At 37.2% G+C, this 121896-nt stretch overlaps 1 protein-coding gene across 1 annotated transcript; it reads left to right on the plus strand.

Moving 5' to 3' along the window:
• The first annotated feature begins 46690 nt into the window (after window positions 1-46690).
• cntn3a.2 (contactin 3a, tandem duplicate 2) lies at window positions 46691-118176 on the plus strand. The gene is made up of 22 exons (XM_053482551.1): window positions 46691-46745; window positions 52408-52543; window positions 59196-59371; window positions 59490-59582; window positions 59715-59918; window positions 60815-60917; window positions 65584-65768; window positions 77156-77292; window positions 79582-79711; window positions 81980-82130; window positions 88585-88712; window positions 89759-89928; window positions 93650-93767; window positions 94938-95096; window positions 97350-97499; window positions 98073-98143; window positions 98435-98663; window positions 99489-99598; window positions 99918-100104; window positions 111150-111262; window positions 113586-113751; window positions 116501-118176. The coding sequence occupies exons 1-22, from the start codon at window positions 46691-46693 to the stop codon at window positions 116596-116598; spliced, it is 3069 nt and encodes a 1022-aa protein (XP_053338526.1). The 3' UTR covers window positions 116599-118176.
• Window positions 118177-121896: the final 3720 nt, after the last annotated feature.

A 121896-nucleotide genomic window follows, 5' to 3' on the forward strand; every position in this document is an offset into this window, starting at 1 on the left:
CACATGAATAAATTACAGGGATAATTAAAGGAAATGTCAACACTGTACTGGATGGGCTGTTATTAATGATGGCTGGGTTGCTCTGAAGTAGCCCAGGCTGGATTGAGCATGATTAATGTGCGTTTAATGATAGAGGGGAAGGATAAAGCAGCAGCTTTAATAAATAGGGCTTATTTCACCAAGGTCTGTCTCTTAGATTGACCCAGTCTTAATACCTTGAAGAGTGAAGTTTGACCTTTAAAAAAAAAAAGTTGAATCTTCAATATCCATAAGCAGATTTAATTTGAACAACTTATCATAAGATGGGGAATGAAGAAAAATAAAGGAAATGTTACATGGGCTGGACATTTTATGTTTAAGGTTTTTTCAACAAAGTGTTGAAACATGATGTGGTTTTCAGCTGTAGCCAATCCACTTCAGTTAAATGTGTTGTGAATTCTGAGATGTGCTTCTGCTTACCACAGTTGTAGGGAGTTATTATTAGTTGGGGCACGATTTTTTAGTGGAAACTTAAATTAGAGTTTTAACACCAATACTACTCTCATGACATTTTATGAGAGTAGTATTGGCGGGGGAACAGGGCCCTTAACTTCCTTTAAGAACTTCCCTTCAGGTCGAAGTGATTGCATATCCCTCCATTTTACATGCAACCCCACAACGTATATTGGGGCAAAAATTTTCATCCAGGTTTCCAAGGAACAAAATGCACTAATTATGAATTATGGATGATTATTATGAATATTTGTTTGGGACTGACACCAATTCCCACAGAAGTTTATTAATTTTGCACAGCGGCTGATTTTCACAAAAATGCCTACTGAATCACTTCACCCCAATTTTTGAAGTGCATGAACATAACATTCTGCAGGTTTAAAGCCTTCTCTTTTCAATCAAAGAAGCAGACCTCAACCATCTAATGGTTTACGATATATCAGAAGCAGGGGACTGCAGTCATTCAATTTAATGCAAGATATCAGGTTATGTTTTCTCTATCTGTGAGTTTGTTGTGTAGAAAGTTCTCAATATACATGCTTTGCTTGGGTAACATCATTAGAAGACATGGGATTAGTTTCCATTGTTATGCTGATGATACCCAATTATATATCTCAACAAAACCAGACGAAATACCCAAGTTGTCTAGATTATCTGAGTGTGTCCAGGACATAAAAGATTGGTTGACCAATAACTTTCTTTTACTAAATTCAGATAAGACGGAGAAATTACTTATCGGCCCAAAAACCAGCACACAACAGCTTTTACAATTCAGTCTGCGTTTAGAAGGATGTACTGTTACTACTAGCTCAACAGTAAAAGACCTGGGCGTAATATTAGACAATAACTTGTCCTTTGAAAACCATGTTTCCAATATCACAAAAACAGCCTTTTCCCATCTTAGAAATATTGCCACTTAGGAGCATCTTATCTGTATCTGATGCAGAAAAGCTAGTTCATGCATTCATGACCTCCAGACTGGACTATTGTAATGCATTACTAGGTGGTTGTCCTGCATCCTCAATAAACAAGCTTCAGTTAGTCCAAAATGCAGCCGCCAAGCTTCTCACTAAATCCAGAAAATATGATCATATAACCCAAATATTATTATCCCTGCACTGGCTACCTGTTAACAGTTTAAAACAGTTTAGAATTCATTACAAAATAGTATTACTTACATACAAGGCCCTAAATGGTTTAGCTCCCACATACTTAACCAGTCTTCTGATATGCTACAGTCCAACACGTTCCTTAAGATCACAAAACTTCTGGTAGTTCCCAGAATTTTTAAATCTACAAAAGGGGGCAGGGCATTTTCATATTTAGCTTCAAAGCTTTGGAATAGCCTTCCAGACAGTGTTCAGGGAGCAGACACGGTTTCCCAATTCAAAAGTAGACTCAAGACGCATTTCTTTAATCTGGCATACACATAACTCATCCCATAACCTCATAATCCAGTACACCTATCCTAAATGGCAACTACGCTAATTCTCTCTATCTGTTCTGTATTTTTCTACCCATCCCGAGGCATCTGGAGATTGTGCCAGCTTCAGGAGACAAAGGCCAACCCTGTGAGGTTTCTAAGGCATCCAAAGAAGGACCAGCTGCAGTTGGATTCTGCTTTATGATGGTTGGAGCTATACATGCTGCTTCTGTGCTTCCAGTGACCCAGACCCCATCTGCCCTCTGCACCTACTGACTCCCTGTGCTGAACTGGACTTAGGGTTAATTTAAATAACTTCTGTTATATTGGGTTTTCACCTGCACAACACACATTGTTATTTCTATCGGTTATCACCCAAATGAGGATGGGTTCCCTGATTGAGTCTGGTTCCTCTCAAGGTTTCTTCCTATTGCCATCTCAGGGAGTTTTTCCTTGCCACCGTCGCCGTCACCCTTGGCTTGCTCATCAGAGACATTTCATTTATCATTTATACATCTAATTATAATCTAGACACATTTTTCTCACACATACACACTTCCAAATATTTTCTTTTCTAAAAAATTCTTTAATTTTTGTGAAGCTGCTTTGAGACAATGACCATTGTTAAAAGCGCTATATAAATAAAATTGAATTGAATAAAATTGAAGAACAGGTGCTACAGCAGGGCCAAGCCAGCACCCCTCATTTCCCCCCTTACTTATTCAACATCTATACCACTTTATCCTGGAGCCTATCCCAGGAGACTTAGGGCAGGAGCGGGGTTCACCTCAGTGGCGTGCCAGTGCCACTCATACACTCCCTGGACTCACAGCAAGTATGACTGCTTATGTCTTGGGAACCATGTGGCCTGGGAAGGAGTCTTTTTGCTCAGGAAAAGTCAAGTACGTAATATTAATTCCTTCATGAATTGTACCTAGTTTAAGTTAATAAAGCTTTTCTGTCAGCTCAAATTAAGGTTAAGGTTAAACTTAACAAAACTATATAGAGTAGTGTAATGTTATTTTTATATACTCGACATGTAGTACATATAATTTGTACTATACTAAATTGCATACTTAAATTACCACAAACACAACTGCAGGCTGATTTATCAAAATGAGCCAAGAAAATATCCCCACACCATTACACCGCCAGCAGCCTTGCCTTCATGTTGTTTGCTCCATATTCTGACTTTAAGATCTGAATGTCCCACCAGATGTAAAGATTCATCAGACTATTCAGCGATGTTTTTCCAACCTTCTTTTGCCCATGTTCGATGAGTTAATGGCTCGGTTTCCTCTTCTTAACAGACAGAAGCAGCACCCAATGTAGTCTTCTGCTGCTGTATTCTATCTTCTTCAATGTTCGACATGTTGTACAATCAGAGATGCTCTTCGGCATACCTCAATTGTAATAAGATTTTATCTGAGTTACTGTAACCTTACTATCAGCTCAAGCCTGTTTGGCCATTCTTCTTTGACTTCCTGTCCAAAAAACTGCCACTTACTGGATAGTTTCTCTTTTTCAGACCATTCTCTATAATCCCAAGAGATGGCTGTGCATGAAAATCCCAGTCAATCAGCAGTTTCAGAAATGCACCGATCAGTATGTCTGCCACATGCCAAATCACTTAAATCACCTATCCATTCTCATATTCTGATGATAAAGCGGTATTGATGATGAGTGAGTGAGGGAGAGAATGATAAGATGGAACAGGTACAGTACATACATTAATTTAATAAACAAGTATTTGCTTGTTAACAATTTATAACAAATTTTATATGTATCTTTGGTAAAGAACTGCAATGATACTACTGTAGGCTTTATATGGCCTTATAAGTATTTTAGAACTGATAGACCCTGAGGTGTCCAGGCAGTTGTCATGGTCTTTTTTGGTGTATGTCTCAGGCTCTGACCACCCAAAAAGTATCTGGCTAGTATAAGCCTTTTTTTTTTCTTCTATTTTTTTTTTTTTAAGGACTGGGTAGAGGAGGGTCAGTACATCGTGTAAAGGTACAGACTGCATCTGTTTGTCAGGTGGAACTGATAGGCCCTATTATGTGATGTAAAAGGTAAATACACTGAATAAACTGGCATCAAAGTGTTGATAATTAAACCAAGTTATTTAAGAGGATTAAATAATTATATTTTTAAGCTCAGGGAAACTTTAAGTGCCATAATTTATGGGGTGCAGCAATTATCCATATAAAATGTTTCCATTTAACTTTTTATTTTTTAAAAAATGAAAGGAATAGAACTTTCTTTGTTACACTTATTTAGAAAGCTTTGTTACATGACTCATACCATCCTGTGAAATAAATGAAAGAATACAAATGGCTTAACATTTGTCATCAACCATAGACATATTATAATTTACATATTCAGTTTCAGGTCTAACAAACCATTGAGTACCTTTCCCATGCCTGTGCCTCTATAATTGTGTGAATCTTGACCCAGATAAAGTGTCAAGGCTTATAAGAAAGGTTCCAGTGTGGTTAACAATGTTATGGCTGGTGTGCCTGCTTGTATGAAACCATCAAATAGATCTTCCTTGAAGCAATATTATGTAATGGCTGTAGAAACTTAAATGCAAATGCACACTTTGCAGTTACATTTTAAAAATGTATTCAATATTCACATTCATATAAGGAATATGCACATGCAAATAATGTTCGAATATTTAATTGTATTCTTAATTTGAATAAATTACAGAAAATGGTGCCAAAGAAAATCATAGTACTGCAAAATATCATTCCCATTTTACTGGATCATTCTACTTACAGGAAAAATTATTCAGAGCCTTATTAAGTTAAGGGTGATTTTTTTTTTAATGCCCAATGCTATTTGAAGGTATTTAACGGTACAACATTATTTGGTATAAAGGCTTAGGGAATGTGGATCAGTGATTGCATTCTAATTAGGTTAATGTTGATCTTGGGGTCATACAATATGCATGCACAATATGTGAAGCCAATCTTGTGCAAAAGTAAACTAATAAGCCAAAGCAAACCTAGCCAGCATATCCTACTGTGATAACTGGGTTAAAAAATGCCTTCTTTTATGGCTTGTGCCATTATTCAGTTCTGTTTTGCTCAGACTCAAATAAACCAGCACTTAGGTAAGGTGTGTGTTGCATGAGAAAAATAGGGGCATTAATAGTACATAATGCTATTGTTGTAGCTAATGTCCATATGTTCAACATATGGTAAAAAGTCTCCGGGCAACTATGGGCAACTGGCATCTAATGTATGGGTAATATGGGTGATATTACAGTATTGTAACAAAGTTTGATGCAGACAAATGAATAATTTACCATTTTCTTTACGAGAACTAAAAGGTTCAAACTTGTAAAAGAATGGAAATGCTTACACAAAGTTAGCTAGCTACTTGCTACTGTTAGCTACTGTACATTAAAAAATCTTCATAACCACATTCCATTATTTAGTAAAAAGGCCTCCCAAAACAACGGTGGTTACTATACTAGGAAAGAGGGGACTAATTCTGAAACTTGATATTTAAAAAGCAGATTGTGTATCTCATAAACCAAATTCAATCAGCTTATTTTTTCACACCCTTATACATATATTACATTTCTCATAAATTTATAAACAAGTGCAATTTACAAAATAAATAATTAAATAATTCTAATTGTTGACGCCGTCAGGGTACTTAAAGCAAGCCCAATAACAAAAGCTGTCCTGTATAAAACCAGATCAAACCAGGTTTCACATTAAACCAGGACATCTTCTTTCATGAGTGGAAGAAGAGATTTTGTTAGTTGCACTAGAAAAGTAACACGTGTCACCTACCCACAACCTATCCTTACCATATTCACAACCTTACAACACATGCTGACTAATTCAGCATATCTCAAATATTTTTAGTAGCTGGCAAAGCTGAGCCAATTTGATAAGGTTTTTCTCACAAGGTGGCTGGCAAAAAGTTCTTGTTAAAAGGAAAAATGTTAGATAGTGGAGCAGGTGGTTAAGTCAAACTTTCTCTGTCAATGTTCCAAGATATGGATCCCACAAAACCTGATGGAACCTTCCAACAAATCCTGATAAAAAATCATACTTGCCAATCTCGAAACCAGACATACAGTGGTGTAAAAAACTATTTGCCCCCTTCCTGATTTCTTATTCTTTTGCATGTTTGTCACACAAAATGTTTCTGATCATCAAACACATTTAACTATTAGTCAAAGATAACACAAGTAAACACAAAATGCAGTTTTTAAATGATGGTTTTTATTATTTAGGGAGAAAAAAAATCCAAACCTACATGGCCCTGTGTGAAAAAGTAATTGCCCCCTGAACCTAATAACTGGTTGGGCCACCCTTAGCAGCAATAACTGCAATCAAGCGTTTGCGATAACTTGCAACGAGTCTTTTACAGGGCTCTGGAGGAATTTTGGCCCACTCATCTTTGCAGAATTGTTGTAATTCAGCTTTATTTGAGGGCTTTCTAGCATGAACCGCCTTTTTAAGGTCATGCCACAACATCTCAATAGGATTCAGGTCAGGACTTTGACTAGGCCACTCCAAAGTCTTCATTTTGTTTTTTCTTCAGCCATTCAGAGGTGGATTTGCTGGTGTGTTTTGGGTCATTGTCCTGCTGCAGCACCCAAGATCGCTTCAGCTTGAGTTGACGAACAGATGGCCGGACATTCTCCTTCAGGATTTTTTTGGTAGACAGTAGAATTCATGGTTCCATCTATCACAGCAAGCCTTTCAGGTCCTGAAGCAGCAAAACAACCCCAGACCATCACACTACCACCACCATATTTTACTTTTGGTATGATGTTCTTTCTCTGAAATGCTGTGTTACTTTTACGCCAGATGTAACGGGACACGCACCTTCCAAAAAGTTCAACTTTTGTCTCTACAGGGGTGTCTACAGAAATTGAACTCAGGTGTGATAAACCACAGTTAAGTTATTTTTTAACAAGGGGGGCAATCACTTTTTCACACAGGGCCATGTAGATTTGGAGTTTTTTTCTCCCTTAATAACGTAAACCTTCATTTAAAAACTGCATTTTGTGTTAAATTATGTTATATTTGACTAATAGTTAACGGTTTTTGATGAGCAGAAACATTTAAGTGTAACAAACATGCAAAAGAATAAGAAATCAGGAAGGGGGCAAATAGTTTTTCACACCCCTGTAAGAAATTATGAATTGGAAGTGTGCGAAGAGAGTCATCATACTTGATGAAAGTTAAGATGTTTTGCTGATGTTAGATCTTTAGATTCTTCTGATGTGTAAACATAATGAACAGATAATTGACCTCTTCTAACTAGTGATGGCCATCTCCATTCAGAGCCAACTTGGCTTGTAGCAGCCTGTTACCAAAATCATAATTTTGGGCAGCAGTTGGCAACCTCTTTAAAAAAAAGCAGATGGGATGCTACTTTGGTTTTTCATCAAAAAGTTTTGACAAAACTGCTCTCAACAAAGTTTCAGAAGCATCCACATCCACTATGATAAGTTCAGTTGTATCAGGATATTGCACAATAGGTAGAATTGTGGTGAAGGCTTATAGGAAAAATTTTGCATTGTAGAAGCTTGGTGTTCTCATTAAGGATAGAGGTTAGATGTTGGGCAACAGAAGTAAACCCACAAATAAAACAAGAATAAGCGTTTGTGAAGGCAAGAAATGTTTTGGCCAGGTCATTACTCCATCTGCAAGTATAACATATCCAAGAAAGGGGATCTGGAACATCTGAAATTTACATTTCTGTGATTTGACAAAGCGCTGGTTCTCTAGAAGGCTATATTGACACAATACTTGACTCACATTATTGGTTTCATAGGAACGTTAATATATATTAGAATGTCATTAATGTATACTATATAAAAAGCATGCCAGAATTATCTGACAGCAAATCATGAATTTAACTTTGAGACGGTGCAAGAGCACTCATGTGATACAACTCTGTATTCATAGTGTCCAAAATTCATACTACTTCTTTCCTTCTTGAATGCAAAAATATTATAAGCGCTTCAGAGGTCCAACTTAGTAAATAGTATAATTTATCTGAGTTGCTGTAGTAACGTATCAAAGTATATTGATATATATTTATCTCTGGCTTTTTTTATTCAGTGAGTGAGAGAAGAGACGTTTGATTGCATGGGTGTATCTTACAAGGTGGGAGCTCAATTGCACCACATGTGTGATGGGTGATGTGGGGGTAGACTGCTGGCCTTGGAACTTGATATTAGCTAGGGACATGAATTGATGATTGTCTTTGATTGTAGACTCAAGGTCTGTTGATGGAGATATAGTGAGGTGAGGCACTGAGAGATAATATGGTAGAAAGTGAACTCTTCTTCTTACCAGGAAGATTTCGGGTTATGAAGGTGCGACTTTAAAAAAACAAGATAGTGTGGTACTTTGTGGTGACTTTGACCAGGAACGGTATCACCGCAAGAGCAAGGCTCTGACTTGAAATAGAACAGGCTAAGTGCAATGTTTGATTGACTTTGCGTAATGGACTATGACAGCTGCGCATATCTGTGATCAGAGCCTTTACTATGTTCAACCCACACAATGATATCTTTAGTCTGTATATTTAGTAAGTCTATCTATGACTCCCACATACTTTAAAGAAACCACCATGGTACCTTACTCTAAGGCCCTGTTCATACGTAGCTGGGTATTTTTAAAACCAGAGTTTAGTTTTTCTGTCCACGAACTTTGTGTTTAAAAAATTTCTTTGTCCACATAAATGCAAAATGTCCTGTTAGGTGCTGTCAGGAGCATGCATAATCAATAGGGGACCAATCAGAAGCCTAGACAGAACAACATTACCGGTAGAAGTCTGACCGGGTCTCGCCAACTCCACCGTCACTGTCTGCGGGGTCTGTGTCTTCAGAATTTTGCATGTAGCAGCAGTGAGCTTCTGATGAACGTCTGTTCATTAATGTTATGTTCAAGGAACTGTGCGTGTATGTACGCACATGTAAAAGATCCAGTATGCAACATTAACACAGTCACTAGTTTACGTAAGTCTGTCATTGCGCAAAATATCCTCATAAACAAAGCTGATGTAAAATTAAGGAGAATGCCACACAGACAATGACATCATCAGCACACAAGGTGATGTTACAACAAACCAAAATATCTGAAAAATATTCACTTTGGAAGTAGTTTTCCATAAGCTCTGTTTCCAACGATCAAAACTGAGCAGACCCCAAGTGGTTACAATGTGTTCTTACAATGTTCCCTTTGTTTTCTCATGACTGTGTTCCCATGCACAGGCCTAATCACAGATGGATATGAGATATCCTGAAGAGATTAGGTCAAAGCATAAGGACACAGGAGAATGGCACACTGCCAAATACTGTACAGTACATCAATGGGGCTGCTGTGTAAACAGTGAATAGTATTAAATTACTTGTTGTGCACCTCAATGGTGACCTGACCTAGAGCCTTTCTCCTTAATTGATTGTAAAATCTGTTTGTCAGCGACTATTTCCTTCAAAGGCTCAAGAAATTTGGTCTCCTCTGCAAAATACTGAGCAACTTCAACAGAAAGCATCCTGAATGGGTGCATGAGAACAGATCTCATTATTGCCAACAAGCTCACAGCCTATGGAAGAAAATAGTCCATATGCAGGTCTGAGCTAGGCTTTTAAAAATTTCCACTAACCGCAATCACCCAGCACAGGGACTGGTTACCAGACTGCCATCAGGCAGATGGTACCACAGCATTCTACCCAGAACGAGCAGGCTGAATAACAGTTTCTACCTCCAGGCCAAACTGCATTCTACTCATTACTCCTTCTTATGCTCTTAGAATCTCTTCTCCACTACCTCCTACTCACCGGTCACTGCACTGTCAGCTCCTGTACACTCATGAGCATTTTGCTGTCACGTTTGGGCAGGTCGCAATAATTCTAAGGATTCTATTTACACAGGAAAAGAAGAATAGGTCATGTCCCAATGCAATATACTGGAAAACGTATCATACTTATTATATATTTTACCATAAATACTACTTTAATTGTAACTAGTGTAAGTACCCATCGTTGACAGGAGAAGAATTTGTACAAATAGTTTAAAGGTCAAAGCTAACAATGAGCTGATCGGTTTGAATTTAATCAGTATATTACAATAATATTACAATATACAATATACAATATATATATAATAAATTACAATATATTACAATATTATTATTTCAGGTATGTCACATACATGTCTGCCTGTCTTTATGTACTATTTGCCTAACTTATTAATACAAAGAAATAAAAATGTGTAAAGTTGAGTATCTTGCACCTTGTTTATATTTATTTGTACTTCTTTTATCTTTAGCCAAATACACTCCGCACAACTGCAACGCATTAAAATTCACTGTTATTTCAGCTGTGAAAATATTAAATAATCCCAGTTAAAATATTCAGTTTAGATTTTCTAATTAATATCTAGGTGTTTGTTAAAATCCAGTTTTGTGTGATGCTGTGACTAAATTTAGCTCATAACTGCTTATAACTTAAATTCCACACAAGATTTTTTATTTATTTTAGCACATAGCACTGGGTATTTTAGCGCATAACACTGGGTATAATAGATTGAGTATTTTACATTCTCTCACGTCAGACTGCTGCAAATATGTTTGCTGTAAAAACCTGTGTTTTATCTTAAACTGGAGCCACTGTTCCACAAAATATAAGACAAAATGGTTTTTAATCTTCCCACAGGAAGAATAAACATACATTAATCTGTCCATTCATCCTTGAAGGTTCAGTTTTCATAATCTACTCGCCTTATTTATTTATTTTTAATAAAATTGCGCTTTCGTTTGTGTTTCGTGAGGATGGCGGCTTGCAGGTGCATTACCATATTTTTTGTGTCTTCCCCACACTGTATACGCTGTAAACTACAGCATTGATTGGCTTTTTAAAATGACGCATACATGTATAGCCATGCCCACCTTAAGGAAAAATCAATATGCTCATCACTATTGTTTATATAGATTTTGACATTTAAATGCGACTCTGGACTGCTACTTCATCCCTTTAAACTCACCTGTGCTCAGACACTACACACAGCTACTTTTTATTTTATTGCATTTGCCCTCATGTTCACATCATTTGACTGCACATATTTTAGTGTTTACAAAAAGAATCTGCACTTTTATTTATTACAAGGCATCAGAGGTGGGAAAGGTGCACAAATCTGTACTTGAGTAAAGTACCATAGAGTATCATAGGTAAAATTTTATTCAAGTTAAAATAAAGGTCCTCTATTTGCAGTGTAACTTCAGAAAGCATACAAAAATACCTACCTAGAAATAAACACCAATGTACTGAGTTTGCATTAGCTTATAGTAGACTTAAAATCATAAAAGTTTCTCTCTATTTGTTGTAGGATGTAGTGGAATAAAAGGTAAAGTATCCTTGATAAATCTAATCAAGTAAAGTACAGATACATGAAGTGTACACTTAATTATACTTAAGTACAGTAAAAAGTATTTCACACAAATACACTAAATACATTACACATTAAATACAAAGTAATCTTGATATATTGTTTTTTATTTTGCACGTACATTTTATTTGTAAATCATTTATTTTCCCCTTTCCCTTCTCTACTTCCCTTTCTGTATATCTTTGGATGTACAGTAAACTTTTTATATTGCACAGTTGTAGAACACTTTAGCCTCACAACAAGCCTTTGAATGTAGAAATGTCACAGACATTTTGTGCACATGACAAACGAACTTTAGGGCTAAACTCAAACTGGAAACAGTAAAGGTTGAGTCAGGATTTTCAGGTTTTCCACAGTGGCCTGACCAAGGAAATCTCCTCCGAAGTTGATGAGTGCAGTCAAAACAGAAACCCCACCTGGGAGATGTATTCTGGCCTGTATGGTAAATGATGGTGTAGAAAGAGAGTGAAAAAACTGAAGTCACTAGGGAGAGGCATGTTGTGGAGCTAGCATCCCTTTTTGAGTTTTTGTGGGCCTGACTGTGGGTATGCTGGACAGTTTCTCACAGAGTGGGAAAGCTATTCTTAATAATACAACAAACTGTTTCTATCGCTCCTCTATGCTAAGCCAAGTGAGAAGATGGTTGGTTTAGGAGCAGATGGTTTAGTCAAATATCAAGGTTGATAAGTGAGTGTAGGTTTATCTGTTCGTTCGGGCATGCCGTTCTTTTAATACCAAGGGCAATCAAGAACACCTGTTTCTAAGCTTCTTGATTAACTGGAGAATGGTCAAACACTTTGCAAAAGAGTTAAATGAATCAAAAGATGTGAGATGTTCACTGCCTTTTGACAAGTCTCCATCACCCCTGCGAAATCAGAAAAAGACAGAGTGAGGAGAGGAAAACCAGAATAGAAAACATGAAATAGTAGGATTGGTAAAGTCCAGTAAATGGTATACTAATTGTAATCCAACATAATCATTTACTTTGTAACGCTTGTGATTACTAAAAGTCCTTACATATGTGAGATTTTTATGATTTATGCCCTGTCTAGCCCGTCGGTGTCTTTTCCCACTTCCCCGTTTCAGCCCTGTCGGCACACCTGTCTGGAATTCGCCACTGATTACTCCAGGATTTAAGCATGCGCTGCGAAATGTTTAAATTGCTGGATACTTGAGTGTTGTCTGCTTTGATTCTCTCGCGTTTTGTTTTCTCGTCTTCACATTGCCAAGTTCGTTTCGTTTTCTCGTCCTCACGCTTCTCGCCTAACGTTTTGGGTTGTCGTTATCTGATTTCCCGGTCTTGATCTTGCGCTTCCTCTTTTTGACTACAGCTTTGTATAACGTTTTTTGCTGTTACTCATCTGTTCTTGGATTCTCCACGTTCCACTTCGCCCCGTGACAGAATAATCCAGCCATCAATATGGATCCAGCAGATGTTGACCGCATGAGATCAGCGCTGAAGAGTCAAGGCGCACTTCCACCAGCAGGAGCTGTTCAACACCAAGCAAGACCTTGCTGATGTCATGACCCAGCTCCAACTCTCTCCAACATTAAGCATGGAACCACGTCTCCCTGCCCCTCCCACCTATGAAGGAGATCCAAGGACCTGCCGATCTTTCCTCTCTCATAGACTTCTCATAGACTCATAGATCTCATAGATCTTTCCTCTGCTCATAGACTTTTGAGCTACAGAACTCCACTTTCACTTCTGAACGCTCTAAGGTGGCATAATTGACACGCTTCTTTCGGGGAGAGCCAGAGAGTGGAGCACAGCACTCTGGTTGGCCCATGCCCCTTGTTGCTCAAACTTTAAGCATTTCTCTCAAGAAATGAGGAGGGTATTTGATTGCTCATGTTACGGCAGAGAAGCAGTATGCACGCTATTGAATCTCTGCCAAGGCTCCCGCTCGGCCTACGACTACGCCGTTAAGTTCCGGACACTGGCTCTCTTAAGTGGATGGAACGAACGAGCACTGAACGACAGGTTCTTTGAGGGTCTGTCAGAAGCACTTAAAGACTGACTTGCCTCCCAGGAACTCCCCTCCTCGCTCCAGGAGCTCATGCATCTGGCGGGCCGAGTGGATTCACGTCTTTGTTTTTTTTGCAGATCAGTCAGGACATCACCACTCAAAGTCCCTTCATGTTCCATGACCTGCTTGCTAACCGCCGCCACGCCACACCCCAATCCTGTCGCCTCAGAGCAGCCGCCGGACCTCAGCAATGTGCCCACTGAATATCACGACCTCAAGATAGTGTTTAGCAAATCCTGCGCCATTTCTCTTCCCCCCCACCAACCTTATGACTGTGCCATAGACCTGCTTCTGGGCACCACTCCTCACAAAGGGCGCCTTTATTCTTTGTCGCCTAAGGAACCCGAGGCCATTGACCACTATATCACGGAGTCTCTCGCGGCAGGGATTATTCATCTGTCTTACTCCCCAGCGGGGGCTGGGTTTTTCTTTGTGGGCAAAAAAGACAGCTCCCTCCATCCCTGCATTGATTATAGGGGCCTAAATGAGATCACGATTAAGAACTGGTACCCCCTTCCATCACGTCAATTTGTCGTCGAGGTTGATGCCTACAGCACGTACTCTTCCAGAGGTCTGCTAACAACAATAAGCTGCACCCTCTGTTCCTTTTTTTCAAAATGCTTAACCCCTGTCGAAGCAAACTATGGCATCATCGACCGAGTGCTCCTAGCCATCAAGCTGGTCCTGGAGGAATGGAGACATTGGTTAGAGGCATCTGAGGTCCTGTTCCTGGTTTTGACCGACCACAAAAACCTTGAGTACCTACGAGGCGCCAAGACTTCACCCTCTCTTATTGTCCTGGGTCCAAGAACTCCAAACCTGATGCCCTTTCCGGACAGTTTTCGCCTACTTAAGACTGTACACTGCCTGTGAGACTATTCTTTCTTCTCCCTGCTTGCTCGCAGCCGCCGAGTTGGACATAGAATCCAAGGTCAAACAGTCCCTGTCCCACGAATCAATCGCCCAGTAACGCACCCACAAAACGCCTCTTTGTGCCCCGTACCCTACGATCTCAGGTCCTGCAATGGGGCCACAGCTCCAAGCTTTCCTGCCATCCTGGTGCTACTCGCACCCTATTTCAAGTCCAACAATGTTTTTGGTGGAGGATGTGTCCAGATTTGTGGCGGCATGTGACGTCTGTTTAAGGTGCAAGCATGCCAACACCGCCCCTGCAGGACCTTTACCGATTCCATCCCGCCCATGGTCTGACATTTCACTAGATTTTGTTACAGGACTACCCATCTCCGATGGCCACACCTCTATCATGACTGTAGTAGACCAGTTCTCCAAGGCAGCCCACTTCATCCCCCTGCCAAAACTTCTGTCCGCAAAGGAGACAGCGGAACTCCTGATCCTTTTTTTTAAGCTCCATGGCCTTCCCAAAGACATTGTCTCTGATCGTGGCCCACAGTTCACCTTTCACTTCTGGAAGGCATTCTGTAAGCTCATTGGAGCCACCCCTAGTCTGTCATCAGGATTTCACCCACAATCCAATGGGCAGCCAGAGAGGAAGAACCAGGCACTGTATTCCCACTACGATGCGACGGATAAATCCGACATTCCATGTGTCCCAGCCACGTTGCCTCGCCTCAAGCCCATCACACGTTGTGCAATGCTTAAATCGCTGGATTATTGAATGTTGTTCGCTTTGATTCTCTTGCGTTTTTTTTTTTGTCTTCTCGTCGCTCGCCTCATGTCATTATCTGATTTCCCAGTTTTGATCTTGCACTTCCTCTTTTTGACCATGGCTTTGTATAACGTTTTTGGATTGTCATCCTGCTGCTTGATTTCCTGATCACCGACCTAACTCTTACTAGTTTGACTACGCCTCCCGGACACTCCGCTGATTGATCCTTTGGCTTACGACCACGCTTCCGTTTAACATTGCTGTTATTCATCTGCACTTGGATTCAGAGATAGAGTTGAGGTGTGTGTGATCAATAGTCAGGTGTCAGTGAACATCTGACAGTACATGGTCAGAAGTGGAGTTCTCAATAGCCATCTTTGTAGTTTGTGGTGTTTGTTGGGAAATGTTTTTTTTTGTTAAAACACGGTTTTCTCTGAAAGATACATATACAGTGGTGTGAAAAACTATTTTCCCCCTTCCTGATTTCTTATTCTTTTGCATGTTTGTCACACAAAATGTTTCTGATCATCAAAACATTTAACTATTAGTCAAAGATAACATAATTGAACACAATATTCAGTTTTTAAATGATGGTTTTTATTATTTAGGGAGAAAAAAAATCCAAACCTACATGGCCCTGTGTGAAAAAGTGATTGCCCTTCCTTGTTAAAAAATAACTTAACTGTGGTTTATCACACCTGAGTTCAATTTCTGTAGTCACCCCCAGGCCTGATTACTGCCACACCTGTTTCAATCAAGAAATCACTTAAATAGGGGCTACCTGAAACAGAGAAGTAGACCAAAAGCACCTCAAAAGCTAGACATCATGCCAAGATCCAAAGAAATTCAGGAACAAATGAGAACAAAAGTAATTGAGATCTATCAGTCTGGTAAAAGTTATAAAGCCATTTCTAAAGCTTTGGGACTCCAGTGAACCACAGTGAGAGCTATTATCCACAAATGGCAAAAACATGGAACAGTGGTAAACCTTCCCAGGAGTGGCCGGCTGACTAAAATTACCCCAAGAGCGCAGAGACAACTCATCCGAGAGGCCACAAAAGACCCCAGGACAACATCTAAAGAACTGCAGGCCTCACTTGCCTCAATTAAGGTCAGTGTTCACGACTCCACCATAAGAAAGAGACTGGGCAAAAACGGCCTGCATGGCAGATTTTCAAAGCACAAACCACTTTTAAGCAAAAAGAACATTAAGGCTCGTCTCAATTTTGCTAAAAAAACACCTCAATGATTGCCAAGACTTTTGGGAAAATACCTTGTGGACAAGACAAAAGTTGAACTTTTTGGAAGGTGCCTGTCCCGTTACATCTGGCGTAAAAGTAACACAGCATTTCAGAAAAAGAACATCATACCAACAGTAAAATATGGTGGTGGAAGTGTGATGGTCTGGGGTTGTTTTGCTGCTTCAGGACCTGGAAGGCTTGCTGTGATAGATGGAACCATGAATTCTACTGTCTACAAAAAAATCCTGAAGGAAAATGTCCGGCCATCTGTTCGTCAACTCAAGCTAAAGCGATCTTGGGTGCTGCAGCAGGACAATGACCCAAAACACACCAGCAAATCCACCTCTGAATGGCTAAAGAAAAACAAAATGAAGACTTTGGAGTGGCCTAGTCAAAGTCCTGACCTGAATCCTATTGAGATGTTGTGGCATGACCTTTAAAAGGCGGTTCATGCTAGAAAGCCCTCAAATAAAGCTGAATTACAACAATTCTGCAAAGATGAGTGGGCCAAAATTCCTCCAGAGCGCTGTAAAAGACTCGTTGCAAGTTATCGCAAACGCTTGATTGCAGTTATTGCTGCTAAGGGTGGCCCAACCAGTTATTAGGTTCAGGGGCAATTACTTTTTCACACAGGGCCATGTAGGTTTGGATTTTTTTCTCCCTAAATAATAAAAACCATCATTTAAAAACTGCATTTTGTGTTTACTTGTGTTATCTTTGACTAATAGTTAAATGTGTTTGATGATCAGAAACATTTTGTGTGACAAACATGCAAAAGAATAAGAAATCAGGAAATGTTTTATCACACCACTGTATATACATGTATATATATATATATATATATATATATATTAGGGATGCACCGAAATGAAAATTCTGGGCCGAAAACGAAACCGAAATTTTTGGATGCACTTGGCCGAAAACCGATACCGAAACCGAAAATGGCTTCATTAAAAAACATGTTTAAAATATTTTCTTTTTGTTTGTATTAAAAAAACTACAAATTAATTAAGCAATCAAACTTTTATTGATAATAAATAACAGTAATAAGGCTGTTTAACAATAACAAAACTTGCTTCCAAGTGCTTCCAAACCGCCGACATACTCCGTGTTTGATGCGTAATGACAGCGCGAACGAGACGGGAGGATGGGAGAGGCGTGACGACAATTTCGGCTTTTATTTTCGGCGCTTTCTTACGTTTCGGCCGAAACCGATAATGCTATTTCGGCCGAAAATTTTCGGCGGCCGAAATTTCGGTGCATCCCTAATATATATATATATATATATATATATATATATATATATATATACTTTGTGTGGCCTGTTTCCTAGTTATTAAGAAAATTAAAGTATTTCTATTCATATAAACTTAAAAAAAAATGGCCACAACATCATTGTGGTTATTGCATTGTGGGCAGTGGTTGCCATGTTTTAAGATACATCTCTTCAAACAGAAAACAACAAAGGAAAAAAACATGACTGGAACATGCGAAGATCCTTATAAAGCACAGGAGCACCACATTAATAATATAAATGAAATAAATAACTTAATCCATAAAAACACACCAAGTGTGGAGGCTTAGGGCACGAGGCAGGGTACACCCTGAACAGGGTGCCAATCCGTCACAGGGCATAGACAATAATACACTCACTCACTCGGGCAATTTGGGAACGGCAATTAACCTAATCTGCAGGTCTTTGGACTGTGGGAGGAAATTGGAGTACCACCAGGGAACACACCAAGCACGGGAAGAACATGCAAACACCATGCACACAGAGACGGGAATCAAGCCTAGTCGAGAATCGAACCCGGACCCTGGAAGTGCAAGTCGACAGTGCTATATGAAATATTCCCACCTCTTCATTTCCAAAGTTATTTTATGCATAGGGTTGCACTTTATTCCTTATCTAATGTTTTATCCAGATGGCTCTAAATGTCCTCAAAACCAAACTACTTTACAATATATGCTGGTAAAAAGTAAGTAAAGACTAAAATCAGAATCTTAAATAAAAAGCTAGATTGTGATTAATCTTGGCTTTAATGCTATTTTGGGTTTAGTGTTGTCTTTGTGACCCTAAACTAGCAATAAAGTCAGGATGAATCCAGTTAGAGTCAAGGTTAAAACTTGCACTAAAATTCAACACTAAAACCAAATTAGCATTAGAGTCAAGTTTTGATTTAATCTTTACTTTAACTCTAATCTGGTCTTAGACATAACTCTAACACTAGTGTGGACTTAATCCTGACACTAATGCTAAATTCTGGTTAGTCTTGACTTTAATGCAAGTTTGGGCCTAGGCATGACTCTGATGATAATTTTGGTTAGACCAAATTAGTGTTAGATAGGTAAACATGATGTACAGATTTTAATTGTACAAAGTTACAAAGTGAAGATACCTAGCTGACCTAGGTTATGTTCAATATGAATTTATGGCAAATCCAATTTAGATCACTATCAATTTGCTAATAGTGCGTATGGTCAAAAAAAAGTACACTTCCGTGTATTACGAATATATTTTAATATTATAGTTGGAGGTAGGTAGTAACGAGTTACATTTACTCCGTTACACATACTTAAGTAACTTTTTATTTAAAAAAATTTACTTTTATGAGTAGTTTAATGCATAATACTTTTTACTTTTACTTGAGTAGATTTGTGAAGAAGAAACGCTACTCTTACTCCTCTACATTCGGCTACACTTGACTCGTTACTTTTCTAACCATTTATTCTACACATGCTGCCGGTAGATCTAGTGCTTGACTGTTTTAGCAATCAGACGCAGCAACAATAATCACATGACTCTGTTTGACCAATCAGCTGCGGTAACAATAACCACATAAAGTCACATGATCACACCCAAACCAGCAACATCAAAAAAAAAAATCTTCAGCCGGCATTCCTGCCATCATAAAAGCATGCCTTTTCTTCTAATCAGTGTCTTTATTATAAATGTTGCAATGTTGGCATATATAATATAAAATGCTTTTTAAGCATTTCACTGCATATCGTACTGTGTATGACTGTGTATGTGACAAATTTTAAAAATTTTTGAACGGCAAAAAAATCAAGTCATTACAATTAAAACAATTACTCAGTACTTGAGTAGTCTTTTCACCGAATACTTTTTTAGTAAACGTTTGGATGAATACTTTTTACTTTTGCGTGAATAATATTATTTTGAAGTACAGTTACTTTCACTTGAGTACATTTTTTGGCCACTCTACCCACCTCTGTCTACTGTATAGTACATTGCAAATATACTAACAAAACTGTTTACCATCAGTAATATATAAAAAGTATGCTAATATCATGCTGTTAACCATTTTTGAAATTAAACTTTAAACATACTTAAAAATAAGTGTATTATCTTACACTTTCCAAAAATATGTTATAGAAAAATATCCTCTTTTTCTTTTAAAAATATGCTTAAAATAATCGTGTACAGAAAGTATACATTAGAATACAAATTTAAACACAGAGTAGTCTCAGTATATTTTCAGTTAAATTGCTAGGATTTAATATATTGTACTTAGTATACTTTTTTCATTTAGGATGGTCTGATATTTTATGATTCAGTATGAAGTCACCTCAATGTGGCTGCACACAGACCTATAGTTTTTGCTGCAAAATAGACGAACTATACTCCCTATGTCTTCTCAGTCATTTTTAAATCTGGCTTCTAGGATGCATATATAATAATATATTTAAAAATGTATATATATTTTTTTATAACTTTTTTTTAATAACACTACTTTGTGATTTGCCTTTTCTATAATGCAAGGCTTTGGTTAGTCTTTAACAATACTTTGGGCTTAAGCTTTTCTCTATTACAAGATTGTGCTTAGTCTTCATTATAACACTAGGTTGTGCTCAGTCTTTCCAATAATAATAAATTGGGCTTTGTCCTTACCATATCATTAGTTCTGTCTTTGTCTTTACTATATCATTAGGTTGGACATTATACAAGCACTATACAAATTAAATCTAAATTAGTTACATTAAATTAATTGAAAATAATTTAATGGAATTGACTTAAATTGAATAAATATAGATGACTGTCAAAAGTTTAGAGATATTTTGGAATTAAATTAAACGTGAATTTGGGGTGTTTAAATAGAAAATATTTATATGAATGTATCAGATGAATAGCGAATAAGTAAACTGCCTCTGCTTCAAGGTTAGGTCTTATCTGGCTGACTATTATCAGATATTGAATGATCACTTTTCTATGCATATAAAAGCAAACTCACTACGGTACAGTATATGCTTACAGTATATGTTCACTGTTGATAAACACTGCTATGCTGATAAGAGCTGTATGCTCTGGCAAAAACATATGACAAAACTCTGTTTAATAAAGATGACAGATGTGACCAGGAAGTTAGACACTGTGTGCTGAGTAACTTCAACTCATTTAATTCCGACAAGACCAAAAAATGTCCATTAGAGCCATGGGCAGCTAGATGAGATCTCTCTGATTATGTAATAACTCTTGATGATCCTTTTAGCTGCATCATGAGCAGCACTGAAAGACCTTGGTGGAATTATTCATTCCAGTGTCTTATTTGAAGCTAATGTAAAGGACTGAATGGTCTCAGCCCACAATACTTGTATGAATTTTATTTCTATAATGATTCACCACATCTGCTTCAATCAGAAGGTGCAGGTTCTTTATCAGTACTCTGAATAATTAAGACTTTAGCAAGGGCAAAGCTTTTATCCCTAAAAGAAGATAATAAAAAGCTATGCAGTAGCCTTCCAGAGTTTGGGATTTTGTTGTTGATGGTGGAATGATAAAACTCTTTTTGTCCCAAGTGGGCCCTCATGCCTTTTGTCCTAGTTACAAAATTCTATTTTGTAGCAAATGATAGTCATAATAGCCACGTATCAAGTTGTTACTCATGTACAGGGTTAGAAATTAGCACCTGCCACTTGTCAAAAGTGTTGAATTTTGTATGGTGGTGAATTTGCTCAACTTACCAGCTGTGTTGGCAAGTCAGTAAAAGTATCATACTTAAACAAATAGCACAACTGTAACAGGTTGAGTTGTGATTTTAAAAAATGGTCCAATTTTTAATCTCATCCTTTAGACCCCCTAATAAAGGCTTAGTCCCCTGTGCATAAATCTCCAGTGACACCCCTGGCTAGGCCTCCTGGAGTACCTGCCTGCACTCTCTCACAATGTACACCCTTTCAAACCAGTGCAGGATAACAGGCTAGCTAAAAATCTATTCTCTCCTTTTCTTGAGCTGTAGATGTACTTCTGCCTGATGTAATGTCGGTGTCTGATCCTGACACACTTCCACGGTTGTAACTCCTCTCACACTGTGGACCTGCCTGATATACCGTGATACTAAATAGAATTCATGTTAAATCTTACTCTTGAATTACTAAATAATCTGACATTAATGATGTAAGAAGAGCTACTGCAATATTAAATACTGTCCTGTAGTTATCACATGATTTTTTATTAAATTAAATTTGTATTGAATTAAAGTGTTTAGCAACTTGTGCAAACTGTGTTGTTAACTATTAAGACTTGGGAGTGCTGTTTACAGCTGCTATGTCATGACTTATCTGCAACACACACCCATACATACATATATATCCACAGAACCACCCACCCCCACACGCTCACGTTATACAACTACGGTAAAGTATCTTCTTCATACTTTTCTTCTCATAAGCCGATTAGCTTAGCTTTTGTGAAACATATGATGTAGGGTTTTTTCATATTAAATGCTAAATGCATGTAGTAACTTTAAATAACTGGGGTAGCTCAGTGGTTAAGGCATTGGTTGATCAGGAGATCCCTGGTTCAAACCTCAGCACCCCCGTGTTGCCACCGCTGGGCTGATGAACAAGGCCCTTAACTCTCAGATGTACAATAAGATAAAAATACAAATGTTGGTCGCTCTGGATAAGGAAAACTGCCAACTGCTGTCAATGTAAATGGTAAGTTTATATAACAAAATGAAATAATTGTTTGGGTTTTCAGTAATGCCTTCATTAGCAAGTTAGTTTCCCTTTTATAATTCTTTTTGTTAGATATGTAATAATGCCTACTTTATGGATAAAAGGTTATGTGATATAATTCATTCACCTTCAGTAAGGTAATGTTGTAAAACACTACAGATGGGATGCTAGTTTATTTTACAGCACCAGCAAATATACAGTACATTCACAAATTCATTCACACACAGTACAGTATGTGGCAATTTAGGATATCCTATTTCAGCCACCCAGAAGTGGTGAAAGACTATAGATGCAAAAGGAAACCCATGTGGACACAGGGTTTCCTTCAGGACATGGACAGAAACTCTAACATACACATACTGTACCACAACTTAAGTTCAGGGTCAAACCAGGGATCTTGCAGCTGTGCAGCAGCAACTATTTCTGCTGCTCTACCATCCTGAGCTGCTGTAAAAGAAATAACATAATTAAAAAAAATTCATTATCCAACATAAATTTGATCCACACAGAGTCACACAGTCATACAAATGCCCACCAACACCAACACAAATTGTGCAGGTGGAAAATGTACAAGTAGACACCTAGAATCAGTTCTTTGGCACATATCAAATCTCCCAACACTCTGATTCACTGGGGGAAATGAATAGTGGACAAATTATCAGAGGCAGCCAGTGCAACCCATAGGCTTTCTCCTGTTTCCTCCTGTCTGTCAAAAACATGCCATTATGCTGGTTGGCTACTCAAAAAAATGTGTCTGGGAATAGTGATGAATTATGGTGGACCGAAGATGAAGAAGATCGAAGATGTCGCCTTGTCGCTATTCCCACCTCTGTGTCGGTGTGCATGGAGTTTGCATGTTTTCCCTGCCTGGTGGGTTGCCTCAGTGGATTCCAGTTCCCTTCCACAGTCCAAAGACATGCAGATTAGGCTAATTGAGTTCACCAAACTGCCTGTAGTGTGTGTGTGTGTGTGTGTGTGTGTGTGTGTGTGTGTGTGTGTGTACCTTGTGATGGATTGCCACCCTGTCCAGGGTGTGCCCTCAGTCTCCCTGGATAGGCCCCAGCCCCCAACGACCCTCAATACAGGATAAGCGGTATAGACGATGAGTGAGTGAGATAAACACAGGTTGTGGCATGATGGCTTAGTGGTTAGCGCTGTTGCCTTGTACCTCCAGAGTCTGGGTTCAATTCCCACCTCGACGTCTATGTTTTCCCTGTGCTTAGTGGGTTGCCTCTGTGGACTTTGGTTTCCTCCCACAGTCTGAGTATGAGTGTGGTGATGGGTGTACTCCAACCAGTGCCCTAAGTCTCCTGGGACAGGCTCCAAGGCCCCCCCGCGACCCTGTATACAGGATAAAGCAGTATAGGCGACGAGTGAGTAAGTAAGAGAGAGAGAGAGAGAGAGAGAAAAACAGGTGTAAGGCTGTTCTGGAATGTTCGTGTCAGGCGGTGGCGCTCGCGCTCACTGTGCGTGTGCGAGTGTATAATATTTCGCCGGAGCAGCTCTCGAGTGTTTTGCGCCGTTTTTCCGCTTCACGCACATTTTCTCCTCGCGAGGCTAAATGACTGTACACGGGGAATGTGAACGTAGATCATGACAGGGGCGACGTCTCTCCGTCTGTCTCTGTTTATCTGTTTCTCTGGCTGAGTAACTGATTAAGGGATTGTGCAGCCATCGTGGAAACATAAAGGGAGGTGAGGAGAAACCGAGTGAAAAGAGGGAGAACGGGGGCAAATGGGCTGTAGTTCCCCCTCCTGCTCCCAGAGAGAGAGAGAGAGAGAGAGAGAGAGTTACCTGTCCGTGGCTGCAGAGGTGAAGCGGTTTTTTCTTCTTCTCTCTCTTCATAGCTGTTAAGGGGGAAATGCTTGCGACTCGTTATTAGTGATCCAATGTACGTCTCACTCGCCATCACTCGCACAGGCTGAAGAGGGACATTTCGGAGAAGGACGGCGCAGAACGGTGAAGTAGGCTACGCTCCCTTTCATCATTTTAACGCTCGTACGCGCAAAATATTTCGATACGAACACGCAGGGGACGCGCATTATCACCTCTCCTCACCCTCGTCTGTACGTGTGTGTGTGTGTGTACATATAGATTTATATAGTCATTCAGCGTCACATAGTGCTTATTATTCTGCCTGGAATCTTAATAGCGCATTCGCTGTGCTCGCGCTCCACGTTCGAAGTGTGTGTGTGTGTGTGTGTTCGTACGCGCGCGTGTTTGGATCCTTCCCTTCGAAGCTGGTTGACGTCCATGCTGATCCTCTAGAAATACTGCTTTGTAATGTCCTTCTGCATTTTTAATGATCAAGCATGCTTTTCTGCTTATCCATGAATTATTCCCCCCCACGAGAAGCTTGTGTGTGTCAGTTATATAAAATAACAAATGCATTTCACATCTGGAACGTGGTCTTGTATCCTACACTCGTGTCAGACTACAAAACGCACATGCAGTGATTGACACCCAAGCCTGTGCCAATACAGAGCTACTTTATTTAATTTCTGTACCAGTGCTTGGTGTAAAAGCTCTCCAGCCGAATCTAAAACGTTCCCAGATGTTTAATGTGTCAGATATGCTGCCTATTTACCCTCACACGGAAGATCCACTTATCCTGAATGCACTGGTGCTTTAACTGCGGTACTGCAAGCTCCAGTGGTATTGCTGAACATTATCATTTATTGATAGGATACCAAAATTTACCACCAAAAATGACACCAGACCGATTCGGTGTAATAGACAGTGTGTGGTACAAAGTTGGTGAATATTCCGGTTCTAGCCACCACTCGTATTAATCATATTACCCTGAATGAAGTAGATTTTAATAAAGTTATTAACTGACTGCTGGTGTTGGATGTGAATACATTTTCTGTCTAAACTCCCTGTTTCTGTGTTAATGAGAGTCTCTCACCCTAGGCGTGAGGCAGTATGATTAATGAAGGGGGTGTGAATAATTTTAGTTACAGTATAGTGTATAAGAACTCAGTGTGACACAGATGTTTGGTGAAAGTAAATTTTAGACATATGTTAATGTGTCAGCTTATAAAGCATATATGCATTTTTTTCTTAGTCCGGGATAGGTAGAGGCAAATCTCTCCAAATCTGTATGACTAGTTTTGGTCACTTCTATTACTGTCACACGCTAAGGTGATACAATACATGTTTTCCTTTCCATTAATGAAGCTCGCTCTGCTCAACTGGTGATGTACTGCATGCAGCTGACACATAGGACAAGCAAGTTTGTAGGCGGTTGTTTATTATGCAAAATTGAGATGTTTGCATTGTGCATTGACATTTTTTTAAATAAGCATTTTCTATTCGAATCTAGAGAACATTATAATACGATCATTAATTGTGGCAGCATTCTAACATTAGAAAATAAAAAATGTAGAAAATTTGAAATTATAACATTAGAAAATTAGGGGCATGGATATAAAACTAAAAGTTGGCATATATAAATATTAAACTGTCTTCTTTTGCTTTAATCAGCTTGGAAGATCATGCTCTAATGATTTTTCAGTTGAACTAAGTAGATATGCACAGCGTTAATAGTGATCAAAAACCCATTCTTTTTCATTTCAAACCTCAGCATCTGCCTGAAAAAAAATATCCAGGTGGGATTAAAATGATCAGCTCAGTGCAAAATTGATCCAAAAACAGTTGGTAATTTTATAATATTGCCAAGAGAGAAAGAAGAAAAACACTGAAATGGCTGCCTTGGACAGAATGAAAATCCCTGAGTAACTCCCTCGAATAATGGAATTACCCCAGGTGCCAGTGTAAATCTAATCCTATATGAATAGGGCTATACATTACAAACCTTCCCGGACAGCTTATAGCACTGTATCATTTATAGTTTGACAGACTACTTCATGGCTAGTGTTTAAAGCACTTTTCTTACCAGTACGTGGGCCTCCTTCTTATTCAGTCCTAGCTTTCTCTGTCTATCCCACAGCTTGTCACACAGTGTGGCCAAGAACCCTCTAGTTTCACAGAAACAGACAATTTGGCAGACGGCTACCAACAGACTTTCTTCAGCAGCCGTCGGCAAACATGCAAGATTATCTTTCTAAATTAGTAGGATCTGTTCACTATGAAAGAACTTTTAAAAATAAGACTGGTGTTTTTTTTGTTAGGCAAGTGACTCATATCATACTTCAAAATCTTTCATGTAACATTGAGTCAAAAGTTAGTTTTGGGCAGAAGGCGACTCTTAGACACGCACAGAGCCACACCATTTACATTCAGGCATTTGGCAGACACTCTTATCCAGAGTGACTTACATTTTTATCTCATTACATATTTGAGCAGTTGAGGGCTAAAGGCCCTTCCCCAAGGGCCCAACAGTGGAAACTTGGTGGTTGTGGGGTTTGAACCTGGGATTTTCCGAACTGTAGCCCAATGCCTTAACCACTGAGCTACCCCTGGCCACCATGAGTTGTGGACAGAGCTTTTAAGTCTGAGCCTAGCCATATATCGTTCATTTGTTGTTTTTTCTTGGTGCTTGGATGGCAGTTGTAACAGGTTGCCACCCAAGTACGTTTTTAAGAAAAATCTCTGAACGATTCAAATAGTTTGCTAAACAAAGGGTTTATCAGACTTGCTTTCCACATATAAACAAACAATTGTTTTCGTGTGTTAATTATTTGTTTATTCACAGATAGCTGAGGGAATCTATAGCGGAAGTGTTTTGACAGAAAAACACTGCAGGTGTGGCGTGTCGCATCATTTATCATGTGCAAAAATCCAATAAAATGCCAGCGGGAAAAACAAGATATCAGTGTTGTACTGAAATTTACGTGGACGTGGCTTGTTTCTGTTTCCCTCCAACATCTGCTTACTTTAATATCTTGTTTCTAGTCTACCCTCTTAAAATTAAATGTATATGGTTAGGGATAATTCTCAATATTGTGTTAGTGTTAATTGAATGAACCGTAGCAGTTTAAATAACCGTGGAGAACGGAGAGTAAAACAGAGTGATTTAAGCCTTTATTTGTTTGAGATATCAGCTTTTGTAATGCATATGTGTCAACAGTTTATACAGAGGAAACAATTATTGCACTGAAACCAAACAAACATTAACCCTAAGAATCTGTTGAACACTAATTTTTCTCAGGAATAATTTCTGAGGAATAAGTTGTACTTTTTTTAGAAACTACAGTACTTACCCTTTTTGAAAAACTGTCATGGTTTGGCGAATCAGTTAGTATCAGACTGGTCTGGTTCTGTATCTTGTGCGTGTCTTTGAGCACGTTAACGTCACATATTCACCAAAATGACTGGGGGAAAAACGTTGGGTGTTCATTTCCATCCAAATATATGCATAAGCCTGATACTATTCTTTTAAAAGTTACGACATTTCAATACAAAGTTACTCTAACTAATCACGATTATCTCACTTTATCTCACATTATCTTACTGTAGAACACTTAGAACTTTTCTATTCTTAAGAGAACACTGTCTCCCAGAATATCAATGTACAAGCAGTTACTGAATGGTCGAGTGTTCAAATATTCTATTAGGATAATAAAGTCTTATGACTTTATTCATTTTAATGATTTAATAAAGGAAATGAGATGAATGTAAGTTCTTACTTTAATTATAAAATAACACTGAGGGGAAGAAATAACAATCAAATTATACAATTACACCGTAATGACCAACTGAGATTTTAATTAAATTTTTTCTCACTTGTCACCTTTATAAGCTGTGTACCTAGCTATAAAGCTGCAAATATCAAATGTTCCTAAATTCATGGCATAAATGATTAATCAGAATATTGAGGCAAAAGATGAACAGGGATAAGCAGTGTGGCAGAGCATGTAGTAAACTTCAGAATCTCTGTGAATAATGGCAAGGTTTTTAGAGAGAGAGAGAAAGAGAAAAAAAGAAAAGGCTGTCAATTACTTGCACACAATTCTATCCTTTGAACGGTGCTACCAAACAGACCGAAGCAGTCTGGGAAACATGCAAATTGCACCAGGCATTAAGACTTTTTATTGTCTGGTTAAAAAAAAAACAAGCTTGGAAACAGCAATGTCTACTTAATTTCTGATTACTTCTGTAATCACATCAGCCCTTTTGCCTCTTAGAATGCGATTAAACTTTGTGTTAAAACTCAGCTTAGAAAGCTATCAGTGGTCTTCATGCCAGATTAATTCATGTTCGCATAGACAAGGAACATTCCTAAATCTTTGGATGTTCCACAGACAGTCCTGATATTGTGTGGTGTCTTTTTCATGTTAAATGTAGCTACTTAGTTATAGTAGCATATACACTTCTCGGGCACTTCATTACATACATCCGCTGGTCCTGGGTCAGAACCCTTTGGCCTTAAATCTTCATGTCATAAATTAAACACAGTTTTGGAAACATTCATTAGAGATTTTGGTCCGTATTTACATGATAGTATTGCATAGGCTGCACATTCATGATGTAAATCTCTTCTTCCACCACATTCAAAAGTGCTCTAATCTGGTGACTGTGGCAGGCATTTGACTACACTGAACTTATTTTCTTTTCAAGAAACCACTTTGAGATGAGTTTAGCTTTGTGACATAGGACTTTATTCTGTAGTCATGAAAAAAAATGGACATGGTCAACAAAAATACTCAGGTAGGCTGTAGCTCAATTCCTACTAAAGTACATTCGTACAGTGTGGCAAGAAAATATCCTCCACACTTTTACACCATCACCGCCAACCTTAGCTGTTGATACAAGGTAGGATGGATGCATGCTTTCATGTTGTTTTTTCACCCTACCATCCAGATGTCTCAGCAGAAATCGAGACTCATCAGACCAGGCAACATTTTTTTAATCTTCTATGTCCAATTTTGGTGAGTCCATGCGAATTGTAACCTCAGATTCCTGTTCTTAGGTGACAGAAGTGCTATCTTGTGTGGCCTTCTGCTGCTGTAGCCCAGATGCTCTTTGGCATACCTCAGTTATAACGAGATGTCATTTGAGTTACTGTTGCCTTTCTATCAGCTAAAACCAGTCTGGCCATTCTCCCCTAAAGTCTGGCATCAACAAGGCATTTTTTGCCCAGAGAACTGCTGCTCACCGAATATTTTCTCAGATGGTTGTGAGTGAAAATCCCAGTAGATCAGCAGCTTTGGAAATACTCCGATCCGCCTATCTGGCAACAACAACCATGCCACGTTTAAAGTCATTTAATCACCTTTCTTCCCCATTCTGATGCTCAATTTGATTTTCAGATTGTCTTGACCATGTCTACATGCCTAAATGCATTGAGTTGCTCCTATGTGATTAACTGACTGATTTTTACATTCAGGAGCAGTTGAACAGGTGTGTAGTACGATGGTGAGTAGTGTTGGGTACTGAAAACCGGTATGTAATAGAACCGTATCAGAATGCAGGTTTCGTTGCCTCACTTTGGTTCCACCGCACGTGAAAAATTATTTCCCGCCAAAAAAAAAATGGACGTGAACACGAGTCAGAAAGCTCTAATAATTTAAATCAAACTAATCTTTTCAGTAACATGAGTGTCCATGCTGTTTTCACATTGCAAATTAAAAGCACAACTCGGGAAATGAGACCAACCGATGAGCGCACGCAGTAATTACACTTGCTCTGACGGCAGCAAGTAGCGTTAGCTTGCTAAGGTAAACAGGTTTAAATTAAATTGCCTAAAGCTAAACGTACTAAAGTGGGGCTGTATTTCAGAATTTGGTCACCGTGACACACAACAAATGTCTTTCAACAATCGGGAAACAACAAGGGGGAAACACGTCAAACCTAATAAAACATATGAGGACACATGGGATGAAGTTAAAAGCAGAGGTGTGCACTGTGTTTAACAGCTTGCGGACATCAGCTGGCAGTGTGTGCGTCCCCGACCCCAGTCACACCAACTCCAGTAAAGTCAGGAGGGGTGTCGTATTTTGCCAGATAAGGAAATATGTTCATATTTCTGCAAAAGAATTGCTGAAATTTGAAGCTGGTTTGTAACATAGCAAGAACAGCAACTACTTTGCTGTCATTGGTGTTAATTATATTGGTGTTAGTTATTGTAGTTGGATCAGGTAGTATGTAAATAAGTAGTGTTTTGTACCTACTTACAGTATAGTTTTTTTTTTGTTTTTTTTTTACTAAATTTTATCATTAATTTTTTTAGGTGTTCTTTAATTAGAGCACCTGTACTAATTTAAAAGTATCAATTTAGAACCGGTGTCATAAAAACCCAAACGATACCCAAGCCTAATGGTGAGTGTAAAAATTTTTTGTAATACATTTACGTTTATGACATTTGGCAGAAGCCCTTACCAAGAGTGACTTACATAAGTGCTTTGAATTGCCCATCAATAAACATATTCTCATACTGGTTCACTAGGTCATGGACTACAATAGGACATGGACTATAAAGTTTATAGGAATATAAATTACACACAACACTTCAAAAAAAAAAAATACTAATGTAATATTCGGTTAAGAGGTAGGTGTTTAGTCATCATCGATGACTAAACACTCATTGGTCTGCTGTTCAGACACCCAGGGGCATTTTATTCATCATCCAGGTTTGAGAAAAGGGAAGAGCCTTGATGTTTTCCTTGAGCCCTGAAAGATAGTGGGTCCAGCTGAGCAGTGCGTAAAGATGGCAGAGAGAATGGTGTAGAAGGATTTGTGAGAAAATGCTTTAAGGTAGGTGGCTGCTGGTTTATTTTTTGGTCTGTAGACAAACACTCACTCATCACTATATCTCACTCATCTTCTATACCGCTTTGTCCTGTATTCAGGGTCACGGGGACCTGGAGCCTAGGAGGCTTAGGGCACGAGGCAGGGTGCACCCTGGACAGGGTGCCAATCCATTGCAGGGCACACAGACATACATACACTCACACACTCATTCAGACACGACGGGCAATTTGAAAACACCAATTAACCTTACATGCATATCTTTGGACTGTGGGAGGAAACCAGAGTACACGGAGGAAACCCACCAAGCACAGGGAGAACATAGAGAATCAAGCCTGGCCAGGAATTGTAGGCAAACATTAGTCTTTTAAATCTGATAAAGGTAGCAACAAAATGCCAGGAGAACACATGTAGCAGTGAAGTATTGTGTGTGAAGTAAAGAAGATTAGAAAGGTTTTTTTTGGATAGAAACAACTTGTGAATAGAAGTGGTCAGAATGCTGTGAGCAATCCATTTAAGTAGTAAGGAACAATTTAATGATATTAAAGTGTTTGCTGTGTTTATAGTAATATATTTCTTACTGGTACTACAGTATGTAGATGAAAGGTGAGGTAGAATAAACCAGGAGGTGGTGGACACTCCTTTCTCTTTATATGTATTTCCACTTTTTTTCACTTTAGAATATCAGCTATGTTAACTACCAGGTTCTGAGGTTTAATCCCAAATAGTGTTAAGGGGTAAAGCTAGTGAGCTGGTCTAAACAATCTATTGTCATTGTCACACTCTTCAAGTAGGGCCTTTGATTAGTGGTTAAGGGGGATTTGTGATTCAGCCTTGTGTTAAAAGCAACTGTTAAGTACACTGTTAAGAGGACACTTTACCCATATTGTGACCGACATTTAGTGTAATTAATGGTCATTAGAACACTAGTTCTAAGCACAGAGTGATACATATAGTTGAAAGTCCCAGTGCTGTTACTGAACATTATCGATACTTGTGGAAAGCAAGTCTTCTAATCAGATTACTTGGACGGAACTAACTGCTGTATAATATAGTTTATAGTAAATGGTCTGTAACCACTGCCATTTTCAAATGAATCAAGGCCTTATAATTGAATTCGCCTCATGTGTAAGTGAAACCCGAATACATTCCAATTTAAAAAAGATAAGTCATTAAAACTACTCACTTACACATTCTCTATACCATATGTTGTTATTAGTAGCTGGTTATTAGTGTCATTAACATGTATTTTAAAGCTAAAATGGGCACGAAATAAGTTTATTTTGGTTTCTGAAGCAACACCGCTGTGACTGTACTGTCAAAATAAATCCATTTTCTTTGCAAGCCTTTCAGGAAAAGTGTTTCTTGTCCCATGCGTGTTTTTGACACACCTGCTCGTGCGAGAGCTTTTTATCATAAACACATTCTAGAGGGCAGATTATATTGTTGCCTTGCTCTACTTAATTTGACATTTCCCTTGTGTGCGCCTAATTGCTTTGCGTTTAAGCATTTGCAAGGAGACAGTATGCACTGAAAATAAATTTGGACTCTGTCTGAAAAGTGTCAGACTTCTTTGTTTCTGTTTCGCAGTAAACTGTGCGAAAACTGCATGGATGCTAGATGGATAGATAGATTCAAATTATACCTTATGCTGAAACCTTTTATTCATTCTCTCCCTCCTTTAGCCTTCCAAACAATACTGCTCTTAGGTGTTCGTCTGATCAGGAACACAGAAGAAGCTACATTCTCCACACACAACCTAAACCAACGCGACTCTATTAGATCCAGCTGTCATCCGCATTTCTATAAATTGTGTAGGCGATGTGCGAGGAAGAGCAGAAGTTTGATTACTGTGAATCTCTTGCCTTTGTGTATTTTCCTCAGCAATACATTTTTTTCATGGCATGCTCCAGTATCTCCGTAGAAGCAGCGCCCTGGTGCGAGAAAGAGTGAGGGGAGGGGGGGCTGCTAGGCTGTTAATAACGACTTTGTGTCATAGCAGAGATGAAACCCTTGCTCATCACTACCTGAGATTAATTTCAATAGCCTCGCTACAACTATTACTCACAGCCAATAAGAGGTCATCAGAAAATAGCTCAATTGGTCCGGGCATCTTTTACAGAAGAGGTCATGGTTGTGTAGTGCTGTTGAATTTATATCGATAACTATTTAGCAATTAAAGTTGCATGTCGATGTGATATGAAATCACCCAGTTGGTGCATTAAACAGACATAATGGATATTCATTGCTCATTTCGGTCTAGTTTGATGTGTCATCAAGCCAGTGAAGGAAACAAAAGAACACATATCTCTCCTCACCAAATTGTTCTTGTCTATTGAGTTAATGAGAAAATCAGTCTTTTGCACACGGCCTTTGTCGAGTGCCGGTATTGCAGGACACCCACCAGTCTGATCAATCTTGTGAATTACGAAGAATATTGTGTGTTATATGAGTAAGGATGTGGAACAAACTAATATTTGCAATAAAACAGATAAAACAGCGGATTAAGTGATGCATTGATGATAGGTGTTACCCTTGGTATCCAGGCCTCTCTGCCTGCTGCAAGCTTACACTTTACACTTTACTATCGTAAAGGTCTTATTCCAGGAGTAAGCAAACAAGGGTGTAGTTGATTTACAAAATAAAGAAGTGAGAGAGACTTACTCTTTTGTTTTAATTTTTATTTTACATGAATATAAGAAATATTTAAAACAGATTTGGTGTACTTTATTTTAAAACATTGTTAAGAACCACATTTAAACAAAGAACTATTTATAGTTCAGCAATAAAAATGGCTAATCCATCTATCGCTGCTAAGATGCCTAAAGTTGGTTAAAGTCTTTGGGCATTGGGACAGAGTATTTGTGCTTCTGTACATCACCACAGTGGATTTGAAATGAAGCATTAAAGATGCTACTAAAGAATAGACTTTTAGCTCAGAAAAATATTGCATTAACCTTTTAGGAATTAGAGCCTTTTTTAACATTCAGTTATTTAATCCATATTATTTTGTAAAAACTTTGAATGTAAGGTCAGCATGTTTGATTTAAAACACACCCCAAGACCATAATAAAAATGCAAGGACAGCTAAGACATCTTAGGATAGTGTTTAAAGTCATTTTGGAGTTGACGTAACATCATTGTTCATCTTTTCAGAGTTACTTTTTATTTAATTTTTAATAACTAATTTTTGTAATAATAATAATTTAATTTCACAATTTTTTTGAATCAAAATATAGCTGAACATATTTGAAATGTAGTTTATGGACTAATTTTAAAAAATGATGCGAAGTGTATTGGAGTAATAAAAAGCAAAATGTTTTATTTAGAAATATTTGAATATGCTTTGTTGCAAAACCAAAAAGACCTATCACTGCACAAGTATTAATTATTTTTTTTTAACAACATAGCACATTTGATCAGGACTGGTATTGTAGTTAATTGTGTTCCTAAATCCCAGTTTACATTTGACTCCTACACCTTGACAACCATCCTGTGTTGGCATGTTTGATGTATCCAGCTGTGCGTATAGTCATTTACAGCATCTAAAAAACAAAATACAGTGGTACAGTACCTCAGCATAGGAATTTAATCAGTTCTGGAGGCGAGTTCTTAAGTGTAACGAGGGGGCGCTTCAATATGGCGCCACCAAGTGTGTTGTTATGTGTGGGAACCCCGACGCAGGACTTAGAGGGGAGCGTTGGGCCGTGGGGTGTTAATTTCAGCAGGGAATAATCAGTTCATGTAAGAACTACGCAGAGCAGATAATCTATTCCAGCCTCCTAAAAATATTTGCAACATTACTGATTTTCAACGATATAATCGTATTTTACTTCACATGTAAATAAAGTTCAATATGAAATAAATTGACAATAAACCTCACTTAACCTTGATTTATGATTTCTCTGGGCACCAGCTGATTTAAAAACAAAGCTGATATTGGTTCCATTTTTTTCTTCTTTTCTTCTGTCTTCTTCTTCCTTGCTAACATTCTAGGTACCCATGGTGCTATGGCATATTTTTTCTCACTAAATTTTACACAAAATGCACTTTCCAAGTTTTGATCGGCTACCGGAGGTATGCACAACCAGAAATACACGCGATCAGCTTGGTTGCTCGTATGGCAAAGCACATTTCTTTTAAAATTAAGGCAGAAAATCACAAAGCAGTGCGTTCGTATGTTGAAGTAACACTGTACTGTATGTCACTGAGAAAAAAAAATCCTGCAGTAGCTGTTATACAATTTTCATGACTTCTTGAATAAACGGGTAACTGAAATTTATAATGCATTTATTATTAGGGTACATGAGTAAATATAACTAAATAGTATTTTATTCTAATGATATTATATGTATTCATATTATATTGTGATAATCACAAATGTAAAATCACTCATAAATTTAATAATATTAGATTTAAATCACATAACTTTACAAACAAGACACTACATAAACATTTACAGTAGGTAGACAATTAAAACTGAAATAACAGCTTTTACTTTAATTTACAATTTAAAGTGTTTACATTTTAAAAAATTGTAAACTTTTCTTCTTTCTCCCAATAAATGTGGCAAACTTATGCTTCATTCAAACATATTTGTTTTAAGTATCAAGCTAGAGTCACACTTTTTGTCCTTCATTCCATTTAGAGTTACACTTTTTCTGATGATGTTGTCGAGTGCACTAGACTCTACATTACCCTCACATTATAGCCTATTTAGTAAGTATATTTAGTCATTTGGAATTTGGCCCAGCTGTGAGAATTATTAAGATATGAAGGCAGATGACTAGCTTATATGAATCTCGGTTTGGCTAAGAAATGTTGGTGAAATGGTGTTAAATATGAATTACAGGAAAACACTATTTTGGGTGAATAAATAAAAAGTCTGAAAATGAAGGTTTATTGAAAACTATCGTAATTTGGAAAAGCATTCACAGTGACACCAAAAGATGCATAAAACCCTTCCACTTTCTGTAAAGCCTTATTTAAAATCGTAATCTACAACAATTACATGATTGTGCAGCCTGCAGTTTCATAGCAGTGTGAGCATGGTTAGGGTTCTCATAGAAATGCGCTGCGCTGTGCTGCGGTGTGAATTGGGCAGACAGTTGTTAGTTCAGTTGTGAATTTAGTGTTAAAGTAAATTCAAGGTTGAAGTAACCTTTCTTCATTTTTTAAAGCAAATCTCCTCACTCAGATCATTGTCAGTATCTCTCAGTACATTATATTCCAGTGACATTAGAGTTAATGGTTCAGACATTTTTTTTTCATTTCTACCCTTCTTCCTATCTCCTAGAGGACATTTGGAACACATGAGAACTGTCAAAATACCACAGAACTAGCTTGCGTGTTTCAGTACAGTTCACTGTATAAGATGAATGAATATCTGTAGTAACATACAGCACATCTGGGCCAAACATTAGGCTTAAATAAAAAATCATGTGTTATGTTTTCATTACCCATTTTCTGCTCTACATTAAGTCAATTAGACTGTCTACTTTGTTTTTATAAGAAGTCATTTAAAAATAATAGCTAAAATAGATAAAATAATAGCTTTTTTTTTAACTGTAACAGATTTTCAGTGGGTCAAAAGTTTAATTGCTTAACTTGAATTAAACGCCTGGGGTAGCCACCCACAAACTGTCTGGGATTTTCGCTCTTACTAGCTGATAAAACTGGTTTAATGCAGATTTGTGGACCTTCTAGCTCTGGCATTCTTTTTTAAATTTTGTCCTTTTTTTAGTTTTGTCCATTTGACTGTGTGCCTTTGTGATGGCCACTTTAATAATTTTTGTTACGAATGATGCCGGTTTGCTTAAGAGATGCTTAGGATCACTGTCCCACTAATAGTCCAATTTCTTCGCTAGTTATCTTTAGTATTTTTACATAATCCTCCTAGCTCTGGGTGGACTGTTTTCAAAGTGTATCTGATCCTGTTTGGCAAAAAAACCCACAATAATGATGCTGCCACCATTATTCTTTACAGCTGGCAAGGTGCTTGCATTTTCCCACGGTATCAAGGGCAATATAGCACCTGCTGTAATGGGAGGCCCTTAGAAGCATACCTGCTATTTATTCTAATCATAACAATGGACCAACTAAAAGCCTTTAAAAGTCTTTTAATTCCTGGAAACTGTTTAAAGAATTCTGATATAGTGAATTAAAGCTGAAATCATCATTTCTTTTAAACATGACCTCTGATATAAAATAATTAGACACCTTAGCTGACTTGGCAAAAAATTTTTCTAAATAGGCATAGTCTCTCTAAACTTCTGGACTGTGATATATATATATATATATATATATATATATATATATATATATATATATATATATATATACATACACACTCAAAAACACACACACACACACAGATTATCAGCCAAAAATGTATATTAAAACATGTATATAAAATATAAAACATTATGTTAATAATAGAATAATGTTATTAATATGATTTTAATAGAATATACATCATACTATTATATATTAAAGTAAGTTCCTCCTAATTCCTATTTTAATTCCAGCATTTTTTGTCCATTTTTAGACCATTCAATGGAGCCATTTAGTATTACATTTTTAATTTTTAATCACATTCCAAGTTTTTCATAATTATAAAATATGTTTAAAAACTTTTTGACCAAGAGAAACCTGGCACGCAGGATCAGTCATAATTAAAAATATTTTAATCAGTTAGACTACAGCACGCTACATAGAGTTCATAATTAATCATAATGTTGATTCCTAATACTTTCTTTCACCCGGTCCCATCAAGAGGTCACCACTGTGTACCATCTGATCCGCACACAATTTTGGCACATTTTTTTGCCCTTCCTGACGCAACCCTGGCATTTTCATGGGAGCATCTAAAAATTAAAATGCAGTGCTACCTCCGTTTTACCAGAAAACAGTGCTACCTCAGCATACAAATTCAATCAGTTCAGGAGTCGGTTCTAAGGCAAAGTCTTGTATTGCAAAACGCATTTTCCAATAGAAAGTAATGAAGATGGAGATAATCTATTCCAACCACCCAAAAATATTATCAATTTCCAAAACTATGATCATATTTTTGCATATAAAACAATCAAACCATTTGGACAAGACGGTGTTTGGTTTAACTATTCGGTTTGGTTTCGTTCATTCGTATCCCAAAAATGCTTATTACTATTTTGAATGTTATATATATATATATATATATATATATATATATATAAATATATATATAAGCATTCAAAATTGTAAAATATATATAATAAATGAATATATATATAAAAATATATCTAATAAAAATATATAAATGTCGATACACATTTCTTGCAAAAAATTTCTGTTCTTAAGGCGAAAATTCGGGAAGGGACCACTGTACATAGCTAAAGCAAAATTTACAATTTTGAACTTTATTTATTTAATTTAAACCATTTATTAACACAAACATTTTTGGGTAGAACAACATGCATTTCTCGAGACTTTAAACAACATGTTTAACATTGGGTCTTTTTTTTGTGGCGCAGTAAATCTAAGATAGCATTACATTGACTCCTCTGCAAAGTGAACGTTATGTCCTTTTATTTTTATTTGGCCTAAATTTTAAATGCAACTATCGCAAGTGTTTGGCTTTGTAACTGGGCCATGTTGTTAATTTCCGTTGCTGCTCTTCCAAATGGTGCAATACCAAAGCAGTGTCCAGCAAAAAAAAAAAAAGAGAAAGTAAAAGAGAAAGACACACAGGGACATTTTGCTTCTGTTCCATATACATTGATTTTTAAAGACTGTTATTAAAATACTGTATATGGCAATATCACATGATGAAAAATCAAACAAAGACACTTGATTAATGCAGAAGAAGCTGATTTCCTTTGAAAAGTTGATATATATTCGGGAAAAACAGGTAATGTGTTTCATCATTATCTAGCTAGAAAAGACGAATGCAGATGATGAAATTTGACGAAACTTTCAGAGTGTTACTTGTTTTGACTTTTTTCTTAATGTAACTTTATGCGACAAATGTGTAGAAAATATTATGACTTGCTTTGCCTTCAGGTAGGCTAATTTACAGTCAACTCCAGAATTATTTACACCTACCGTGAAAACAAGCGAAAATGAATAACAGACGCAATGAGTGATATTTTAGCCTTAAATAAAGTCTATACTTATTTGGAAGTAATGCCTGTATTTTGGCTTTAGTCCACCTCCAGACTCTGCATTGGCACAATTAATAATTGGTGAAGCAGCGAGGCACTTTTAGGTTTTAACAATGTTGGAGACATTTGTATGTGGACCTTAGACCAGTAATTTTTTTATTTCTTTAATTATTTATTAGCATCTAGGCAAACCATTGTTTTTGGGTGTCAAGAACTGTGCCATGTATGCCTCACAGGGGCAGAGCCAGCTCAGTGATTAAGATATTGGGCTATGGATCAGAAGGTCCCAGGTTCACACCCCAGTACTGCCAAGTTCAGATGTATAACCGAATAATAATAAACTGCTCAGATGTATAATGAGATTGCTTTGGATAATGGCGTAAACATAAATGAGCTTTTATGAAATAAATATTGTACTTCATTGTTTATTGGCTGTTTTCCAGTCATTAAATGTTTTTTTTTCTTTTTACTGTGTATAATATTTATGTATTCAAATATGCATTTGCATCCTGCTTTTTGGGAAGTAATAACAATTGTGCAGTTCAACAACTGAATAATTCATGCATGTGTTTAATAATTACAATAAGTCTATTAAAAAAAAGTTACCGATAAATAATGTAGCAAATAAATGTATATACTGTACATATGCAGTAAAGTTTCCTGTCCATAAGGTCCATTTCCATTTATGTCTTTTTTACATTCATGCACTAATTATATTCTGTATATATGCGCCAATCAATCTGCCAGTGACAGAATGACGTGTGGAGTACGTCTCTTGAGTGGCACAAGCTTGCTTAGACTTACAAATTTGGACGCAAAATCTGCAATTACTGATAGTTATTGTGTCATTTGCCATTCATGACATGCTTCCTCACTGCATATTGGGTGAGAAAAGTGTCAAAGCCTCTTTCCTCTTCACTAGATAATTTATTAGCTGATCAAGTATCTGCATTGCCATGTTTCTCCAAGGGCACTCAGGGGAGAATAAATACTCCGCTGCATGGTTCTTTCAGCATGAGTTTAGAAGCGCTGTAAATAATAAATATAATATGGACGATTTTTGGTTTCTGACTAATACTGGCATTGTTGAAATGCTGAACTTGACAAATAAGTGATGGTAAAATATATCATTCATGGATTTGCATAAATTTACACATAAGAATTGTGCATACACAGCACATTGCTTATAAATTAAAGTAGTGTTTTCCAATTCTTGTCCTGAAGCAGAATAGCGTTGCACATTGTGGTATTTTCCTCATCTCACCCAGTCCAACTCCAATTATGGTTTGTTCATTAGCTGATTGGTTGAAGAAGGTCACAGGGAACAATCAGAGCACTCAGAGACAAGAAATAAAACTGCTAGTAACATACTTTCGGCAAAGAATAATGACCTCCTTGATTCCACTTCTACCACCTCATAAACGTTGCTCTATTGGATTGAGATCTGGTGACTCTGCAGGCCATTTGAGTACAGTGAACCCACTGTCATGTTCAAGAAACCAATATGAAATGATTTTAGCTTTGTGACATGGTGCATTATCCTGTGGTCATAAAGGGATAGACATGGTCAGCACAAATACTCAGGTTTCTGTGGCATTTATACAATGCTCAGTTGGTACAATGGTTTAAAAGTCAGTTTGTAGAAGGTTTCTACAGAAGTTCATATTTACGTTCTTCTGGTGCTTACCACATTTATTGCATGCATGTAGCAGATTATCATCACATCTATGTCAAGTTCAGAAAATGTACTGGATCAAATTCCTTACACTTCCATTACTTGAATGTGAATAAAAAGCATCGTTTATGTCTTTGACCAACCAATGACAAAAAAATAAGCATGTGCCTGGTAAGAGCAAGACATATTAATAACTGAGTTCGATCTCGTCAGACCTGGTGAGCGTGTGATCATGTGCGTGAGAGGAAATTAGTGACAACGTGACAAGCATTGAGAACCAGACAGGGACATGGCCAGAAAGTAGTATGAAGTTTGTTCAAATAACTGGATCTGACATTTCCTCTCATTTTTATTTGTTGAGGAAATTGTCGTTAGATTCTGTCGTGTATTCTGAGTAGAAGGATGAATTATTGTTTATTGAACGAAATGAACACTGTCTAACAAAAACCTTACCAATGATACCTTTACAATTCTGTAGCTTCCCCCCTTTTTCCTGCCTCCCTTTTTCAGTCATCCCTCCCTCTTTTACACCTCTCGTCTCTGTAAGCTTGTAGTGTTGTAACAGCTATCAAAAGGTGATGGAGCAATAGCAATTGTGGAGGGACACTGACCCTAATGCTCATGAATTATAAGGAACACTATTTGCTTGGCCTGGTAGGGGGTTGAACAGTAATTTGAACAGATTCTGTGAGGTATGAAATGATTCATGATAGAAGATGATAAAAGAATAAAAGCCTTTTTTTTATTTTCTAGTGAATTAGGATTAAGTGGATTGAGAATTATTGTGTCAAGAAATCATGAGGAGAACAAAGGCATTAGTGTTACGCCATGGTGTGTTTGTATAAAGAGCACTCAGTGAGACATCGGCAGCTCAATTAAAGTGCAAACACAAACAAAAGTTGATCTTACAGTTTAAGAACCTAGACTTATAGAGCTACAGGCCTCCGTTTATCTTTTTTTTTAATCAAGCATGTCCACAGCACAGCTGATTTGCATGTACTGACACTCACAAAACTCTACATTGTCAAAAGCAAAGACAGCTGTTAACAAAAAAAAAAAAGATTGGTCATGATAGGCCTGAATTATTTCACCCACACATTGTCCATTGCGATGTATCCTGTATACAGGGTTGCGGGGGGCCGGGAGCCTATCCCAGGAGACAGAGCACAAGGTGGGGTACACTATAGACAGGGTGCCAATCCACCACAGGGCTCGCACACACATACACTCACTATGGACAATTTAGGAATGCCAGTTAGCATAATCTGCATGTTTCTTTCACTGTTGGAGGAAACTGGAGTACTCAGAGAAAACCCACCTGAGAACATGCAAACTCTATGCACAAGGAACCGAGATGGGAATCGAACCCAGAACCTGGAGGTGCAAGAAAACAGTGCTAACTACTACTCTACCATGCTACCTTGTAAATTATTTTGACTTTTCGGCAGTAATTAAAAAAAAAATTAATTAATAAGAGAAATTTAAATATTTTTTTAATCAGCTTAGTCATTTTGTTTAGTAGCCTGTATGTGTAGACAGACCACGCCATATACTGTAGTACACAACGCAACAAAGATTTCAACGTATTAACTCAGTCTCAATTAATTTGAGTGTCTGTTGGTCTGCCGGAAAACCTTTGATCCATGGAGGCCCCACCTTGCAACTTACTTCAATGATTTGCTAATGATAGCCTGAAGCCAGATATACCTTCAGAGGTCTAAAGGAGTCCATACCTTGATGGCTCTGGCATGGTTTGGTTGAAAAAAAGGGAGTCCTACTCAATATTAGGATCATCATAATGACTGAAGGTCAAGCAGATTGGATACAGATTGGCAGAGTGTAAAAATTAATCCAGTGATAGAGATGACCACAAACTCATTTGAATGTAACTCCAAACCATGAAAAAAAATAGGATGACGTCAAGTGACCTTCAAACACAGTGGCAGACTGAGGTAAACTGCATTGCAAGGCGAGTTCAAAACAGGCTCCTACTGTATAAGCTTGGCCGAGGTCATAGAAAGAAAGAAAAGGGCCCTTTTTCAACAAATGGCAAAGGAGAGCCAGGCTGAGGTTTGCAACGGACCAAAAGAATTGGGCCATAGATAATTGTAGTAAGGTCATCTTCCCTGATGATTTCAGCTTTGGCCAACACCAGACCATTTTATGATTACAGATACACCTGGAGAAGCATACAGTACAATTCACCTTAAAGATTTTTCTTTAGGAGGGAACTATGAATCAAGCCAAGTACACACGTTTAGGCTGGAAGAAGATTTACTTCCATCTCTTCTATGTTCCCCAACTCTGACAACTGTTTTTTCCAACAGAAAAATGACAAAAGATCAATCAAAGTGTGCATGGACGATCAAGATCAACGCACCAGACACTGTTCAGGCCTGCCCAATCTCCAGATCTGTACACCATTGAAAACCTCTGGAATATGATCAAGAGGAAAATGAATGGATCACAAGTTATCAAACAAAGATGAGCTGATAAAAATCTTGCACCAAAAGTGCCACAAAATTACCCAACATGCAATGTGATTGACTGGTGGGGAGCACGCCAATTAGGCGCCTGAAGACTGTGATGGTTATTCCATCAAATACTGATTTCAGAAAGTCGCTTAATTAAGATATTAGTATCATGTTATTTAAAAATGAATATAAACTTTTCTTTTTCCATATCTAATAACAATTTCTTTTTTTCCAGATATCCCTCTCTCTCTCTCTCCCATATATATACTGTATATTTATATATATTTCCCCACACATTGTAGAGATTACCGTTGCAACATGCCTAGAGGATGTTATTTTGCAGCAGCTTAAAGTAAATCGATCTGTGTTTAGTCCTTTAATAACTGAATCTGTAAATCGGATTTCCTGTCCTATGTTCACTTTGCAGACATTAATATGAAGAGTCATACAACCTTTTCCCTGCTTAGAGAGAGGAAAAATGACGTGTTAATTGAGTGTGTTAAATAAAGACCCAGAGCATGTAAATTCATTTTTACATGCATTCCCTGACTCAAAACATTGTAAACCCTGAAAGCATAAAGAAGACATTCTAGAGAGTTATGCAATGACATAATTTGACAATTTACATTCAAACAGTGCCTCACTAAGCCTGTAGTGTCTGGGGATTATGCAGGGTTGAGTTGAGGCTCTGTGTATTTGTATACCTTGCAAGATTTGTAGGGCTAAGAACTGGATAACCTGAGATACTATGAATAAAGAGATTATAAACTCAAGTAACAGCTCACTTAAGATGACCTTACTATTCTAAATGACCACACCAGAAATCTCTCACCCATCTCCCACAACTCACCCTATATACTGTAACAACTTGCAGCCGCAAAGGCAGAACACGGGCCATTTTCCAAGCAAAAGTCAAGTGAATTTCAATTGTCTTTTTTTTTTTTTTTTTTTTTAACGAAATACAGTGCACAGTAAAAAGAAACATCTCTGTGGACAATGGTGCTCCATAAAGCAGCACAGGACTATTTGCAAATGTGTGTATTTGATGGTTGGTATCAGTTCAGTCAGAGGATGTTAAGGATTTTGATGACTTGTGGAAAGAAGGACCCGAATGATCTGGTAGCTTATTGAGTAGGGAAGGAGGTAAAAGATACCATGATGATTTCAGCTGTCCTCACTATTCACTGAACAGTCTTACAATCCAAGTAGTGCAATTCACAAACCAAGTATTGACGTAATTAATTGATCAGATCATTGATTTGAGAATATTGTGTTTATTCTGCCTCCTGAGTTCAAGGAACTCATGCCTACAGTATGAACAGCCATGCCAAGCCCCAGTTCCGTTCCCCTTCCCCATGCCAAGTTTCAGCTCCAATCCTGTGTTCATGCCCAGTCTGACCATAGCCCCCATACCAAACCGTCTACCAGGCCCAAAATGCCTTGCATCATAGCCTCTGTATTGAAAAGCGCAATGAAAGATTTTGGCGTGGTGTTCCTGGACTGCCAGGGGTGCTCTGGAGTAGTGCCTTTTGGGGTTCATGGGTTTTGGATCTTCAATTGCCAACAGGCACCTCACCACATCCATGTGATCTCAGTTACTCACCTGAAACTGAATTAGTTTAATTAGCATGTGTATATATTGTGTGTTTAGTTATCACTGTTTGGATTATTCCTGCTTCTGTTATTTTGGTTTGTCTTTTTTTTTTAATCATTAAAGGCATTTAACATCTACGCTTATGCCGTGCATGCATATGCATTCCTGAGAGTTGGGTCCAAAGTCCTTGCTTGTGTTATATGGGCCTCATTCAGACAGTTCTTAATAGCTCTTCACTCTACCCTATCTCTATCTAAAATCAGCATGCACATACCACAGCCAGAAAATTGTAAGGGCAGCTTCTGCATTGTTGAAAATTTATATAATTCAGTATGTGCAGAATTGCGCATGTTTATAATGTCCTAACTACAGTTAACATAACATAATAGGCTTTAAATCAGCATGGCCTATCGTGTGCATTAACTACAAGTGATGCTAACAATGCTAAACCTCAAAGCTGAATATGAGACGATCAATATGAGACAAATTTGTCATTTTCATAGTGTTACCTTGTGTTTTAAACAGATAAATGTCCTATTGTGCAATAAAAGTGATGTCATAACAGCCCTTGCTAATGCTAACATTAGTTAGCATGTTAACACTCTTAATTGTAGCTTTATGTACAGGGTGGGAATGTTTGGGGAATCTTGAAGAGTAAAGGTGTAGTGGTTAGCACTGTTGCCTTGCACCTCCAGTGTCCTGGTTTGATTCCCGGCCAGGCTCGATTCCCGTCTCTGTGTGCATGGAGTTTGCATGTTCTCCCCGTGCTTGGTGGGTTTCCTCCCACAGTCCAAAGATATGCAGATTAGGCTAATTGCCGTTCCCAAATAGCATGTAGTGTGAGGGTGTGTGAGTGTGTGTATGTGTGTGCGCCCTGCGATAGATTGGCACCCTGTCCAGGTGTTCCCTAAGCTTCCTCGGATAGGCACACTGAATACAGGATAAAGCAGTATATTGTAGAAGATAAGTGAATGAGTGAGTGAGTGTACATGCTTACTGTACATGGTAAAGACCAACTCTTGAAAAAAATTGAAAGAAATGTCAGTTTTTCTCTTCTCTGTTATGGCGTGCCACACTCCCAGTACACCCTAATACCAAAGATTGCAGTGGGAAAAAAGTTCCTAGACACGTCCATATAAGGTTCTTAATGCACCTAGCACACTCTTGATCACACCCTCACCATGTCCATTGATATTGAACCATGTTATCACTATGTCCAGACAAATCACACCACACTCTTACCAGGCACTTATATTATGAACTTATTTTCATAATATGAATAATATGAACATAATGCAGTCTTCTACAATGTGACATGGATATACCATGATCATACCTCAAGCCACTTGTTGTGATAAATCCATTCACATACCAGGAATTCAGTGACATCCCAATAACAACTATGAAAGAACCCCATGCAACCTTCCCCATCTAAGCCATGCTTGTAGTATGCCAGCAAAGTCCTTATAATGTGTTAGATAGACCATTAACTGGTTAATTCCATCATTATTACATATAGTACTTATCAAGTTCTTCTTGTGTCTTGCTTCAACAAAGTCTTCACCAGTTTTTCCATATAAATGTTCAAAAATTCTTTACATTGTTTTCCCAGGTTTTTTGTGGACATACAGTAGTGGAACCTTGACTCAGTGACGGGGATTTATGATGTCTCTTTACTGTTGGTGCAGCCAAGCAACCTAATGTTTTATCTAACAAGCTAATTTTAGAAAACGTGTAATATGGGAAAATTCTAAGTGTTAAGCATGATGCATAATATAATATGAATCTAAAATATTTTACCTTTTTTCTCAAGTTCCTAATATTATGAATTATAACTGATTGGTCATTTTGGTTTTGCAGGTCAGGCATTTCTCAGGTCAAATACAAACCACCTGGATGCTGGAAATCTCACTCACCTCCAGAAGCTGAAGATGAAGTTATTATGGAAACCATTTTTGCTGCTATCAGTCATGGAGTGTCTTACAGGTACCTGAACTGTTCGGTTTCACTTTTGGGAAATTTGTTCTGTGTCAACTTGGCAATAAAACAATAACAGCTGTAACTAAATAAAGTTATGGACAGGGGGGGATTGGTACTTATATAGGTGGAAATGCTCTGGAGTCTTTGTGCTCTGATGCATAGGATTGATCTGAAACTCCTTTCGGAATAGACTCCTTAACAATAAAACTATCTGCAGAAGCACAGTGTGACAAACCTCAAACGTTTTTGGTTGCTCAGTTTAAGTTGATATTGGATTTTCCTTGCTCCACCCTCAAATGCTGCAATTTCAGAATGTTCTACATAGGTTTAAGTAAAGGAAAACCTGAACACCAGCTTGTACAACCGATGAATTCAAAACATTAAGCTGTAAATGGTTTGAAGAATATGATGAGTTCAGAATGTCAAATTGGCAAGTTAAGGTCCCAGATCCCCAGTCCTATCAATCACCTGTGGTGTATGCTAGACAAACAAGTATGATCCATGGAGAATTCACCTTTCAACTTCTAAGGCATAAAAGAACTACTGCAAACATCTTGGTGTCAGGTACCACAGCACACCTTTAGAGGTTTTGTGGACTCCATGCATTAACGGTCAGAGCTGTTTTGGTGGCACAAGTGGGACCTACACAATACTATGCCGGTTAAGCATGAGCAAGGATGCCATATGTACAGTGGATAGCCAACACAACATTTATATTACTTATCCTTCTTCCATTTCCAGCATTGTTCCGTCATCCCTTAAAACACTGACTTGGTGCTAGCCCCAATGAAATCTCAATAATTTCTGTCCAATATCAGATCTTCCTTTTATTTAAAAAATGCTGGAAAAATTAAGTGCAATACAGGTTCATACTCACCTCAGCAGCTACCATTAATTTTTTTCTTTTAGCTTTTCCTACTAAATTTAAATGTAGCTTCTACACTATCTCACACACTATTTTATTAAACCGTTTAGCTGGTATTGGCGTCACTGACATCCCTCTCACCTCCATGTCAGCTGAGGGTTTCAACAATGCTCTGGCCCTCTTCTATTACTCATTTATCTTCTCTCTCTCGGTCACGTATTACGTCCAGCTCCGTAACATTTCTAGTCTCTACAGATTCCTCACCCAACAAACTCCTGCCACTCTCACATGCATTGGTCACGTCCCGCATTGATTACTATAATTCACTTTTAACTGGTCTACCACAAAAAAACTCTTCCATAAACTTTAAAATTCTGCTGCTTGTATCATAACCCGAATACCTACCATGCATTACATTACCCCAACCCCCACTCTAATGTCACTGGCTCCCTATCAATTATCGTAAAGAGTTTACATTCTCCTCCTCACTTTTAATGTGCCCCATAATTTTGCTCCTCCTTTCAGAGCTTGTACAGTTTTATACCTCCTCTCGCACTCTTCGGTTTTCCTTATCAAGGCTCCTCTTTACACCCCTAACCAGCATGGGGTCTAGAGGCTTTAGCCGCACTGCTCCTCGTCTCTGAAATTTTCTTCCAAACAACAGTCATAACATACTCTCTAAACATATTCAGTTCACATCTTAAGACCCACTTATTTAGAAATGTTCATCCCACTCAAGTCTGTTTTTTGGTGATCTTCTGTCAGTTGTTTTATTTTATATTGTTTAACTGTTATTTACTACTTGATGTTATTAATTTACCGCTTCTTATTTTATAGGCACATATAAAAAAATGCATAATTTTTTATTTTTATTATTTTTTATAATTTGTAGATTTTACATCTCAGCAGCACTGTGGTGTAGTGATTAGCACTGTCGCCTAGCACCTCCACGGTCCGGGTTTAATTCCCAGCCAGTCTTGATGCCCAGTACCTCGCCTCGTGCCCTAAGCATCCTGGGATAGGCTCCAGGCCCCTCACGACCCTGAATACAGGATAAAGCGGTGTAGATGATGAGTGAGTGAGGTTTTACATCTATCTTGTGTAGTAAATATTGACACCAAGACAAACCTAAAAGAAAACTTATAAAGCATATATAAAGCATATACTGTAAGATGTTTTGAATAACTAATCTAATTTCTTCCACATGAAATCTGTTCAAATTTTTGACAGCATTATTGCTGAACTTGTGCAAGATAATTTTGGGTCGGAGTTATTCATTCATTCATTCATTCATTTTTTTATTTGTTGATTTTCAAACTGCGTATCCTGTGTATAGCCATGGCCAAAGTTTTTAAGAACTACACAAGTATTCATTTAAAAAATTCTGCTTCATTAGTGTTTTTAGATCTTTTTGTCAGATTTTAGTATGGTATACGTAAGTGTAATTACAAGCATTTCTTAAGTGTCCTCAGAATAATCCCAGTCGCTTTTGCAGAATCTCAGTCTGTCCCTGATGTTTTTTCTGGAGAGAAGTGGCCATCAGTTCTGTGTCATGCCAACAGTAAAGCATCCTGAGACTATTCATGTGTGGGGTTACTTCTCAGCCAAGGTAGTGGGATAACTCATAATTTTGTCTAAGAACACAGCCATGAATAATGAATGGTACAAAAACATCCCCCAAGAACAACTTATTTCAGCCATCTAAGAAGAAACAATACCCTTTTCTGCACGATAGAGCACCTTGCCATAAGGCAAAAGTGATAACTAAGCATCCTCTGAGCTGCACGATAGATGTGGCAGTGGGCATGTTGTTAAGAGTAACGTTTTTTGTCACAAAAATAAAAACATTCACACGAAGCATTAACAGGTGTCACAGAGTTCAAAAAGGGTTTAAAAAAGTTGAAAAAGAAGGGTTAACACTGCAAATATAGACTCTTTGCATGAGCTTAATGTAATTGTCAATAAAAGTTGATACTTACAAAGAGCTTGTAATTCTACTTTTGTATACCATAGTAATATCTGACAAAAAGATCTAAAATCACTGAAGCAGCAGACTTTGTAAAAATGTATATGTGTGTGACTCAAAACCTTTGGCCACAGCTGTACAGGATCGCAGGGGGACTGGAGCCTTTCCCATGAGACTTAGGGCACAATGCGAAGTAGTGTACAACCTAAATAGGGTGTCAGTTCTTGCGTCAAACTGTTTTATTGCAAACTGTTGGTTGGCTCATTTGGTCAACTCTGCAACCAGTTATGCCTGCCCTTGTCCAAAAAAAATGTGATGACTATGAAAAGCATTTTTGTAATCTAGTCATCAAGGCCCACTGTGACCTGTTGCAAGGGTGCAGCCCACAAAACCTAAGGCACAGTATTGGTTGTTTGGATGAATCGTGCTGAAATTCATTGTAGAGAAAAGACCAGAGTCTCCAGTGTTGAAATGGAGATCTGGAACCACCACTGACGCTTAATATTCTGTGTCCATTTAGCAACAATGTGTTGACTCGGTTTGAATGCAACCACAGGGGGGCACAATCCAGTGTCTTCTTGTGCCAGTCCCAAGTCTGGATAAATGCAGAGGGTTGTGGCAGGAAGGGCATCCGACATAAAACATTTGCCAAATCAAATGATGCGAATCACTAAGAGGACATAACCATACAGGATTGGTTATGGCCCGGGTTAACATCGACCGCCACCGGTGCTGTTGACCTACAGGGTGCTGGTGGAAATGGGGCTACTGTTGGTCGAAAAAGGAGCGCAGAAAGGCGTGTTCATAGGCGCAAAGAGAAAAGGAAAGGCAAGCATTTAGGAGTGACAGTAAGGACTATGAGCAGAGAAGGAAGGTGGATATACTGTGTGTCCAGGAGACCAGATGGAAAGGTACAGTAGCAAAGCTAGAAGCTTAGGATCAAGGCTCAAGTTGTTTTATCATGGTGTGGATAGGAAAAGAACATGGTGTGGATAGAAAGAGGAGTTTGTTAGGAATGTTCTTGAGGTGAAGAGAGTATCAGACAGGTTGATAAGTCTGAAGCTGTAAATTGATGGTGTGATGTGCAGTGTTGTTAGTGGTTATGCCCCACAGGTAGGATGTGAGTTAGACGAGAAGGAGAAATTCTGGAGTGAGTTAGATGAAGTGATGTAGAGCATTCCCAGAGGTGAGAGAGTGGTGATTGGTGCAGATTTTAATGGACATGTTGGGGAAGGGAACAGAGGTGATGAGAATGTGATGGGTAGGTTTTGTCTTTAGGACAGGAACGTAGAAGGACAACTACAGCTAAGGTAATCAGGGAGACAGGTAGAAGGGTACTTGGTGTATTATCAGGAATGGGAAAAGTGGACAAGGAGACTTGGTGGTGGAATGAGGAAGTCCAGGAGTGCATACAGGGAAAGAGGCTAGCTAAGAAGAAGTGGGACACTGAAAGGACTGAAGAGAGTAGACAGGAGTACAGGGAGACAGTAAGGAGGGAGAGGTGGATCTGTACAGTTTGGCAAGGCAAAGAGATAGAGATGGGAAGGATGTGCAGCAGGTTAGAGTAATTAAAGATAGGGATGGAAATGTACTGACACCATGAGGGTGATGGGAAGATATAGGGAGTACTTTATAGAGTTAATAAATGAGGAAAATGAAAGAGAACAAAGATGTGACTGTTGTGGAGCAGGAAGTAGCAAAAATAAGTAAGGGTGAAGTGAGGAAAGCGTTAAAGAGGATGAAGAGTGGAAAGGCAGTTGGTCCTGATGACATACCTGTGGAGGTATGGAAGTGCGTAGGAGAGGTTGCAGTAGAGTTTCTGACTAGACTGTTTAACAAAATTTTGGAGAGTAAGAGAATCCCTGAGGAATAGAGGAGAAGTGTATTAGTGCCGATCTTCAAGAACAAGGGGGATGTGCAGAGCTGTGGAACTACAGAGGGAATAAAGTTGATAAGCCATACAATAAGCTTTGGGAAAGAGTAGTGGAGGCTAGGTTAAGGGTAGAGGTGAGCATTTGTGAGCAGCAATATGGTTTTATGCCTAAAAAGAGTACAATGGATGAGTATTTGCTTTAAGGATGCTGATGGAGAAGTACCGAGAAGGTACAGTAACAGGGAGTTGCATTATGTCTTTGTAGATTTTGGGAAAGTGTATGACAGGGTGCTGAGAGAGAGAGAGGAGCTGTGGTATTGTATGAGGAAACAGGTGGAGGAAAATCTAGAAAGATGGAGGTACGCTCTGGAAAGCAGAGGAATAAAGGTTAGCTGTAGCAAGACAGAATACATGTGTGTGAATGAGAGGAACCTTAGTGGAACGGTAAGGCTACAGGGAGCAGAGGTAAAGAGGGTGCAGGACTTTATTGAGGTGGTTTGGACATAATCAGAGGACAGATTTTGAGCATATTCGTAGAAGGATGCTGAGGTTGGAACTGCCAAACAGGAGGTCTAAATGAAGACCAAAGAGGAGATTTTTATGGATGCAGTGAGAGAGGACATTAAGTTAGTTGGGGTGAGAGAAGAGGAAGCAGAGGATAGGGTTAGGTGCAGGCAGATGATTTACTGTGGTGACCCCTGAAAGGGATTAGCCGAAAGACAAAGAAGAAAGTGTTGACTTGGTTTGACTTGTTCTTTACAGTCTTTTTATATTTAAAAAGCTTACATTTATTTACAAATGGCAGTTTGTGTGATGGAAAAAAATATATATATATATATATATATATATATATATATATATATATATATTTTTTTTTTCTTTTTTTTTTAGAATTTACACAAGACACAGGTAAAATGTATAACTTTACAGAGGGTAACTTTATTAATTTTCTCTTGTACTGTAGATTGTTTGGATTATAAATCATTCCATGGGCCAAAATGGCGGATGGAGCCCAGTGATTTAATGGTGCCTGTTGGTTTACCAGAAGAAGAGGCCACACTCACCTGTGATGCCAAAGGCTTCCCTGCTCCTCAGTACAGGTTAAGTGCTGCTTTTCCTTTTACTCTGCATTACACTGTTTTGTGTTTGAGTGTGTGTAGGTATATACAATATACACAATACATATACACAATATATATTGCTGGAGCATTTTAGCTTAATAAGGTTTTACTGGACTTTAGTAAGTGGTATTTGGTGTATTGGGTGTGCTAAAAGGATAAAAGGATGCATATCTAAAAAGATGCCATTTGTGCTCTGGTACATTACTGCTTTGCGGAGCTGCTGTATGAATTATGGGTTTGAGACAGTTTCTTTGAGGCTACACCTCAAACCAACTGAAGTATTTAGCATAAAGCTACGAATAAAAATACACTATCAAATCCTGAGTTATGTAACATGTTATTTTGTATTCATGTAATGCTTCTTTGAAATCCACTAGGAAATTTGCTAGCTATGAACTAATGATTAACTACAGAATATGATATAGCTAAGCATGCATGGATGAGCAGCTTTTTTACTTACTTTACGTATTGTGTGATATTACTTTGCCCTTTAATACCATCAAGTCTGCAGTTAACAGTATACACTAATAGCCAAACGTATGTGGGCACTTGACCATAACACTCATATTTGGTTCTTCCACAAACTGGTGGACCCACAATTGTATAGGAAGCTGTGCCATTATAATTTTCCTTTACTGGAACTATAGGAGGCCCAAATCTGTTCGAGCTTGATACTGATAGGTGTCTAATAATTTCTGGCTATAAAGAGAAATGCTTTTTGAAATGCTTTTTGAAATGCATACTAATAAGCCAAACAAAAAGCAAACAAACAAAACACATACAGTACTTGGGTGTTTTTCAGTTTCTGCAGTTAAAACTGTATAATTAAAACTAATTTCAAATAGAACTTGAAGTTGGACAAATCTAGACATAGGATTTTTTTTGGAATTAATTTCCTTATTTAAACCAAGTATTTAGATTTGTCTTTTTGTCTTTAATTAACTTGTGTAGAACTGAGAAAAAGTCTCACTAGATTTGGTTAACTTCTTAGGTGAATAGACACACAGGTCATAATTAAAAACATTTTTAATAATGCACTGTTTCTGCTTTAGATGTTCAAATCAAATTTGACTAACAGAACTCCATCCTGTAACTCAACAATGATTCGTCCTAATGCCAAGTAACTTTTAGTCATTCCTGTACAAACATTGGTCTCTCCTTTATAAGTATTGTTCATTTCCCACATTTGTACTGTGTGTGATTTTTGGCTTTGTGATTTACACTATGCCACTGTAACCTCATGCTTGTAGTGGTAGTGTGTTCTGCTACTGGATGTTTAATATTTCATTCAGATCAATGAAATATCTATCTATCTATCTATCTATCTATCTATCTATCTATCTATCTATCTATCTATCTATCCATCCATCCATCCATCCATCCATCCATCCATCCACATATATGTTACAGTACTCATTATTCCTATGGGGCCATGTTTACTTTCTTTCTATCAACATGTTTTTAAAATCCAGTTGTTGTAACTAAATAAGAAGAGCAGATACAAGTCTTGTTGTGATCCACAAACTAGTGGAGAACATGCAAGGAGGAGAGTAAATTCAGAGAAGCAGAGAATACCACAACGCAGGTAAAATGTATGACACGCAACAAAAATGACATCATTTCATGCTGGTTGCTTGGGATTTTGACAAATCATTTTTTCTGTTAGTACCATAACTGAGTAGTCAAATCATCTTTTAGATATGAGTTACACTGAAGTAATTTATTAACTTAACCATTTTTTGATCCATTAGGAAAGAAAACTGTTTGTACTTTTAGATTTATGTGAAATATAAAAGTATCTTAATATACCTGAAAAATGTTAATGACTCATAAGTTGACAAAGTGAATGTTTTTTTAATAATTCATATTTGAATGACTCTAAACAACTAGAAATCTAGGCTATACATGATAAGTCATCTAGAGGCATGCAATATATATTTTTCCAGAACTTTCTAGTTCACTTGCCCATATATAAGCAGGCTAAAAGAATAAATATTTTTGCATAACTGATTATTTTTAAAGAGTATACATATATGTATAAGTTACATAAGTTTATATCATGTACAGTGAAACCTCGAATCGCGAGTAACGCGGTTTGCGAGTGTTCTGCAAGATTTTTTATAAATTTTGACTTGGAAAACCAGTAAGTCTTGGTTTACAAGTACTGAGTATCATGTATCATGCATGCGCTTTTTGTTTTGATGCCGAGCATCACGTGATCACAACTAAGCCAATGGTTTTTATCTCTCTTAGGCTGTGGTAGTGGGTAATCGTCTCCCCTGCTGGGTCTAAGTGCGCGTGTCTTACTGGCATAATCGACATTTCTTCCTCAGCCTGTCGTTATGTGTGTGCGCGCGCGTAATTTGGCACCGTAATTTCACACACTCTCTCTCTCGCCTTTAGTGTGTGTTTATGAACCGGCACGGTGTCAAATTACGTACGCCCACACACATAACGTCAGACCCAAACACACACACAGCGTCTGCACGCATAAATGGAAACACTTATCTGTCTGGATTTATTTTTACTTTTTTTAAATGTTAAGTGCAGGTTAATTTGTTTTATTTTTACTATATATTTTGTGTTAATTATTTTTATGTATTTATTTTTTTGAGGCTGTGGAACAAATAGTTTGATTAAATATTTCCATTCTTTCTTATGGGAAAATTTTATTTGGTTTACGAGTGTTTTGAAATGATCGAAATCCAAGGTTCCACTGTATATCCAAAAGCTGAAATATCAATGATATATTGTTGTTGTTGTTGTTATTTTTATAAGTTAGAGAATATTTTGGGTATAGAATAATCTTTTATTCTTATGTTAAATTATTCAATTTTATAAATGTTATATTCCTATTTCAAAAATCAAATTGACATAGTTAACTACATAGTGTACTTGATTTGTAATTGATATTAAATATTTTATATATTTTTGTCTGATAAGGAGTGTATAATGATAAAACATCTGACAAAAGAAACTCAAATATAGTTACAAACCTAAACATATTACATACATACATTTTGTGCAGCTATAAATATACAGCCTGTATATTTCTCTCATAAAAGATGACATTCAGGATTTGAATAGATATCAAGTTTTTTTTTTTTTTTTTTTTGTGCTATCACATAGGTCAGGCATGATGAGTGCATATTGAAGCAGTGACATTTAGTTTTTTTAGAGCTAAAACTGTTCCTGTCCTGAAACCCAGACAACTGACAGCAAACATTCCTGTATTGTGTTAATGTAAAAAAAAAAAAAAATCAATGGATAGTGTGATCTGTTATTGAATAAATCATCCTAAAATGACTGGACAAAGTACAGTGGTGGCAAATTGTGACCTGTAATTAAGAATGTATTTATTTTGTAAATAATATATAGAAATGTAACATCACAACTGCTATTATGGCACACGTTGAAGTTGTTTTTATCCAGCCTATTGTATAGACAAAGCATAAAAGCATGAAATTTAAAATTCTGTAGGGAAAAATGATTAGCTCAGGTAATATTGTGTGTATATTGTGTGTATTCACTGTGTGAATCAAACAAATCTAAACCGGCAGCTCACTGTCAGAATATCAGGGACGTGACTGATAATGCCTATTACATATTCTCATTATTCAGCTACACACTGAAAAATTTGAATAATTACCTCTGCTGGATTGCATGGGTGCTGTAAGACAAACTGTAGTGTAATACATCTTTCAGCTTGATCAGTATTTGTTGTTGTGTGTGTGCGTGCGTGCGTGTGTGTGTGTGTGTGTGTGTGTGTGCGCGTGCGTGCGTACGTGTGTGTGTGTGTGTGTGTGTGTGTGTGTGTGTGTGTGTGTGTGTGTGTGTGTGAGAGAGAGTGTGTATGCATGTGCACAAAGCTGGAGTCCGGCTTTACAGGACAGCTGAGAGCAACTGGCTGATACTAGCTGTGTGTTTTCTCGACAATGATTTCTTTTTTGGCTGGATGACAAGTACGCTGCCAAAGATATGGCAGTCCACAGGTGCAGGATGTCTGCATAGGGTAGAGGAGAGATAGTTGAGGAAATAAACCTGAAGCTTTAGAGCCCAGAAGGCCAGTCTCATCAGATGAGCCTTTGCGAAATTGATATGAACTGCAAGGGGTTACTTGAGTTCACCCACAATGACACATCCCAAAAAGGCCCTGAGGCAACTATACCCTCACTTCATACCCGCCTGTGTCTGCTTCACTTGCTTTGTCATTCTGTGTGGCTGTAACATCTATTTGCAACTGGGTGTGAAGTGACATTCATAAGGCCCAGATCTCTGTATGTATATTTTTAACTAGCCTGCCGGCGCTCAACTGCTTGCATCCGTATTTCCCATTTAAAACTTCTGGTAATTTGGCCAAATGTTTGTGTGATCACCTGTATTGCTTAGATGTCAGGACAAGTTTTGTTCCAGCTGCGAGCCAACATTCAGACTACATTATTAGTACAAATAACAACACTGACAACGAACAGACCTTAAAATACAAAGCTGCTTGTGGGAGCTAGACCAATGCAGGGACAGTGCCTTCAAAAGAAACAACCATCAAAGAAAGCAAACACTGCTTTGAAATACTTCCAGCTTGTAGGTGGCAATAACCAGCCCATGCAGGAACAGTGAATTTTTCACGACCAAATGTGCAAAGTACCTCATGTATGAACCTGATGAACACACCAGGAGGTGTATGTTATTACCAGCCTTATGGGGATTGGGCTATCGAATAATCATCCAAGCATCATGGGATTCAGCTGCTTTAAGCGCTGTTGCTGTTTTGTTTATTTATTTATTTCCTCCCTGGAAACAGAAAATAGCATGTGGTGCCTTCCCGCATCAGTTCCTGCACAGATACAGATACTGAACACCTGCCAATTCTCTTTGGCTCTTTCAGGGCCTTGAACAGGATCCTGCAAGTGTTAAGAACAGGGGTTAATAACCTTCTGTAGAAGTAATTCATGATCATTAAAGAGAATGAAACAAAACAAAATAGATTATTCCTGAAAGCGTACTGAAGCCAGTGATGTAGCCAGTGACAATACATTGTACCTGACGGTTTCAGTGGCCTCAATGAGTTTGTTATGGTTTGCTATTTTTAAGGTATAATTATATAGTTGACAAGTGTGCACCGCAATTTTCCTTAAAAATAGTGTTGGACAAGTATTTTAATTTTTTTTTTCATTATTAAGAGCATGTTTTCAGTGCAAAATGACAAAAATTTCAGATCTTATCAGTTTTTAGACAAGGATTGGAACAATTTCCAGATCTGCAAAAAAAAAGGAGGGGGGTTTAACTTTGCTTTACATTTATTCTTTATAGTATTTAAAGAGCATTTAAAGTAAGGACCTTATGGCCATCTTCACAAAAACAACATTCATGATGTCCAATCTATACCTATTAAAAAACTGTTGGCGTGTCTGTACATTAAAAATATTTGCGAAGAAATTATTTGGGAGGACATAAGATGAGTATTAAAACACATCATGATAGTTTTTGGAATTTTTGTCTGTCTGTTTGTGCATCATCTAAAAACTACTGAATTTTAAAGGGGTTTTCACAGGTGTATTTGGCCGAGCTTGAGGTAACATAAAGGTAATTTTAATGTAAAACACCCTTATATCATAAAAAAAATGAACCTTAAAAAAAAATTATTAGTTTATCTCAATATTCAACAGATGGCGTTTTTATGAGCTTATACTTAATACTCAATAGAGCAATATTTTTTTAAAGATGATCAAATGATTTCAAAACATCAGAAATCATGGCATGAACAGGCTGTATAATTTTTGTTATTACCAAAAGTAATGCAAAAGTGAACATATCTTTTTTATTAACAGACAGAGGTTGATGCACATTGCATATGTTAGTAGAGTAACTCTTCCTCTATATAAATGTATTATTCTCCTTAGTCTCCCTCACAAGCGATGCACCATTGAACCCAACTCTTGAACCTTCTTTAAAAAATCCCCTTTGTTACATTTAATGGTCTCACACTGTGCAGTTTATCTTCAGTGCTAGTTTCCCCTTTTTTAAACCTCTTCATTCATCTGTGCACATTGCTTTTATCAATGGTCTTATCTTCATAAACATTCTGTAGCACATTGGGACACCACCTCCTGCAACAGAGGGGATTTTCATAGAAGTTTAGAGAGTTTAGAGATACATCCGTCGCTTGCTGTGCCGGACAGCACGTAGAAGGACCTACTATATCAGTTAATTAAAAAATGCCTACTTTTGCATTAATGTCAATACAATTGTATAATATATAAAGTGTGCCATGAGCGTCACATGTGGTTTGTGGTGTAGTCAGGGATGTATTCGAGTATGGGAATTGGATATATCAAGACTTTTGAGCACTGCTATGAAATCCTTTACAGTACCAGTACGAGCACCCCACACATGTGCTGAGGAAAAAAGTGATATAAATTCCAAACAAGCCGTTCTCATTGAAGTCACACCACTGTGTCTTGGATATGTATCCGATTTTGAACCACGTATAAGAGTGAATTAGGTCTTATCTAAAAAACATCAGATTTGTGTCATAATTAATGGATAATAATTAGGGGTTGAATCACTTCAGACTGGTAATGTGAACATCGCCTCTCTGGACACTTGATGAATTGTGTATGATTAATTATAGGTGGTCACTAAACGGCACACTGATCGATCTGAGGGCTGATTATCGGCGCCGTCTCTCTGGGGGCAATCTGGTTATAAGGAATCTGGACCTTGCACAGGATGCAGGAATCTACCAGTGCACTGCTTTTAACTCGCTGGGAGCCATTCTCAGCCGGAGAGCGAGCCTTCAGTTCGCATGTGAGTGACTGGCCCAATGTGTACTATTTTGAGAGATGTTGATTGAAAGCTGTTACACTATTATAGACATTATTTTTCCAATCCTGATGCTTAATACTTAATACTTTTAACATTACAGATTTGAATTTTAAAACACAAACGAGAAGTGCTGTTTCAGTGCGTGAAGGCCAAGGTGTAGTTTTACTATGTGGTACACCCGTATATGCAGGAGGTAAGCCTCCTGAAACACTATTTGACAAATTCCAATCTGTAGTAACTGGTATGTTTTACTTACTTACCATTTTCTTATGTAATTCACTCATGTACTAACACATTTATACCTATGCTACTATTGCTTCTTTAGAGCTGCATTTCGCCTGGGTGTTCAATGAGTACCCATACTTTGTCCAGCAAGACAGCAGACGTTTTGTCTCACAAGAGACTGGGAACCTTTACATTGCTAAAGTAGAACCTTCGGATGTAGGGAACTACACATGCGTGGTGGTAAATCGCATTACAAAGGTCAAAATGCTGAGCTCTCCCACGCCACTGGTCCTGAGGACAGATGGTGAGAATGTGTTCTTTTTTTTTACTTTCACAATCTAATCAGCAGGTGCACTGCACTGTGTTCTATAATGGTATGAATTAATAATTATATAAATATGATTTGAAGCAATAATCACCACATTTATATTATATCAGTTATTATATATAGCGGTGTGCGTTTTCATATTTCATTATTAAAATGTCTGCAGATACTTAACATTTGTTGAGCTACAGCTTGCCTTGGACTATGTTACCATGGTTGCACACATTAAATTCAGTTCAATGTCCTTTTAACAATTGATATTGTCACACAACAGCTTTACAGAATTTCAGATATAGATTTATATTTTCTTAATGAGCTAGCCAGAGGGGACAAGGCCAAGAAAAAAACAACTCCCTCAGATGACCTGAAGAAGAAACCTGGAGAGGAGTCAGATTCAAAAGAAACTTATTCTGCTCTGGGTGACACCAGCTATTGGAATTATAAATCATTAAAAATGTACAGGTTTAGAAGATTAAAGCCAAACGGTACTAATTGAGTTGAGACCATGTTTAGTATGAGCATGTTATTTATAAGAATGCTGGGACACGCAGATTAAACACTGAAGTAAGCATGAGACTAAACTATTTTGAGGAAGTGCAGATCTTTAGGGTCTCTATTATTTTATCATATTTCTTAATTAGGGATGCTTTGGTAATCTCATGCTTGTTCACTCGCAATTGTCTTTAAAATCAATCAAACCTTACCAGTGGTTAGTTGAAATATTTCCCCAAAGTGCAAAAGCAGCTGTTAACTCTGCATGGCACCACACTTTGTTAATTTAAAAGAACATCAAAAATTGTTTCTTGCTGTCTTTCTTTAGATTTTATTCTACTGTTCTTAGTCTAAAAATATCTTCTCTCTTTTCTGTCTCCTAGGTGTGATGGGTGAATATGAGCCTAAAATAGAAGTTCATTTCCCTGATATGGTTCCAGCTGCCAAGGGCTCCATTGTAATATTGGAATGTTTTGCTCTGGGGAAGTAAGTACAGTTCCTCGGTCAGGCATCCCCCTTCTACACGACACTCTGAAACAATGATTTAATCGACAATACACACTAGACTGTCTCAGTATCCAGAAATGTGTGCTCTGATTATTTTACCAAGAGATTTGCAGAGTAGGCTAATATGAATTATTATTCATACTGTAAATGCACACACATTCAAAAAACAGAATGGGGATTTAGGGGGAAATAGTTATATTAATCTGTCCAACCCAGTAAACATTCTATGTCTAAAAGATCCAAAAGGCATAAGGATATATTCTTTAAACATAATATGACCAGCTGAATGAGGTACGCAATGTTATCTCAGAAGACGTCCTTTAAAAAAAGGTCTTTTCCACATATGGGTCAGAAATAGAAAAAACAGAAATGCATCTGAGCTCTAAATGAAATCCCACTGAGATTTTTCAGTAGAGTTTGGACATGCGTGTAAAATATTTCTTGTTGACCATTCCAGACTTTTAACCTCTCTCTGCTTTGATCTCTGGGAAGCCTCTGCAGGAATCAGGAGAAATTTGCTGTTAACATTTAGAGAATGAAAATAAGGCACGCAAAAATAAAAACAAAGTTGGATTTAAGAAACTAAGTGACTTATCTCTGAATGAACTCCAAAGTACAGTACATGAGGCCATCCTACTGGTACTGCAAGCAGAACATTAATTAGTAAGCCCAGTCAAAAATGTAGGTACAGCAGATACACACAACATGACCCTAAAGACTAATCATCCAGTCTGGAATGACCAGTGCTGTTTGAATTTTTATTTAAATTATTATTATTATGTTAATTATTTTTACGGTTGCACTGGGCCATTAATGTGAAGCAACAGCACTACAGTTAAGATTAGCCAGTGAAACAGTGAGTGAGTAAAACTATGAGTGAGCAAGTATACTGTAGATCTTTTTAGAGCCTGCTTCATGATTACGTCAGGTGTTTGCTAAAGGCAAAACATTAGGAAGTTAAACGCACCAGCTCCTGTAAATGTAATTTTGCTGCATTGTTGGGTGCAAGAATCGAAAGGGTAATGGCTCTAATAATTCTATAGGGTATGTTTAGGGTATGTTTCTACCTAAAAAAAATACTAAAAGTACATAGATTTTTCTTTTCAATAGAACAAACTTTGGTTTAAATTAGTAAATGCTGTCAATTTAAGCTTTGCTAATTGCACATTAATTTTTTTTCTACTGATTATGTATTGTACTGGGTGACATATGTAGTTGATGGTAGGTAGGCCTCACCTGTCTGAGCACTTTTCATTTACATAAACAGTTTAACATTATATTTGAACAAATGATTTTAATTAAAATCGTAAATAATCTGTTAATTTTAACCATAATAAAAAAGTAACATAGTTGATGATCAATTAATATACTCAAAGACAATGAGCTGTTGCAAATCAAATATTTCAAAAGATAAAAGAAAACTTCCCACAGTGTGTTTAAAATGTATGCCACAGAGAAGAATGATATGATGTGATGCTCGTCACTCTGCATTGCCACAGTGATATTAGTTATGTAGTTACCAGAACTTTTACAGCGGGCAACAATAAATGTATATATGGCATATGCCAAAGTATACAGTACCCAACTTACGAACATTCAAGTTGCAAACTCCTGGCCAACATGGCAAAAATAGTTAATTTAGCAACATTATAATATTTATATGGTATGTAATATAATATTGGTGTGTGTTAATGATCAGAAATTAGAGAACTAGGAAAAATAGCATTAGGTATTTTTTTCCATAAATTTTTCCGTAACATGTCAGAATTACTGTCATTACTTTCTGTCGAGTAATGATAAGAGGTGGGACAGCATTGCCTATATTAGTGTGTAGCCTCACATTTATGCCTTTGTTTACTATGTGGGTAGCAATCATGAACAAGGAAAAAATTGACTAAAAAGGAGGCTTATAACTCTTTAGATGCCTGAATGCCCTAAATACACATTTATAAGGCTTGAAAACAAGGATTTAGATAAGGATTTGTTGTTTCACAGGCACGATTATCAGTTTGTGGTGTAAAACAATAAAGCCAGCTTTAGCGTAGATCAGTAGTTCTTACTTTAGCTGTGGTCCTGGAGGACCAGTGCCCTGCACATTTTAATGATTTCTCAACTCCTACTGTATCATGTCTAATTTCATGATATTTTCATGAGCCTGATTTTCCAATTAACAATGTATTTTTAATTAAAGTGGGTGTGTTAGAGCAATGAAAACACTAAAATATGCAGGACAGTGATAAAGTTGAGAACCACTGGTGTAGATTAGTGTTAGGTTCATCAACAAAAATAATGGCGAAAAATATTCGTTGACGACCTTTTTTCCAAGACGAGACGATGACGAGACATCACGGATATTAATCAACAGCAACAGTGACGAAATCAACATGCAATATTGTTGACGGAAAAAAAAGTCGAGGCTAAAATGTGGTTTAAAAAAAATACAAACTAATAAAACATCTGTCTTTATTTTCCTCAACATATCATTTTTGTCACAATCCGCTATGCGATATGATGTGCATTTATTATGGCACGAGCAGCCGTATTTCCCGGGTCACAGCACGCGGCATATCAGGAGTAGTGGCGGGATGTTACAAGCTCAGTCTTCTTTAACTCTTCTTCATCACAGCAGTACTAGTCGGGCGAAAAAGAAGAGCCGATATTTGGACTCATTTATATAAGGCGCTGTATAGGGCTTACTGTAAATTAAACTTCACTCATGCAAACACACATGAAACTGGCATACTCATATATAAAACTGTCACACATACATATACAGTATACTACTAATTACTCAAACACACACACAAACTCTCCATGCACCGAGAGTTTGTGTGTACGTCTCATAGATGTGTGTGTGTGTGTGTGTGCGCACTTCATGTTTAGTTGTTCTTTATATTGAACTGGAGAAATAAAGCTGATGTGTAGTAATATCGGGGGGGAAACAGTGTGGGAATACAATTGCTGGGAAAAATACCACAAACCTGAAGAGACACATCAAGGCATACCATAAAAATCACGCAGGTTTACAGCCTCTTTTTGGTAATTATGTTGCCACATGTTAACATAACGATGTTGTTTTGTGAAGTATTTTATTTTATAGTTATAATCATTAATCTAATAGGTTAGCAAATAATTGTGACCCATAGGATCTACTGTATCCCTACTCCAGTCCAAGTGTGTAAATTTATACTGTATATATATAAAGTTTCCAAACACTGTCCATACTGCTCACATTGTTTTGTACTTAAAAATATATGGACATGCAGCAGTTTTTGTGACGGTTAAAAATAAATATACTTAGCTGAAAACATCAGATGAAAAGATACATTATAAAATGTTAAGATAATTCATTTGTGAAAAACCTTAAAAAATTGCTTTTGGCTAGACTAGATTGACTGTAGGGTTTATTAATAATAATCTTATTGCTAAAATATTATGTTTTCATTGGGTTAGTCTGACTAAAACTAAACTAAAATGTTCAGACCCTTAGTCGATCAAAACTTGACAAAACAAAAATAGGATAGGATTGACTAAATATGATAAAAACTAACAGGGACATTTATCCCGGACTAAAAAAAAAAAAGCTGACAAAATGAACACTAGTGTAGATGCTTAGTTTTCCTATGAGGTAGACGAAAATGTTTCACAGCAGGTAATCTTGTTACATCATCCATCCACTGAGTCAGTGTGTAGGGGTCAGTCAATCTCACCACGATGATTAATGTTAATGTAACAAGCTAACCATACTTGCTTGCCGGCGTTAGTTAAGGTGCTCATGGAATTATTTCGTCTCTAGCCAGTCTCTACTTGTGAAAAAAGCACCATTTTAACTAAAACCAGTCAGATCTTACATTCAAATCTAAAACTAACTTACACATGCTTAAAATGGAATTACAGACACTGGCCAGCCAAAAAAAAATTTTTTTCTATTGGTGTGCATCAAGTGAAGAAAACAATTAAGGAGATTTGAAATGGCTGGAATTGAATTAAGAACCATCCACTGCATTATTAAAGCCTGAAAGCGTAGTGCTATATCGTCAACTTCATGTAAGAAATGGCATACGCATATTGCTGGAGTCAAGTTGTGGAAGAGTGGTTCTGGGAGCACAAATGATATTTTAACACATGAATTGGCTAACACATTTTATTCTGGAATGAAAGCTAAATGCAGTTGAATGATCTATTGGATAGTACAACTTTTTTTGGCCAGAGTCTTAATCTATCCCAACTTCCACACAGAGCAAAACAACAATGTATTATTTTTTATTTATTTATTTATTTATTTATTTTATGTATTTATCAATGAAGCTATTTACCTTGTTAATGGTGGTTAATATAATTAATCCTGATGAGATTCAACCACATCAGATGTGATCGGGCAAAAGTCTGATTGTGGCACGAGCTGACACCATTACAATGACTGTTTGTGTTCAGTAATGAGTATGGATAGGACCTAGAAACCTGGAGGATCTGGTGAGACTCTGTGTTAGGTGTGATTGGTTATTCTCCAATCTCATCAAGCATTATATAAGCAAACTCAGTCTCAGTAGGAAGTTATACACTCTACTATATGCATGCCGCAGAAAATGTGGTTTTAGTAGCAATCCCATAATGCTAGAATTGACCGGTTTTGTACTTTTCTCAGTCCAGTGCCTGAAATAACATGGAGAAGGGCTAATGGAGTTCCCTTTCCCAACAAAGTGAAGATGAAGAACTCTAATGTTGTTCTGGAGATTCCCAGTTTTCAACAAGAGGATGCGGGAGGTTATGAGTGTGTGGCAGAGAACAAGATGGGAAGGAACACTGTGAAAGGACGACTCTCCTTCCATGGTATGTTTCTGTTTTGTGTGTGTGTGTGTGTGTGTGTATAGTGGAGTGTAGTGGTGTGTGTTTGTTCTATTAAAAACACCATTGATTAATGGGATTTTCTTTGGACACCTGTTATGGTCCAGTCTGTATTAGACCATAACATGCCAATAAAGGGAAGCGTGGTAAGAAAAAACTTCATTAGTTTTTGATGTCTTTTTTTTAAACCAACAATAAGGCCAGAAAATGAAGACAGCGGTAAAGGCAATTTGCTACCTAAGCTTTGCATATCAAGGGAAACAAGCATACTATTACCAGGACTATGTTCTGCGCAGGCAGGAGTCTGTCACATCATTAAATAAAAATAGAAAATCTAATCATCCAGTGAACAGCAGGAGATGTGCACCAGCACGTGCCAATGGTCTGGTCCTAAAAGGCATATACCTAAACCAATATAGAGTACAATAAAAACATTCAGATTTACACATAAATAAGCAAATACTTAAGGTCCTGTTATTGGAAAATTACTGCAGTGATTATGATACAGTGATGATACTGATACTGTGACTAGCTTCCCATTTCCCATAAAGACATGCAGGAAGATGTTAGTTTGTTATAGAAGGGTAAAATTGTTGGCCTAAATCAAGCAAAGAAGAAAACAAATAAGAAGATTGTTAAATTTACTGCAGATGGGTTAAATCTGGGCGGATAGTGCTGACCATGATCGGAGATGACTTGATGAAGTAAAAATAAGATCATTTTTACACACACAAAGGGACGAGAACTCAAAGTATAGGGACTTAACAGCTGTGTGGCCATAAGAAATTTTGGCCATGAGTTTCTGTTGGTCAGGTCTAGGCTCAGCAATGTTATGTGTTAATAACATTACTACCCGAATGTAGTGAATCACCAGGTTTTCACATCAATGCATTTTTGTTCTTCTATGATGGTCTTTCAAGGATAACATTGCCAAAATGACAAGGTTTAAATTATAAAAAAACAGATCTGGAAGCATGAGGAATCATGTTCTCACAAGAGTCTCAGCCAAAACGAATGCAACTATAGACAGAAATAAATGCTGTAATGTTGCATAAGATTGTCAAAACAATGCCACACCAAATGTGTGCCATAATCAACGCTCCAAGTTTGTCAAATTAAATTTTAGTGCGAAACTTTTTGCTTTGGCCAGTAGAACTTGTCTCAGTTTTGTTTTCATTCTGAGCTTGGGACTCCAAATGAAGACAACTTTGTGTCATTGCTCCCGTTATTCCCAATTCTCATCATTATCTTAGAGCAGAAAATGTTTTGCCATTTTATTGGAGTTTTTCCAATTATTTTCCATTCAGAGTTTTTCTATTCTGCCATGAGTCTTTTATAGTTTCCATGACTACATGGCTGCGAACAAAAAAAGTAAACCTTGTTTAATTGGTGTTGGCAGCACAGCATTGTGTGCAATAACAAGTGTCAGTGGTGTTAAATGTTGATGGAAACATCTTTTAGCGCATTCAGGAATTCAAAATGTGGCAAACAGGAACCATGTTTTTCTGTCGATAATCAAATTAATTAAGTCCCAGCAGAACGGTTAAGGCCTCCATTTACTTCCATTGCCCTTGCAACCTTTAGACACTTCCCTCCACACCTCTGGTTGATCCACAGCCAACACCCCACAGCCGCCGTGCCTGGAAAGTCAAGATTTACTTGTAAACAAATTGGAGTATATTCACAACGAGGTTCTCCTCATTAAATTACTTCTTAACTAAAAAGCTTTCCTGGAACAATTGCTGAATGTCTTTTATATCGTTACAGTAATGTAGGATAAATATTTGGTTTTACAAGAAAAAAAACACATAATATGTAATGTATCTGACACAACGAATATCACAAAGGAGGGTGTGTTGTGGTAGTACTAAATATCAGCATGACTGTGTTGCATTCGTAGACATGAGACTACAGAAGATATTATAGCAGTGCTGATATTTAGTATAACATCACAGCCTTTAATGTGATATTGCTTTTATACAACAGTTTTACAAATATCAGTTATTATAAACAGATTATGAGTTGTTTGTTTGTTTATTTATCAGCTATTTGGCCCACCAACACACATCCTTAAAAACAGAGGCCCAAATCCATGGCATGTCATCTAAAATTCTAACAAATAAAAGAATGTAACTATAGCAAAGGACAAAAACTATTTTAAAGAGTTTTAATCTGATCTAATCTGAAAAATTTCAGGTCTAAATACACCTCTGATTAGAACCCCGGTAAGGCAAAATGGTACATACAGTTGAATGTCTTAGTGATGTAATGCTGACTTACTGTTGAATATTTAACAGTAATGTTTGTTAAACTTTTAAAGGAGCTGTTTTATTAAAGATGATCTGTTTAGCCTAGCAGTTTGACTTTTTATGTATGTAAAGTGACAAGCCAGAATACAGACATAGGGACAACCAGATAGGGGGAAAAGTGCTCTTTTATTTTAAAAAATACAATAAAAAATGTAAGGTAAAGGAAGAGGTGATTCACTTGATGAAGCAAGGGTAGAATGAGCTGGTGAAACAGGAGTGATAGTTGGGCCTTCAGTTATAGCAGCGGGCAGTCAAGCTCAGTTGATGGGCCGGGCTGGCAGAGGCCGAAGATAAGGAAGGTAAGGAGGCGGTCGAGCGTTGTCAAGGTCCCCTTTTCTGCTGTTTGCCCCATCTCTGAAAATCTCCAGAGCATTTGTTGTCTGTGGAAAAGATAAAGACTGGGTCTGTGGATTAATGCACCTAGCACATCTCACTCACCGGTCTGGTGGTCACTCATAGAGCGCTGATGACTCAGGATGGTAAAGAATAATTCACAGCCAGCAAAGGTGAGTTAAGGTATTCCTCCCCTCCTGCGTGTATAGTGGAGCTGGCCACGGTCCTGAATGCTTGTCATGTTCTCTTTTCCTTGGTCAAGCGAGGGTCTGGCAGATGGTAAGAGGTGCTGGCTGTAGGCCCACCGTCACATGGATTATTTATATTGTTTGTTAAAAAGCATTTTACATGGTAGATGGCACTGCTCAGACCTTTTCTCCACCTAAAGGATAATAATGGAGCAAGCGATTGTTGACATTTTTAAAACTCCAGTAGGCTTTCAACTCTATTAATCTAAAAAGTAAAGTAAGCCATCACCTCACATTTGAACTGATAGTACCATAACAAAGATTCTTTAACCAGACAGCACAGGGAGTAAACAAAGCTTTTCTGCTGTTCAGTATTATAGGCTCTACAGTATGGAAGCCTTGTAAAGTCACTGTCAGATTCAGGCCAGACAGCAAATTGTTGTTTTATTCCAGTACCCTGGGTGATCAAGACTGTAGTGGTAATTAACAGCTAAATACTTTCCCTGTTGCAACGACAGGCCAAGTTGACAAGTGCTAGTAAATCGAAACCATTTTTAAATTGCCACTTTTAAAGCGGCTCAGCACAGAACACAACAAGCCAATTAAATAATCCCAAACCTTTATTAATCAATAACTAATGATGCATACATGTTCATCAGATTTGTGCTTGTAGATTTTTCTGTGTACATGCTGTTTAACAAGAAACAACCATGGCTAATAATGCCAGTGCTCTCATCGCTGACACTAAACACATTTTATTTCGTAATTTAAGAGGATGTTAGTAGTATGAAGATGTTCCAGCTATACAAGGTCAGAGTCCAACAAACCAACCAAACCCAGGCAAGCATACCTGGAGAATATACAACTTATATACCTGACTACACAAAAAGCATGCAGTAGAATGACATTTTTGCAAATGTCACTTGAGAAAACAACCATGATCAAAAACACATAATCATAAGATCAGGCATGAATTCTTTTGTGAAATATTATTTGATTTAAATGAAGACCCTTTTTTGAGTTACAAACTGGGTTGTTTATATTTTTCACAAAGTTAAGTACATAATGTAAGAGTTGCATGTACAGTACTAAATGTTCTCTGACGTAAATGTTTCAGCTTGCAAGAAGGTTTAGAAAGCGTTAAGCAAGTCCCAGTGAAATATGGAAGCAAAATAGTCTCATCAATAATTCACACAAAAGACACGATGCACACATGATGCAGTGTTTATAAAGATGATAAAGTGGTTAGCTGCGTTATTTTCGGCGACGTTCATTAATGAAACATTATGAAATAAAGTAATAAGTTACACGTGCACCCTGTTTTTGGTTTGAGTAGGTAAAACTTTATTTCTGTTATAATTAACTCAGATTGTGCAAAAGGTGTGCAAAGCTGAGCTACTTGAGTGCTGCGCTCCTGTAGAGCTGTTACTGGTTGAATGTTGAGGTCGCATCTGATTGGCTAAAGAGTACGAGTGACGCATGTGGCTGCCAGCAAAGTCCCAAAAATTCACACACACAAATCCAGGGCGATTCACACAGGAAAGGCGATTTTCACATTCACAGTCCATGATACACTTGTTAATTTTAAACATTCAAAAAAATTTGACGGAGTTGTACATCTGTGAAGTGTGTTTTGCATTTGTAAAACGTATATTATATATATATATATATATATATATATATATATATTGTGCATGCGAGTTGTTTTTTTGTGAATATATATTTTTTTCATGCAAGAGAATTGGGTTCCACACATGTTAAAATAGTCTAGAAAAAAGACTATTTTGCTTCCATAGTGAAAGCACTGACTTAAGTGTAATTTAAGGAACGATCAGACTACCATGGGGTATTTGCATGTTCTCGTTGTACAGTCTGCCACAAAGATATTCACCTCTTCAGGAGGTATTATTGATCTTTCTCGTTCGCTGTTTCATCATTTTCTTCAGCTTACACAAACAACTTGGGAGTGAGCCTAAGTATCCGAGTGCTGGTATCTCTATGCCTGCTATTTTACAAATGAAAACTAAATATAAAAATGACTACAGAAATAATTAAAAAAATAAGTAAACTGTTAATTAAGGTAATTGTTAATTAGCTTAGCTGTAACTACATTAGCTGTTGATTGAGTTAACTTGTAATTAAGATGCCTGAGTGACAGATGACCGAGAGTCTAACTAGATATCAGTGTAGAAATTATTAAAAGGTTATGCACCAACTTCTTTTCAACAAGCACATAACCTGTATGTTTACATACAGTGTGGTGTTGTTATGTGTGGTATTATGGTACAAGACAATGTGGAATGCAAATCTGAGGAAAAAATAAATTTTCTTTTTTACTTTCTTTCCTTTTTGTTGTCTTTGTGCTCATCGCTAGGCTTTAGAATAGGTTGCCTTTAAAGGGAACACAACAACAAGTACATGAATGTCTTGAGAATAGTGATGTGACCCAGTGTAAGGTGCAGATTAAACACAGTTTTAGTTTGCACAGTATACACTCACCATCCAATTTATTATGAACACCTGTACACCTGCAAAAGCATTGTGTTAATATAGTTTATTTCAATTGGTTAAATGTAGTAAGAACTTGTACAGCTTGTCAGAAACACAGTAGAAACCATTTCAGATGTAGTATTGCCATGTTGTACTGCCATGCTTTTTTTTTTTTGACATGTTCTAAAAAGCATGATGAGGACATAATAAGGACTTAGTAAGGACATAAGGAGTGTAAAAACACTCCTTATGGACCCCAGTGACATAGTACAAGTTTGCCATACATGGGAATGGTAAAATGGCATTCTGACTGATTTCTTATGGTGTTGTTGATAGATCAGTGGGGTTCTCACAACAACCTGTTCAGACATGTGCTAAGACGCACATGCATTAAGTTCTGTTTTACTGGTGCTTACCACGTTTAAGGCATGCATGCATGCATGAGGTTATTAGTTTATACCACATTCAGAGAATTTTGTACTTGATTCAGTTCCGCACTCCATAACTTTGTGATGAAAAGCACAGCACTTGTTGCAGTATTTACACAATTCAAATGTAGTCGGCACCTGGTAAAAGCCTCATTTCGTTCTTATTGGACCTGGTGAGCTTGTGATCATGTGTCTGATAGGAAATTAGTGACAACATGATAGCCACATCAAGAAACTAACACAGGCATGGCTAGAAAGTAATACAAACTTGTTAAATGCACATTTTCCATTTTGACCCCGTTCCCGCTGCCTTCTTAGATATTTTTTTGGACGCAGTGGGAACTTCATGGTTTTTCGTCAGAGTGTGACATGGGCAGTAATGTTCACATCAAACATCAGAATAAAAAATAACTGTGACTTTTATGACTTCTATGACTTTGATCATAGCATGGATTCTGGTACATAAAGGGCTGGTTTGAGTATTTCAGGATCTGATAAACCTCTGGGGATTTCACACACAATGACCTCTAAGGGTTACACAGAATGGTGCAGAAAACAGGGGAAAAAAAAAAATATATATATATATAGATATCAGTGGCGGCTGCCAGCTTTTGAAACAGGGGAAGCTCATATTAGGCCTTTATCATAAAATTCATTATGTTCTTTGCACTTTTCATGACAAAGTTATCCAGATCCCAACAGGCATGGCTAACAGTACACAGTCAGCCAGTTCACCTTGTCATACCAGGAGAGCTGAAAAGCTCCTGATTTTTGCACCAGATCAATCTTGGGCATTGGTCTGCCCGGCCATTTAATTTTAAGTCTCTCCTCGTAAGGAAGACTTTTGGTTTTGCCAAAAGCAGGTCAACAATATTAGCACCGTCTGCGTCTGCCATTATGCACAGCTTGCTAGCTAGCTAGTTTTCCCTTCCACGAGCTACTTTAATTATATGAACGAACTAACTTTACAATGCTGAAACAAGGAACAAAAAAAGTCAAGAATGCTATAATATTTTTTTATTATTTAAAGAATGACTTGTACAAACAAAATTGGTTTATATCACCAGCAAACATTACAGAGTGCAGCAGTTCGTCTTACCACTTCACCTGCAAATCCGCATGGGACAGAACTCGGATCTCTGTAGCGCTGATGTATACTTAAGACATGCTATCAATTAAAAAAGAGGTTCCGCCCTTTAAACAGCTCCTCCAATCATCATGCAGCAGCCCAGCGTCCTGGCCCACCCACTGCTCCATTAACTCCCAGAGACGCTGAGCGTCCGTGTTTGGGACATAATCGCAGCGTTTATCCAATGACCGTCTAGTTTCAAAGCACTGAAAAAAAAAACATTCAAAGCAGCCGCATTGAAGTCAATGGACGCTGGGCTTCAACGGGGAAATGCTCTGTGACGTTACGGGAATGTATGAGAAGAAAATCAAGTCAGCCGACCTGCTATATCTAACTGATTCTGAACGAACTCGTCTTTGAGATGAACGTTTTCTAACGCATTTTTAGTCAATAAAATGTTAATACAATAGTACATAATTTGACCATTAATTTTGTGACATTATAGGGGAAGCTGAGCTTCCCTTGCAGTCTTAAAGAAGTCACCACTGATATATCCTGCAGATTGAAACTCCTTTTTAATGAGACAGATCAGTGCAGCATGATTTTATGCATTGGGTTGCTGCCACATAATTGGCTGATTGGATAACTGCATACTATATATGAGTAGGTGTACTGGAGTTTCTATTTAATTTACTCGAGTGTATATTAAATGTTTCTATAGTTTATACACTTGTACATATGATTTGTAGCCAGTGTGCATTTGGCTACTACAAATTTTGTTGGGAACTGTAAAAAAATTCAATTAAAAATAGCAGGAGTTGCCATCAAGAAACAACTTACGATGACATTAGTGGCTTGTCATCGCTTAATGTGAAAGTGAGTTCGCAGCTCTCCTCTGCATTTCACTGCTTTCTTTGTGTTCTTCAATAAAGCAAATCTGCAAGTTCTGATAAAGAGATGCGATATGACACAACCTGTCATGATGTACAGTGCTTTTTCACAAATATGACAGCTCTGTCTGTCAGCAAAATGCTTTTTATCTGCAAAAATTATCTGAAGAGCTCCAGCATTTTTCCCTGCATAAGCCTTTTTGGAGTCTATAGTTTATTTAAATGCCATTGCTTATTTTACCAGTTTGCAACTTGAAAATATTTCAACAAAGTGATCAACATTTTGTTACGCCTCTGTCAGGGTTTATCAATATTGTTATATCCTCCACAGGGCTTAAGAGTGCGAGCATTTCAGTCACACTGGTGAATGCAGTTTATTCAGTACAAAGGTGAATTATTTCCAAATGACACAAATACATCAGCACAATGTGCACAATTAATCTTTCAGTGCTGCCTCTATGACCTCGTTTGCTTAAACAGCCACGTCAGGGCTTTGACTCGTTCAGTTGTGCATCGACCATTCCACACAATTCTGCAAAATTCCTTTGTAGTGTTTGCCTTGTGCTTTAGCTCTTTGTGCTATTGGATGGTGCATATATTTACATATAACCAGAACAGGTACTACAGTAGGTACTCATCAACAATTTGCTCATATGCTATATGGCCAAAGGTTTGTGGACAGCATACCTTCTCACCCATGCTTGTTGAAATTTAAATTCCAAACCTTTTGCTGTTATAATAGAATAGGAATCTGGCTGAAGGGATTTCCTCATTCAGCCACAAGAGCCTTGGTGAGGTTGGTGAGCCAGATGTGGCTCAATGACAGTCTGCATTTTGGTTCATCCCGGAGGTGTTCAGTAGGGTTGGAGTAGGTGGAGTGTTTCCACATGACTCTTCGCAATCCATGACCTCATGGTCCTCACTTTGTGTACAGGGTCATTGTCCTGCTGAAACAACATGCTGAAATTTGTGATGTGCTAGTGTGAAGCTTGCCTATTCTTCCTATGCTTTTATGGGTACTCCAGTTTCCTCCTACAAACTGATGACATGCAGTCTGATGTTACCTAAATGCCTGTAGTGGGTGAGTGTATCCTTCTGATAAGCTTATCCCCACAAGGATAAGCAGTATGGACTATGAATAATTCAGTGGACATTGTAGCAAGAGTTCAGGGTAGGCGATCTTTTCCAGTGTGATTGACAGGTGTCCACAAAGAGTGTATTTATTGTATTTTACTTCATCCCTGTTGGACTGTGATGGTAGCGAACTTTCCATTTCTACTGGACTGCACAGGTTCTCCTACTTTAGACAGTGATCTCTGCAACTCTTTCGGCGTTAAAGCTTGATACTTAATTAACAATTGTTTATCTTGCCTTTCACTCAGTCTTGTTAGCATCTGGGTTTTGCCATACTTCCTTCCACGCTCTGAATAATGGATTGCACTGTACTCCTAAGAAGGTTCAAAGTTTTGCTGATGTTTGAATAACCCTCTTCTTTTTTTTCCTTCTAACAACTTCATCTTAAAGCCTCACAGACACTTTCTTTGGTTGTCATGACAGCAGGACTGATGTGAACTGCCATTTTAGCTGTGAGACCTCTCAAAGTCATACTTTTTAGAGGCACTGTATAAAGAGATTCACTGGTTAAGCACAGTGCACCCTCACAGCATTCACACTACAGGAATGTATTTTTGACTCACTCATGGTCCATAAAAGCAGCTGTACAGCACACACTGTAGCAGCAATACAGATATAGCTTATAGACAAACGAAAACCGTTGTATCAGTAATAATTATTGACTAAAATTTAGCAATCAATCTGGTTAAGAATATTTAATTGGAAAAAAGGTTTTAGCAGTTTAACATGAGTTGTCATGGCCTCATTGTAAATTGTGCATTTGATTACCAAATTCTTTGGTAATTTGGTATCTGATCCATGTATGCATATTTATGTTTAATTCTAAAATAAAGATGCATCAAACGAACTGTATTAAACAAATATATACCCTCTATATTTTTCACTATGTCCCACAAGTGCTCTTTAAAAATATCTAAAATATAATCACCTTTACGTATTCATCTTAATTACAGTACAAATTCTGCATTAATGCAGCCCAGTCACAGACATGTATGGCATGCTCAAGTCTGCAGCCAAAATGTCTTCCAAATGGGACTAGTTCCAGGATGATTATCAGAAGCAGGGCCAGGAACCCTACGGTTCACAGTTTCATTCATTGTGATTAACTATACCAGGGGACAGGAGGATGTCATTGTTCACATGTTTACAATTCACAACAGTTGTGTGGTTGAATTCAGACAGGCAACTATTTTAAGACTTCCCTTTGGGTTTTTATATGACTTATTGGGAAGGTTAGAGGGAACATATGCCAAGTCAGCTGTGCATCTGATAGGCCGTGACCCTGAAATGGGCTTCTGTTCAATACTGACAGAGTAGACAGTGCTGTGTGCCAGCGCTCTCACAAGCCAGGCCAAAGAATAGTAATGCTCTCCACTTGAACTCTAGATAGAAGGGAACAAAAAAAAAAAAATAGCCATGCTATGCAAATGAATTTGAAGGAACGCATTGTCTTTGCTGAAGAAATCTTAATTTTAATCGGACTCTTAAATTATTATAATTGCTGTCCTTTTCAAACTATCCTTTTTATTCTTAAATACCCCTCAGTTTCACATTATTCCCCAATATAATATTTCTCTAATCCTTAAATATTATGCTACAATTTACTACATACGATAACTGCTAAAAATATGTATCAGTATAGTGATATATATATAGTGAATTTTACCAGTCTTCTTGTTTCTCTGTATTAATTCATTTAGTTGTTCTTTTCTTGTCCACATCCTTTTCTATGAGACATGAAGCACAAGATTGCTCTTTAAGTTCTCTAATGTATATAATGGTTTTGCCTGGAGAGAATTGGCATTAAATCACTTAAATAAAAATAGTAACAGTGATTGCTGTGTAGTACTTGTTGTAGTACTTGTAGTGAAATCAGTCGATACTGACTGGCTTTGAATACTGTGCCTTTGCATGAAAAATCAATCCTTTTTTAGGCTTAAAATAAAATGTTATATCTTATATTAAATACACATGATTTTTTTTAAATATGTTCCATCTTTCCTTATAAATATAGTGGATAGCCTAGATAAATATGGATAGCCTAACTGAATCCATTAAGTGTTCTGTCGCTTGAGACATGCACACACAATGATTCACTGGGATGCAGCTACAGACTAAATATTGATCAATTGTCTGGTGTCCTTCTGAGAAGATTGTACAGCCTGGTACAGCATTAGATTCCAGATATGTGATATAATCAAGCCCTTGGGACTGACACTGCCATCCCAGTAAGACTTTAAAAACTGCTATTTGACGCAATGCGCATTTGCATGGGTTAGTTTGTGCTGGTATTTGGCACTTGTGTATAAAACATTAGTTTTTGTTTTTTTAATACGCATTTCACAAAAACACATTTCACAACTGTTGCCTAGCTGAGGAGCTTGGGAACTCTTGAGTCATTTGTGTCAGGCTCCAAAAGAGCGTGATTTGCAAGGCTAGTGGCTACATCCTTATGTGGGGGTTTTACAGGTAATATGTATGCATATTTATCAGTATGTCATTATAATTTGTTTCTGTGTTTGGTTGCCTAGCTAAGCCTCAGTGGGTGCAGACCATGCACGACAGTGCCTTATCCATTGACGAAAGGCTGTTTTGGGAATGTAAAGCAAGTGGAAAACCCAAGCCCTCATATAGCTGGCTAAAAAATGGAGAACTACTTAATACAGAGGTAAAGTAACATCTAAATATTTTAATTTTACTCTTGACTAAAAGGCTTGTTTGATTCTGTGTTAAAAATATATTCATTACATACCAATGGTGTCGATTCCTAAATTGCCATTAAGTTGAATGTGGTACATTCATGTTAATTAAAGTATTTATCCCACATATTAAGGTTAAGAATTATAGCACTGATACATTTTCAGTTATTTTTGGTCAGAAAGTGTTGATTAATCTTGTTACAACACAGCACTGACAACAGTGACTGCAGGGCAAATGACAAGGATGTGTAAACTAATGCAAATATTCTTATACATGTGTTATATTCAATTTACTCCACATTAGCATTTTTATAAAGGCCTCGGAGAGCCTGAAGCTTTTCTCCAAGTTTCGGGCATTTATTTTTGTTTTATGTTTTAAACTATACCTTTTTTGCCGTAACTTAAATAACAATATTTTGTGTGCGAGGTCTTTTCGAAGTCACTGAATGTTGGCGAACTGTTGGTATCTGCCGGGTTGCGTTCAAAATGACAACTTGACCTAGGTTTTACCCCGGATGCCCTTTCTGATGCAACTTTTTTCTTTTCTTTTTTTAAACTTGAGCACAGCATTGCATGCAGTGGGTGGGTAATATACAGTAGGGTGTGGCAATGGGCTCAAATCCGGATCCTTACTGTAGATTAACAACCTAGAGCCTTACCCGCCAGAGCCACCACTTCCATTAAGAAAGCAGTTATTGGATCAACAGCAGGTTCCCTGAGGATCCAGTGACTACGATTTATTAGATTTAAAATATATAAATAAATGCGAATAATAAAAATTTTTTTCAAATTATATTTGCAATATTATGTTGGGATCATTCAATATCCCAAACAAAGTCTTGTCATCAAGCATTGTTAAGGATCTGTTATGGCTGCTTACAGTCCACTTAGGCAGTGACTACTGAAAGGTTGTCATTGTAACTAAGTGAAGATTAGAGTATAAAGCAGAAACTCAACACAGCAGCAGTACTGAATATACTACAGAATATGCTTTAGACTGGTGTTGAATTAGAATTTGCAAAAATGAAAGCTAGATCTACTCAATATAGCTGGCTGAAGGCCTAATTCGTTTTGCAGTCTGTATAGGAAGAAGCAGAAAAACATTAGATTTTAACGAGTGCTCTTATCATTGGTGATCCAGTGGGAGGGTTCTCATCTGGGCTCAAATAGTGATGCAAAATGTGTAGATCAGATGATTCGCTATGGCACTATGAAGCACTATTTCAATGCATTTGTCAGTTATATGACAAGATTTAAATATTTATTAAAATCACTTTCATTAATGAAATAGGTTCATTAATATTTATATTAATATCAATGAGATTACAGTTCATGGAACATTTCTGTGCAATATTATGACATTGGTGCAGTACCAAAAGAAAGTCCCCCCACTACTAGTCATATGCCTACCAGGTTTTTATGTTATTAGGCGTAAGTTTCTCTTTATGCCTCCACTTATTCCACTGTACAATAGCCTCAGCTTACTAACTGTTCCAGGGTTGAATCCCCAAAACCATAAAATAAAAAGTAGGGTGTGGAATCCATTGTTCCACACACCCAGTAGTGCTTTTGTTCAGGGATTAAAAAGGGATTTGGCAAAACTTTGAACTCACATTAACTACTGTAGCAGTAATGAAGGATCAAACCACAACACAGACAAACTGTGCCGATCCAGTTTGCAATGGCTTAGAAGGAATTAATACGGCGACAGAGTGTTGTTCAAGATGACATAACGTTATCAGGTGTGTGTTCTTGCTGAAAGTACTACCATAAGTGGTTTTGGAAGGCTGTCGCTCTTCCTTCTTGCTGGTCCTGCTTACTGGCACTAAAGGTTTTAGTGGGGCTCAGTACCGTACATACAGTATGAAGGCCTGAGTAGAAAAATGTACTTCTTCATTTTTATTTTGAAAGCACAAATGAACAAAAAAAGTTTGAAGAGATTTGGACAATATGGAAGAGGTGACTAAGAGAGTGCTGTGTAATAAAAAAATAATATTTCATATCTCAAAAACTGAATGAGCACAAATGTTTATTTTGCATGCACAAACTGACTTGTTAATAGTATTTTTTCTCATCATTTGGGGTGCAACTTCACACTGGTCAATAATCTAGCTTCAACTAGTTCATTCAGATGTAGAATTCTGTATGTAATAATGAAAATATAGTGACTGTAATACAACAGTTACATGGATAAATGCGTTCTTTTTGGATTCAGTATATTTTCTCTTTCTCTCTGAGTGTTTGTGTGTGTTTTGCAGGACAGGATTCACATAGACAATGGAGCGCTAACTGTAGTCTCAGTGAACCTGTCTGACGCTGGCATGTATCAGTGCGTCGCGGAAAACAAACATGGCATCATTTATTTCAGCGCTGAGCTGGTTGTGCTTGGTAAGACATTTCTTAAGAGGTTTCTATTTTTCTCCTTTTTCTGCTTCTTTTTTGTTTAGTTCTGTCCTTCATCATTACAAATTACTTTGTTTCATGCATCTGAAGTATGTAATGGACTCTGGAAAACTTCTCTCTAGGGCATAACGCTTTTGTTATACTTAAGAGGAAAACTGATAGAAATGTTTCCGGCCTCAGTCTATGTTTGTGTAACCAGAGAGTTTCAGGCTGAAATACAAGCAACATAATAAAATAAAAATCAATTAAAATATCTTTGTGTTTATGAAGAATAGATAGTTAGTTTTGCTATGAAATTGGTTCTAGTGCTTGTTTTGCAGTCTTACAGTACCTGAAAAACCGTCTTCCCAAGCACATTTACAAGGTTTTGTGAGAATATTGTGAGCTGTAGTTTAAAACTTTGTGGTTGGGGGTTGCAGAAAGCTACCAACATCCCAAACTATTAGGTTTTAAGCATTGTCACACCCTGGCTTAATAGCATGTGACAAAAAGTCAGAACCTGTTTTTGAATACATTAACATATTTTAATAATGAATACAAAAATACCACAATATGTTTATCAATAATTGATCGATTTGAGCTGTCCCATGATGATTTTTTTTCTTCTATATATTTTTTTTATCACAACCAATACTGTACCAACCACAGCTCTAAACCCAAACCAGGTTAGTGAGGTTGAACCAATGCACTTCTAACCAACCAAGAAAAGAAGCTAGGACATTACCAAAGCAGAGGCACACGGCACAGACAAAAAAAAGCCACAACAAAAGCAACGTCCAAGAGTGCGAAACCACAGGCGATGTCCTTTTATAGGCTCCAACCACGCCTACTAAGACATACTGCCCTCTAGTGGCTCCAAGAGACAGCTCCGCGTTCTGGCTTTATGGAAGATGAGAAATAAACACCACCAAGCAGGCGCATCCACACAGACCTCTGGACTGTCACAACACAGCTAGAAACAATGCAGTGTCTGATTTGTGGGCTGTGGAGAAAAATATTTAATTGGCCCACACTCAGTGGCTATGGTGATAAGAGAGGTCTAGCAAATGGGTGGGAAATGTTATTGAATACTAAAGGAAGAAAAAAAACCATAAAACCACTAATAAGAGCATCTCTAAATGTCTGTGAGCACTCATTTGCCATGACAGAATGTCTTGTTCTCCAAATCAAAATAATTGCAACCGTAACAGCATGAACAAAAGTCCTGCTCCTTTTTCATTTTTTGCATAATTTCAATACACCGTTTTAGCCACATTATGATCAAAGGTAGAAGAAAGCAGTGAGTGTTAATAAAAGCAACGTCTAAAAGGAACGAGAGTGAGGAGGGAACCAATTAAAGGCACTGTTATTTCAGAAACAAAGTGCCCACTATGGCATGTTAAGAACTTAACTATTTTTTTTATACAGGGGCTGGCTGAACACCCCAGGCTAATTACGTAATAGCAATGCTATCTTGTGGCCAACAGCAAGTCCACACAGCAAGGAATGTTAGATCAGTTTTCCTTTTCCACTGCTCTATGATAAGATGGTGCTATTCATTGTCCTTACATCACTTGGTATTGATCTAGTATTGCCATATACTTGTATTGACAAAGCACTTTACCTATCATGGTGTTAATTATGTCAGGTTGAGTTAGTGCTGTTTTCAGTCCTACAGGTCTTAGATCATTTCCCTTTGGAATCACTAAATGCCTTCTATCTGTCTGTCTAATACGTCGAAGTTTTGATCTATCAATGAATGACACAGGAACCTCCAGTGGCTCTGTTATGTTGATGTTATGTTGGTGGTTCTGGAGTAATTTGGCTCCCATCATCCGCTTAGATGGTCGGGGTTACTACAAAACAGCACAACGTTATGCTAAATCATCACCTTTGTTTTATGATTACAGTACATTTTTTTGTCCTTATGAGACAGGAGCATGGATGACACTACTCAAATCCACAGGGTCTGAGACATCACTTGTTAGTTGTTAGTTTCAGCTCAGTTAAACACTTATGGGATATTTTGGACAGACACGTTAGAGCGCTCTCCATCACCATCATCTAAACACCAGTTGAGGAAGATTTTTTTTTGGAAGAATGTTTATCCCTTGAGTACACCTTCAAAGGAGAATCAGTTTATACACTTTGGATGTTCTTTGCCGCGTGTAGATCAGTTTGCACTCTTTGCTATCCTTAGATCAGTTGATACTCCCTTCTGCTCTTAGATGAGTTATTATGTCTCTCTTTGTTCCACTTTTTTCTTCCTCTCAGCCTCACCCCCAGATTTCTCCAGATCCCAAGTGCGAGCATTACTTAAAGCTAAAACTGGCAGCACTGTGACCATGGAGTGTAAGCCCCAGGCTTATCCCCCTCCCATCACATCCTGGAGGAAAGGCAGTGAACATCTCCAGAGCACAGAGAGGTAAAGATGTTACTTTTTACTCCTTCAGGTTTTTTTCCCCTAGTGCACATTCTCTTATAATTCCTATTTGCCCTTTTTGTACTGTCTATCTTTTTTTCTTCTCTTGTTATTAGAAACAAGTTATTAGTTTTTATGTTAATCCTAATTTCATGACAAAAATCGTAGTCATAATGATCTATGACTTATTTCAGTCATAATGTTGTTTGGAGCCACTGTTCTTAAATCCCTCACACCAAATCCAACTTAGACATAATAAAGGTCACACTTATAAAATTTTGGTCCACCTAATTCCTAATTTTCTCCCAATCAAGTTATCTATTTAAATTGCTTGTTCTTGATTGTGAGTTTCTATTGTTTTTTTTTCTGTTTCCCTGATTATTTGACCTTCTCCCCCTTAACAGTTTGACAGCAAAACAAGATAAAAGCCATTTTTCACTCTTACATAATTTTCAAAATAATTGTCTGCAGACACACATTGTCTCTAGTAAAAAAATTTTAGTGAAAATCGCTAGGTACTTTTCTTTTAGAAGCTTTGAATTGTCACTTGCACTGGTTTTGCTGCACTTGGGAGCCATGATACACTTCAGTATTTACGTACAGATTATTTTCAAAAGAGAATTGATCACAGAGAGATAATGCTACAAAACTCAGGAACAGCACAATTGCTTTGTGTACAAGAGGCCTGAGATACAGCTGTTGTGTGCAGGAAACTGTTGCATTAGGTACACCTTGTTATGCCTTCTGCAGCAGTTTCTTTAAATAGGATTTCCAAGCTCTGTTATAATCTTATACCACAATTTTTGGAATGTTTCTCATGATCTTGGAAAAATAATCGTAATAGCCTGATTATTTTGATGCCTCTTCACAGCCCTAATAGAGATCAATAAAAGTTTTTTCAAAAGATCCAAAAATGTTTTTCTCTGTACATCTGGACAGAACTCACTCTTTCAATGATATCGTTATGTTTTATACATTGGAGGACCCAAAACCAAGCTCAAAATGTTCTGTCTGTCTGCCTGCCTGTCTGTCTGTCTGTCTGTCTGTCTGCCTGCCTGTCTGGCTGTCCAGTCGATTTAGATACAGTATTACGCAAAACTGGCTGGACAGGATTTAATGAAACGTTGCCAGTGCTTCTGTATTAATAATAGAAGTAAAATTTTCATGTGTTTTGAAACTGTGACGCTAATAAAAAGCAGGCATGTGGAACGCCACAATGAGATAAACACAGGTTGTTAAGGCAAACATATATCCATGTGAGAATCAGGATCAGGTTTTTCTCACAAAGTATTTTGACACACACAAGGGATTTGGTTCTTGTGTGTTCTGTGGTTCATGTGTGTGTGTATGTGTGTGTGTGTTATATGTTTGCATGTGTTGTCAAATTAATTTGCTGGAATCGGTGCTAGTCTTCAATGCGCAAAACTCAGCTTGGCCCAAAGCGTGGCCACTAAGAACTACAACTCTCAGCACACACTCTTCGGTCCCGATAGTTTCCACCTGGACTCTATTACACCCAGACACAGAGAACAGAGAGAACTGTCTGCTCAGTTACTCCCTGAGTAATATACAATCTGTATGTTCACTACATCACAACGTTTGCTTGTTCTGATTGCCATTTTGTGTATGACACTATTTTTCTATCATTAGTTTGTCTAAAAGCACTTTTAGTCTAGTGTCGTTTTACGTTAATAAAAGGGCTTTTCAGGACTTACTTGTGTATCTTTTTTACCTGCATTATCTAAGTCTTGCCATCCAGTCATTGCATATACAGTAATGTCAAAGGGGTTTGATTAAGAGTCTGTTGTTGAGTGTGTTTCAATGTGGGCTCTCGTAAAGTTAGTGCATGCAGAATGAGCATGTTAGCACCATTCTAAAGCTGAAAATATGAAATGGGACATCCAACAACCTCGGAGACCCAGTAAGCACACAGAATCTAGGGCTCATAGATTTTTGAAACAGTACCTTTGCACTTATAAACATTTATTTAGTGTTTTTTTTTTCTTTCAATTGTACCGTATACTGTATACAGCATATGATTTTATCTTTGTGACATGGGACATTTTCCTGCTGGACATAAAGGGATAGACATGGTCAGGAACAATACTTAGGTAGGCTGTGGGACAGAAATAATGCTCAGTTCATACTAAGGGGCCCATAGTCAGCCATGGAAATATCCCCCACTCTATTATACAGTACCACCACCACCAGTCTGAATCGTTCATACAAAGCAGGATGGATCCAATGTTATGGCTGATTGGTGTGTGTATTGTGTGTGGACATCTTCTAATTCCGTGGTCATTCCTGATTTTCATTTCTTTATACATTTTCAAGCAATGCTGAATGCATCCAAAATATGCAATAATCTATTTTGAACAGTTACTGTAATACTCTAATGTAGAATGCTTTAATTAGTGATTTTTGAGGGTGGAAACAATAATGAACCTTTTTTGGTCTTTGAAGTTTTTGTCTTGCTTTCCTGTGATGGTCATTATGAGAGCCAGCTTCACTGTGGTGCTTAATGATTTTTGCAAATGCACTTGACAATACTGTTCTTGCGAGAACTATTACAGAAAGGATGACCTTCGTGTCTTGAAATAACAATTGACTGTTGTTGTTGTTGTGGTTACCTAATTACATAATGTGTTATTTCATAGTTTTAAAATCTTTAGTATATACTCATACATGTATACTGTATCCTTTATTTCTGTATATTAAATAAAATTAAATTATATAGATTAAATTGAAGACATGGAAAGATGCAGCAGTGTGAAGGGCATCCTATTTAAAACCAATGCCAGATCTTGCGGATCAAATGATCTGATATGGCGACCCCTAGAGTGGGGCCCTTCATGGATTAGGGTTGTTTGTCAGGTGCATCCCATGGATGCTCGAAACAGATTTCGATCCTAGGAATTTGGAGGCGGGGTCAGTAGTCTTAGGCTTTTTACCTCCTGGGCGCCGCGTGCAGCGGGATGTGGTGTACTGGGTGTTCTGGTGCCATTCTCTCATGGCCAGCGTTTACTTTTTTGGCAAGTTGTGCTGCATTGGTTTTTCTGTGGGATCGGACTAGACAGGATGGTCCAAACAGGCATATACAGTTTTGGGTACCTATTATCCTGTCACCAGTTTACTGGTATATAAATAATAGGATCTGACATTCCTCACATATTCCTCACGTTAGATTCTGTCCTGTATTTTAAATAAAAGGGTGAATTATTGTTTTCTGAACAAAGTAAAAACTATCTAACAAAAAAATACCTCTACAATTCTGTAACGTCCCCTTATTTTATCTTACTCTTTTCTAGTTGTCCCTCCCTTTTTCACATCACTGGTTTTAGTAAGCTTGTAGTGTTGTAACAGCTATTAAAAGGTGATGGAGCAGTAGCAATTGTGGAGGGACACTGACCATAACACTCATGAATTATAAAGAACACTATTAGCTTGGCCTGGTAGGGGGCTGCACAGTAATTTGAACAGATTCTGTGAAGTATGAAATGATTCATGATAGAAGATGAAAAAAGAATCTAAGCCTTTTTTTATTTTCTAGTGAATTAGGATTAAGTGGATTGAGAATTATTGTGTCAAGAAATCATGAGTAAAACAAAGGCATTAGTGTTACGCCATGGTGTGTTTGTATAAAGAGCACTCAGTAAGACATCGGCAGCTCAGTTTAACTGCAAGCACAAACAAAAAGTTGATCCTACAGTATAAGGATCCAGTGTTATAGATCCACAATTTAAATTATTAAGCATATCTGCGGCACAGTTGATTTGCATGTTCTGACCTCCACAAACCTCCATAAAACATCAACAGCAAAGATAGCTCTGAGTGGAAATTATTTAGATTTTTTTTTTAATAATTTAATAAAACTGTTGTAAAACATTAACAATAGAAATTACGAGCAATTTTTTTTTCTGCAGCTGAGCCAATCGAAAGCTTGAGACTATGCACAGACAGTTTTGTCAATTCAAATACAGTGCCATTTCTTTTTTTATATATAATTGAATGATTAGTATTATTTGTCCTAATTTATTGATTTGCGTTAGCTATAGTCTTAAATCCACAGTTCAAGTCCTCCCCTTACCATGTACAAGGACAAGCGGTATAGAGAATAAGTGAGTGAGAATGAGTGAATGTTGTCTATAAGTATGTAGGTGTGAATAAGGGCGACTGCTAAATGCTGTACGTTTAATAAACAGTGTAAATGTATTCCAGGCAAATTATGTAATTTAAAGTATATGAGGTGTAACGCCGCGGGCAAATTTGCAGTCAGCTACACTACGGATTTCCAGGCAGACCCGCAGCCACCCACGAGCATGGTTGCTAGGCAACGACCCCATGGAGACAATCAGAGGAGAAGCGCGACACCTGGGCACGCGCCTATATAGGCCTCCTGGATTCAGCACGCGGCATGCGGTCATTTAGGTAGCACCAGGTATAGAGCGAGTCGCTCTGGTATATTGCCAAAGTAAAGAGTGTGTGAAAAAGAAAACAGGGAAACTAGGGAAAATAGTGTGTAAAAGAAAAGAGACAGAACTTGTGTTTAAAAGAAAAGTCTTCGCAAAGAAGTTGTGTTTAAACATAACTGAAAAGAAATAAAGAGAAAGAGAAAAGAAGTTCTCCTCCCAGAAATGGGGGAAAATATCCCAAGCAGTTTCCACAACTACTCCGGCGGTCTTCCGCTCCACCATCTGCCTGTCTAAGCCCCACATGGGGCTCCCATTCATTACACGCTAATCTTGGCGGCCCTTTGAACATCTGCCACGCCGACATGTAACATCAAGTCAAGGTTTACATTAGTTACAAATATTCAGGAGCACAAGTTGGATGCTAACAATTTCTTCATACAGCTGTTCATAAAAATTATGTCTATTGTTTCTAAATGTCCTCTATACACACACAGTCTAAAGAAATACATTGTAGGGTGATTGGTGTTTTACAATACGATGGGTTGGCACTGGATCCAGTGTATCCCCTTTCATGTGCCCTGAACTCTCTGTCGTAGGCTACAGGCTCCCCTACAATCCTACATAGGATAGGAAGAATAGAATATGAGTGAATTAATGTTCCCGTAAATGCATGCATGTTATTGAAAGTTTGATTTTGTATTCGTGATATAAAAAATTAAGAAAAAAAAAGGGAAAAATATAATTTCAGGGACTACATCATTGTTGGTGTCAAAGTGGATGTTTTACATATTACAAATACAGTACTACTGAATCTTATACATAACAGTTCCTAGTACATAGATACACAGAATGGTGTGAAAAACAAAAAACACCAGGTGAGGGGAGGACCTGCAGGCTAAAACACTTTATTGATAAGAAAGATTACAGGAGATGGATAGACTGGTTTCAGTAGACAGAAAAAGTAACTCAAATAAGCACTCTCTCCAACTGTGGTAAGAAAAAAAAAAACATTTTAGAGCGCACAGCAAATCTAACTTTGCAGGGGATGAGCTACAGCAGCAGGAAACCACATTAGGTTCCACTCCTATCAAAGAACAGTGATCTAAGACTATCATGGGCACAGACTTAGAGAAACTGGATAGTCAAAGACTGGAAAAAACGATGTGCTTTTTTTTTTCTTCTAATCTTTATTGGTCCAGTTTGATGAGCCGGTGCCAATAATTCTTGTTCTTGGCTGACAGAAGTGAAGGCTGATGTAGTTTTGTGCTGTTGCAGCCCGTCCGCCTCAAGGTTCAATGTGTTGTGCATGCTGAGGTGTGTTTCTTCTTACCACAGTTGTAGAAAGAGATTATATGACTTATTATATATAATAATTCTTCCTGGTGGCCTGAAGCAATCTTTCTACTTTTCTCTGATCTCTTTTATCAACAACACGTTTCCACCCATCACTCGTTTGTTTTTTTGCCCCATTCTGTGTAAATCATTATATGTTAAGATCCCAGGAGATTAAAAATCAGCAGTTTCTGACATAACTGAAGATTTTGACCTGTTTCTACATTATGTTGTTTGATTGTTTGCTGATTTGCCGATTAGATAACTGCTTGATTGTGCAACTGTACTGTATTTCTATTAAGGTGGACAATGAGCATACCTGTATGTTGCTGTATAAATGCCATGAATTTTTAAAAGTTTCAGATATGTTCGATATAGCTTAGACGTGCAAAACTTTGCTGGATTTGGTTATGGTTTCACGGCTGCCCCAAAGGCTTCTTGAGAATAATGTGCAGTATGAAGTGGCTGTAAGTGCAACACATTCATTACAGGCCTCATCAGCTGCGCATTTGAAGGGATGTTCACTGACAGTAATAAACATGCATTGTTGCCACGAAGATGCATCAGCTGAAAGCCCGGCACCACCAAGAGATGATTGATTTTCAAATCCAATAAAACACCTTAATATGGCCCTTTCAAAAAGCCAAGAAAAAAAAACAGTCTTTTGGCCAAAGAGGTTTCAATTTTAGGTAATACTTGTCTGTCTCCTTCAGAATAAGTCTTCTCCCTGATGGGACACTAAGAATCATAAATGTGACAAAGACAGATGTAGGCAGCTACACATGCCTGGCGAGAAATCAATTTGGGATGGCAAGCACCACCAGAAGACTACTGGTCATAGGTAAGTGTGTTGTTTTACACTTTCATTGGCTTGTGTGCTGTTCATAGTGCTACATTCCTTAGAGCCACACGCATAAGGTGTTTGTTGTCAAAAATTCAGATGGTGTTTGTGTTTTATTCCCCACTATCTTGAACTCGGAAAGCTTTCTGGTCACTGTCAATGCAAGAGATTAAGATCAATAAACCAGCTTTCTAAAGATCAGCTTTTCAGAGATAGTAAGTTTCACTTGAGGGAGTGTTTGTTCGCAGTAGTCTAGCAGATATGCAGGGTTGCAGTTAAGGCTTACTTTTGTATGCAACCTAATTTTATAGCTCTACTACTGTGGAGTTTATATGTAGATTAAAAATAAATGACATCTACCATTTGTAATTCTAAATTGGGTCAACTGGATACATCAGAGAAAAGGTTAGCCTTTATTTAAAATGAGGCTGGTACTTACTTGCTGGAAATAACTACTTGTCAAAAGGAAACACAGAAATGCGAGGGCTGTACCGAAAGTAATGCAAAAGTGGCCTTTTTTTATTATTCTTATTAACAACTCTCAAATCCGCTTTGAAAATCCTTCGTCACGGTTGATTGTCTCCAACTGTGTAGTTTTGATTTGCCGCTTTTCCCTTCTTTACACTTCTTCATCCATCTATGCACTTCGCTCTTGTCAATGGTGACATCTGCATAAACATTCTGTAATGCAGTGGGTGGCCATCAACTGCAACAAAGGGGATTTTTCAAAGACAGTCAGGTTCACCGATGGCACAAATGCGTTGCTTGTGTGACTACAGTATGTTGATTATTACCTTTGTATAGAGGAAGAACAAACATGTTTCATTTTAATGATCTATGTGAATTAGTAAAATAGTTATGCGCACTTTTGCATCACTTTCTGTTCAGCCCTCATCATTTAAAACTATATTTTCCCTAAAGTTGTTTAAAGTTGTTCATCCTGATATGTAGCATTCATTAGGTTTCCATGGCCTGAAATGGAACATTCATTGATTGACACATAGCAGCATATTGTAATGTGAGGTTGTGTGGGATGTTCTGCCCAGATCCCACACGGATCACTCAGGGCCCAGCGGATATGGAAATCATAGTGGGCGAGAGCATCGTGCTGCCGTGCCAAATCGCATGTGATGCTTCTCTGGATGTGTCTTTCTCCTGGGCCTTTAACGGACAGCTTCTCAACAAACTCGACCCGCACTATGAACATGTTGGTGGGGTAAGTAAAAAAACATTTGATTGTATAGGGAGCAGGGGTAGCCCAGTGGTTAAAATGTTGGACTACTGATTGATGGTCCCAGGTTCAAACCCCCGCACCACCATGTTGCCACTGTTTGGCCCTTGAGCAAGGCCCTTAACTCTGAATTGCTCGTATGTAAAAGATGAGGTAAAATGTAAGTGTCTGGCACTTGTGGTGTCTACTTAAAACGTAATTTATTTACAGTAGAATCACTTTTAGCCTTTAATGGTTTATTAAATGAAAATAGAAAGCAAAAATAGTATGAGAGGCGTTCAAGTCAAACCATGACTTTCTAAATGAAAAAGGAATTTCTCGTGAAAAACTGTTTTATCACCTTTCCAGAAGACTTTTCACTGTACGGCAATGAGATTGTTAGCTGCAGGTAAACATCTAAATGGCACAAATGTTTTAAAGAAGGCCAGACACCAGTATATTTGATCCCAGCCAAGGTGGCTCGAAGCCAACAGCATGTGGACATTCAGCGAGTGGAACACCTGATCCTTGAAAATTAATGGATAATTTGTCACCAACTCGCAGAAGAGACGCATCTGCCTACGAGAAAAGTACAATCATGCACAACCGACACCACTTACACTTCAGAGGAACTCAGCTGGGAGTTATTGTCACATCCTTCCAAGCTCCAAGCAACTTCAACATGTTTGGGCCATTAAAGGAGTTCCTGGGAGGGCAGTATTTCAAACGTGAAGCAGGCAGTCTGATCAGGAAACTTTCTACCTCGCTAGTATTTTAGCACTAGTGAAATGCTGGGATAAGTGCATTAATGTAGCAGGGGATTATATCGAGAAATAAAGTTTTTACTCTCGTAACTGTCCTCTGATTTTTTTGCGCAATCAAACGTCACAATTTGACTTAAATGCCCATCGTACATAAGCTCTTTTTTTACCTCATTTTATATGAGCTCATTAAGAGATTTTAGTCGTTATTGGTGTGACATGTTTTAACTATTTTTTGTTATTAACTCAGATTTTGCTTTTCCACTGGGGTTTACCTGTATTACATTATTATACTCCACATAATAATCACTGAGACAGATAACACTAAAAGTAAACCCTGAGACTCTAAGACTGCTTTATTGTTATATAATTACTGGTAATTATTATCTTTTGCTCCTGGTGAAAAATGACGGGGTTAAACTTCACACTGTATGAGGATCACAGGTCACCTGTGATAGAGCTTCTGTTTGATACCTCTTCTGCTTTGTCCCCTTTGCATAATTATTAATGGCTTTTATTTAATATTCTTCCCACCAAATGTTAATTAGTCCTCTATGCAGTGCCCTAGTATGGGTTGAGTCATATTTGCTTTGATGCTTAATAACCTGCAAAGCCTGAGCTAGATTAATATGAAATCAGTTATTCTTTTCAGTGTAATGATAATAAATTAATATCAGCAAAGGAGGTGGAAAAAAGATGCTTCCAGGCATATATATTGTATCTGTATTGCTTTTAGCTCTCGAGGAAAGTTTTATAAAGCTGTCCTAGGTAAGAATGAAATAAAGAAATTAGATTGGCTTTGATGTTTGATTGTTGTTATGCATCACGAAAGTACATTTGCTTATGAATCAATGGCAGTGAATTTACAATTAATTAGTGAATTAATTAGTTTGTTTGGTTCTCGAGTATAAGACTAATTATTTGCTGATCAAGCTAAACTCACTGCCAAATCAATCAGCCTTTAGACAGATGCTCTCACACAGCGTTTTCCAAATTTTCGGTTTAACACTGATTCATATTTGTAATAAGCTTCCGTTTTCTATTAATTCTGCCACGTCCCCCATCTGCTGGGCTTATCAGTCAGAAGTCCACGGCTTAGAGGAGTTCCATAGGACTGTTATCATAATGAAAGCTAAGCTGCAGGCTTACATTTGGCTCAAAATGCACATTAATTCCTTAATGCTGGCTTTTATACTTCTGAGTCTTCTGAATCTGTAAATACTCTACTAGCCTAGGGGCATGACTGTAATGTTTGATTAAATTAAAAATTACAATCACATCAGTATCAGTGAGATTATGATATCTCTATGCTTTTGGCTTATTGTTTTGAACAGTGTTTCCTCATTTAATGATTTCTTTATATATTTCTGCACAAGATTAGAACATATGTCGTATTGTTGTTATTTGTTGTGTGGCCAAAGGAGCACAAGTAACCGAGGCCATCAAACCCAGTCAAACCACAGGAATTTCTCTTAGAGAAAAAGGGAACAGAGAAAGGAAATGTTATGAGGCTTGTGTTTAGGTGCTGTTGTGACAGATTCACTGGCAACCTACAATAACTTAATGAAAGTGCTCTGTACCTTCAGGCTACGTTCACATTACAAGACACATTGTTCAATTCTGATTATTTTGGTCAGGTCGGATTTGTCATGATAGTTCACATTCATAATGACAAGTGACTTTTATCTGACTCTAACATGGATGTGTCTGTTCTCTAAAGAGGCACCTTCGCGCATATCGATACAGCTTCGCTCGCACTATCTGAGATAAAACACATCCTGAGTTTGTGCGACCACTTCACCGGTACGTGATTTTAGCAGCAGTTTGCTCAGGAAGATGGCAGGCATTTAGTCGGCTATATTTGTTGCAGTCCTGAAGAAGGAAGAAAGTCAAATAACCTATGACGCTATGAAATCCCCATGCTGCCGGTGCTGACTGATGGCGTTGGATGAAATCTGATCTGACTGTTCTCATTCAAGTCGCATGACCACGGATTGAATATGTGTCCGATCTAGAACCACACACAAAAGTGACTCAAAACCAATGTGACAGATACCAGATTGGTGTGTTCAGACAGCCCTAAACATCAGATCTGTGTCACATTAGCAAGAACAATTGGATTTATGTCACTTCAGGCTAGTAACACAGACATAGCCTTTTTGCATATTCTTCTCCTCCAGTGTTCAGATCTTTATTCTAGCTCCAGATGAGCTGCCAGCCTGATGCACTTAGTGTCTAATGCATGCATGTATGTGTTTATGAGCCATTGTAACACAAAGCAATTGGTATTGCTTTAACTGGTCCTACGGTTCGGCTGCCAGCGATCATTGGCTGCAATGTGTACCAAGTACTAGTGCCTTTGTGCAGGGAAGAATTATCCTCTTAATGCATAGTATAAGCATTTCCAACACAGATAATACTACCACTACTTGCAAAGTGTAATTTCTGTTTTGATTATATAAATTAAATACATCGCTGACACTTTTAGTTGTGCGTGAACATGCCAGCGTTTTTTATTGTTATTAAATTAACACATTTGTATAATTGCACCCATGTTAATTATTATTCATCACAAGCACTATTGTGTAATTCAGGCTGTCTACACGCTGCATCCAATCACTGCACTTCTAGTATTCATTCTCTAATTAGAGCCCTTTATATTCTAGGTTTAGTAGCTAGATCCGGTGCAGTGTTAGGCATAAGGGATTTTTATCCAGGACAGACATTTTACACACTATAGTAAACTTTAGTAAATGAACTCCAGCTACACATTTGAAATTATTGTAAATACACTGTATATGTAACTAATTACACCAACAAATGTGTATATTTAATGCAAGTTCTATAATTATGTGTGCAGTCCCTTTGAATATGTACAGTATGTTTATACTTGTTTGCATGATATTTAGTTATTTCTGTACAGTTTAGCCAGTGTGTGTGTGTGTCTTGTGTGTCTGTGTACAAAGGGAGTGGCTGGAGATCTAATGATTCGCAACATTCAGCTAAAGCATGCCGGGAAGTATGTCTGCTTCATCGATACTGATGTGGAAAGTTTGTCTGCAGCTGCTATTTTGATTGTAAAAGGTAAAAGAAGGAATTTGTAAATTCCATGGCATTACAAATGGGGAAAGATTTGTGTGGAAAAAATAGGCTATATTTAATGCATTATAATACTAATAATATGAATAATTACTTTTTATAGTTTTAATACAAGTTATGTAATTTTACATGCATTTCACAATGTAGCTATATTTATGTTTCTAGTAGAAAATGTTTACATAGAAATTGTCTGAGTAAATTAAGCCCCTTAAACCAATAACTTTCTTAACTTTAAATGTGAAAAATATTAAGTTCTTGTTTTTTTATTGTGCTCTCCGTGTAATATGAATTGATCCATGCTTTTTTTGTTCCTTTAGTATGAGTTAATTAGAGGAACCTGTCAAAGGTGTTTATCATAGAGCACTAATGAGCTTTAGAGGATCAATACCTTTTAATTAATCTTAGCCCAGCTTGGTCAACATCTGCAGTTTAAAAGATTAAAGGAGGCTTAGAAATAGTACAGTGGCTTAACAGACTTTAAACTGTCGCTTATTGAAAGTTATTATAGTCTGTTTAAGAATTATACTGTTTTCATATTATGGGATTTATTCATTCATTCATTTGTTTGTCTGTTTATGTAATTATTTGTTATTTATTGAAGTATATGTTTATATGCTTATTTTTGATTATATCCATTTATTTATTATTTGTATATATTTATTATAAAAAAAATCTATAAATGTTATTTATTTATTTGTTTGTTTGCTTGCTTGCTTATAGGACTTATTTGTTTGTTTTTTATTTATTTATGTATTTATTTATTTACTTGTTATATATTAGGAGTTTAAAGCTGTTTATGATTCTGTGAAATACAAGCATCTTACTGGAAAGCCCAGTTTGCTGTCATATTATAGCACATACCGCCTTACATCACATTAATGCAGCTAATGTGATATTACAGCCTGAAGAGAGCATATTTCTCGACAGCTCCAGGGTTTTAGTGCAATTGAAGCAAACCGTAGATTATTTCGTTTGGCTTAGTGACTGCAAATGCCAGAACTATGAGACTGCTGCTGCTCAGCATCCTCCTTTAATCGCTGCAGTTTCACTGTTCAGTGGATAACCCAGCTCTCTGATTCTAGCCTTCACTCAAGTTGGAATGTGTGACCAAAAAAAATAATAAAGTCATAAATGAAAATTGTTGAATTGAGCCAGGTCCCCCTGGAGCTCCAGATGGTATAACAGTAGAGGAGGTCACAGACAGCACAGCACAGCTGTCCTGGAGGCCTGGACAGGACAATGGCAGTCCCATCCTGAGCTACATTATCCAGACCAAAACAGCTTTCACTGTGGGGTGGCAGGCTGTAAATACAGGTAAAGAGAAGTTCTGTTTGACAGATACAAACATGTACAATAGACAGTTCTATGGACATGATAATGACTTTAACATGAGCATATAAGGTAATATTTCTTTTATATTCATTTTGAAATGATAATCCAATTCAGGTTGATTTATATAATGCTTTCAAATATGGACATCGGCACACATCAGCAATACAGAAATAAAATTCCTGAATATACGTTTAAAAATGTATAAATATATAACTTCAGAGGTGATGGTGGCAATCATGCATAAACTCATTCTGTAACTGTGTGCTGTATAATTAAAAGTGCTTTTAGGAAATGCGTTTCAGTTAACATGAAGTTCACTTGGGAAGACCAATGAATTTTTTTTTTTTTTTTACAATATACACCTTTGTAATTGGCTTAATTTCTCTAATGAGCATTGTAAATTCCTTTTTTTTATCTTATTATATTAGAAAAATTAGATTCTGTTAACAGAACAAAAATGTATTCAGGACGGACCATCCTTTCAGCACAATTATTACTGTTTGAGTTTATAGTATATAGTATACAGTGCCTCCAGAATGTATCCGCCAGGCATTATCTCTCTATGTTTTTTATTGCAAACCCAAATTTAATTATATTGGAATTAGATTTCTCCCCCCTACACAAACACAAAAAAAAAATTATGATAATCAGGGCTAGGACTAGGAATTTTCTTGAGCACTCGTGTTATACATGTTAAATACAGGATAAATTGGGTTAATTTCAAATTCATCTTTATATTATTGTATGCTTATTCCGTAATTATCACTGACTTTAGGGAGTCTCAGATTAAAAATGAGAGATCAGATTAGTTCTGTCCTTGAAGCTTGATAATTAATCTTTTGGGAGGAAAAAAAAAGATAAAACAGCCTGTGCAAACTTAAACAATATCATCAGCTCTATCACCGCCTCTATGGCACAGTGGCCCAAAGGAAGCTACTTCTTTAAAAAAAAAAAAAAAAAAAGGTAACAAAACGCTTGAAGTTTGTAAAGAATATATGTTAAATTTCTGGCCCACAGGGCAAAAACGAATAGCTAAAAAAAGGTTTGGCCAAGTGAAATCCCAGACTGAATTGAAAATATGTGGCATGACCAGAAAATTCCTATCCACCAACATTCTCCATCTAATTTTTCATAAAATAACAAAGAGGAAACAGCAAACTGTGCAAAGCCCACAGAGAAATATGCAACACTATAACAACTACTATAACAACTATAAAGGCTATGTTCACGCTAAGATGAGTGAACAATTATCATATTATATGTACACTACAAATGCACTTGACAATACTGTTCTTGCAAGAACAATCCCAGAACTAATATAAAAATAAATATTTCTGACAACATAAAATTGTTCAGTGCTTTTTATTTTCTTTTTTTGTTGTATGGAGTCACTTTAAAAGGAGTAGAAAATTTTTTTTTATATATGTTTTTAAATTCTAGGTGCAATACAGCAAACAAAGAAACTCATTATAGTTCATTTGGTTTAACAGATGATTTAGTTGTTACAACATTTTTGAAAGCCCTAAATAAAAAAATTACACTATTGTTCCCTTTTGAGTCAGTTTTTTTTCATAAGGATTCATGTTGTCTATTTAAAAAAGTTTTTTTTCTTTATACTGTCCCCTCTTATAGTGAGGTAGATTTTATTTCATTTTATTCAAATATACAAACATTAATAAGCAAAAACAATAACACATACATAGTCAAAGAATGAGGACAGATACATACTGTATGATCACGTTTTTACATTTTCTACAGTATGTTTTCTATGAACAATAATTACAATAACAATAATAATTATAATAATAATTATTATTATTATAATAAAACAAGCATTTTGTGACATTATCCCCATTTTTAGGTAGCAGTCAAATGTACGGGTTTCAAAGTAATGATAACTTTGGTTCTACCTGACGAATCAGAAAACTCAAATGCAGTTTGATGTTTACCGCCTCCCACTTTAACACACACACTGTACACACTTTTATATGTAATGATGTGGGTTCATGCTGCTTGAGTTTTATGAGTAAAGAATTTGCCAACAACTTTTTGTCTTAAAAAACATTCATATACAATACAAGAAAGTAAATTACAAAGAACACGATTATTAGAAATAGTTTCAGGGTTTGGCATCCAAGAAGATCCAATAAAGTCCAATGAGTTTGTTCTTGCTTTTGGGGTTGCGGGTAATCAAGATCAATTTGTCTAAGTCAGGTCTTGTGTATCTCTTTTCAGTGCCAGAGGTGATAGATGGGAACACTTTGACCGCTACGGTGGTGGACCTGAACGCATGGGTGGAGTATGAGTTCAGAGTCCTGGCTAGGAACAGCGTTGGTGTAGGAGAACCAAGTCCAGCCTCGCTCAAGACCAGAACCGAGGATGCTGGTGCGTATCAATATTCCATTGACAAGATGACAGGTTTGACGATATGATGATTTATGCCATTAAGATTATTTTTGGAGTAATGCTTAAACATAGATGTCAGATTTTTTACGCTTCCCTTGGCTTCTTTTATAAATATAAAGCTTATGCAGCTCAATAAGTTATAAAAATCATCATAAAAACAGAATAAACTGCTTTTTATTGCTATTTCAATGATAACTGTGTTACCAAATTGTAATATGCATATAAACAAAAACACATACATATGATTTGTAGAATGATACGAGTCTATATTAGCTTAAAAGCAATTTTGACTATCATCCACTTTCTTAGTTTGCTGTATTTGAATCCATCTATCTTGTTATATGTAAGAGCAGCTTATTCGAGACTGCTCATGAAGGTTTTAAATGGCTTTCAAAGTAATTGGTGTGACCCTGTTGCATTTAAAAGTGCAGATGAGGCTGAAAATAAAGATCAAAATGAGGATCAAGCATAGGCTGGTGCTATATCTGTGTGTCTGCCGCTCTCAGTGCGAAATGTTTTTTTTTGTTTGTTTGTTTTTTTTGCTTCACCCAGTTCCTGATACAGCACCAGCTAATGTCGGAGGTGGAGGAGGCTCCAAGTCTGAATTGGTAATAACGTGGGAGGTAAGTCATCTGTCTGTATTACCAGTCCCTTTGCGTGAGCTAATGGTTTCACCTAATTGAATGGAATTGAACAGCAGTGTTTATTACCCCCAGCCAAAGCTAGACCCATTCTCCAGCTGGGCCCTAGGGCCCTATAATGCTATTTATTTTGTGCAGTGGCTTCTTATTACAAACAAGTTTCTTGTCATACTGTGCATTTTCCACAAGCGACAACAAGCTCCGCATTAGCATAAGTTGTGAACATGGTGTCTCTGTTTTAGTAAGACTACAGTTTTGTATTTTTCCTCACAGCCTGTGCCTGAGGAGCTGCAGAACGGAGACGGTTTTGGTTACATCATTGCTTTGCGGCTGCTTGGTGAGCTGACATGGACACACGTCGTGACATCAGCACCAGGACGCTATGTTTACCGCAACGAGAGCATTGCACCATTTTCTCCTTTTACTGTGAAAGTGGGTGCATACAATGTGAAAGGCCAGGGACCCTTTAGCCCTGCCACCACAGTGTTCTCTGCAGAGGAAGGTGAGAAAGCAAGATTTTAGAAACTATTTTAGGTTTGCTATAGAATTTGATCATAAATACATGTAAATATCTGACTTTAAATATCCTAAATATACTTTAAATAATTATCTTACTTTATTATTATTGTTACTATTACTATTATGTGAACTTTTAATTGCATAATTTGAATTGAATCTTCAGCCTGCCGCCTACTCACAGACAGAGCATGATGTGCTTAGCACAAAACATTAGGCTTTTATCCTTGAAAAAATATTGCATGATGATGTGAGAGACATGTCACACTGACAAGGGTTGTCTGGTGCCTTCTTGTTTTAAAGTGAAATGGAAAACTGCAACTGGATAAAAAACAAACTACTGTACGTATTTCAGACATTTTGTAAGCACATTTTGATGATCTTAACTCTAGTGGAGTCTGTAACCACCCTATAATCGATCATCAGTGCGGGTAAACCAATCAATGATTGATTAATAATCGGTTTAACTGCACAGTACAATACTTCTTGCACTCTTTGTGTTTTTTTGAAAATCAATCCCACCACTATTGTGTATAGCTTCACCCAGAATACATTACACCCAGGCACTATAAGAGAACTACTTAAGTAAAAAAAAAAAAAAAACCAACAGTCATCTACATTTTAGAATAAAATGCTTTATGTTGCTTTTGCCGCAAATGTAAGAATTGTGATTTGCTTTTGCAAGAACCATTGCCTACACTACTGTTTATAATTTTTTTTTCTTACCTTTCTTTTTCGTCCAGTTGTCTTTTTGTACATTTCCAGAACAGTCTACTTTAATGCTACTCTCTGGTGTTCTCCTTTGTTACAGAGCCCAGCAGAATGCCAGGAGGAGTGTGGGCTCGGAGTATTTCTGACAACGAATTCGAAGTGAGCTGGCAGACACTCTCTGACTCTCCTGAAAGAGTTTTGGGTTATGAGGTATGTTTTTCCTGACCTCCTAAATAAAAGGGAATCGCCCACATGTTAAAACGCACTACTGGTATTCCCACATTACACCAGTCAGAAATAAAATTGAGGTTGCTTATGTTTAGTGCAGACTTTATGCACAGCATCATAAAAACAATCAGACCTCGTAGATTAAATAATGTACTGTTCTTTGATATTACTACAATAAAATAGATTGTTAAGGATTATAGGCCCGTGTATTGACTGTAAATTTCCGACACATTACCATGCCTTTTCTTTTTACTTTTTCAAGTCAAAAACGTGTGGTCTCTACTCTGCTTTGTAAACACAGGTCATATACTGGGAAGACGACACTAAGCCTGAGACCATGGGTAAAGTGCGAGTGTCTGCAAACCAGAACACAGTGAACATCAGTGGTCTGAAGGGGTACACTCAATATTTCCTTACAGTGAGCTCTTTCAACACAGCAGGAACTGGGCCGCGCACACCAACCATTAACATCACCACCAAAAAGTCTTGTGAGTAAAAGACAATAAAATCAATTATAAGTTATCCTATGTATGTATACTGTATACGATATTTAAAAAAAATCCATCTTTCACTGAAGTAGTTTCATCTCATACTGAGATAAAAATAAATTCAACCTTTAATTGATATAAATGTATTCAGAGAAAAACAAATCCACCCATCATAAAAAAAAAATCATTTTAACAAAAGCACATGCAGCAATTATTTTACATTTTAGTTAATGTTTAGTTGATTAGTGGGTGAGTAGGAGCTTTCAAACTGTTATCCGTGACTTCCTGATTAACTGGGTAATTAAATGTGGTGACACAGAGACCAAATTACCTTAATCATCCATCAACATGGGAAAGAAAAAGGAACACGCTAACTGAATAAGGGAGAAATGTGTTGAACTTAATAAGTTTAAAAAATAGCTATAAAAAACAGATTATAATTAAAAACCTTCCACCCTAAAATATGACAATTTCTACTGTTAGGGCATTAATAAAAAAAAATTTTTTTTTTAAAGTGGGCATCAATTGAAATTGTTACAAATTTGCTTGGAAGAAGACCCAAGTATATGTGCCAGTGTGGAGGACCCCAAGGGTCACCGTCTAAAAGTCAAAAGGGTCCAAAACATCAAATGCCACCTATGTGCAATAAATTATTTGGAAGGTATACCAGGAAAACGCCTTTATTTTTGTCCATAACCACAAATTTAAGCACCTGGAGATTTTGTAACACTACTCTAACTTTGACTAGAACCATATTTTATTGTTTGATGAAACAAAAATTGAGCTTTTTGGCAATAAAGGCACTCAAGGTGGGTTTGGTGTAAAAAGAAGAATGGCTATAATAAAAAGAACCTTTTCCCGGCTGAAAAATATGATGGAGGTCCTGTACTGTTGTGAGGCTGTTTTTCCCTCAAAGGCCCTGTAAACCAGGTTAGGGTACATGGTATCAGGGACTCCATGAAATACCAGGTCATTTTAAATCAAAATCTGGCTGCCTCTGCCGGGCAACTAAAATTGAGTTGTTTTCCAGCAGGACAATGATCTAAAGCATATGTCACATCAACACCAAAATGGTTAGCTGACCACTCAGACTTCTCCCAAAGTCTCCTGACCTGAACCTCATTGATAACCTGTGGGGTGACCTGAAAGGAGAGTGCACAATAGAGGGCCGATCTGGAGGAATTCTGTAAAGTGGAATGGTCTCAGATGGCGTGCTTTCTATTGCCCAACCTTATGAAATGCCATAGGAGAAGACTGAGAGATGTTGGCAGGTTGTACAAAGTATTATTTCTTGATGAAGGATTTGTTTTTACTTCTAAGTGTGAGATGAAGCTCCTTTATCAAGATATGTTTTTTTTCATAATTATTTTTACCAATCTTGACGAGGGGTGCCGATAATTGCGGAGGGCACAACAAAATTACATTTCAGTATATTAGAACGTGTTTTTTTTTCCTGTTCATACTGGTGTCTCTCTACACGTATAAAATTAAACTAATGATTTAAATGTCCCAAGAATTATGTATAATTTCAAACAAAAATATAAAAGCTGTTTGACAAGTATTTACCTCCTTTTTTAATGCTGTCTAAATTTCATAAAGACCGATACTTAAATTTCATAAGCACTCAAACTAAATACACTAAATATGTCAAGCAGGATACGCTTGTGTTCACTTCAAATAGTCCTGTGCCCAATTGTACTATTTTACAATAAATACCACCAACTTTGGAAGGTCTCACTGTTAGAACAGCAGGTCAGATTAGTCCTGCTGTTATGAGGAACAAGGAACTGCCGGTGCCCCTTTGAGATGATGGTGTTAAAAGAAGAAGACGCTAGATAAGGTTATAAAAAGATTAATAACGCTGAAGCTTCTAGGAGTGAAATCCCTTATAACAAAGTGGGAAAAAAATGACACAACCCAGAGATTACCAAGATCAGGGCATTCTTCCAAACTGAAAGCACAGGCAAGAAGCTAAATTATCAGAGAAGTGTTTAAGAGGCCAGCTACAAGGCTGAAGGCGTTATAGGGTGCACTGTCTCAAAAAGGACAACATGTGCAGATCACAGTAATATCATCAATGCTTCATAGTTCTGGCCTACATGGGAGAACAGCCAAGGCATGTGATAAAATCTGGAATTTTTGGTAAAAATATTTTTTGAAACATTTGGTCGAAAAAATAAATGATAATATTTGGTAACACCATTCCGACCATCGATGACAATGGTTGTTGCCTTTTACCATCAACAGTATGATGGCCAAATCATGCCAAGACTTGCAGTAAGTCCCATTTAACAACCTACACTACAGCCTTATTGTGATGCTACAAACGTTTTGGAAATGTAGACAGCTATATCATGTGTGATGGACTGTGGCATCAGTATACTGCTCTTCTTGGACTGCTGGCTCTTATGCGCAACATCAAAAATCCTCATGCACAATACAGCACTTGGCCTCACAGACAACTCAAAAAATAGATCTTTAACAAAGAAAGTGGCTCCATATTTTATCAGCATGAATCTGAAGTCTAGATTTACAGTCCACATTCTGTAATCCTAATGTACAGTATGTCAGACATTATGCTTTGCCAGTCAGATTCAGCCAGGATGCCATGTGTGTACTAGCATGCTGGGGATGGTAAGACTCAGCTATGATTGCTCAGTAGTGGTAATTAATTCCCTAAGGCCTCTGGGGAGAGAAGGCTTGCTGTATAAGTCTTGAAAGAGACTGAAGGGCAAGACTTTGATTTTGGAATCCACTTTTCCTTGTTAGGCATGACTTTAAAATGATCTTCTGAAGCAGTAAGAACATAAAGCACTGAACAGGTCCTGCTTGACCTATTACTACCTCTCTTAGCAAATCAAAAGACAAGGTCATCAGAAACAGGTGCAACCCCTTCAGAATTAGCACTGGATTACAACCTACTGTGCTTGCTTTCTTTTTTTTGGAACATAAAAAATTTAATAGACTCCCCTTGTTTTTGACTGCATGGTCTGCCTTTTCATAGCACTACTTACAGATGGGAGTAGATAGCCACAAGCCTTCTTAGTGATGAGGACTCGGGTATCTTAGGTGAAAGCGCAGAGAAAGAATTGGCATGACACCGAACACGGCAAAAACTTCACATCTTTGGCAAAGCCTGGAAGAATAAATAGCATGGATGTAGCAAACAGAATAGTGGGCATTTAATTAAATGCAGTGAACTAATGCTAATAAGGAAAAATTACCCAAAACTAAGATATTACGTAGCATACAAATACATGGTATCCTTGTTAGATGTAAAATAGAATTGTTAATTTCAGTAAAAATAAAGCCTTTTAAAAGATCACCCATACAGAAATGCAAATCATGCATCTATACTACATGTACTTAGTGTAATTAGCACAGAAATGTTTTTAAACGTTACATACACCGATCAGCCACAACACTTACACAACTGCTGTGTTAATTGCAGTTAATAACATGACTTTTTAAATATATACCAGTATCTGGTGACTAATCATGGGCAACCAAGCCTGTGCTGGCTATGATAGAAAGGTATCAGAGCACACAGTGCATCACAGCCTGCTGTCTATGGGGCTTAGCAGGCAATAAGTGCAAGGTTGTTCATCTGGCTACCAAATTCCCTTCGTTGCAATGTGATTAAGACAGATCACAATTTACAGCACACGTACAGATGTGTTGTGGACTCATGCCTTGAGGGGTCACAGCTGTTCTGGTAAAATAAGGGGATCGTACACAATATTGGGCTTAATGTTTTGGCTTTTAATGTTGTGTGTATTATCATATGTGGTGGCACAGTGGCTTAATGGTTAGGAATGTCACCTCTTACCGCCAGGTTCTGGGTTTGATTTCTATGTTTGCACGTTCTGCACACCCTGTGCTTGGTGGGTTTTCTCCCACCGTGCAAATACTGTACATTCAGATTAATTATGTAATTAATAATTAATGAATTAATCAAGGGTAATTAGCATTGCCAAATGTGTGAATGGTGACCAAAGGTCCTACCAGAGCCATTGAATTAAATACAATGGTCACGATTGTCCTTCACAGCCCCTAGTTGGACTACAGAGTTTACTGGACTACAGGGGTTATTGTCATATATTTTAAAACATATATTACTAATTTCCATACAGTATGAGGATGTATGCATGCCCCTGAATGTTAATATACTGTGTTATCTATGCATTTAACTACAGAAACAACATATATTACATATCGCCAAATACATTTTAACCTGGTGATTTTAAGGTAATTCATACTGGAGATATTATGTTTACCACCTTACCACCTGACACACTCACACGTATACTAGTACAGTACATGCATACATAAATACCTGGGATGGGCTTCAGGTGACCCTGAATACAGAATAAAGTGATACAGATGATACGTTAAATGCAAAACTCATCCTGATTCATCTCAAACCATCTTAATTGGATTTAGATTAGGTGATTGTGGAGGCCAGGTGATACTGTATGACGCAGCACTCAATCACTCTTCTTCTTGGGGAAATAGCTCTTACATACAGTATAAGAGGTGTGTTTGGGGTCAGTGTCCTGTGGGAAAATAAATAATTGTCCCACTAAGTGCAAACCAGGTGGGATGGCATGCCTCTGTAAAATACTGTGGTAGCCGTCCTGCTTAAGTGTGCCCTTAATTTTGATTAGTCACAATCAAGGGCACCATCATCGTACCCCCAGACCATCACACCTGCTCCTCCATGCATTATAGTGGAAACCACACATTAAGGATCTACTGTCTATTAACTATCTTTATGTGTAACAAACACATGCCACTTAGAAACAAAAATCTCAAATTTGGACTTCGATTAGGATCAAGATTAAGGCAAATTTTTCTGCTGATCTAATATTCAATGCTTGTGTTTCTTAGGCAAAGCAAGCCTGTTCTGTTTGTTTTTTAATTTGGCCATGAAGGCAGACATTGTCGCCTCTTTTATTTGTTTTTCCTTCTGCAGCAGAGGTACCTCTTAGTCTTCCTTTCATGGGATGGTGCTCATGAGAGCCAGTTTTATCATAGCGTTTGATGGTTTTGGTGACAGCACTTTGGTAAATACATTCAATATATCAAATATATATATCAAAGATTGCTCGGACTGACCTTGATTTTTTTAAGTAATGATGGACTGTCTTTTCGTTTTACTCGAGTGTTTCTCGCAATAATATGGATTTGTACGGTAATAGTAGCTTTAAAAGTGTTATTAAAAGGGTCCACCCTTCCTTTGCACAACCCAGAGCCGTGGGTATATACCTGTGGCTTCGCCCATGTACATCTCACAATATGACATAAAAGTTTATGATGATGTTGCCTACTGTTACATTCAATTACGGAATGCCTGTGACATGCCTGTGACAATGTTGCCTGTGACAATTAACAATACTGTATGTATGTTTTACATATGGCGGCACGGTGGTGTAGTCGTTAGCACTGCTGACTTGCACCTTTAGGGTCCGGGCTTGAATTCCGGCCAGGCTCCATTTCCATCTCTGTGTGCATGGAGTTTTTATGTTTTCCCCGTGCTTGGTGGGTTTCCTCCGGGTACTCCGGTTTCCTCCCACAGTCCAAAGATATGCAGGTTAGGCTAATTGGCATTCCCAAATTGCCCGTAGTGTGTGAGTGTGTGTATGTCTGTGTGCCCTGCGATGGATTGGCATCCTGTCCAGGGTGTACTCTGCCTCGTGCCCTAAGTCTCCTGGGATAGACTCCAGGTCACCGCAACCGTGAATACAGGATAAAGCGGTATAGAAGATGAGTGAGTGAGTGATGCAGTATGTTCTTTAAGATATTACATGTATTGGAAAATCATATTTGTCCATAAGTTATATTTCCATATGGGCAGTCTTATCTGGTTCGTAGGTTTCTGTATAAACAGTTAATGGTATTTTAAGTTATGCTTTAATTGAGTTTTACCAATAAACCTGAAAATAAATGTAATTTGATTTTTGCTTTCATTTATAACCTAATTAGGTTAGCCTGCAGGAATATTTAAATGTTTCATATGTTAGGTGTATAACGGAGTACATTTGGGTGTATCTACATTACTGAAAATATGAATACATTTTTGTAATAATTAATTAAATTGTGATAATTTTATCTTTTTAAGGCTTTATAATACCAAAAAAAACATCATATGATTAAAACCAGCTGACTAGCATTGTGTAGGTCCCCATTATACAGCTAAAACAACTCTGTCTTGTTAAAACATAAACTGCACAAAACCTTCTGAAGGTGTACTGTGGTATCAGCTCCAAAACATTAGCAGCAGATTTTTAATTTTTTTTTTTTATTGTGTGGTGGGTACGCGATGAATTGAACTACTGTAGTTCATCCAGCATGTTTGTCCTTATGCTTGCCCATTATTTTATGCTTCCCACACCCCAGTTTTGAGAACTGGATGTTTGCTTGTTGCCAAATACATCCCACCCCTTGTCAGATGGCACTGTAGACTTTCCGCTTTAATTTAATAGGTTTAACAAAAAAATTATAATAACCATTAAATCCTATCCATTTTAATTGGCCAAAATAACAATTCTCATTAAAAACTTTGCTGGCAATGACTGAATGCTGAGTCTCTTCTCTTAAGACACTTTGCTGTAAATGCCTTTAGTTGCTGTTTTCTGCAGGTATTTTCACCTTCAGTAAGTGAAAAGCGTTCTCAGTTGTGATGAGAGGAGCTGATTGAGCCCTTTAAGAGCTTTCCCTTTCTTCGCCTTAGGTCGCTTTCACAGTTTTGCAGCATTTGACTGAATCTGTGCAGACAATATAGCTCTATACATTTTAGAATTCATCCTGTTCCTTATTATATGCTACAAAATTTCACAAACTGAAATGTATGATGTTGTGAAGCATCTCGCAAGCATACAGCTACTGAATGTAAATTCAAGACTTGAATCAGGGATCAACTCTGGAACTTTTATCTCACCTGTCATGTAATAACTAAAGAAGTAGGCCACATCTGACTGAGTTGTCATTGGGATGTCACTGTGTTGCTGCTAGTCTTGTGTTACGACCATGGTAGGTGCATGCCATGTTGTAGAAGACTACATTAAGTCCATATGGTCCAGAGAGATGGATGGAACCCTATTCGAAATTTACTGAGAAATGCCATTGGAAACGAGTAAACAGTCTTTTCTAATGGACTTTTCTCAAGTAAAAAGTGTTTAAAAAGTTGCTTAGGTAAATGGCATGTAGTCATTGTCAATATCCACCACTACAGTACTTAACATATTTAAGACAAATCATGGTGTGAGAATCCTCTAATTTGTAAAGAAAGTATTTCCAAAATTTGGATTAGTCTTTGTTTCATTAACATTCCCCCTCACACACATACTCGCTCCTCTTTTCTTAGAACATTTTTCTCTTAGTTAAATATATAACAACAAAGTTTTTGATATTCTTGACTGTGCTTTAAAGGTTAACTTTTAAATTGATTTAAACTTTTAAATTGATTCTCTGCTGGTAAGGTTGTATTTTGACTCAGCTGGATTCAGGCTATGTTCATACTGCAGGAAAAAGTGACAATTTTCCTTTTAAAGTTTTACCTCTTTGCCTGGTGGCACTGCACATCTCTTGTTCTCAGTACTCTCAGAACAGTTGTGAGATGTGCCTTCTAATCTTTCTTGTGCATCAAAATCACACAAAATTTTTATATAAAGATATATATTTTTTTCATACTTTTTTTAGCAGTTTAAAAAACAATTAAGGATGTTTTCCTGCCTGATTTTTGTCAGTTAACGTTAGCATTGCTGCTGTGCTGTTGAAAGGCTATCGTCAGCTGAAAGGTTTCTTGCATGTAACTCAATACCTGCATCGGATTGATATTGTGAATCAATCAACACACTTTAAAATGTAATCCTTCATTCAATTTATTTTTATTGGCTCACTTGCATAACATATGCTTCACTGATGATTTAATCTTCAAGATCTTACATAAATTATATGAATGTATATGATTTCAGTTTTCTGCTCACTTGGAGAATCAAAGGGACAGGGCGTCCTTCCGGTGCAAAGTGAAGCTGTTGAGGTTCTCTTTAGGAGTGACAAGGATGGATAGGATCAAGAATGAGTTCATCGGAGGGACAACCCATGTGAGATGTTTTGGAAACAAAGTCAAAGAGGCCAGACTGAGGTGGTTTGGACATGTTCAGAGGAGAGATTGTAAATATATCGGTAGAAGGATGTTGAGGTTGGAACTGCCAGGCAGGAGGTCTAGAGGAAGACCAAAGACGGAGATTTATGGATGTAATGAGAGAGGACATGAAGTAAGTTGGTGTGAGAGAAGAGGATGCAGAGAATAGGGTTAGATGGAGGCAGATGATTTGCTGTGGCGACCCCTAAAAGGGAACAGCCGAAAGCCAAAGAAGGTGAGACAATGGAAGTGTCCAAAATCAGAATTAAAAATATCAGATTCTATTTGACATGTGTTGTTATAAGAAAGGTTTTTTTAGTTTTTTTATTTGGAACATGTTTGCAATAAATTCTTGCAACATCTTGTATTGTTGATTCTGTAGCGTTTTTAGACATGTCAGGAAACTCACAGGCGCAGAGAATGTAACAAGCTTTACAGTAAGTTCAAATCATTCCTATGGTACCTAAACAATATCCGATGAGATATCTGACAGCAGATATGAGACAGTCCTGTTGGATATAGCACGGCTGTGATGAGGCCATAGGCACGAGGACGCAGGCAAAATCACTGCCATGCTCTATCCAGTAGTAGTGTATGGCCACGAGTGTGATAATGCTCTTATACAAGAGTTCTGCAAGCACTATTTATTATCAACAAAATTTGTACTTAGGGTTGAAAGTAGTTTTAAATTCTTACTGATAGGCAAGGAGAATAAACCATGGACATCCTAGCAGTGTTACCATCCTTATCACCATTCATGGCACACCTCTCATTCAATCATATTTCGGTTTGAAATAACAGATTGTGTATAATTTTACTTATATCAGAGTAACTGTAAAGGAGGCTTTAATGTTGTGGGATGTCAAGTTTCATATTTCAAAAACTGAGTGGAGGATGGCAGTTTTTCCAAAGTGGTCCAAAAAACCTTTTTTTTTAAGTTTGTCCACTCTACAAACTGCTTCAAGTCTATGGAGTGAGTTTTGCAGTGATTTCAGGGCTATTTTTTAAGGTGTGAATTATTTTTGAACAACATGATTTTGACCAAAGTGGTCTTCGTTTTCTGTTCAGACTGAAAATGAGTGAGCTAGGAGTCATGGGATCAAAGAGGTTTGGCACGGGTACCAAACAGATCCTCATAACTATTCAGAAAATGGTGGGGGTTTTTTTTAGGGACAAATGGATGTTCCTTCCATTGTGCTCAGGAGAAGGAATGTTGCGATATAGGTTTTCTGTGGTTGCATGTAAAACTCAGGGCAATATAAACTCAAAGTCCTGATTCAGAAAAAAATGGAATTTCGAAAAAAAAACTGTTGGTCAGATCCCTTAAAGAAGTAATAGCAGGCGAATCATTCCTGGCATGGAGGAGGGTTAAGATTAGTTGACCCATGCTATACCTTTTACTTAAATGAGTTACAGTACATTCCATTTTTTATGACTTTAGTCAGACTAAAACATCGTCCTGTAAATGTAATGACTTATTGTTTTAAAATTAAGTCCCTCTGTGAGAAGTGGCATAACCCATATGTTGGCTGGACAAGTCCCCACAGTGCCTCTGCTGGAAAACATGAGTTTTATTTCAGATACATGCATATGAAAGCATGTGCACCTGAAACACACACACATATTTTCTGAGCTAAAGTTTAGAAACACCGTTGCCCGTTCGCGGTTAAAAAAAAACTTAATATAATAGTTTTATGTCACTCTGTCTTTTGTCAGGTACAAAGGCAGTCCTGAAAGTGGTTGGCAAGCAAAACAGATACAGACAAACCTGGAGCTGCACTGCTAAGCTGGATTAGCAAAACAGACAGACTAGAGAGAGACGCACTGCAAGCTAGCACATCAACTTAACCTTACTGTTATTGCTGACATAAACCTTGGGGAGGATAGAACACATCTGGCCTGATTGATGTTCCCACAGTTCACTCTCATTTTGTGTGTGTGTGTGTGTGTGTGTGTGTGTCTAGAAAAAAAACAGCTTGCACTTCATCCTCTTATTGAAGTCGTTAACATTGGCAAGCAATTTAAGATGAGAAGAAGGCGGGACCTTGTGTAATTTGCAGGGCCCTAAACAGTCTACATAATGTGCGTAAAGGGCTGTCTGGCTCTAATGATACACGTCTGCTGTTTTCTCTGAGCTGGTGCTTTTCATATCAACATCCTGTCCTTTGAATTGCACGCATTTGGAGTAATCTCTTTGATCAGCCTTCTTATCATTGTTATCTACCCTCCTAATCCCCGAGGGGACTTTATTAAAGAAATGGACATACTCCTCAGTCGTTTCCCTGACAGAACTCCTCTCACTATCCTTAGGGCCTTTCATCCTTCCTGCCTATAAGCTTGGAGACACCCCTGGGCAATTTTACATACACTGTATAGTACATACACTATATATATTCTTACCCTCACTCACCACATGCCACCTTTGAGCAACCATGGACAATTAGCTGTTTTTTTTCATTCCACATTGCTAATCTGACATGCGCAAATTGATTTCATCTTTTCTTTATTAGAAGGATTTGTTTCTTTCCACACTGGCCACTCAGGTGACTGGGCTACTGAAGCCTCATGTGTGGCATTTGACCTCTGCAGCTGATCCATAATGCAGCTGCATGACTTGTTTTTAATCTTTCTCATTTTTCATTACCAGCCCATTGTCACCCTTCGTCCTTTGGCTTGCTTGCTCCAAAGCCAAAAATGGGCCAGCACCCAGTTAGCTTAAAGGGCTTATCACTTTCCACCCGATGCACCACGCTCAACCCAATCCTTAAGTACTGCTCAACTAGTCACACCATCTCTTATTGTCCAAAGAAGGCCTGCATGTGTTTTCATCTTGAATGCTTTAGTAAAAAAGTAAGCTTTATCTAGATGATTAGTGGGTTTTTGGTTTTGTTTTTTTTAGCTCCAGGACAGCCTCCTGTAAATGTGGAGTGGAATCTTATCGGTTCAAAGCTGACTGTCCACTGGGACCCTGTAGTCACCATGGAAATGGAGTCAGAGGTCACTGGGTATAAGGTAAGATCATGTATTCTATATGCAATTATAAAATACCTTGCAAAAATGACCATGCAAAAACAAGATGGATTTGAAATTACAGTAAAAAAAAAAAAAAAAAAAAAAAAAAATTAATTACCTGTTAATGTCTATGAACCATATTCAGAGTTGAGATACGCACATACTGACACAATTGCTCCCATTGGTATTTAGACTTTAGAACTATTTACAGTCATGGAGAAGGAGTTCCCCAAAGACAAATGCAACTCTCTTAGGCACAGTTCGGACTCTGGACATAAGCCCAGTTTTCATGTGGAATATCAGCTGAAGAAAGGAACAGCATTACTTCAGGCCCAACTGTCTGACAGTTTGATAGAACCACAATTTGTCATGCTTAAATTCATGTTTTTGGATGTACATTCACTTTGCCTGCATAAATATTGGTGTTAACTTTGAATTTTGAAAATCACAGACTTAAGTAGGCAGCTTTGAATATGTCATATAACTGTATCTTTGTTAGACAGTCGTTCTTGAAAAGATTCTCTCTCTCTCTCTCTCTCTCTCTCTCTCTCTCTCTCTCTCTCTCTCTCTCATGGATACACACACACGCACACACAATCAAAAAAGTTCAGTATGTCATTTTCCTGAGAAAACTGTCAGATAATGAAAGTAGTTACTAGTCATACGCCTTCTGCAAATGTTACATATTTAAACAATTTTAACAGCAAAATGAGAGCTCATTTTTGGCATTTCAGAGAAAATAAAGTTGTTTTTTTATTTTCAAATGAAGCAAGAAGTATTGTAAACTGAAGGAGAATATTTTGTGCATTTCCTTTGCTTCAAAGGGGTGTTAAAAGGCACAAATGTCAAAATATTTTGTCAAGATTTTTTGGGGTTATATAAGTGTGGATGTTGTGGGATTTAAAAAAAAAAAACTATAACTCCACTTCCCACAGTTTTGTCAAAATGGATAACCCAGTCTGAATTTGTGCTTTTGGGTATTTAAGTATGTAATTTATTATTTATAATATGTTGGTTAAGCTTTATCAAATTATAGCAAACTCATGGTTTGCCTGTGATTTTGCAGTGAGTCAAACAGAAAATAGTGGCAATAAATTAGATCTTGGAGAGAAGTGTTGAGGTTAGTTGCACACAATCCTTTTTAATCCTAAAGATTGTGGAAGATAATGATAAACATTACGAGCAATAGCAAAAAACTTCCAGTCTAAAACATTATCAGGATCCTCCTCTGCCAGTTCTAGTTTCACATCTGTACATGATGACCACTACATTTGCGTTTGAGACGAATTTAGCACTTTTGGCAGGCTTTTTTCCTTAAGATGGGTGTGACCATAGATGTCACTCAACAGATCCAATCAATTCGGCGCTTACGCATCACTCAACAGAGCCAATTAGCAAACTAGTTTACATTTACATTTGGAAGACGCTCTAATCCAGAAAAACGTACATTTTTATCCCTTTATACATCTGATCGGTTGAGGATCTTACTCAAGGCAACAAAAATCACTTGTGTATTTTAAGCTTTGTAACATTATTTCTCTCTACAGTGCTTAAACTACAGTATCCTACATAATTTTGTTAATTATATAACATGGGGTTAAAACAACATCCAAATCACATAATGTCCTGTTTCACAGAATGTATTGCAAACATTAAGCAATGCATACCCGTCATTCACTGCTTCTGGGTGACGGCAATGACAGAATGTAAACATCGTTGTCTTGACCCAAACATTCTTCAAAAACACGTTGAACACATTCAAACCAATCTTGGCAGCTGCTGTATTTGCACAGGACGTATCTTAGCTTCTCTGATCTCATTTTATCACGCTTGGTTTGTCACAACGTGTCGGCTTTTGGTCGAAAAATCTGGCAGCTAAAAACGTAAAATTTTTAAAGCTTCAAAAATAGCATTTTGGTTTTTTTTTAAAGCATTTTGTTATTGACAGCCTGGTGTGTCAAAGAATAATAAATTGGCAAAATGAGTAATAGTCTGAAAATGGCAGATGCGTTTTTCTGTAAAATTGCTGGTAATCTTAAGATTTCTTTTGTCTTACAATAATCTCTTTATTGTTAATCTTGGACTCTCTTTAATGTAAAATACCCTATTTATAAAATGTTACTATAGAAACAACCTATTAGAATGATCATATTATTATTAACCTTTCATTTATGTAAGAACCTGAACAATCTGTGCTGTTATGTGAAAATAATGCCGACCCTTTGCAGATTTGAGGATTCAAACATGCTGTGGTATAAACTCATATAATTCTAATAATAATCCTGTGAATCTGTTTTATTAAAGTCTTTGTCCCATTTTCCAGGTTTCTTACACAAGGAACAGACATACAGAAGTTAACACAGTGACTACTAACGTTACTTCTGTGGAGCTCATCCTCCCTGCCGATGATAATTACATCATTCAGATTTGTGCTCTGAGCGACAGCGGAGACGGCATGCCCACTGAGCCAATCAAAATCCACAAACTGAGTAAGAAGCCTTGTTCTAATCTGAATAAAGTTGGGTTATAGTCACATGTTTCATTCACTAGCTATTAAGACTTTAATAGACCATAAAAAAAAATCCAATTTATACTAAATGAAAAAATCATTAATTACTAAACTCCAAACATGCATTTTGTGCACCCGCAACACCAATTAACCTAATTTAAAAGCTGTCTTGGCTTTGTTGGCCATCATTGTCTTACTCCTGATAAACAATAAATTAATAGCGAGATTTTTTTTAATATTGTTTCTTCAAATAATCCGAGTGGTTTATCTAATACTAAAGTAACAGGCTACTACCAGGATAACATTCAGCTATATTTCTCATCCGGAAACACTGCATCATTGCATGTAATATACAGTAAAGAATGAATAGCATCAAAGAGACATTAAGCATAAATACCTCCGATTAAACTGAACAGCATAGAATTAACCTTATTATGATTGTAGATTTGTTATCTCCACCATGCAAACAGAGCTGGTGCAGCAAGTGCAGCCCTCAGCATTTAATGCAGCTCACTAAATGAGCACTCAGTGATTTGAGATTTGCAGTGTACACCTTGTATCCTCCATTGGGCTAAATAGTGTGATCTTTATTAACTACCTATAGCTCTTGCTATCCATCTCTGCCTCATCTCAACTCCCTCCTACATACTGAGGTAGAAGCAGACAAAACTAGAGGTGCGAATGGCACTGCACAGCAGATTCCTCACATTCTTCTACGTATTATAAACAAATGAACTAATGAGGATTTGGAGTAGCATAGGCTTTTACCAGTACTAATTATAGGCTTATTTTAAATACAAATGCTCTGCTCTAGTTTAGATGAAGCTCAGCAATTAAGAATTAATTCAAACATATTGGCTTTACGGTGGTACTCGTCCTAACTTGAGTGGTAAAAATACAATTAAACATACAGTGCCTATTATTTTCCAGGATGTATCTAATCTGATGATCTTAAAAGTTGCTACAAGTGTAGTGTGTAAACTTAATTAAAGTATGCTTATTAAATCTTGTATGCACAAATCCTGGCCTACATTCTTCTATTTCAATTATTTGTTTAGTTTGTTTTGGAACCAGAATGGATAGAAATATAAAGAAGATTTCCCGAAATGCTTTTAGAACTGAATCTAATGAATGGTGTCATTTTAATGTGGAGAAATTTTGTATATAAGTATACAGTACAGTGTAAAGACACTACTGTAGTTGCTTGTCTGATTTAGTGGAAGTTATGAAGTATGCAAGAAAAAATATTGTAATGAAAATTTTAGGGGAATAAATAAAACAAAATGCCTGATACTGTTTCTTTTTTGGCAATTAGGAGCAAATTAAAAATACCCATTCATAGATCAGCCATACGCAATAATTAAAACAAATTATTAACATCACCACAATAAAATTGATCAAGAGTTAAAGTATATATCATATATATATATGATATATGCTGCTGGTCTCAGACAGAAATCCTCTAAAACATTGAGCTTTAAGCACTGAAGTAGATCTGAAAAACATGTTATTGGACTCTGTTTTTTATATCAGTACAAGTGTAATCTGCTGGTCTTATGTTAACTTATTGCTGTTTTGTTATGAGTCTTTTTTTCTTGCTTAGGTTGTGTTGATCAGAAATGAAAGTATGTTTGAGGCTGTAGGTGGAGTGGTGTTAATGGGGCCATGACATTTAAAATGTGTTAGTGCGTTATTATAATCAGGCCTACTTTATATCAAAAGTGTGTTACTATCATTTTTAAGTGTAGACTGACAAGTGACATATTGTTATTATCGTGTTAAATGACTGGGTGACACTTTCTAGACCGTACTCATAACTTACTCATAAATCACAAATGAGGGGTGTTCAGCTTAGACAGGGATGTTTGATCGTGAAGAATAAAAGAACACAAGAGTAAAAACTACTTCTATATACAAAAGTCGGCTGTAAAGTCTCATCACCTTGTACTAGATTGAAAACTACAAACAACACATTATTTGGTGAATTACTGTGTGAATTTAATTGTCCGTTGAAAATATCCACTTATTTTAAATCCGGTGACTGCAAAAGAAATCCTCCAAAAAATGCATAACACACAGGGCCGATAAGCACTTGTAAATACGCGTGCCCTCCGATCCCTCAGAAATCTTGACAATACAGTGTCGTGATGAATAAATATAGCAACATAATGCCATGTTGCACACTGCATTGTTTTTCTGATTATTCCTGACCTTGAGTTGAATTGTAAACCATTTTTACTGTTTATTAAGAATATTTAAATGGCAAATTATAAACGCGTATGCTTATCTCTGCCTATGGACAAAAATTTTCAACAACTTCAATTCTAATTTAAAAAAGATAAACACATCAGGATGAGAAATGGTTCCCCTCTGCTTTTAATCACATACCTTGATTACAGTATCTGAATACAGTAGGTGTTTTTATGAATTATGAATACAATCAATGAATACAAGACAACTTATTAACAAATAACAAAACAGATGTTTACTATATCTTAAGGGTGCACAGTGTGCAGAAATTAAAAATCTATTAATTTCCAGGTTTTTCATGGAAAATGAGCCAAGGCAAAATGAGTCTAAGGTTGATAAAATAATTAATCGCATAATTTTTTTATTAGTAAACACAAAAAAAACAGGTCCCCCAGATCTAAACATAATACAAAGATTAAGGAAAATATTTGGATTTGTTTGACAGTTATATGTTGATGCTGTCTTTCACTTTGTTGCAGGTATGAGTGTACGGGGTTCGAGAGCGTGGCAACCGACCTCCACCCCCTTGTCCTTGCTCTTTATCATCGCATTAACTGCCATGAGGCCAACGTTGTGAAAATAACTTTAGTGTTGCACAGACTTATTGAGTTGATCTTGTGTGCTCATTCTTTACAAATCATGAGAGCGGTGTGTTAAAACAATGTTTTTAAAACTCCCAACCTTCCCATACTTCACCTGAGGCAGCATCTTGTGCATTTGATGAAACCGACAAGGAAATTCAAAGTTACAGGATTTTGTGTGCATGTTATGGTCTCGAGGCAAGCATTTGATTAGTCTGGACAAAGTCTTTTTTTTTGTTTTTTTTTTGTAACGTACACGGATGTCATGACTCATATGCACTACTTGCCAGCTGGTCTCTGTGACCCTTGCGGAGAACAAAATGCCTTACTTCCATGTTACATGCCAAAGTAGTTCATGTCTTTCGTCATGTCCTTCACTTCTTGTTGCTACACTACTCTTTGTCATGGCTTTTTATTCCTTTTGATATGAAAATGTAAAGTAAGTCAGTGTTTTTATACGATATTGTTACATATCACTGGCGCTCCGCGGCTTCTGCGTACCCATTTTACGGAATATGATTTTTCACTGTGCCTTCTATACAATAGCTGCATATCTTTCATTTAACTTTACATCATTAGGTCTTTACTCTTCAGTAATTCCTCACCTTTGAGGATGTAGCAGTGTGTCTTTTGATGCTGATTTTGTTTTAAGTTAGTGGAAGCAGTGGCTATGTGTCATGAACTATGTCACTGGGTTTTGTTACCATGTACAAATAGAACACAATGTAATATTGAGTTGCAGCCTTAGAATTTATTATGTTTATAATGTCTTTAAAAAATGCTACCGAAGTATTTATTAAAGCTAACAATAGGATGTTATTCTCCGAAACTCTGTCACATCACTGCAAAATGGTAGATTTTTTTTTTTTTTTTGGTTTACTAAGGAATGAGGACATCCTGTGGAGCAGAAAACTGAGAGTTGAACAGATTTTTATGTGGAAAGGTTGTTATATGTTGTTATGGTATGTTGCATAAATATTCACTCATGAAAGTATTTCACGTTTTGTAGTGTTACAATCTGTACCTGAAATAGAATACAAGAGAGCAAAATAGTTTGTTCTTTCAAGTACTGGCCAATCAGGGACATTCAAGAGTTCCTAAATGCGAAAGAGCGAAAGAGTGTAAATAGCACTAAAGTTATGTTACCCAGAGATGCAACAGTTCACAAAAGGCAAGCTGGATATAAGATAGTGAATAGCTGATTGAAGAAAGTACAAAAAAAAAAAAGATCTGTGACAAAGTTCTGGAAATGTCTCAGTCAGGGTTGTTGAAAAGAATAAATCTCACAAAGGACTTTGTTCAGAGAAGCAAGCAAGGAGTAACTGTCAACATGGTGTTACCACACTTCACTGAAGAGATGGTGTTATCGGGGTTATAAGCAGTGCTGGCTTTCTCACAAATGTACTACTTTATGTCAAGAACAAAAAGTTCGATTTTGCTTACTACAATGGATGTAAAGATAAATTGCAACAGATGTGTAAAAAAACATGAAGCTGTGCATTTTTGCCAGAGTATAATTTATTTCTTTTTATGTAGACAAAAATGCAGATGGATTTACATTGTTTCTGGTTCAAAAATAAAAAAAAAAAAGGAGGCTTTTTAGTCATAAATTTCCTTCACTATAATTTTTATAATTGTGAAGACTGCATCGCATCGAGCTGAATTGTGACCAGAGTGTATCATCACACAAATGCGTGCCACTTTTTAGATAAAGCCCAGCTTTGTGAAATGTCTAGGCAATCGATCATTGTCCTATAAACAATTACTTTCATCTGAGATCTGTATCTTTTCAGAGTTACATTTAGCCTTTTAATTGCTTCTCTGTCCAACGCCTCTTTTTGCACAGTAACTGAACTTGCTCTAGGCTCAGTCGCACACCTGTCATGTTCTTCCCATATAGATTTCACATTTTTGGATAAAAAAAAAATATGGCATATGTAAAAAAAAAAAAAAAAAAACATAATTACAATTGAATAATTTCAGTTTCAGGCTGTAACACTACTTTTTTAATGTCTGCAGAGAGGTAAACAGCTGTCTGTGCCTGTGTACACAGGAAGAGCTGCTGCATTTGTGTTTTCAGGACCAGAATAGCTATAAACCTGTAGATATGATTAAGGTGTCCTCTTGTTTAGATCCTGACCACCATGTATCTGGCTCAGTGGTTTAGACCTTTGGTCTAGCAAGTTTCTAAAAAAACGGCAAAGATTAAATAACCTGGAAGCACACGGATCTTGTGCTTTAATCTTCCCGACAATATTTCTTGTGTTATGTAATGATAAATGCAGTGTCTGATCCATGCAGTAATTCAGGAGCCATTAAAACATCCTAAAACATTGCTGTGCAGCCCACGGGGGTTTTGAGAGAACACGCAATGCTGTATATTCTCATTATGAGAGCAGCAGAAGGAGGATTGATGTGGGTAGAACAATGCACCAAGCTTTATTAGACTGGTCCAGACAGAGCTGATGAGAGATATTTAGTTTTTATTTCAACCTCAGACATCCCCTGTGCCCCTTTAAGAAGATACTGAGAAGGCTGATCAAAGTAAGCCCAAGTCTTTAGCATCGGTCATGTGAAGTGCAGCATTTTGCAGCTGTCTTTGCTTTGAGCATTGATTTCGATTTTAAAGTCAAATGAAAATCAGCACAAAAGTGAGCGCAGCTGAACATTCGCTCCTCTTTGGCCTTCTTTGAGTAGAAGAATGTGTTATTCATACAGACTTGTTGTACAGATGTAAGTGTCACATTGCGAGCTGTCAAGGCTGTCAGAAACCTTTGTCCTGGATTTGGACCACTGTGTAGTTCTAGTTATGATTATGGCTGTTCACATTGTCCATGCATGATGCCAGTTATGATTTAGGGATGACATTTTCATCTCTTCCTTATTTTTTTAGTCAGATGTGTGGTATGAGGAGCAACATGAAAGTGTGTGTTGTGCACAATCAATTGCTTACATAATAATGGTTTAAAATTGACCTTGATCCCTTTGTGTAATTAAAGTACTGTTTGTTCTTTTCAGTTTTTCAAACTTGATGGCTATATCAGACTTTTTTTTTTGTTCCTTGGCCTTTTTTTGTCTTTCTAATAAATTTTCTTTCATATTCTTTTCAAAAGAAGCTAATTTAAAGTGACGCGAAATATGGCTACCAAGGCCATATACATTAAAACATTCAGGAAAGAATGCGACAACTTGAAATATGTTTTAATTTTTTTGCTTTTTTCTTTTTTTATGAAAAAAAGGTATTAGCATGTGTGCTTTTGTCTGTTGTAGATGCATATTTTGTTAAACGTGTAAACATTTGACCAACTCTTTTGATATGGCTGTATAACTGGAATGTCTTTAATCTCTGCGAGATGACATGTTTGATCAGGACAATATTTTCATATTGAAAAGCGATTCCCACATCTTGTACAGTAGCCGTGCATGTTTCCAATTGTTTTTTTTTTTGTTTTTTTGTCTGTATGTAGCTTTTTTTTCTAACAACTGTAATAAAACAATTTGCTGGAGATTTACCTCCATACAAGTGATGTGTGTTAAGTTACATATTGATTAGAATGTGTCTTGGCTTGACTTGGTTTGTTTGTTAATATGGATGTACAATACATTTGTAGATACAGCTGGATTTTCTGCTTCATAAAATTGTGTTATAAAAGTTGAACTCAAATTCTCAAATACAATTTTTTTTTGGTCTAATGTGTCTCATCTCAGTGAGGTGAAAGTTTAGTTTATATTTAAAAAATATATATCAAATAAAAAATACATTTATATATATCCATTTTCAGATTTCAGATTCAACACGCTAAGGCAGCCCTTAGGGTGACTACATTTATATTCTGTGCATTTAATAAAGAAAAAATAAAAATACAAAATAAATAAAATAATAATAACTATAATAATAAGTATAATTTAGTAAAATAATCAAAAAAGATAAATAAAGAAGAAATAAACAGTTTTATTATTTGATTAAATCAGGGATTTAAAACACTGCATTAAAGTGCTTTAAACATAATATGTGTTCTTGCATATGAAATAATAAGAAGAAGAATGAGAAATTAAAAAATACAATTATTCTAATATCAAATATATATTAGGATGATACTAGACTGATCAAATTTTTTTAATTTTTTTTTTTTATGGACTTTTACCTTTTTTCTCTTTTTCAGTATTTGGTTTAAAATTATTTTTAAAAATTAGTATTTTTTTAAAGAAAAAAAAATCAAATGCATATCAATATTGCCTCACACTCAATGTTCCGGTCTCAGCATCAGAACTAAAAATTATGGCATTTCTAATATGAATTGCCTTTTGACTTGTCATAAAATTTTAGTATTACATTTAATTGCATTAGCTGACTCCTTTTCCAAATGAGCCACTGGGTAGACTGGACATACTACACGTATTCAGTGGCAAAATCCCTGAGACAATATTACAGTCAGTGGATAAAACAGTTAAAAATTTGCACAGAAATGATACAGTTCATATTAAACATGATAGGGTGCAAACAGCAGCACATGCCGCATTCAGCTCCTTTCATTGCATTCACAGAATTCACCGCATTATTTCAAACCAGGCCTGTACTTTAACTTATGGGCTTCCTAATCCTGATTACCATCATGACATGAGGTGTAAAGAACCTGGGTTTGAAAGCCATCATTGAGCATTAAAAATGAATAAAAGTCGTACAGTAGGATCGATCCAGTAACACCTGACTTTAGTGCTGGTTTTTGGTGAATTCTCCAAGTTCCTAAAACAGGAGGCTATTTTATGTTTAACATGATGTGCTGAACAATTATTTAGTCATTTGTATCTGATTGAGATGGGACTGATTCATGCTGCACCTATTAAACTGTTCACATTTACACTGCTGTGTGTCTGCTGAATGCGCTCTGCTCCATTTCTGATGAATGTACTATAATTTAAATTTCTGCTCATTCCAGACAGGCCGTGGGTGTCCCAGGGAAAAAAAAAAACCCAAATAAACAAACAAACAAACTGTCTTCAGCTGTGGTGTGAGCCACAAAACATGTCTGGGCATTTGAGCCAATCTGTGGAAGGCATCACGCCTACGTTATCCTACGCTGGAATATCAGGGAAAAATAATAGTCGGTTCTTTTTTTTTCATCCTATTACCTGAAAAAAAGAGGGAAAAAGACATTGCTCGGAGGGTCTGTTCAAGAATGCCTTTAAATTAAATACAACAGCTTCTCCAAGCAGCTGGCATTTAAAGTAAAGCTTGTAGATCAATATCTCCTCAGAGTTTTTACAGCCTCTTGGCACACATGAAGCAATTATTT

The sequence above is a fragment of the Clarias gariepinus genome, chromosome 22 (assembly GCF_024256425.1).
Source record: "Clarias gariepinus isolate MV-2021 ecotype Netherlands chromosome 22, CGAR_prim_01v2, whole genome shotgun sequence".
Lineage (NCBI taxonomy): Eukaryota > Metazoa > Chordata > Actinopteri > Siluriformes > Clariidae > Clarias > Clarias gariepinus.

Excerpts from the sequence above, each read along its gene's own strand:
- cntn3a.2 (XM_053482551.1), top strand. The coding sequence starts at position 46,691 with ATGAAGTTATTATGGAAACCATTTTTGCTGCTATCAGTCATGGAGTGT. Across the intron at positions 65,769-77,155 it reads AGGACGACTCTCCTTCCATG|CTAAGCCTCAGTGGGTGCAG; the intron begins GTATGTTTCTGT and ends TTGGTTGCCTAG. Across the intron at positions 99,599-99,917 it reads AAAGAGTTTTGGGTTATGAG|GTCATATACTGGGAAGACGA; the intron begins GTATGTTTTTCC and ends TTGTAAACACAG.